General features: G+C 49.3%; 4 protein-coding genes across 10 annotated transcripts; 1 reads left to right on the plus strand and 3 right to left on the minus strand.

Annotated features, from left to right (window-relative positions):
• Window positions 1-13012: 13012 nt before the first annotated feature.
• RBMX2 (RNA binding motif protein X-linked 2) lies at window positions 13013-28229 on the minus strand. The gene is made up of 6 exons (XM_090060014.1): window positions 28096-28229; window positions 27820-27935; window positions 25144-25195; window positions 21832-21961; window positions 20966-21140; window positions 13013-14757 (listed from the first exon to the last, which is right to left on the minus strand). Exons 1-6 carry the CDS (start codon window positions 28098-28100, stop codon window positions 14300-14302), a joined length of 936 nt encoding a protein of 311 aa, XP_089916140.1. The 5' UTR covers window positions 28101-28229; the 3' UTR covers window positions 13013-14299.
• Window positions 28230-34603: 6374 nt separating this feature from the next.
• RAB33A (RAB33A, member RAS oncogene family) lies at window positions 34604-43553 on the minus strand. Its single transcript, XM_090060013.1, has 2 exons — window positions 43117-43553; window positions 34604-35170 (listed from the first exon to the last, which is right to left on the minus strand). The coding sequence occupies exons 1-2, from the start codon at window positions 43363-43365 to the stop codon at window positions 34715-34717; spliced, it is 705 nt and encodes a 234-aa protein (XP_089916139.1). The 5' UTR covers window positions 43366-43553; the 3' UTR covers window positions 34604-34714.
• Window positions 43554-58999: 15446 nt separating this feature from the next.
• On the minus strand, window positions 59000-64714 carry MARS2 (methionyl-tRNA synthetase 2, mitochondrial). The gene is made up of 3 exons (XM_090061679.1): window positions 64480-64714; window positions 64024-64358; window positions 59000-61399 (listed from the first exon to the last, which is right to left on the minus strand). The coding sequence occupies exons 1-3, from the start codon at window positions 64712-64714 to the stop codon at window positions 60260-60262; spliced, it is 1710 nt and encodes a 569-aa protein (XP_089917805.1). The 3' UTR covers window positions 59000-60259.
• A 56-nt stretch (window positions 64715-64770) lies between these two features.
• Window positions 64771-101750, plus strand: AIFM1 (apoptosis inducing factor mitochondria associated 1). 7 transcript variants are annotated; one of them, XM_090061675.1, is made up of 17 exons: window positions 64771-64900; window positions 72499-72626; window positions 73394-73484; window positions 74967-74996; window positions 76968-77092; window positions 77224-77354; window positions 79204-79294; window positions 80518-80602; window positions 82743-82819; window positions 85162-85270; window positions 92090-92197; window positions 93922-94010; window positions 94098-94238; window positions 95107-95249; window positions 100177-100301; window positions 100841-101037; window positions 101500-101750. In XM_090061675.1, exons 1-17 carry the CDS (start codon window positions 64825-64827, stop codon window positions 101569-101571), a joined length of 1818 nt encoding a protein of 605 aa, XP_089917801.1. In that variant the 5' UTR covers window positions 64771-64824; the 3' UTR covers window positions 101572-101750. The 7 variants fall into 7 exon arrangements, 6 of the variants coding, with proteins under 6 accessions (XP_089917801.1, XP_089917800.1, XP_089917802.1 ...); XM_090061674.1 differs by having other exon boundaries at window positions 64885-65018; XR_016444009.1 differs by lacking the exons at window positions 64771-64900; window positions 100841-101037; window positions 101500-101750 and adding exons at window positions 65057-65467; window positions 97886-98076; window positions 99059-99147.
• Window positions 101751-142224: the final 40474 nt, after the last annotated feature.

Consider the following 142224-nt stretch of genomic DNA (forward strand, 5'->3'; position numbering starts at 1 on the left):
GAACTCTCATTCTGGGGCAGTTCTTACAATTGCCCCCTTCTATGACAAGTTGTCCATCATTCTTTCCAAGGATGCTGGTGACAACCCAGGTATGAAGACTTTCAGCACCAGGGTTGGGCAGGAGGAGGAGTAGAAGGAGGAGACAGCAACCCCTCCTGAGGGTGAAACCATGAGCAGCATGTCTCAGCTGTATGGAGACCGCTTCCTGCTCCCTGATGACCATGAGTGGCAGGAAGAACCATAGGTCACCATACACTTAGTGACACTTAGCCCTGTTCCATGGACTAGCACAGATAATGAAGTGGAGGAGGTGGAAGGTCAGGAAGAAACCCATGCGGCCAATATATCATCTACTGTTACCAAGACCCAAGAACATGCTGGACCTGGTAAATCTCTTGTAATGTGCCTCTTGCCACTGCCAGACAACTCCCAGATTTGTGCTGGTTCGGTTTGTGGGGCCAGGGGGGAGAGAGAGAAATTCACGTGTCGCTTTAGGTGGGTTGCCATATTCTTTTGGTGGTGGTGCATGACAAGTTCGATAGCTCATAATGTAACAGATGCCAAACTAATTACTCGCTTTAATTAGTTTTTTGCAGCTAGCATGGGCAGTGGCAGCCGTAGACCTGTTTCTGAAGTGAGTACTTGTAAGTTTTGGACAGTATGAGTGGGGTCTGTTTCTGTGCCTGCCAGCATTTTGTGCACTGCATGGTGGGGGTGAGGGGGGTGTACTTTCCTCCTCTTGTGGGGAAAGGCAACCATTGCTTTTTTCTTTGTTTATCAGCCACCGCAACCCATGGTTGCCTGGAATGGCACCCTGCTCACACTACGCAGAGCGCTGCAGAGATTTTTGCAGCAAGCAGAGACAGTCCTGTGAAACCTCAATCAATCTTTTGGCGGACTCCTCAGTAGCCAGAGCAGGGTGTACAAATGCCTGGCAAGACAAATTCCATGAGTCGCTGTGTGAGGAGGATGCCATCCTTGAGGAAGCGCAAGACACCATGTGGAATTTCAAGGACGTGGTCGACAAGTCCTGTGTTGAATTACAGTGGTCATAGGACACTTTCAATGATGCCTTTCAGAGTGGCCAGAAGTACCTCTTAAATAAATGGGTACCACGCCCGAAAGGGAAAAGTCACTTTGCTCATCTTGCCTCTGTCCAACACAAGTGGAGAATTACAGCTAAGCCTGTTCCCCTTAACTCAGTGGGGTCACAGGAGGGCCGTATGACTGCCAGCAGGGCCAGGAGGGTACCACTGCATTTCAGGGAGACAGGGCGATTCAGGGTCATGGTGGAGTGAAGGCAAAGAAGCCCAAGTAACTTCTGTAATACTGTGTTTCAAACAATAAAACTTCATGGTTTCCTGGCTTCCTGTGTCTGCCTCCATATCCACCCTTACTTACACTGCTTGGTTGCAAAAGCGGATTTCATTAATTGTTTGGGTTCATTTCTCTGTTTGTTTTTTCTGCCACTTCCTGCATGGGGCCGGGGCAAGGGAGGTTGGCAATCTCTCTCAGACAGGTACACAGGGGGGCTCCAGAGGTAAACAGGGGGGCTGCCTGGGTGAGTCACAACACACAAGTGGTGGCCTGCACACCAGCATTCTGCAAAGGCAGCGCCCAACTCTACAAAGTCATTTTTCAGACCACACTTGCTTACAGCTTCTGATTTCACTTCCCTTAGCTGGGAAAAGGGAAATGGTATGTCACCCCCCTGCAGCCTGGCTTGCTTTGTTGCAAGCCACCAGCCACTTTGCAAAGTCACCCACAGGGGCTTATGCCTTCCCAGGTTCTTTGGCTCACCCTTCACAACCCTTGCATTTTCCCTAGATGGAAACTTTGAAAATGAGCTTTTTTAAGATTCTTTTCATGTTCTTTTCCAGCCAGGTACCAGGCATTGTCTCCTTTGTTTTGGAACACAAAATTGAGGCCATGGGTGGGAGGGCAGTGTGGGGTTTAAGATCTGCTTTGCTTGCACATGAACCCGGAGACTTTGTGAACTTTTCCACCATCTTTTCATGCTCTTTTCCAGCCCAGCACCAGAGTGTCTGGGTTTTTTTCCACACCAAATGAGGCTGCCAGTGGTGGTGGGGGTTGCCCTGATCAAGCACTATAAATTGGGGGAGCAGAGGTCACTGTATCAATGAGTGAGGTTTGAGGTGGGTGAGGGACAACAGCACAGCAGGGGCAGAGAAGGACTCATCCCAGTCGTAAGACTTGCCCCTGGCGGGGCACAGCAATGTGAATCCAGGGTTCAAGAAGACTGCAGGCTGATCAAGTGGGGTGTAGTGAAGCTTTGAGTGCTTTTTGATACCCGCCCATCTGTGACATGCAACTCGAAAGAGGAAATGGTGATGTGCTACCTGCCACCTTTGGTAAGTGACACCTGACACTTGTCTGTGCCCTGAAGGTTGCAGGTGTTAGAAATATTGTTAGAATTGCATAATGAATAGAGTGTTGTTAGAACTGCACAGTTTGCATCTCGTACCTGATAAGCAGCAACACTACCAAGGACCTTTTGTGCTAAGAATCACTCCCTTTTCTTCTCTCCCCCTGACTATTCACATGCAGATTACAGAAGCTGGAATTCAACTGACTGTGTCCTTGAAAGGGGGAGGGGATTTCAACTCTTGGTGACCTAGAGAGCTTTCTGAGCGTGCGTAATTAGCTGATGCATATATGCCTATCCGCCTCGCATACTTAAGTAGTTAATTATAATATACATGCGACGAATGAAGTGACGTGATCACATATGTGTTTGTATGAACCGGAAATGAGCTGTAAGAGTTCCTGTTTCTGCACACATGCCCAGGAGGGAGAGCATATAGTACCTGCTGCAGATTTCCTCAGGGGGCGGAGCAATTTGACATTTTCTGTCTCTGCTCTGACCCTATTTGCAAATACACCTTTTGTGCTGCTAATAGTGTGTGCCTGAGAATTATTTGCGAGCCTCCAAAAGAAATGAACCGCTTTTTGCATCACAGGGTTGTCTCTGGGCGGGGGGTGCGGATACAAGCGACTGACCCAGGCACAGCACTTTGGAGGCTCTGTAGAGACGGGCTGAGTGGACGGGATGACACCTCAGCCCCGCCACTGGCTTCACATCAAGACACTCACCAACTCCCCTCCCCTGCCACCGTCACAGTGGCATGCGAGATCAGCTCTGCATGGAGGGGGCTAATTTGCCCAAACCCATCATCAGTGGTATACTGTGGGTCTCGGGGCCCGAGGGACAAGCCCAGGCTGCCACTGTCCTTGCTCCCATGTGCCCCAGACAAGCCACCTTCTGCAGCAGTTTCAGCAGCGGGGGGAGCAGGGGTCAAGCAGTGCAGAGGGGTGGCACCCCCTTCATGTCAATGCCGGAATGGCTGCGCCACCCACTGTAATTGGGATGCCACTGCCCTGCACCCCGATAGGGTTATCTCTGGTTGAGGGGATGCATTGTTTAGTTCAAATTTATTGTAAATGGGGCTGGTAGAATTTTATGGGTGCGAAGGAAGGTACACAAGGTGCACAACAGGCACCAATACAAATTCTAATGCTCCTTCTATCCTCCCTCTCTCCGGTTTTTAGATCCCCTTCCACTGCTAGCTGCAGCCAAATTGATCCCTGTTGGTGTGACAAGAGGCAGTAAGAGAAAGGAAAAAAGAGCAGAGGAAGAGGATGACAACATTTCCTTCAGGATCCTCTCAACAACTGAACTATTATGCGTTATAATTATAGTTGACATTCATCCTGACTTATATAGACTTATAATTTAATAACAGGTAATACTAATAATAGGAGTCAATAATACTATTAATTCCAATAATAATATATTAATATGAGTTTGTAGTACTAGCAATATTAATAATGATTTATTAATGGTCAGTAATAATTGTAACTATTCAATTCCTTATCACAGCATTTCAAAGCAGTTAGATCTGCCTTATCACACTGCACACATCATACAAATCCTGGGCCTCCACCATATAGATACACACACACACACACACACACACACACACACACACACACACATATATGTGTGTGTGTGTGTGTGTGTGTATATATATATATATATATATATACACACACACACACACATATACAGAGAGAGAGAGAACATATGATATAGGCTTATGTTATATAGACTTATAATTACAGTTCAATTCCTTATGATAAGAAGCAGAGTGAGTGGGAGGTGGAGTGCACCCCTGTCTCTGCCCGCCACCAGGCTGAGCTCCATGGGGCTGCAGAACTGCTTGGAGCACTGCCTGGCAGTGGGAGGCAGGGAGAGCCAGGGCGTCAGCCCCACAGAGCGCAGCCCAGTGGTGGGTGTCAGGCAGAGCCAGGGCTGCACTCCACCTCTCACTCCCAGGCAGTGCTCCATGGAGCCCAGCACCGGTCTCAGGTAGCAGCAGCAGCCTCCTGTCATCCAGCACAGATTCGGAGGCCTGGAGTCTGGCACAGCCCCACAAGCCCCCAGATCTGTGTGCCAGATGACGGGAGGCTGCCGCTGCTGGCAAATGTCATGAGTTTTGCTTTTTGCAGTTTGAGGTGCAGTTTCCAAGAAACATCTGCACCTATCTCCTAGAAACTTGGCAGGCTTCATGCCTTCAGAAGGGGCTACCATCCCTGCAATTTTCATCTGAATCAGGAAGAAATTACAAAGTTCTAGGCATTTTCATGATTTCCTGTGTAGCCAGGCTTGCCTTTTGTGACTTGGGTTGAGTCCCAGGCTTGAAATCTTGCTGTTTTGATTGGTGGAGCTCATCCCCTCATCAGGAGTCAGCCCTACCCCTTTCCTGAGGGGAGGAGTAAAGGAGTTCCCCCCCTCCCCCAAACCTGATTGAAGACTGCAACACTCAGGTCTGGAAGACTTCAGGGGCGGAGCCCTGGAGCATATAAAAGGAGCTGGGTGCCCAGCATGAGGGGAACACATCCAGGACAGAGAAGAGAGAAGAGCGGGGCTTAGAAGAGCTGAGGAGAGCTGCTCAGCAGGGCAAAGCAGTAGCCCACAAGTGTCCCTGAAGACTTCCATCAGCGGGGAATGGCAGATGGCTCCAGCAACTAGGCTCTCGGTGTGAAGCACAGCACAGTGTCCAGACCACGGGAGCTTTGTGAGGCAGCTCAGGTCTGCAACCTCTGACATGTGGCCAGAGACACAGTGCACAGGCACAGAGTAGGACTTTTGGAGCACTTGGGCAGCTCAGGTCCTCAACCCCCAGAACGAGGTGGGAGCTTGGTGCCAGAGGCGTTCCACAGAGGGTCTGGGAGCTGGTGCTGCACAAGGCAGCCCAGGCCTCTGACCCATAGCAAAAAGCTGAGTCCAGAGAGACAGACGGTAATCAGACTACTGAGCCAGCAGACAGGGCCAAGCCAGAGGCCCCAGAAGCCCTGCATAATGGAGCCCTGTTCCAGGGGACAGTGACCCCCTCCCCACCCCAAAACCCACCGCAGGCGAGAAAGCAGCCTGGCACAGAGGACGAGGGCCACCCTCCAGGCCTAGGAGCAGTGAGTTGCAGGGAAAAGAGGTTTCCCACCGGGGAGGAGAGTCTCCCGCTCTGGTTAGTTAAGGGCTCCTGAAAGGGGAGGTCCCACTGGGAGGGCCCCCCTAAAATTACCAGCTTCTTTGTAGGGCTTGGGAAAAGCCTAAGGCCATTGGGGTTTCCCCTCAGGGTTGAGTTTATCTTTGGGGTTAATCTGTTTCAGATCAGATCCTTACCTGTGACTTATCTGCATCTGGAGTACTGGTATAAGGTTTTATGTCATTTACCCAGAGGGTATTGTTTATGTTACTGGTTTAGATATCTTATAAATATATATATACATTGTACATATGTTTGCATCCATGTTCCTTTCCCTTGTGATAAGTCAATGTAAATAAATGTGTAAATAGTTAAGTCCCCTGACTGTCCTGGCCTGGTTCTATAGGGACGGAGGGAAATTGAGCGGTCTGCAGTTCTCCCACAGTACACCTGCCAGCTAACAATCCCCTTCAGTTGGAGAAGGGAAGTATATACCTGAGTTACCTTGGCTACACCTGTTATAGCCTAATCATTGGCAAAACATCGAAATGCATTAAAACAATTAAAGTTTTGATGAAAAGGAACAGGATAGTGCTTCAAAATGAAATGAAACAACAAAATGAAACACTGTTCCTTCAAAATGGTGAAACAGACATGGAAACAAAACAAGGGTGTTTCTCACAGCCCTATTGGTCTTGTCCTGCATCCGCATGAGCTGGAAAAGTTCTGCAAGCCCATTTCATTCATTGCTACAGAGGGCTCAGGGCGCAGGTGGGACCTTCTACAAAGGAAGCTGAAGCTTGTGTTTCTTTTCTGAATTGTGGAGGCTTTCTTCTTGATTGCTGGCCAAAAACTCTGGGGCCCAGGTAGTAGGCTCTTCGTCCCACTTGCCCACCTCTGCCTTACATCTCTCTGTTGCACCCTTGTAACTTTGGAGTCATTGCTGGCCACAAAGGAAGCTGAGCTTTCTTCTCTGGCTTTGGCCCAAGCATCAGCTTGAGTATGGTAAGAGTTGCACAAGTTCTGCAGATCCATTTCATATTATTCTAGCCCTCCTCTGAGTTGCTGGCCCTGTTTACTAATGAGCATATTATGGAAGTATAATTAGAGGATTGTTGCTGGACACAAATGTGGAGGCTTTCTTTTTGGTTGCTGGCCACGACCTCCTGAAAATTCCCTCCCAGGGTCCAGGTAATAGGCCTAGGCCTGCGGGGTCTTTGCCCCACTTGCCCACCTCTGCCTTACACCTCTCCATTGCACCCTAATAACTTTCAAATTATTGTTGGCCACAAAGGAAGCTGAGCTTTCTTCACTGGCTTTGGCCCGAGCATCAGCTCAATTTGCACAAGTTCTGCAGGCCCACTTCATATAGTCTTCTTGCCCTCCTCCTGGTTACTGACCATGCCCCAGCAAATTTGGACTGGGGTACATGTCTTGGTCCTAGTACACCTTGGGGTACTAGGTCCTAGTCCCCATCCTCCCCCTCTGACCCGAGCTGGATCATTCCATCCCACAGCCTAATATAGTTACCAATCATTGCTTTAGCCCAATGGTTTGATTTCAGACTGTTCCAGGGAACCCTGGGGTTCTGTAGCAGGTAGGGACCTAGCTAATTTGTGGGGGCTGCCCCCCAATTTCACGGTTGTAGCATGGCTTCAGTCACCATTGTCATGGCAGTGCCCCCCCACACACACTTCTGATTGGCTGAGGGCCCTCAGAAGTCCCACCCCTCCCTGCAGATTGACAGGTGGCTCTGTCAATCTTTGGCGAAGGGCAGGACTTCCAGGCCCCCTCAGCCAGAAGCACTGGGGGTGGACACTGCCGCTGCAGCAAAAAATCTTCCTCCTCCCTCCACCCTACCCTCCAGAATGCCAGGGTATCCCACCTCTGTTTGCAACTCCCTTCCCCAGCCTCCTGCCCCCACTTCCTGGCCATTTTCCAGTTTTTTTGCCAGGTTTTTCATGAGGGACCAACCAAATTTATGGTTTCTGCAAAAACTGAATTTGTTAGGCCCCTAGTGATGTCATCAAGGGCTCTGCAAAGAGATTGGGGCTAATGGCAGAACAGGCTGGGAGATGGAACTATGTCATTGCCAAGCTGGGTAACCTGGCTCTGTGTCAGCTCGCACAGGCTGTGGAGCCAGACCTAGGGGTTCTATGGCACAGGTGATACGAGATGGTTCAATTACTTTAGAATATTTGAAAACCATTGCTCTAGACTAATGTCCTTCACTGTTAGGGTAATCTGTAAAAATGCACACAGCATAGTTTCATAGTTTCTAGGGTCGGAAGGGACCTGAGCAGATCATTGAGTCTGACCACCTGCCATGGCAGGAAAGAGTACTGGGGTCAAACGACCCCAGCAAGGTGTACATCTATCCTCCTCTTAAAGACCCCCAGGGTAGGAGCCAGCACCACTTCTCTTGTCAGTGTTGAATCACATCCTATTCTCATCCACCCACCCCTGTAACCTGTCTAGGTCCAACTGCAGCCTATTCCTCCCTTCTAGTATGCCATCCCCCCACATCTTTGTGTCATCAGCAAATTTGAACAGGGTGCTATTTACCCTGTATCATGAAGCAATTGTGAATACCCACCAAACCTGGAGGAGGAATGCAATCATAAGATCAGTAGAGTCAAAAATAGGGATGGAGGAAAGAATTTCATATTCCAGGATGAGAAAGAGGAAGCAGTTAAGGAAACAGATATAAAGAAGAGGACTTCCAGCACAAGATTTTGGTTAAAAGGGAGAAAGAGACCAACTTACTGAATAATCAGTAACATAACTTCAGGTGGGCAACCAGAGTACATGACCCAAATGCTAACTTAGGGTGCAAAAACAGAAGTGCCACCCAGGCTACAGAACCTTCTTGTTACACCTCTGTGAAGAATGCTTTTCCTATGCTCATTTATGGCACACACCCAAGCCATGTCCAGCTAGTCAAAACCCAGAAGACAAATCCCCAGTCACTCCCCCAGCTGTAAGGACAACCTTTTCTTGTGCCATTCCACATCCCCAGGACTTTGAAAACAATACTGATGGCTAGAAAATGATATTGGGAGATTTGCTTCTGGGAACTAGGCTTGTCGGGGGAAGGAGAAGATGAGGGTGGAGGAAGCCTTGGACCACTGGACCAAGTGGCACCCACAAGTACAGCCCAGCCTAGACCGATGATGAGCAGAACAAATACCCAGTTGAGCAACAGGGGCCAGGGCAATGCTGAGATTAGTGGGCCAGTCCACACATCTTCAGGAGGCCTCAAATGCCTCTACACTCTGAGTATGGGGAACAAGCAGGAGGAACTTACCCTCCTGCTAGCTGACACCAACCCAGACATAGTGGTGCTCACCAAAATGTGGTGGGACCCAACGCACAACCGGGCAGTGAATATCAAGGGCTATAGGCTGTACAGGAGGGACAGGACAGGGGGGCATGGTGCTCTACATTAAGGAGGAATACACATCCTCATCAAATAGCACAAGGTCAGAGGAGGGGCACACTGAAGTGCTTTGGGTTAGAATACAAGGCAGTCAAGGGGAATGAGACTTAACGGTGGGGATCTACTACAGACCACACAACCAAGGGGAAGAGCTAGACCAGGAATTCTTAAGTCAGCACACGGAGGTAGTCAGGTCAAAGGATGTGCTCATCATGGATGACCTGAACTTTCCAGACATCTGCTGGGAAGAGCAGTCAGCCAGGTCTGCCCAGTCACATAGGTTCCTAGCCAAAATACAGGACCTCCATCTAACCCAGGAGGTGCACAGCCCCACCAGGGGAGACGCCTTGTTGGACCTGGTGCTGGCCATGAGCGACAACCTGGTGAGGGGTCTGCGGGTGCTCGACCACCTGGGCGACAGCGATCATCGCCTGCTGGAATTCACCATCCAGTACAAGGGGGCAAAGGCCTGCAGCAAGGCAGCAGTCCTGGACATCAGGAGAGCGGACTTCAATGAGGTAAGGAGAATAGTTGAGGTCCCGGAGGGGAGGGGAGGGGAGTCAGGTGTCCAAGAAGAGTGGTCGCTCCTTAAGGAGATGATCCTCCAAGCCCAAAGGGAGGTAATCCCAACACAGATCAAAGGGGACAACAGGGCGCAAAAGCCCCCATGGCTCACCAAAAGTACCCGGGAACATCTCCTAGCTAAAAGGGAGGCGTACACCCAATGGAAGGGAGGGGTCATCACCAGAGTGGATTATACTTCAGTTGCTCGGGGCTGCAGAGGGGCGGACAGGAAGGCCAAGAAGGAGATGGAACTGGGACTAGCTACCTGAATCAAAGACAAGAAGTCCTTTTTTAAATGCATAGGGAGCAAAAAGAAGGTACCAGGTAACATGGAGCCCCTGCAAGACACACTAGGAAATTTGGTCATCACACCAGACAACAAAGCTAACTTATTTAACAATTTCTTTGCCTCCATTTTCCTGAGCAGGGACGAGATCAGCACCCCCACTGGGACCCCCTGAGGTGCCAGGGGAGGTGCACCTAGGCCAAGGGTTAGTGAGGATCTAGTCATGAAAATTCTGGAGGGACTGGATGTATTTAAATCAACTGGTCCGGACAATCTCCACCCCAGAGTGCTGAGGGAATTAGCTGAGGTCATTGCAGGACCCCGGCACAGCTTTATGAGCACTCGTGGAAAAGGGCCAATGTGGTTCCCATCTTCAAAAAAGGGAGGAAGGAGGGCCCAGGAAACTATAGGCCAATTAGTCTTACCTCAATCCTGGGTAAGCTTTTGGAAAGAATTATCCTGGCACATGTCCATGAGGGGCCAGCAGGGGAGATTATGCTCAGGGACAACCAACATGGGTTCATTAGAGGCAGGTCCTGTCAGACCAACCTGGTGGCCTTCTATGACTAAGTCACAAAATCCTTAGATGCAGGGGTAGCAGTGGGCATAGTTTTTCTGGACTTTCAGAAGACCTTCAACACTGTCTCTCACCCCATTCTCATTAAAAAACTGGGGGACTGTGGTGTCGATACCTACAGTCAAATGGGTCACTCTGGCTGGAGAGCCGCACCCAGACAGTGATGGTGAATGGGTCATTTTCGACCTGGAGGGATGTGGGCAGCAGGGTTCCACAGGGCTTGTTCCTCGGGCCCGCACTGTTCAACATCTTCATCAGTGACTTGGACAAGGGGGTAAAAAGCACCCTGTTCAAATCTGCTGATGACACTAAGATGTGGGGGGATGTGGGCATGCTAGAAGGAAGGAATAGGCTACAATCGGACCTAGACAGGTTACAAGGGTGGGTGGATGAGAATAGGATGGGATTCAACACCGACAAGTGCAAAGTGATGCACCTGGGGAGGAACAACCGGCACCATACCTACAGGTTGGGGAACTCCCTTCTTGTCAGTAGAGGCAAAAAAGGATCTTGGAGTCAGTGTGGGGATGCAGTCAGGAAGGCCAACCGCACCTTGTCATACATCCACAGATGCATCTTGAGCAGGTCCAAGGCAGTGATACTCCCCCTCTATGTGGCACTGGTCAGGCCGCAGTTGGAGTACTGTGTCCAGTTCTGGGCGCTGCACTTCAGGAGGGATGTGGACAGCATGGAGAGGGTCCAGAGGAGGGATACTCGCATGATCAGGGGGCAGCAGGGCAGGTGCTATGAGACATGCTACGGGACCTGAACCTGTTCAGCCTCCACAAGAGAAAGCTGAGGGGATCTAGTGACCCTGTTACAAACTAGTCAGAGGGATCCAGCAGGCACTGGGGGAGTCCCTGTTCCCCCGAGCACTACCAGGAGTGACCAGGAATAACAGTCACAAGCTGGCAGAGGGTAGATTCAGGCTAGATATCAGGAGGCGCTACTTCATGGTCAGGGCAGCTAGGATCTGGAACCAACTTCCAAGGGAAGTGGTGCTGGCTCCTACCCTGGGGGTCTTTAAGAAGAGGCTGGATGTACACCTTGCTGGGGTCGTTTGACCCCAGTACTCTTTTCTGCCATGGCAGGGGGTTGGACTCGATGATCTGCTCAGGTCCCTTCTGACCCTAGAAAGTATGAAACTATTACTTCAAATTTATGGACCCCCCCCTGCCCCTTAGATTCTATACATGGAAAAACTTAGATTCCGTATGTGGAAAATTGTAATTAGTGGAAGGTCATCTTAAATGTATGCCCCCACATTGCTGTGGCAGGAAAAGCAGTGGCAGGAGGCAAGGGGCCAGACCCCTCCCCTTTCCCCCCCCATGCCTGTCCCCTTACTACTTGTGCCCTCCCCCACCCCTATCTTCTGCTGCAGATCTGCTACTCCAGGGCGGGCAGCAGCACCTGACCCCCCGACCAAAGAGAAAGAGGCAGCACCCAATTGAGCAGGGTTGGGTTGGGGCTGGGGGAGCCACAGGCAAAGGTAAGTGGGGGAGGACAGCTGCAAGTGGGGGGAGAGGCAAGCTGTACAGTGTTCCCCTTGCTTCCCCCCCACACTGTCCCCCATTCCCCTACACCACCCCAGAATTTCCCTCGTGCTCCCCTGAGAGACCCTCCTCTGCCAAACAAGTTACCTCAGCCTGGGGCAGGAAGCAGCATAGATCTGGCTTCTGCCTCAAGCTTGGAGCCTCCAGGTCTTCACCTTTGAGTCTTTACCTCTCCTGGAAGCAGAAGCTGGTACTGTTATGCAAGGTTAAAGGCTACAGCACCACTTTGCTTACCCACCAGGTCTGTCTGGGTTCAGAATAATGACCAGTAGCAGCGGGAGAAAATATTATTTGGGGAGGGGGGGGCTGACGGCTGTTGCAGAGCTGGTGCACGCCAGCAGCAGAGCAGCATGCAGCAAGGGCAGTGGGCACAGTGCTATGGCAGCAAAGCGCAAAGGTGGTGCCAAGCAGTGCCAGGCTCTGTAGGACAGCTGCATCATGGTGATGCTGCTGTCACCAGCCACCACACAATTAGTTCAGAGGTTCAGATGTAGGGTCAGAAGGGACCTGAACAGAACATCAAGTCCGACCCCCTGCCCTGGGCAGGAATGAATATTGGGATCATATGACCCCTGGCAAGTTTAAGTTCATATGACCCCAGCTAGGTAATTATCAAGCCTCCTTTTAAAGACCCCTAAGGTAGGAGCCAGCACCAGTTCCCTTGGAAACTGGTTCCAGTTCCTGGCCACCCTGACTGTGAAGTAGTGCCTCCTAATGTCTAGCCTGAACTTACTCTCAATCAACTTGTGGCCGTTATTCCGTGTTACTCCTGGTAGTGCTCGGGGGAACAGGGTCTCTCCAATTCCCTGCTGGTCCCCCTTGGTAAGTTTATAGACGGCCACCATGCCCCCTCTCACCCTTCTCTTGTGAAGACTGAACAGATTCAGGTCCCGCAGCCTCTCCTCGTAGGGTCTGCCCTGCTGTTCCCTGATCATGCAGGTGGCCCTCCTTTGGACCTCCTGAAGCGCAGTGCACAGAACTGGACACAATAGTTTGCAAGGGCTAAGTTCTGTCAGCCCCAGCTTTTCACCACTTACACGTTCCTCCCTTTGTGAAGTTATGACCAGTAGTGAACACACAGCCACCTTATACCAAGGAATTATTTAATCTTAACAGTAGAAATACAGAACAGTGAAGGAAAGGAAGAAAAAAAGGACTGCAAAACAGTAACAGGTATACAAACCTAGAATCCTAGGCTGACCTATCTTAACCACTTCTTGGGATGAAGACTTCATTTTGCATCCTTTAACTCAACCTCTGAGCCTTCAGAAGCTCTCTTTCAAATCTAAACAAAGGGTTTTTTTTACTTCCTAAGCTTGGGTCCTACCCACGACCCCATAAAAAGCTGACGTGGCAAGCTCTGTAAAGGGTTGGAGAGAGAATTTCCCAACAGCTCTTACAAGCAGCTCAAGTATTGGTGACTTGATGCCTATCTGAAACTATCATACCCCTTTCCTGCCTACAACCTACCAAACTGCCTCTTTAGAGTCATATGGTTAGACAAACCTACAGAAAAACACAGTATTTAAAAGTTGCCAAGCAGCACCGAACTGACAGTGCACTAAGGAATGAATGACCCAAGCTAGTCATTTGGTTAAAGCTGCTTTATTACTCCTAAAATAAGATGTAAAAGAATGAGTCTTGTTGCCAATTGCAAGGAAAGGGAACCTCTGCTTATTGTCACTAGTACTGGTGATGCCACCACAGATCTGGAGGGAAAAAAGTATTGTCGAGTGATATTTAAAGTAATGAGTCGACCCAATTTGACACTACACTTCCTGGGTTGCTCCACTAGAGTGAACCCTCACTGAAATTGCTCCTGGTGTCAGAGCAATTCCAGTTGTAAGGATCAAAGACGACACACACGTCACAGTCACATTTTTTAACTTAGGAAATCAATTAGATGGTGACATGGGCTCCTTCCGAAACTACGTAAGCCAACAGTCTCTGCTGATCACCTTTATGATACAGTGCAGTGACTGGAGAAGACTTACACACCCAAGAATCTTCACTAAATGCCATGTGGTATTAATGAGAGCCAGACTGTGACAAGTGAGTGCACCCCAGAGCCCAGCCCTCACCTCCAACTAAGGCAACAGGAGGTGGTGAGGTCCTGACTCTCTAGACCATCGAGACAGAAACAAGGAGCAGAGTTCTGAAGATGATGGAAAATGGGGAACCATGCCACTACATCTTAATGGAAACATACACCTATGGAACTGAGCAAGAGATGCTTAGCTATGTAGGCTTGGGGGTAGGCCCACCACTAAATCTTCCTTCCCCTTTCCATTGCTAGATTATTTGCATCGCTATTACGGCATGAGCACTGTCAGCTTGAAGCACTCCTCATTTTTATGCTGCAGGCCAGACAGATCAGTAGTGGCTGGAATCCCTCGAGCTAGACAACTCTCTGTGCCAGGAGTGTCGATCTCTGCTGCTACTCTCCCATTGGTCTCTAGATCTAGTGCCCTCAGGATGTTCTTCTTGTCTGCTGCCAGGGCTTTCCACCTTCCTGTTCTTCTCTCTTGCCCACTCCTCCTTCCTGCTTAGACTCCTGTGTTCTTCATGGCTCTTATCCCCTTCTCTGTCTGTGGCTCTTGCATGTCTCTGCTTGTGCTCAGGCTCCTCTTCACAGCGTGTCCTAGTGGTGTGTTTCTGTTCAGGCTCATTGCAGGCCTGCTGACAGGAGTTGTCATAATGGTTATAGGCAGGATCTTCCTTCTCTTTGTTAATCCAGACTTTGGGAAGTGGCTCTTTGGCAGGCAGGATCCTCTTTGGGGCTGGCAGGCCCTTTCTTTCTTTCTTCCGGTCTCTTTTGCGTTTCTCTTTATCTGAAATGAAAGCCATTCCTGTGAACAGCGAGCACTTCCCCACACCACCACCACCCATCACAGTTAACATACCTCTTCCTCCTCCTCCCACCACCAGAACCTTCTGGCCTCCTGCCCAAGGAAGCTCCTGCCCACTCATGCCACCCTGACTTCCAGCTAAGTTAGCTTTTCCCCTCCTGTCCTTTCAAGCACCCCAACACCATTCCTGCTCCAACCAGGCAGTTCTCGCTCCCTCTTCTGTGATCATACTGCCTACACCCCCTAATGCCTAGGCCACATCAGCACATTTTGACTTCACCAGCTATATCCAAGCAGGTAGCTAGAGGTGTTACTACACTGCATCCTTAACATATTAACTATTTTCAAAGGAAATATGAAGTTACATTCTATCAGAATGTGTTTAAACCAGAAGCAAAAAATCAAAAGGAGGGCTAGGTTTCAAGATGAATTATAAATTAGTATGCATATTGCAATCTATAAACCTCCCCAAGGTAACTGGCTGGCAGAGGGGGAAACTGAGATATCAAAACTACACTCATTTATTCAGCTTTTTATTGTCATATTCATGAAAAATGTACTTGTTCTTAATCCTAGTGTTGTGCCCACTACTACACTTCTCCTTCCTCTACTGTCCTTTGTTTAATATATCATAGGATACATACCTTGTTTAGGAAGGCAGAACACAGAAAACAAGACATTTTTTCAAGACTCAGGGCTAAGAGCCGACTACCCTCAACCAGCTCACTGGCTCTCCAGGCAAATGCCGCAGTGTTAAGCCTTTTCCTGCTGCAGCCATGTCAACAGGAGTAGAGAGAGGATTAACACTGGACTCTGCCCCTAGTCCTGTCATTCATATATATATAAATAAAAATAAAAACAAACCCATGTGTTTTGGCGAGGGATTCTATATATATATATTATATATAAAAAAATAAAAACAAACCCATGTGTTTTGGCGAGGGATTCATTTTATTTTTTAAAATTCATAACTGAGGTGTGAAGGAAGAAATTTAGCCTGGGGGGTCACTTCCCTAATATTGACATTTGATCACCATCTTTAAAAATGGTGGCCCATGATTAATGAAATTAATAAATGTTGATATATTGGTACTTATGAGGCCAATTTTGATTTCCTATAAGACTTTAAATAGGTATTGAAATAACCTACAAACTTCCTTTGTCTTTTAGAATCACAGAAAGTTAGGGCTGGAAGGGACCTCAGGAAGTCATTTAGTCCAATCCCCTGCTCAAAGCAGGACCAACCCCAACTAGATCATCCCAGGCAAAGCTTTGTCTAGCCAGGTTTTGAAAACCTTCAAGGATGGACCTTCCACCACCTCCCTGGGTAATCTGTTCCAGTGTTTTACTACCTTCCTAGTGAGAAAATTCTTCCTAATATCTAACCTAAACTTCCCTTGCTGCAACTTGAGACCGCTGCTCCCTCTTCTGTCATCTGCTGCCACTAAGAACAGTTTATTGCTCCACCCTCTTTCAAACCCCACTTCAGGTAGTTGAAGGCTGCTATTAAATCCTCCCCGTCTTCTCTTTTCTAGACTAAATAAGCCCAGTTCCTTCAGTCTTTCCTCATAAGTTGTCCCCCAGCCCCCTTGCCATTTTTGCTGCCCTCTGCTGGACACTCTCCAATTTGTCCTCATCCTTTCTATAATGGGGCCTGAGAAAAACAAGGCTGGGAGGGGACCTGGTAGCAGCTTACCGCTACACTAGAAAAGTACATCAAGGGCTCAGTGCGCAACTGTTCACCAAGGCACCTGAGGGGAAAACTAGGAGTAATGGCCATAAACTCCTGGAAGACCAATTCAGGTTCAAAATTAGGAAAAGCTTCACAGTCAGGGTGTCCAGACTGTGGAATAAGCTCCATCCAGAGGTGGTGCAATCACCTACCCTGGAAATCTTCAAGAGGAAACTAGACAGTCACCTTGCTGGGGTCACCTGTCCTCCAGTTATCTTTCTTGCTTGGTGCGGGGGGCTGGACCCAATGATCTTTCAAGGTCCCTTCCAGCCTTACAATCTATGAATCTATGAAAATTGACAGTATCGGCAATTGGCTATTTTGGCTGATATTGTCACTGATAATTGTCCCATTGCATGCACCTAGACACAGCACAGCATGTGGGGGAAGAGTAGAGTGGGAAGGCAAGGGGCAGGGTGGGACTGATTGAGGCCCCTGCAGTGAGGGAGAGTGGGGCTGGTGCTGGGACAGGGGCAGACACTACACAGGCAGGATAGGGCGTGGGACAGAGCGATGAGTGGTTCGTCTAGGTGGGGCACGGTGAGTGGGGAGCGGCTCCTGCCCCTACACGCACTCTGGGGCAGCCGTGGGGAGCATGTGCCCCCCAGATCCATGCGTAGGATGAGGGCAGGCTGGGCTTGGGGGCAGCATTGGGCTCTTCCTGGCAGGTGGTTGCGCCAGGGCTGCACTCAGGATAGGCAGCAGAGGCACTGAGAGGGAAGGTGCAGGAGGGCTACAGCTACCCCAAAAGTCACTACAGCCACACCCCCTATCTTGCCACAGTCCACCCCAAGTACAGCCCCAGTCCAAACTCCCTGCCAGGAACAGCCTGGCACCAGCACCGGCCCTGGCCCCAGCCTGCAGCCCACCCTTGCCCCATGCACAGATCCTGGGGGGACACTCCCCCATACCCTTCTGGGGTGTAATGCAACAGCAGGAGCCAGCCCCTGGATGCACCATAGCTCTGTCCAACACCCCACACTGCACCCTGCCCTGACTGTGCAGTGCCTGCCCTTCCCCCAGCATCACTGCCAACCCCACTCGTTCCCTCACCATAGAGGCCTTGCTCTGTCACCCCTTACCCCTTCACCTCTTCCCCCACAACAGACTTATGAGCCCTTCGTTGCTCTCCATGCTGCCGGGCCACATATCAGCAATCAGATCAGTATCACTGGATACGGCTCATTAAAAATCAGCCATCGATATTGGCTTGAAAAATCTCTATTGGTGCACCCTAGTGAAACTGCCTCTAAACAATTAAAATGGACATTCAGATGAGCCAATTAAAACTACTATTTTAGCATCATCTGAAAAAGATAGCGATACAGAAAAAGAATACCTAGATTAAAGGATATCCAGTACACACCATGTCACAGGCTTGACTTCAAATTTGAGTTGAAGCATTTTATTTTACTTAAATGACAGACAATTGGCTAGTAAGAATGACGGGGGGGGGAAGGGGGGGATGGGATGGGATGCCGCCACCTAACACCCTATGCTGCTGCGGTTCTGCCTCTTGCAGAGAGCAGGGTGAGGGAGCCAAAGCCAGTGCTGCTGGCTTTGGCTCCCCCACCCTGTCTGCTCCTTGGCACTGCTCCCCCATGCTTGGAGCTCTGATTGGCTGTTTTGCGTTCTTTAGAAATATGTACAGGTACTTTGTATAGTTGTAGGGTGGGTGTGGCGGGGTGTAGGTATGTGTGTGGGGTTTGTGGGATGATCTGTGGAGGTGTTGGGAGGTGAGTATGTGGGGTTTGTGGATAGATGTGGGGGGTGTGGGAAGGGTTGTGAAGAAGTATGTGTGTGTGGGGGCGTTTGTAGGGATTCATGAAGGTGTGGATGTGTATGTGGGGTTTGGGGTTGGGCCTGGGTATGGGAGTATGTGGGATTTGTGGGCGTGTGTAAGGTCTATGGCGGGGACTGTGAGGGGTGTAGAGCCCCCCCACCATATGGTACACAGCCCCCACTGCCGCCAGCTCAGAAGTAGCAGCAGCAGTAGGCTCTTGGAGTGCTCATGGCTGTAGTAGGCAGAGCCCTGGGCAGCACACACCTCTGCCTGAGTCCCAGGGCCTGCATGTGCTGGCACGGAGTTGGCATGGCTCACTGGTGCACACCTTTGGACCAGATCAGGCTGGTTCCACACCAGCACATGGGGCTCATAGCACTGCAAGTGGAAGCCACGCATCATCGGGCTAGGCAGGCTTGGTGCCTCCACGTGCTGCTTCCTGTTGTAATGCAGTGTGATGTAATGTAATGCTGTGCCCCATTTGGAGGCACAGAGCCAGCTGGCCCAGCCTGATGGTATGTGGACCGAGAGCTACACATCTTCAAGCTGGGTGGGCTCCATGTCACCACAAGCGGCTTCATGCTGAAAGCCTCACGTGAAGGCACTGAGCTGGCTGGCCAGCCTGGCCCAACGGCATGCAGCCCACACCCACCCACAAACCCCACATCCACCCACCCACCCCCTGCAGGTAGTAGCACCCTGCCCCGCTTACCCAGCTGTCCAGTCGTGCAGCTCTGTGCCTCTGCACCACGGAGATGGAGGCACAGAGCCTGCCACAGTTAAATTATGCAATTATTCATGGGCACGCCTTTTATGAACAAAATTGTATGGGTGTATAGTTGCATAATTCCCTAAGGTATATATATTACTATACATTACTGACTTGCACAATCCTTTCAATTCTTGGTGCAATTCTTTCCTGGATCACTTTCTCATCATCCAGATCACCCTTCTGCTATAAGTTCACTATATTTTTCTTACATCCAGCAGGCTTCCAAATAAAACAAGCACCTTATTTCTTGAAGGATGTCACAGAGTTGACATGACTGGAAAGAGTAAGTCCTCCTGGGAACATATGAGTGTCCAGGAAGTGTAAAGACTGTCCAGGATGCAGTCTAGGCAAGACAGCAGGCATTTCCTGGTGTAGCAGAAAGTTCCTGAACTGAGGCACCACACCAAATTCTCCTCTTACCTGGTTCTCACTAAATGCCAGCATGTGCTGAAAGTCAGGCTTTTACAGTTTGGGGCTGCCCCACCTCTAATTATGCTCAACTGAGAAAAGAGCGGGGGGGAAATAAACCTTTCAACTGCTGCTGCTCATGAAAACCCCTAGTATACACAAACTAAAGTGAAGTGACCAACCCACACTAAGGCACCAATTCAATGTGCCAAGTGACCAGAGATCACTCCTTTTTCACAAAACCACACTCCTTTTCACATTCCCTGTAAGCTCTGCCTCCTTAAGTTGCTGGCCCATAGATTTCAAGGCAAGAACAGACCATTATGACCACCTAGTCATAGGCCAGAAAACATAATTTGGTGGGGGTGAACCAGCTAAGCTACATCCTCTCTCTCTTATCAACATCTAGTCTTGACTTAAAAATCTCACAGGATGTTTAACATCCCTTGCTTGTAGCTAGACACATGACCCAATAAACTTCAAAGCAAGAAACCCTTCCCCCTACCCCCATGGTAACACCACACCTCTCAAGAGTAGGCCTGCAGCCTGCCAGCCAAGAAGCTATGTGCATAGGATGGTCTTCCTAGGAAAGGAAAGCATACAATGCAGCTATTGTAGCTTCCTGGGCACAGAAGTGTGAGGAAGATTCACAAATAGCACGATGAAAGTCACTGGACACCCTGCACAAGATGGCAAGGGGCAATTTAGACATTAAAACCAGGAGTGGATCCAGGATTTAAAAGAGGAGGGATACAACAGCAGCAACCTGTGCTGCAGGGGTGGCTGCATCTCTGCTCTCCCCCTCCCCCTCCCATCACCATGCAGACAGACTGCACCTTGAAGTTGCCAGGGACTCTAATTCCCTAAAGCAGGTGAAAATCCCAACCTCCTCCTCCACGCTCAGAGCATGTCGTCTGTCCATGCCCCCCGCCCGTTCCCTCCCTTCTCCAACTCACTGATGCTGCTTTCCCTCCTGTATGGGAAGCAGGGGAAGTTTCAGAGCTGTTCCTACCTGCTTCAGAAGGGCTGCACAGGGGCTAGGCTCAGTTAGGGCAGCAACAGGTGGGTTCCACGATCTGCCTGGTCCCCCCAGAAGCAGGCACAGGGTGGGGGAACCTCCCACTGCTGTTGTCCCAACTGAGCCCAGCTTACAGGCAGTTGGACTGGTGAGCAATAGAAGTTTCCCTACCTGCCATACACCAAGGAAATCAGCAGCAGCAGGGAGGGGAAAAGAGGGAACATGCCTCTGAGCCTGCAGAAGGGAAGGGAGATTCTCACATGCTTTGGGGACTTTAAAAAACGGTCCCAGAGGCTCCCACAGCATGGTGCAGTCGAGGGGGGGGGGAGTACAGCCACAATATTGATTAAGACTACAGTTCTTTTTTACAGCACATCACAGGAACATCCGCTTGTCTTTATTCTTTCAGCTTTTGAACTGAGAAGCACCTGCTAGCACTCCTTTTAAGATTAGGGATCCCATGGGAACATACATTACCTTTATGCTTTTTCACAGGCACCTCATCTTCTGAGGAGTCAGATGAAGTTGGTGGAGGAGTTTTAGCTCCACAGCCTCTTTCCCGGAGGGCTTTTGTGACATTGTCAATATCATCAGAATCCTTCGGAGGGCGATAGTTAGCCACATGGTCTACCCGAATTGTCCTTCCTTTTATCTAGATATAAAGGAACAGAGAAATTGTTAGCAAAGTGGAGAAAACCCCCCAACCTACACACCTTTGGCCATACTTTCCAATCTAGGCTCAAGACTCTTCTACTTTCACAGAGCAATGACCACACAGCTTTCTGGTGGATAGGCAGGAAGGCGCTCCTAAAACCAACTTAAACAGCCCAAGACTCCTGATCTGCAAAATGTTTACAAATGCTTTCATAGAAATCTGCCTTGCCCTCATATCTGAGGGGAGAGCCAGGTAAATCCTGACACTGTTGGTAGCCCCATCCAAATAGTGGCTGCAGAGAGATCCCCAAGCTTGCAACCCTTCCTTGCAATTGCCTCAGGTGACATCTGGGGGAAAAGGACAACTCTCTGCACAGAGGGTGAATTACTCACACGTACGAAAAGATAGCAGACTAGACCCTTGTAAACCAAAGCTTGAGCTCTCCACTCTGAGCGGGAAGGAGGTGGTGCAGATGCACTGCATTTAAGTAAAATTACATACTGCTGTAATTTGCCACTGAAGAAGCTATGCACCTCTCTACCTGCACATCCACAAAGATGGAGGGAAACTGAACTGGAGCTCTGGAAGCCATAACCTTAGATCAAACAACTGCCCAATAACAGCAGTCAATTTGAGCACAGGCAGAGTTTTATTTAAAGGCAGGTCCTCTTTTCTTTGACACACCAACCTTGATCCCATTAAAGTTGTCAACTGCAAGAATGGTGCTTCTCTGATCTTCATAGCAAACAAAACAGAAACCTTTTGATTTTCCAGTCTTCTTATCTCGCACCAAATTAATGTTCACAATTTCTCCATACCTAGAAAAAGAATTGAGAGTCATGGGTGTATAGCCTTAGAACCAAAGGGCACTTATACACATGCAGTGAGGGTACTCCGATGCACTGTAACTAGCAATTGATCGAGCCTGCTGGAGCGTGGTAATTACTGGGCTCCAGCATTACAGGCATCAGCGTCCCTGCTGCCATTTTTCAGCGCACAGACACTGACACACATGACACTCTGGGCACTTTAATTGGAGCCACTCTAATTAAAGCGTAAAGCGCCCCCCCCCCCAAGCATATGTATAAATGACAAAGATGAGAAAAATGACAATTCCATGGAAGACTTAATTAGGAAACCTCAGAGAAGGAAAAGAATCGATATTAAGGATTTATCCTGTATTGTTGGAGTAGTTGAAGTCCACCATGTCTTGCAGCACCAAGGTAGAATGCCAACCTGTTACGGGGGGACTACCGCCACTGTTGGCCCGCTGAGCAACCTTTGCAAAGCCAGCTCAAGGGAGCCCACCCCTGCCCCAGCCCTGGAACAATCTCCAGGCAAGGCTAGGGCCCCCAAGGGGACACTTGCCTGCCTGTACATGAATGCCAGGAGGTTGGGGAATAAACAGGAGGAACTTATCCTCCTGCTTAACATAAATAATTACAATATCATGGGGATAACGGAGACCTGGTAGGACTCCACCCATGGCTGGACCATGGGTATAGATAGTTATACCCTGTACAGGAGAGACAGAAGGGACAAAATGGGCAGGGGTGTAGCTGTCTATGTTAAGGAGAGCTACGCGTCCATGAAAACTGATATTGGCAACCAGGGTGGATGACTGGAGACCCTCTGGGTTAAAATCCGTGGGGAACACAGCACGGGAGACACAACAGGGGGAGTCTACTACAGACCTCCCACCCAAAGTCAAGAGCTTGACCAAGAGTTCACCAGGGAATTGGCTGAGGCCGCACACTCCCGGTCCATGGTTGTCATCGGAGACTTCAACTGCCTGGACATCTCATGGGAAGAGCGCTCGACCAAATCTGAGAGGTCACAAAGCTTCCTCTCTTCTGTGGATGACCTCTATCTGACAAGAAGTCTACGGGCCAATGAGACGTAAAGCGCTGCTCAGCCTGATACTGGCAACCGGGGGGCAACTTAATTAGCAACTTAATGATTGACAGGAAGCTGGGTGACAGCGACCAGGAGCTGATTACCTTCACCATCCACCGTAAAGCTGGCAAGTCAGTCAGCAATGCAGAAGTCCTCAACTTCAGGAAAGCTGACTTTGACAAGCTCAGGGCTTGTCAGTGAAGCCCTAAGAGACCATGACCCCAAGGGGAGGGGAGTTCAGGAAAAGTGGTTGCTCCTCAAGGGAGTGATCCTAGATGCAGAAACTAAGGCTATTCCGTCTTCAAGGAAAGGCAGCAAAAGGGCACAGTAGCCCCCTTGGCGCAGCAAGGAACTAGTAGACCTCCTGCATCTAAAAAGAAAGACCTACAAAGGATGGAGGACAGGATTCACCGCCAAGGAGGAATATTCCATGCTGGTCCGGCCCTGCAGGGAGCGAACCACGCAAGCCAAAGCTGCAATGGAACTCCAACTGGCTACTAGTATTAAGGATAATAACAAGTCCTTTTTAGATATGTGGGGAGCTGGAGGAAAAGCAGGGGCAACATTGGACCCCTGCTAAACCAGATGGAACAACTGACGACCGATGCCCAGGAAAAAGCCAAACTACTAAATGGGTACTTTGCATCGGTCTTCCACCAGTCCCACAGGACACCCCTGCCCACAATGGGACAAGGAGGCCCAGGTGAGGGAGATTCCCTACCCTCCATCAACGCTGACCTCGTGAAGGAACACCTTGAGAGGCTGGACACCTTCAAGTCAGCCGGCCCTCACAATCTACACCCCAGGGTACTCAAGGAGCTGGCTAGCATCATAGCTCAGGCCCTGGCACAGATCTTTGAGAACTCCTGGTGCTCTCGTAAAGTGCCTGATGATTGGAAGAGGGCCAATATCATGCCTATCTTCAAAAAAAAGGAGGAAAGTGGAACCGGCAAACTACAGGCCCATCAGCCTGACCTCTATCCTGCGGAAGGTCTTAGAAAAGATTATCAAAGAGGCCATTCTTAACGGACTAGCCGATGGCAACATCCCGAGGGATAGCCATTGCAGGTTTGTTGTGGGTAGGTCTTGCTTGACCAATCTTATTTCCTTTTATGACCAGGTGACCTATCACCTGGACAGGGGGGAGGAGATAGATGTCGTATATCTTGACTTTAAAAAAGGCTTCGATCTGGTATCCCATGATACCATGGGATAACTGGTATCCCATGATACCATGGGATAACTTAGCAAAACTGGCCAACTGTGGCCTCGGGTCCACCATGATCCGCTGGCTGGGGAATTGTCTCCGTGGTCGGACCCAGAGGGTGCTGGTTGACAGAAGTCAATCGTCACGGTGCCCTGTGACCAGTGTGATCCCTCAAGACTCTGTCTTTGGACCCGTACTGTTCAACATCTTCCTTAATGATGCGAACATTGGAGTCAGAAGAGGACTGGCCAAGTTCACTGATGACACCAAACTTCGGAGCAAGCATCTACACCCGAAGACAGGAGGGCGATCCAGGCTGACCTGGACAGGCTCAGCAAATGGGCGCACGAGAACCTGATGGTGTTTAACACCAAAAAATGCAAGGTTCTCCACCTTGGGAGGAAAAACCTGCAGCATCCTTATAGGCTCAGCAGTGCCATGCTGCTTGGCACTACAGATGAAAGGGCTATCTGGTGGCCACCTGTAAGTTTGTTAAGGGTGTCCACCAGGATCTGGGAGAACTTTTGTTCATCAGAGCACCCCAAGGGAAAACAAGGTCAAAAGGTTATAAATTCCTGCAAGACTGTTTCAGGATGGACATAAGGAAGAATTTCTTTACTGTCTGAGCCCCCAAGGTCTGGAATAGCCTGCCGTCAGAAGTGGTTCAAGCACTTTCTTTGAACGCCTTCAAGAGAAAATTGGATGTTTATCTTGCTGGGATCCTATGGCCACAGCTGACTTCCTGCCCCCAGGGCATGGGGCTGTACTCAATCATCTTCCGAGGTCCCTTCCTGCCCTAATGTCTATGCAGCCTATGAAATCTCAGGTTGTAAATCAGGGAGACAGAACTACAATCCTAATCAAGTTTCTGAGAAAGAAAATTGGAATTCCACTTACTGCGAGAACACACAGATAATGTCACCTTCTGTCAGCTCATAGGGGAGGCCTCCTGCAAAGGAAGAAGCATAGAGATGTTAGACAAGGGGTGACCAATCCATGGCATGAATGCCACAGTAGCATAAGACACAAGGTTCTTTGTGTAAATGTGATATCTTTTATTAGACCAACTCAAATAGTTGGAAAAATTCTTCTTAGCAAGCTTTTGGGCACAAACAACTTTTGTCAGGCTGCGGAAGCATCTGCAGAAGGTCTGTGCTTTTCCTGGATGGAGTGGTAAAGCAGCCAGAAGCCAGTACTTATGCAAGAAAGCCAGTCAGTTAAAATGTAAATTGAGGTGGTCAGTAGGTGAGACAAGGGGAGTGGGGGGAAGGAATGTAGCTGTAGTCAAAGGATAGGAGACTGGAGGGAATGAGAACAGCTGGTAAAAAGTGGTGGGTTTACCTGGGGAGTTAGATGTTAGGCAGGTTATAATGCGTCATAAATCCAGTATTTAGCCAATGAGTTTTTGTATGAAGTAGACTGATGAAGTGGAGTTCATAGGCTCATCTGTGAAAGGTATTTTGTAACTTCCCTTTGAGAATTAGAACTGAGAGATTGGAGAGAGAGTAGTTTTCTTGTGAGAAATGTGCCCCAGCAGGTAACTAGGCATTCTTGTCTTTGATAGATTTACGGTGTATGTTCATTCTGGTGCACAGTTGTTGTTTGGTTTCTCCTATGTATTTTCCATCAGTGCATTTGATGCACTGGATGAAATATATTACATTTCTGGAAGTGCAGGTGTAAGATCCAGGAATGTTAATGATTCTGTTGTGGGATGTAGTTATTGTGGGGTGGTGGAGAGGTGTTGGTCTGGATCCATTTGATGTGTTTTGGGTTGCAGCAAAAAGCCCAGTTTTTCTTTTCTTTTAAAATGCCTCAGTTTCTTTCCTGGCTGTCTCCTCCTTGCCATTTACCTGCCTCCCCACCACCAATATCACAGCTCTCTGCCTCAGTTTCCAGTCCCAGTCTACCTTAAGTAAACCCAAGCCTCAGTTCCTTAGCCACCTTCTCCGTAGTCCACGAGTTCTAGTAACTTTCACTCCCTACACTTTAATTCTCTCTCTCTCACCTGAACCTTCCCCCAAGTACCCCAAGCACACACATACACACTGTACCACCCAAGTTAGGAACTTACCTGTGTGTATCTGTAGGTGGGTTGACTGCGTGTGAACTGGTGAGTGTGTGTATATATATGTCATTGTGTGCATGATATACAAATTAGTGATCTGTGTCTAACTTTTGGGGTGTATAGTGTATGTGCTTGAATTGGTGATTGGTATGCATGTGCCCAGGCTGGTTTGGATGTGTATGTGCCTGACCTGGTAGTGTGTGTGTGTGCATAGGTACCAAATTGATTTGTGTGTTTATCTATGTGCAATTGTGTCACACCCTCCTGTCAGCGTAATACTGAGATCCTGAGAGTTGGCCTGACCCCACAAGACAACAGGGTCATAGGAAGCTTGCTTCTGGTGATGAGGATGGCAAGGTTTGGTGCTTGTTTAAAGGACAGGATAGGTGCTAATGGGAAGATCTCTTTGAGAATTAGGTCTTCTTCTAGTATGGGTTGTAACTGACGATTTTCTGTATAGGTTCGGAATTCATTCCCTCTTCCCCTCTGCCCCATTTATGTCACCTACTGACCAACTCAATTTACATTTTAACTCACTGGCTTTCTGAGATAAATACTGGCTGCTTTACCACTCCATCCAGGAAGAGCACAGACTATCTGCAGATGCTTCCTCAGCCTGATGAAGGGGTTTGTGCCCAAAACCTTGCTAAGAATTTTTCCAGCTATGTGAGTTGGTCTAATAAAATACATTGGATTTACCTTTACCCAAAGAACCTTGTCTGCCAACAACGTCATCCAGGAGCGGGGGGTCAACTCAGGATGACTGCCCCATACCCCAAGCTTTGGGGGGCCCTGCAATGAGTGCTACACAGGCCCTGCCACAGCCGTCATGCGGCTTAGCACCCCCCCGGCTCTGCCGCCACTGCCTCCAGCTGCTCGCCAGCCCCACCCCAGGGTGATATGCTTCGGGCTTCACACCGCTAGGAACAGCTCTGTCTGCCCATGTCCTTAGAATAACACAGCTACAACCTACACCCCAGAAACAGTAGCATGGGAACCTTGTGTATATAGCCCTGATCAGGGAGGGGAGGAGCAACACAGCAGCAGATAGCTGCTCTGCTTTCTGCTCCCTGTGCTAATTGGTTCAGAGGCGCACAATTTTTCACAGGCAACCACCTGCTTTGTCAAATGCTAGGAATGGGTTGACAGAAAAATTTTATACTGAAGGGAAAAGGACAGCGGGAGGGGATGCTGGTGAGAGAGGAAATATGGGGACTGGGGAGACAGACAAGCTAGTTAGGGTGCTGGGGACGTAGCTCCTTAAGGGGCTTGTATACCCAGAGCCTGGTGCACTGAGGTTGACTCTACTCTGCAGAAGCCAGGAGACTGCTCCCCTCCATAGGGCAGAGGCCGCAGGTGAGCAACGGTGCCAGGTAGAGCCCAAGGGGGATGGACACCGGGAGGGGACCGCAGGCACTGGGGACCTCGGGCAGTCCCCTCTTCCCGAAAAAGGCCTCAGCCGCCAGGCTGCCCCGGCCCCCAGCTCGCATCACGCACGTACGTACCGACGAAGACCCAGGCGCTGTCCCTGTATTCCGCATGCCACGACACCGCCTCGCGCACGCCCAGCGCCGCCTCCCGCTCGTTCAGCTCGTTGATCAGCTTCACCTTGGTCAGGGCGCTGCGGCAGGGTGAGCGGCTCAACGTCACGGCCCCGCATCGCGCCGCGCCCGCGCCCGCGCCCACCACGGAACCCCGCGGCGCTCGGCCCCGGCCCCGGCCCCGGCCCCTACCCCTACGCCGCCTAGCAACCACCCCCGCGCCACCGCGGCAGCCATTACTTCATGTCGATTCCTGCTGGTCACTGCATCTGCGCCGACGTGCGTGCACATGCGCACTGCACTGCTTACCCTTGGGCTCCCTCCCGCGGGGGCGGCCTCGCCTCCAGCTCTCGTGCAGGGCTGCTGGCCCTGCGAGAGGTTCCCGTAGCTCGGGCGCTGGCGGGGTTAGAGACGGCCGAGGCGGGGCCATTCTCATGCAAAATGCGCCGTGGCCGCCCCGCACACGTGCCTGTTGAGGCGCCTCAAAGCAGTTTGAGATGCTGCGAGAGGCACATTAGAAACAAAAAATGTTCCCTATACTGCATCTTTTCAGCACAGGCTCTAAATCTGATACCAGGAATCCAGGTATCAAAAAAAAAAAAAAAAAGGGAGTAGGCTCTAACATCCAGCCAGAGCGTCTCTATGGCTGCCCCCATCCCTTCAGCATGGTGGGGCAAATAGGAGCAGGGCAAGGCTGCAATATGACCCAGACCCCCATCCTCGGTAGGTAGTGATGTGGGGTGGGATGGGGAAGGTGTGGGGAGGCTGGTGGTGGTGAGGATAACTGTGGGCCTGTTCCCACAGGGCGCACAGCCATTGAGCGTTCAGGGCCTGGTGCTGGCAGAGCCCGCTGAGATGCAGTGCAGTCCTGGCCCCTTCAGACTCAGCACTGCTTGTGCTGCACGTACCTTCAGGCAGCATCAGGCCACTCTGTCTTTCACCTGGGGTCCCAGCACTGCATGCAGGGGCTGGGCCAGGTCCTGTCTCCATGGAACCAGCCCAGCCTGACAGTGCACAGGGTACTTGGAGGCAGGACCCGGCCCGGCCCAGCACATCACAGCACAACACAGCCCCTGCATGCAGTGCCAGGACCCCAGGTGACAGCCAGAGCAGCCTGGTGCTGCCCAAAGGTGCACAGCACTGGGCTGGGCCTAAGTGCCTGATGGCTGCTGCAGGTTGGGACTGTGCACCCTGCAGTAAGTGGGCAGGGAACTCATCCCTCCCAAGCAGCGCCTCCCACCCCCACAAAGTCTCCCCACAAACTCCTCACCCACATACCCCAAACCCCTGCACAAACCCCATATCCATCCACAACTCCCCCACATACACACCTCTTCCCCCATCTCCCTAACAAATCTCACACCCTGTGTACCCAGCCGGCCACAGAGAATGGGACAGAACCCACTGGCAGGAGCCATGGCTGCAGGGGCAACTACCACACTGCAGCCCTGCCTCATGCCCACACCAGTGATAAGACATGCGGCCCCAGGAGCTACTTAGGAGGTGTGATGGGTTGTGGGGGAAGGGGTGGAGGTGGCAGCACGGGTGTATATGAGAGAGAGATATAGGGGGTTAGGGGTGAGGGAGCACTCTGGGTAGGAGAGGCCACCAGAGCCAGGCTTAGCAACCCCCTGTTCTTCTAGAGCACCCTGTGCAGGGGGAGGCCAGCCTGGAAGGGAAGGACCTTGACCAGCCCAGTCCCCGAGCCCCAGTTGAGGGATTCCCAGGAATGGCATGAGGAGGCGCTGGGACTTGAGCACCAGCATGGGGAGCAGAACAGCAAGGGCTGGCACTGCTCAGAGCCACAAAGCAGTGGGTGGGACAACTGCATCTGGACCTGTGTCGTGGTGCTGGGATGGAGCTCTGGCCAGGAGGGAGCTAGTGGGGGCAAGCAGGAGATGCAGGTCAAGAGAGTGAGGGGACTGTGGGGGTGGGGGTGGGGGAAAGGGGACTGTGGATTGAGAGCAAGGGGCAAGGGCAGGGTCAGGGCACTGGCATATCAATGATGCTCAGTGCCCCACATCTTGGTGAATGCAGGCGGCAGAGGCAGCTCTGATTTTTCTATGTTAAAAAAAACCAAAAGCAAATGTCAGAGTGTATAGATATTTAGAATTTCTATTACAATGAAAGTGGCACTGGTAGGCTTCCAAATTGCTTTATAATTGAAAATATATCAATAAAACATTGCTCAACTAATCTCTCTATACATATTAGCATTTCATTTTAATTCTGAAGAACACAGAATTTGGGTATTTTAATGAGAGAATTTGGGGGGTTTTAATCAGAGAATTTGCCGTTTTTAAACTGGGAACAGGATTTCTGCAGGTAAGACAAATGGCAAGCCCCAGGAAGAGAAGCCTGCCCAGGTCCAGCATCAGGGACCCAGCTAGAGGGCAGATGAGGTGGCTGACCTGGCCATTTGGGGCCAGGAGCGCACACTTTGACAGTTCAAAGTGGGCCACTGCAAGGAGCACGTATGGGTGATAGCTGCCCAGATGGCAAAGCAGGGACACCAAAAGACATGATCACAGTTGGCCTGCAGGTAGCACTGCTCAGACAGCCCATTGGCAGCTGGCTCAGAAGTACAGGAGGCTCTGCTGCAGTGCCCATACCACAGACCAGGTGGCCATGCAGTCCCCCTCTTGGTCTGGCAGGCATGCAGCCAGAATGCTGTCACAGGTGGCAGCAGGTCTCAGTCCCCATTGCCAGTTAGAGCTGCTTCCTCAGTCCAAGTGGCACAAGGGGCTAGTGTCCCCAGATACCAACTGGCTGGGCCTCAGAAGCTCCCGTCTATTTGTATCATCCAGAGATCGTGGGTCTTAAGGCCCATCTAGTTAACTAATTGGCCCCACACAGTAGTGGGGGCTAAGTTTGAAAGATGCAACTGATTTTTATTTTTTTTGGTGGGACAACCAAGGAAGAAAAGGGTAGGAGTGATGTGGAGGTCATAGGTTCAAAATGTGAAAAGAAGTTCTCCAGAGGGGGACACCAAGCAGAGCCCCCCAGGCCACACCCACAAAGGCATCTAAGGAGCCAGTGGATGCTGCCCACTGGTACTCTCCTTGGAAACATGCACAAACAAGTGAAAGAAAAGCGGCCCTGCAATCTCCAGGCACCTCCCCAGCCACAGCCTCCTTCCTGGTCAAGTACAGGGCCCACTTGGCCAGGGCTAGGAGGAGGTTGCCTAGGAGGTCCCAGGACTTGGTGAGGCTACAAATGGGGTGACCAAAAACAAAAAGGTGAGGGTTGAAATTCAACCAGAACCTCAAGATGAAGAGGTGGAGGTAGAGGTAGAGGGGCTGCAGCCTGGCACCCTCAAAGGTCATGTGCACCAGGGTCTTCCTCTGTTCACAGAAGGGGCAGGAGACTGGGGTGCCTGTGAAGCTTGCTACATACACGCCTGTGGCAATGGCTCCATGGAGGAGCCGCCAGCTGAGGTCCTCAGTGGCTCATGGGATGAGGGTGGAGTACACATTCAGCCACTGGGCTGCCCCAGCTATGCCCTCGCTGAGCAGGTTCCACCACTTGGTGTGAGTGTGACATGATGGACAGTGTGGCACCCAAGAGTATAGAGGTGGCAGCAATGGATGGTGGAAAAGCAGATCAATCTGGTGTCCTCCAGCTCAAGTGGTGGAGTGGGGCAAACCGCTTGGGACCTGATCAACAAAGGCAAGGGTGTCAGGAGGTAGGGCAGATTTCACCTCCTGGACCAGATGGCAGGTTGTATGTGTTGTGGGTAGACCCATGCACTGGGCCAGCCCAGCAGGGTCCACCCACTCCCAACTACTGTAGTCCAGGAGGTCTCCAATATGGGTGACACCAACCAGGATCAACCTCCGTCACAACTAGGGCACATCTGTTGTCGGCACCTCCAGCTGAGCCCTTCCTCTGGAAGCCCCAATGAGCAGGTTGGCACCCTAGGCAACTGTTGTGGGGAACCTGGCGGCGGAGACCAGCCTCCAGGCCTGGAGGTCATAGTAGAAATCTGGCAGTCCTCGCAGGTCCTGCAGGGAGAAGCCCCACTCACTGAGGAGCTGCCAGTCATATCAGAGCCCCTGGAAGTGGCAGAGGAAAGCATGCCCCAGGTGGCCCCGTGCCATGTGGCTACCGACACCAAGCCAGGCCCTGGCCCAGACCCCTGCAGTAACCTAGTTCTATCCCGGCCAGAAGAACTCCAGCACCCATCTCCAGTAGGCCAGGACTGCGCTGCATCTCAGCGGGCTCTGCCACCAGGACCTTAGGGAACACAGGAAGGGTGTGTAAGCAGTGCCAGAGCATTGACAGGACCAGTTGGTTCAGCACCAGCACTCTCCCACACAAGGAGAGCCATCTCAGGTGCCCTGCCCATACCCAGAGCCACTCCACCACCCTTGCCTCCAGCTGGTGCCAGTTCTCCAGGGGGGAGGGTCTGTGGGGGACAGGTAGACCTCAAGTAGAGTAGTGAGCCTGTGCTCCAACAGATCCTGCGGAGCGCAGGTGGGAGCGAGCCCACGTGCCACCCATCACCCACCATCAGGCAAAGCTCTTGACCCAGTTGACCCAGACAGTGGAGGACATCGAGTACAATGCCTGGCAGGTCTCCACCTGTGCCAGGTCACTTGAGTCCTGGACCATGAGAAGTACATTGCCAGCACATGCTGACAGGATCAGCCACACCACCAGTTCCCAAAGCATCAAGCCTGCCACCTGCTTCCACAGGAGAAAGAGGAAGGGCTCCTGGGCTAAGGTATACAGCTAGCCTGATGGGGCAGCCTTGACACACCCCTCTCCTGACTGGGATGGGCTCCTGCAGGGTCCAGTTGAGCTCAACCAAATACTTTCCAGAGGTATACAGCACCTGGAGAGCCTGCACAAAGTGGGGCCTGAAGCTCAAGGCCCGCAGCATACCTGTGAGGTACCTGTGATCCACTCTGTCAAATGCCTTCTCCTGGTCCAGGGATAGGAGGGCAAAAGACAGGCCCTCCAGGCACACTAGCTCCAGGAGATCCCAAACCAGGTACAGGTTGTCGAAGATGGGATGTCCGGGTACCATGTATATCTGGTAGCAATGGATCATGTCAGTTAGCGTGGACCACAGGCACAGCAAGATGGCCTTTGCTGCCACCTTGTAGTCCATGGAGAAGAGGGACACAGGACACCAGTTCCTCAGAGAACGGCATCCCCCTTCTTTGGCAGAAGGGTCAGCACGGGCATCTGGCACAACAGGAGGAGCTTGCCACTTTCATCCAATTTGGCCCAGACTGTGGCAAGGATGTCCTAGAAAGCCCAGTAGAACTCCACAGTCAGCCCGTTAGCAACAGCATCTCAGCCCCTAATTCCCAACTAGCTTTCACTAACAGCTCCTCTGCTAGAGTTCCCTCTGATGGGTTAATTAGACAGATGCTCCCCTCTTACTTCTTTCCCTCCCCCTTCTCTCCCCTGCCTCCTGAATCCTGCTGAGGAATGATGATCAGAGCAGCCTGCGCACAGCTGCCTCAGTTCTGGCTAGAAACCTCTTTAGGGCAAGGAATCAATTCAGAGCAAGATATGATCATGTGCAGCCAGGCAATGCCCACCATGCAGCTGCTTTTCTACTGAATGGCACTATAAGACCATAATGGGCTGCTTCGAGAAGTTCTCTCCCAAGGTTCTGTAGTGCATTAGGACTGGGATACCGACTTCCCATCATTCTAAACGGATTTGGGTTGCTTTAAAAAAAATCTCCACATTAGTTGTGATACGCTGGGCAGGACTGCAGGAGAGGATGATGGTGATACATAGGCTGATGTGCTTAGATAATGAATATAACTGACATCAGCAGCAGTGAAGTCAGACTCACAAAACAGCCAGATTTTTACAGCCAGCATTTTATTCCTCAGATACCTTGCTAAAAATAATGAATGATCTAACCTTGCTGGATGAGCTGCATTTCAGTAATATGGCCCATACTAGCTGAGGACCCATAGAAGAGTTGGCATAAACCTCGCTCATGTCTCATACTGGTAGCCTTAGATTGAGATTGCTCAGACTGCTTGGTGTGCTTGTTGCTTGAATTTCCCCAAGTACTCTTCCAACTGTTTTTAACAGCATTGGCTCTACTCTTAGAAAGATGTTTATTCTTTTTCAGACAGATCCTAAAGTTGGCTAGGGAAAACAGGGCTTGGGGACTTAGGATTCTGTTGGCCCAAAACAACTGTCCTTTTGTAGGAAAGTAGAGGAGGAAGTTTTCAGTTAACTGCTATTTTAGATATTACAAAAATGTAATTTTTCAAGTCTCACAAGTTCCCCACTATCTTCAGAAACAAGAATCTCTCACTCCACCATTGTAAGGTAACCACCTCTAGCTTGGAATGTGGCAGCTGTTTATCAGCAATGGTACAGAACAATGTAGGACAGGAAGTGAAGAAGAATCCTAGTTTTAAAATAGAGGGAATGTTGATTAGAAAGAACTACAGCAAATGTCTCTTCTCTGGGCACTGAACACAAAAATTAACTCATCCAGGAGAAAAGAGAGCCCTCAGCTGAGACAGAAGGGCCCATTTTAGGATAGCAGGGTGGCTGCCTATACTACAGCACTCAGACACTGAATCCCATGACATAACAAGAATGCACCCCTTGAACTATGTAAAATTAATGTCTTACGTGGTCAGAAGAGCAGCTGGCTGACACTATACTGATAGTCCTAATCCCAGGCCAGAACCCACTTCTACAAGCATGTAGTTTCTTTGAATACCTAACTGATGGGCAAACAATTCCCAAAACAGGCATCATTGTTACAAATTTTATTGTTAATATTTACGTTGAAACAAGCAAATGTTAGTTTTACACAGGCACAAAACCCTTCTTCCCATAATATCAATCTAGAACTTAAGACCTTTGTTCAGCAAGGACAAGAATTTTTGCTGTTAGCATCTTGTGTGAGCTCCAGTTTCTGCACCCTTCCCTGTTGCCTCTCCATATCTCGATAAAGCAAGGACTTTTGAGCCTTCAATCGGCAGGCCAGGCACATGAAAATTGACTCCACATTTTGACTCTCTTTAGGGTCCTTGGCTGAGGTTTCAAACAAAAGCATGTTGTGGGCATCAGCAAATTTCAGGGCCACATTGGATGGCACCTGAATTTGTTCTCTTAAGTCACATTTGTTCCCAACAAGCACCTTGGGGACGAGAGGGGGCACAGCATGCCCATTGCACTCTTCAATCCATGTCTTGAGGTTGGTGAAGGAAGTCATTTTAGTCACATCGTAGACAAAGACAACAGCATGCACATTGCGATAGTAGTGCTCAACCATGCTCTTCCGGAACCGCTCCTGACCAGCTGTGTCCCAGACCTGCACCTAGAACACAAAGTATGGTGTTCATGAAGTAGCAAAGATGGGAGGGGCAGGAGAATGGTTTGTTCCCACTCTTCTCTCTACATACACACACACCTCCCCCCAAGTTATGGCTTGGGACATTGGAGGGAATCAGTTCATCAGAAAGAGAAGCTGGGGTCAGAAGCACCAGTGTTTATTTCTAGTTTGTCATTCTTAATAGATTAACTTTATTCAGCAACAGTGAAGTGTAACTACTCACGCGGAGCCTCGTTCATCTCAACAGATCCAACTGCCTCCATTATCTATACATCTAAAATTATAAAAGCCTGTGTCTGTAACACTTTATTCACACTCTGATTGGCTGTCTCAGCAGCCAATCAGAATGCTCTACACAGACAGAGACACACTGGGGTGCTGCCATGACAGTGGGGACTGAGGGGCCAAAGGGGAGGGGAGCTTGCCTCATCACCCATCCCAGCTCTTTGGAGGCAGAGGGAGACGGCAGGGACCAGAGCACCGCCATAATGGAGGGGACAGAGCAGAGAGGCAAGGCCAGTGGTGCTGACCTTGTCCCTCCAGGTCTGCTTATTGGAGCCAGGGCCCTCCCCCTCCACCCAACAACAGCCAACAGGGAGGGGAAGGGGATGGGGGGTTACCAGTGGCCAAGTCGGCCCTGGCCCAAAGCGGCCAAGGGGGAATAAGGGACATGGAAACAGCCCTGGTCCTAGCCCAAGGGAAGTGAGGAAAACAGCCCCAGCCTGAAGCGGCAAGGGGGAAACAGAGGAAGAGCCCTGGGCCCTGTCCCCTCCCCCACATCATTCTTGACAGGCAAATTGCTAGTCTACCTAGTCATTTTGGATCCAGTGAAGTCAGTTCAACTGACATTATTCATAGTTTCATAGTTTCTAGGGTCGGAAGGGACCCGAGTAGATCATCTAGTCCGACCCCCTGCCATGGCAGGAAAGAGTACTGGGGTCAAACGACCCCAGCAAGGTATACATCTAGCCTCCTCTTAAAGACCCCCAAAGTAGGAGCCAGCAGCACTTCGTTTGAAAGTTGGTTTCAGATCCTAGCCGCCCTGACCGTGAAGTAGCGCCTCCTGATATGTAGCCTAAATCTACCCTCTGCCAGCTTGTGACCATTATTCCTGGTCACTCTTGGTCGTGCTCGGGAGAACAGGAACTTCCCCAGTGCCTGCTGGTCCCCTCTGACTAGTTTGTAACAGGCCACTAGATCCCCCCTCAGCCTTCTCTTCTGGAGGCTGAACAGGTTCAGGTCCCCTGGCCTCTCCTCGTAGGGCCTCCCCTGCTGCCCCCTGATCATGTGAGTGGCCCTCCTTTGGACCTTCTCCATGTTGTCCACATCCCTCCTGAAGGGCAGCACCCAGAACTGGATGCAGTACTCCAGCTGCGGCCTGACCAGTGCTGCATAGAGGGGGAGGATCACCTCCTTGGACATGCTTGAGCTGCATTTGTGGATGCATGACAAGTTGCGGTTGGCCCTCCTGACTGCATCCCCACACTGCTGGCCCATGTTCATCTCGGAGTCAAGGATGACTCTAAGATCCTTTTCCACCTCTGCACTGACGAGAAGGGAGTCCCCCAGCCTGTAGGTATGGTGCCAGTTGTTCCTCCCCAGGTGCATCACTTTGCACTTGTCAGTGTTGAATCCCATCCTGTTCTCATCTGCCCACCCCTGTAACCTGTCTAGGTCCGATTGCAGCCTATTCCTCTCTTCTAGCGTGCCCACATCTCAGTGTCATCAGCAAATTCGAACAAGGTGCTTTTTACCCCCTCGTCCAAGTCACTGATGAAGATGTTGAACAGTGCGGGCCCAAGGACCAAGCCCTGCGGGACCCCACTGCCCACATCCCTCCAGGTCAAAAATGACCCATCCACTACCACTCTCTGGGTGCAGCCCTCCAGCCAGTTGGCAACCCAATTGACTGTGTGGGTGTCTACACCACGGCCCCCCCAGTTTCTTAATGAGAACAGGGTGAGAGACAGTGTTGAAGGCCTTCCAAAAGTCCAGGAAGACTATGTCCACTGCTACTCCTGCATCTAATGATTTGGTGATTTGATCATAGAAGGACACCAGGTTGGTCTGACAGGACCTGCCACTGATGAACCCATGTTGGTTGCCCCTAAGCATGATCTCCCCTGCTGGCCCCTCGTGGACATGCGTCAGAATAATTCTCTCAAAAAGCCTGCCCAGGATTGAGGTAAGACTAACTGGCCTATAGTTTCCTGGGTCCTCCTTCTTCCCCTTTTTGAAGATGGGAACCACGCTGGCCCTCTTCCAGTCCTCTGGCACGACACCAGAGCACCACCAATGCTCGTAAAGCCGTGCCAGGGGTCCTGCAATGACCTCAGCCAATTCCCGCAGTACTCTAGGGTGGAGATCATCCGGACCAGCCAACTTGAATACATCCAGTCCCTCCAGCAGTTCCCCAACTAGTTCCTCACTAACCCTTGGCCTAGGTGTGCCTCCCCTGGGGCCTGAGGGGGGCCCAGTGGGAGGGTGACTGTTCCGGTCCCTACTTAGGAAAATGGAGGCAAAGAAATCGTTAAATATGTTGGCTTTGTCGTCTGGTGTGATGACCAAATTTCCTAACGCGTCCTGCAGGGGCCCCACATTACCCAGAACCTTCTTTTTACCCCCTATGTATTTAAAAAAGGACTTCTTGTTGTCCTTAATCTGGGAAGCTAGTCCCAGTTCCATCTCCTTCTTGGCCTTCCTGACTGCTCCCCTTCATTCCCAAGCAACTGCAATATAGTCATCCTTGGTGATGGCCCCTCCTTTCCATTGGGTGTACGCCTCCCTTTTTGCTAGGAGACATCCCCAGATGCTTTTAGTGAGCCATGGGGGCTTGTGTGCCCTCCTGCTCCCTTTGATCCTCGTTGGGATTACCTCCCTTTGGGCTTGGAGGATCGTCTCCTTAAGGAACGACCGCTCTCCTTGGACACCTGGCTCCCCTCCCCTCTGGGAACTCAGTGCTTCCCCGAATATTCTCCTTAACTCATTGAAGTCCGCCCTCCTGAAATCTAGGGCTGCTGCCTTGCCACCTTGAGCTGGATGGTGAATTCCAGTAGACGATGACTGATGTCGCCCAGGTGGTCGAGCACCCGCAGCTCCCTCACCAGCTTGTCTCCCGTGGCCAGTACCAGGTCCAACAAGGCGTCTCCTCTAGTGGGGCTGTGCACCTCCTGGGTTAGGTGGAGGTCCTGCATTCTGGCTAGGAACCTACGTGAGTGGTCAGATCTGGCTGACTGCTCTTTCCAGCAGATGTCCGGGAAGTTCAGGTCCCCCATGACTATCACATCCTTTGACTTCGCTACCTCTGTGAGCTGACCTAAGAATTCCTGGTCAAGCTCTTCCCCTTAGTTGGGTGGTCTGTAGTAGACCCCCACTATTAAGTCTCTTTCCCCTTGACTGCCTTGAATTCTAACCCAAAGCACTTCAGAGTGCCCCTCCTCTGACTCTTTGTTAATTCACGAGGATGGGTATTCCTCCTTAATGTAATGTAGAGTGCCATGCCCCTACCTTTCCTTCCTATCCTGTCCCTCCTGTACAGCCTATAGCCCTTGATATTCATCACCCAGTCATGCGTAGTTAGTAAGGTCGGAAGGGACCTGAGCAGATCATCAAGTCTGACCCCCTGCCATGGCAGGAAAGAGTAGTGGGGTCAAATGACCCCAGCAAGGTGATTGTCAAGCCTTGTCTTAAAAGACACCCAAGGTAGGAACCAGCACCACATCGCTTGGAAGTTGGCTCCAGATCCTAGCCGCCCTGACAGTGAAGTAGCGCCTCGTGATATCTAATCTGAATTTACCCTCTGCCAGCTTGTGACCGTTATTTCTAGTCACAGTCTAGACCATTATTTCTAGTCTATTATACACCCTTGCCTAACATCTCTGAACAAAACTTCTTCCACCCTTTGACAACCATCTGGCCATTGGTTCACACAGTTTCTTTTCCTCCTCTCCCCCCACTGTTATTCAATTTGCTCTACATAAAGGGTAATGCAGAAAATGCCAAGGAAAAGGACTGCAACTCCTAGTGACACTTCAGCTGCAAAAAGGACACGAAATACAAGATTGCAAGAAAATTAAAGGGAAGGCACTATGTCTTGGCATTTTTTCTACAGTTATGCACACTTCAAGACCAACCAAAAGTAAAGAAAGATCAGACTGCCTTACTGCTACTACTCATGCAAGAAGTACTGCCTCAAGATCTGCAGAAACTAATGAGGAAACAAACAGTGCGTCATCTTGCTAGTAACTGCATAAGAAATACTGCCTCAAGAGCTAGAGAAACTAATGTTGAAAAGATGGAACATCTCGCAGAAGATTGTCTAAGATGTATGCAGGCACAAGCATGAAAAGGTAATGATGAAACAGTGAAACAGCGCAAGGAAAAACAACAACCTGGGTGAAGAATGGATACTTCCACAGTATTTCAGTAAAAGTCTTTCCCTGGGTGGCATTTTACTTAACACAGTCCTCGTGTGCTTGGCTGGAAACATCTCAGCCCCCAGCTTAATGTCTCGGTCCAGGTAAAGTGCTTGTCTGGGATTCAAATGCCTCTGCTGTGAATCCTGCTTGTAGCTCATAGAAAATACTGAAAGCTGGAATTTTTCTTTTCCCCCAATACCTTCTGCTACTATTTTTACCACAGCATTGATAGGTAGAGACCAGCTGGCACTTTGGATGCATTTCCACATCAGATCAGGCCACTGGGTCCATCTATTCCAGCATCCCATTTAATGAGGGGCAAAAAACAAAAAGCCCCTTATGGTGCAACTAGCTTGTTGTTCAACGGTGCATTAAGACCCCAGAAAGCAATATTAAAATTCCTTCCTGACCCCTGCAGATAATGTCTCAGGGGCAGGCAAAATAAATATTAAGTTACTATTTTTTTTTTATTTTTTTTTTAGGTATTTGCTCCTGGCTGCCTGTCAAAGCTTAAGGAACATGGGGTAGTAGGACCCAAGGGGAGCCCTCAGTAGGTTAAAGCAATCCAGCCCCACTGCACCCCCAGCCATTTCACTCACTTCCTGCCCACGCCCTACTCATGCACCACGTGGCTCCCAGCTGCACCAGCAGATAGGGAGCATGGGGCCACGTTGATATGTCTGGGGGTGGGGGACACAGACACAGAGACTATACTTGTAGTCAAAACAAAAAGAGAGGAACGTGACCAAAGCCAAACCTAGCCTAAAAGTTAGGACACTCGCATGTTCAAGTCCTTCCTCTGAGTAAACAGAAGAGACCAGTCAACCAGAACCCAGGTTTCTCACATCCCAGGCAAGTGCCTCAACCACAGGGTTACTGGCTATTCTTCAGGGAGGAGAAGCATTAATTTGTTTCCCAGGATAGTCCAAAGGTCATTTTTGTTCTACCTGAGGATAAGAAGAGATTGTAAAAAGCCTCAAAATTGGTCATAGGATGTTTTTGCCTGCCAGTTCTCTTGAGCCTTGATCAAATAAAGGTTTTAAACTTTGACTTTAGCCCAGTCTGGTACAGCAATGTGAAGCTTTGATGCTCGCCACACTGACAGGGCCACTGTCCATCACACAGCAAGGGTAATGCTACCCTGAAATTGCATTAAGTCTCACACACTGGCAAAGTTCAGAGCAAAAAAGTTGGTAGAAAGTCAGAGTGCAACAGTTCTGTAGATTGATTATACTGTTACTCCTATCTGATTGCCCAGGGTCTCCTACAGCATCTACAGGCAGCTTGCTGCAAAAGGACTAAGTCCAGCATCCAGCTTTTTAGCCATGGGTATAACCACAGGGTTGCATTGAGAGCAGCATGATCCAAACAGCTTTGGGACCAGGCTGGAAGTACTGGGCTATAGTCTCCCATCTATCCCATGCACCAAACAAGACAAGGACCCAGCTTCAAGTGTGACAGTGCCTAGCAATGGCATAACTAGGGCAGGATGAACAGAGCAACTGCCCCAGGTGCCAACCTGGGGCAGGGGGAAGGCATGCAAATGCAGTGGCCGACTGTCAATGCTAGTCTTTACAGAGACTACTAAAGAGAATGGGGGCAAGGGGAGTTCACTCCCAACTGCCACATCAGAGTGCAATAGATATAGGGATGCTTGCTTGAATCTGTAGAGGGAACCTGGTCACATTACAAAGATTTCTTGAAAACATGAGCAGAGAACTCTTGCTACTCCCCCTCCCCTGTTTTTCTAAACAAAAGACAAATGAATCTGAGATCCTCCAAAATGGTAACATGACTTGGGGCCCCACATCCATACACTATGCTGGTTAATCTGGATGCCAGGCAAGGGGGCCTGACACCAACAATCCAATCCTGATGTTTGCATCAGCTAATCATTGACTTGGTACCAAGGGAAGCAGGAAGACAGGAAAACCTGCAGTCATTTTGGTACAATCTGGCAAAAGACCCATGGAATTCGGGCAGAGCCTCAGGGTTTGCAATGTCAGCAACAAGGCTGCCATTTTAATATGAGTCTTACAATACATGCATGATAGTTTTCTCAAAGCCCCACTCTGACTCTCACAAGTTACAGGGAATCTCATTTTCTCATGGAAAAAAAAAATAAAAGAATCTAGGCCTTGTAGGTGTGGAAAAGAACTCAAGACCATGCGAGTAGAACCTAAAAGCTTAAAAAACAGAAATTGGATTTTTTGCCTCTGGGTGTCTTCAGCTCCCCAATCTGGGAACATCTGCAGTTGCCATATTGTATGTCATCACCTCCTACCAAGAAGATCTAGCACTGACAGAAAATGGAAACAACTGACCATACTGAAGTTTCCTACCACCTGGTTTAAGAAAGTTTCTGTTGCAGATTTCTGCACAACTGCAAAGAAGAAGCACAAGACCATGGGCAACACTGTCAAACTAATCTAGTCATTATGAACTGGCAAAAGCAGGAGCATTCCATGGGTTGCCAGTCACATGTACATATATTTGCAACCAACCCTGCACTGGATCACTTACCACTGTTGACAGTCACAGTGAGAAGTCAAAAGTCACAAGCCACTGCTCTGCATCCATCTTACTGGGCTTATGTTACAGCCATGTAAAGCCTCAGCCCCAGCACTTGCAAGGGCAGAGCAACAGGTGCCCTGGGTTCTGGACTTGAAGCAGATCTTCCCTGCCTCCAGGCAGCTGCCTGGCACTGATTGCTCAAATCTGGGCACGGTTTATCTTTCAAGAACATTTTTGTCAAATCAACCCCCTCCTCTGCAAAGATCTTGAACCACCTCACACCCCCAGAGTCCCTGCTCATGGCAGTCACTACCCACAATACCCTCATTAACCATGGCTCAATGCCCTCAGTGGCCTGCCATTCCCACAGTCCTTGTATCTGCCCACCACCATGTCCACATACCTTCCCACTGTACTATGCAAATGTCTGCATACCTGTTGTACCAGTCTTACCCCCAAAGCCTTGCACTCTTCCAGCAGCACAGCTGGCCTCTCTCACTTCCTTCTCCAACAAAGCCCTTGCACCACATCACCCCATCATTCTCTGGGGTCCCAGATCAATGCCTTCATCTCTATGATCCTTCCCATGGCCCCATACTTCCTCCTTTCCCATCCCAACAGCCCTCACCCCTTCTGGTCCCCAGTGCTGCTCTCAAAGCCACAGTACTTTGCCCCTCCAAGCCTCAGCACTTCACAGCACCCCATGCCTGCCCTGGTGCGGCTCCCGTAGCCCACCACTGCCCCGTGGTGCTCTGGAGATGGCCTCGTCCCACAGGGCCCAGGCCAAGACAGCCTGACTGCCCACCCACCCACCGCTGCCCGCAGACCTCTCCATCCCCTCCCTCCTGCCCCTCCAAACCTTCCAGAGGCCCTGAGGATCTGCCCCGCACCCTCCCGTGGGGATGCCCTGGGGCCGCCCCCAGCCTCCATCCTCGGCCGCGGCTGCCCCGCCCCCGGCTGCCCGCCGCGTCCTTCCCAGCCGCCCACCCGCCCGCTCACCTTGATCTTCTCGCCCTCGATCTCCACAGTCTTCTCGCGGAAGTCCACGCCGATGGTGGCTTCAGTCTTGTCGGGGAAGGTGCCGCCGCAGAAGCGGAAGGTCAGACAAGTCTTGCCCACGTTGGAGTCGCCGATCACGATGATCTTGAAGATGCGGATCTGCACGTATTGGTCCAGGGAGGCATCCAGGGCCAGGGCGGCGAGGCCGCCCGGCTGCCCCGCACCGCCACCGGGCGCGGGCTGCGCCATCTCGCCGCTCACTGCCTCATCGGCGGCCGCACACAAAGGGCTCGCGCCCGGCCGGGCCGGCGGGGAAGGGGCGGGGGCCGCGGCGCACACAAAGCGCCGAGCCGCTGCAGCTGCCACAGGGCCCGCCGCGCCGGTCAGGTGGTTTATGCGGCTGCGGCCGGCGCGGCCCCTCCCCCGGGCGGAAACGGAGGTGGTGGCTGCTGAGGCGGCTCCGCCCCTGGGCGTCCGCGCGGCGCCCCAGCCGCCTGGGTGCGGGGGGTGCAGCACCCGTCCCCCCGCGCAGCCGCGGGGAGCTTGCGCCACGTCCATGTGACCGAGCCGGGCCGTGGGGCCGGGGCCAGGGCCCGAAGCGGCGGAGGTCTCCGGGCTCGCAGCGTCCCCGCCTGGGTGCGGGTGGCCGAGCGAGCCCTCGGGCTGTGGGGCGGGAGCAGGCGTCCGGGTGCTCAGGGGTACCGACCATGTTATTCGGGATGGACATCAGAAACCTGGGAGAAGTTTCATAGACATTAGGGCAGGAAGGGACCTCGGAAGATCGAGTCCAGCTCCCTGCCCCAGGGGCAGGAAGTCAGCAGGGATCCCAGCATCCCAGCAAGAGAAACATCCAAATATCTCTTTTAGGTGTTCAAAGTAGATGCTTGAACTGCCTCTGGCAGCAGGCTATTCCACACCTTGGGGGCTCGGACAGGAAATAAGTTCTTCCTGATGTCCAGCCTGAAACAGTCATGGAGGAGTTTGTGACCATTCGATCTTGTCATGGCTTGGGCCGCTCTGATGAACAGATGTTCCTCCAGATCCTGATGAGCACCCCTGATAAACCTATAGATGGCCATCAGATCACCCCTGAGCCTGCGCTTTTCCAGGCTGAAGAGTCCCATGGCTCTCAGCCTCTCATCATAAGGTCTGTTTTCCTGCCCTCTGATCATGTGCATGGTTCTTCTCTGCGCTCTCTCAAGCTTCTCCACATCCCTTTTGAATTATGGAGCCCAAAACTGGACGCAGTACTCCAGCTGCGACCTCACCAAGGCCGAGTACAAGGGGAGAATGACATCCTGGGATTTGCCTGAGAAGCATCTATGGATGCAAGCCAGCATTTTGCTGGCTTTACTAGCCACAGCATCACACTGAAGACTCTCATTCATCTTGTGGTCAGTCATGACCCCCCAAGTCCCTTTCATCCATAGTGCTACCCAGCGTAGCACTAGCGAGCCTTTAAGTATGCTGCACGTTTTTCCTCCCAAGGTGGAGAACCTTGAATTTTTTCAGTGTTAAACACCATCAGGTTCTCGTCTGCCCATTTCTTGAGCCTGTCAAGGTCAGCCTGGATCACCCTCCTGTCCTCAGGTGTGGACACTTTACCCCACAGTTTGGTGTCGTCGGCGAACTTGGCCAGTCTGCTTCTGCTACCAATGTCTACATCGTTAATGAAGATGTTGAATAGTAGAAGGTTGCTGCCCTGGGCCAGGCCGAACTGGCTGCAGGCTGGAGGCAGGAGAACAGGAGGCTGGGCTGGCCTCGCTGGGCATCTGCTAGCCCTGTAGCTGCCCAGGCCGGGTTGTGCTTTGAGGTCAATACCCCCTCAGTGGCCCTGATCAGCAGGGAGACCCGCTTCGTGCTTCTCTCATTTTAGCCCAAGTGTGGCTACAACAAAGATACTGCTGGGAGGGAAGGAGGCCCTTTGGCCACAGTGGTAATTCCCTGAGCCTTCCCTAAAGAACCAGAAGAACGTCCAGTGCCTGGGGCAACACATAAGGGGTGCACGTGCACCCCCTGCAAGTGGTGGTATACCCCCTGCAAAAAGCTCACTACCTCACCACCAACACTGCCAGTGGTGTCTGCGGGCAGTCCATGATCGCCACTGACCATTGCCGATGCTGCCAGGGGCACCAGTGGGTGGCCCTGGTCACACTTGCCACCTTCCCACACCCCACCACCGACAGCACCAGTGGTGTCTGCAGGAGCTCCCTGCTCCCAGGCTTCTGCTGCCAGTACAGTCATGTCTGCCAGGAGCACATGCCATTCATGTCCGGTGCGCACCTCTACTCCTCCAAGGCAAGACCTCCTTCTGCCCCAACTGTGAAGGGAGGAAGCAGGCAGCACCAAGCAAACATGGAAACCCTTGCAGGGCTCTTGCCGCTCTGAAGGCTTGCTTCCATATAGAGGAGCTGTCAGGCTAAAGAATGTTGCACGCTCCAAAATGAAATGATGGGGTCCAGCTGGAGCTGATCTTCCGCCTTTTCCTAGAATGCTACGGAGCAAGAGTAGAGATGGTGTGGTCTTTTGCACAGCTAACATGGTGCCACTGTCTACCCAGCCTCCTGTACCTGGGATCTCTTGAGCATATAATGACAGCATTTCATAGAAACAGGATGTTGGCTGCTCTAGCTCCCTTGCTTGACCTGTGGCAGGTCTGTATTGTGTCAGGTTTGACAGTAGTCTTCTGTAGAGTTTAGATTATAGATTGTGTAGCCAGTCCCGACCCATTGCCCCATGACTCCCAACCTGTTGCCCCCAATCCCTCGCCCCCATGTATAGGGAAAGGGGGTTGGGACATGGGGGGGCTCCAAGCAGCCCCTTGCAGCCTGGAACTCCAACAGCCTGCAAGGGAAAAGCGACAAGTTTCCCAAGTTTTTCTCCTTTAAAGGAGAATTCATTTTTAAAGTTTGTTCATGACCCTTTCATATATTCCTGTGACACACTTTTGGGTCACAACCCACAGGTTGGGAAATGCTGGACTAGATGACCTCTGGAGGTCCCTTCCAGCCCTACTTCTCTATAACTCTCTATGACTCACCCAGAGTTATACTACGGAGCATCAGTCACAGCAGCACAGCATCCAGTTAGCCTTGAGCCAATGGCCCAGTAGTATAAACTGAGGGGAGCATCCTGAGCAGTAGCCTTAGGTGCTACCTTGTGGGGAGAGTGGGGAGACCACAAACAAATTTTGCTCTACTTCTACAGCCACGGCAATTATCACTACCATCACTTCCCTGCCACTAAGTTTCTGGACCCATGGGGAGTCCCATAGACTACATGACATGGCCCTGTGTGCTATATTGTGCTGGTACACCAACATACTCTGCAGCCAAATCCAGCATGTGGGGTCCGTGCTGGCATGGTGGATTGCACCTGCAGACTGACTCTGTGTGCTGACCACATGCTTGATTCAGCTGAAAGATTGAGCACCACTGCTCTATACGCTATTCCACCTATTGGGCAGCTACATGGACTCAGGTGCCTCACTGTGATTCTATTCCACTTTGTTTCAGTCTCCATTAATGCATCTACTTTGGTAACGCATTGTCATCTGATCCTTAAGGTTGACTCTTAAAAAAGCAGTGAGAAAGAGAGAACATTTGCATTAACTGTTTTTCAGTGACAAAAGCAGGGTAGAATGGGATTGAATAACTCTTAGGCACCTAAGAATAGAATCTAGCCCTGAATGCATACAAGCCAGCAGCTCTTGGAGTATGGCTTGCTATTCCATGCCCAGGTCTATCAGCTTAGATGAAAGGTAGTGGCAGGAGGAGGAGACCAGCGTGGCTGATTTGTGAGAAGTGTGTAGTGCAGAAAGATCCTTAGCACACTGCATTACATGAAGGTCAAAGGTTGAAGAAACTGTATGATCGATTTGTGTTAAGACAGGACCACATTCATCTTGAGTAGGATTCTGCATGGGCACACAGGGCAAAGCCTATGTGGTGTCCTGGCTGAGGTGTCTCAGTCCTGGTTTTGCCCTTCTGACAGAGCGTTCACCATGCAGTGCTGCCATTGCTCTCCAACATTTCAAAAAAAGAAGAAAAAAGTCAACCAAGTCTAAGTGGCCAATCAGACTAGCTTGGTTAAAATACACCAGTTTCTATAGACAATAATATACAAGGGACAGATGTGGCTAACATAGAGGGGCAAAATGGCAGACCCAGACAGCAGCCCGACTCCATTTCCCAGAAGCCCCTGCTCGGGTTGCTGTAGCTGGTTTCCATGGAGACTCCAGTTGCTGTGGCAGCATGACAGCACAGGGCCAGAGTTTCCATGGAGCCCAGCCCCAGCCCTGCTGGCAGGGTGTGTGGCTGAACAGGGGGGTGCTCCCCAGGGCTAGCATCTTCCGGCGATGACAGCATGGTCCGGAGCTGGGGCAGAGCTGTGATCTGCTGTCCACGCACCCTAGGCTCCCCATTTCCCTCTCCCAGATCTGGGGCATGCAGGCAGTGGATTGCAACTCTGCCCCAGCTCCAGACCGTACTGTCACTGCTGCAAGATCCCAGCCCCGGAGAAGCTCCCCACACAGCCGCAGCTCTGCTGAGGCCAGTCTCTATGGAAACCCTGGCCCTGCACTGTCATGGTGCCACTGCTCTAGGGTCTCCATGGAAACTAGCTGCAGCAACACAGGCAGGGGCTGCTGGAAAATAGAGTTCACCATGGATCCAATCTGGCCCATGGGCCAGAACCCTGGGCTAATGTCATGTCTGCTGCCTTCAGTCTCCCTTAGTGCTTTTGGAAGTTTCTAGCTAGTAGAGGGAAGCTTTCTACACTGGTGCTCGTATGGAGCTGAGCAGATACTGCAGACAGCATAAGTCTGTAGCAATATAAGCAGTGATGTTTGTCTGCAAACTACTAACCAAATTGTGTTGTAGTCCTACTTTCTCAGTCCCTAGACTTTGGAAGCAGATCTAACACTGCTCTTGGTAGTCAAGGAAACAGTTATCAGAAACATGGCTGATGGATCAACAGAATGATTTTTTTCATGTGGACAGGACCTTATACACATAAAATTCTGGGTAGAGTAAAGGCACTCTGCTGCAAAATTGCCACATAAATACTGATGAGCCAGAGCAGCTGGTGTTGGAAGAAAATGCTTAGGAACATCTTTGTTCACAGTGATGCCAAGAGAATTTGCAGCTTCCAGCCCCTCCCATGGAGACTATCCAAGTTCTTGGGTAACAGACGCATTAGCAACCCAGGGAAGCCTGATGCAGAATTTGATTCCAGTGCACTCTGGGCCAGCATTTAGACATCTAACTCCCATTGCAGTCAGTGGATCCCAGCTGAAGATCTGGGTTTTGCGCCTGAGGATTCACTTAAGCAATAGTAATAAGAGGATCGAATTATACAACAAACCCAGATAAGAACTGGAATGGGGTGCAGGCTATTAAACAGTTGCTCTATTAGACAAGAAACCACCATCTGAACCTGTGTGCTGTCTATACAGAGGTATCAATTGTCCTCTTGCTTTGATGAAACAACTGTATGCCACATTGGCTTTAGTTGTGGGAACCTCACACTTCTGGAAAGATGCTAACTAGGGGTGTGCAAAGCAGCCCCTATTTGATTCGGTTTCGGCCTGAATTGGGGACAGTGATTCGATTCATTGATTTGGATCACTGTCCCTGATTCAATTTGGCCGAATCCAAATCTGGAGATTCAATGCTGATTTGGAGAATCAGCAATTTGGACATAGACACAGCTTTAAATGTTTTTTTCTACATACCTCAAGGTACCAGTGCGGCTCATGATGGGGTGTGATGGTGGGGTGGATGGAGTGGCCCATGAGCATGGAGGGACCACCCCCACATGCTTGGTGGTGAACCCAGCAGTACTTCCGGGTCCGCCAGGGAGCGTGCAGCCTCCCCCGCCCCACCCCCGCCCCCCTCAGCTCAGCAATCAGCTGTGGACAGACACTGAGTGCCCCCCCAGACCCAGGAGGCACCAGTTGCTGAGCCAGGGGGTCATGGGGGAGCCCCTCGTGCGCTCTCCAGCGGACCTGGAAGTGGACCAGAAGCACTTCTGATTGACTTGCATGGAGAGTCCCCCATGCTTTTGTGGGACACTCCATGCACCCAAGCATTGCAGCATTCATGAGCCGCCTGCTACCTAGAGGTATGTAGAAAAAACATTTAAAACTGTGTCTATGTCCAAATCTTTCCGAATTTCTACGAATCAATTCGGAGGGTTCCAGTTCGATTCAGAGAGATTAAAGCGTCCTCTGATTCGATTTGGATTTAGAGATTCAGCCACCAAATTGAGCCAAATCTCCACCAAATCAAATCAGGGACCGAAGCTTCGCACAGCCCTAATGCTAACAGAATGGAAGGAAATTGGAGAATGGCAACAGAAAAAAATCTGGAGGGAAAAATATATGGGGTATTAAAAAAGAGAGGTCTACAAACCAAAGGAAGACCTACATGAAAAGTATAAAGGTATAAAGCAGAGTGATTCCAGAGTGAGCCAGAGCAGAGTGATGCCTATGGCACTTGTTACTTTAAGAGAAGGAAACCGCAGAGAACCAGGGGAGAGAGGTGAGATTTGAAAGCCCTAAGCATATTGCAGAGCTAACACTATGCTATAATACAGCTAGCGAAGAACCCTGCAAGTAAGCAAAGCACTGCTGCAACAACTAGGCAGTCACAGAAAGCTGCCTGCAAGCCCAATTAAGGAATACCTGTAGCCCAACCAAGGCTATCACCTGACCAGAAAGGGGCTGTGACTGGAAGACCTTCAAGCTCAGGGCTTCAACTATGGCTGGGAAACTAGCTCTGGAGGTGGCTAGGGAAGCAGCTGTGCATTGGGATAGCTGGAGCAACTGGTTAGGAACTGATGGCAACATGCATTGTGTGTAAGGGGCTGAAGGCTTACAAGGAGCCATGTCCTGGATTAAAAAGGATTTGATTTTGCTGCCAGACATTTAAGGTTTTCAACATAGCCAGAGGACTCAGTACCTGAGCCAGGTAGAGAGTCTGCCACACAAGGAGGAACCCTGCAACTAGCTGGCTGTAGCTGAGTTAGTACCTGGGGCCACAGTGAGAACGCTGCAGGAATAGGAAGCAGCGAGAACGCAGGGGTGGAGCTGCTTTGGTGTTTGGTTGCCTACTCTGAGGGAGGGAAGGTTTTCCTTCTTGTAAAAAGCACTGTCTCTTTTGCTGAGGTTTGGTTTACCCAGAAGGGGAGGTTTATGTTAAGTAGTTGCTGGTCATTTGTCAGTTATAGTGGCAGCTTGAGCAGGACTAGCAAAGGGGTGGTTAGGAAGTTTTAGCAGTGCCAGAGAGGCACTCAAAGGATGAGGTCTGTCGGGGCTGGGCCATGGTGCCAGGGTGCCTGTGAGGAATGTGATTTTGAAGCTGTATCAGGAGTGGGACCTAGCATGAACAGGTAGTGGCTATGAGGGCCAGAGTCTAGACAGAACCAGAGGCCCAGCACTTGACAGGGGTGGAGACATAGGACAAGAGGCTTCTGGCCCTAAATAGGGCAGGGACCAGGGCCGGGGGCCCACAGCTCAAGAAGAGCAAGACCAGAACACGGAATGAGTGGAGCCAGGGCCAGGGGGCCTAGTGACCAGAGTGGCAAGCTAAGGGCTGAGACCCCAAAGTCAGGTCCAGCCCAGTGGGCCTAGGCAAAAAGGGGACCAGCAAGAGGAAATGGGCAGAGGCCATGAAGGCTGAGGCCCTTACAAGGATAAGAGGCCTGAGGTGGTATCACATTAGACTGGAGTTAAGTGCCCACCAAGGTCACTGATTCATAACACAGCTGTAAGGGAGCATCAGAGGCTGTGAACTGGCCATAAGGCTTGACATATAAAACATGTATGTGGGGAGAGGGAAGCATATATGAGCTAGGAAGAGTCACATGATGTGAGAACCAACTGGGATCAGCAGGTCGGAAAGAAACCTGTGAGTGTGAAGGCTGACTAAGACTCACTCTAGGATTCTGAGGCAGCCTTCCTTTTTTCTAAACAATATTTCCAGCAAGGCATGGCAGGCAAGAACAGAGGGAGAATACACAGAGAGCCAGAGTACGGCAGGATTCAAAAGGCCACCGGAGGGCTTTGCCCCTGGGACCCATCCCTGTGACAGTTGCATTCACAGTTTTATTGCCAGGCTTATTATGTTTGATTTCCTTTTTCTTAATTCTCAGGTCCTGGACTCATGTCATCATGCAAGAAACTTTTTACTTAAAAAAAAAAGCATTAATAATCCCCTTTTCATTGTAAAGAAAAGCTTTTAAACACAAAGCCATGCTGGGGGGAACTTCTGCCTGCGCGTTCATGTCTGTGCGTGTGGGCACTTGCATGCACCTGAATGTGCATGTGTTCACACACGCCTGCACATTTGTGTGCACACGCCTTCGTGTGCATGTGTGCTCGCATCTGTATGTGTATGCGTGTGCACAGGGCTGCTGCTGAGTACACAACTACATGCGTCTGTATGTGTGCACGCTAGCATGTCTGTGTGCACATGCCTGTATATTGTGTGCACACACGCACCTGCCTGCATCTGTGCGCCTGCCTGTATGTGTGCATGTGTGCGCGCCTCCGTTTGTGTGCACGTGCGTTTGCTTCCGCCTGCATGTATGCACATATCCACGTGCCTGCACACGTGTTTTTGCACGCTTGCATGTGTGTGTGGGCATATACCTACATGTGTCCACATGTGCCTGCATATGCGCAAATGCACCTGTGTGCCTGTGTGTGCATGCCTCCATCTGTGTGTGTACCTGCACGGGCCTGAATGTGTGCGCACGCCTGTGCATGTTCTCATGCACCTGCATGTGTGCACACCTGCATGTGTATGTGTGTATGTGCCTGCATGTGCGCGCACCTGCGTGTGTGCTCATCGCATGTATTTGTGTGCACCTGTGTATGTGTGTACATGTCTGCATGTGCACGTGCCTGCGTGCCTGTGCCTGCATGTGTGTGCGCACCTGTGCATGTGTGTGCCTGCATCTCTGTGTGAGCACGCCTGGGTGTGTGCATGAGCCTGCCTGCACATGTGTGCATGAGCACCTGCATGTGTGTGTACGCATCTGTGTGTGTGCATATGTGTGTTTGCCTGCGTGTGTGTGCATGGCCACATGCCTGCATGTGTGTTCTTGCACCTGTGTGCGTGTACACATGTGTATGCATGTGCCTGTTTGCGAGTGCGTATGTATGCACATGCATGTAGGTGCCTATGTATGCATGTTTGCGCGCACCTGCGTGTCTGTGCATGTGTCCGTGTGCATGCACCTGCCTGTGTGCTTATGTGCATGCACCTGCGTGTGCCTGAATGTGTGCTTGCATGTGTCTTTGTGCGTCTGTGTGCCTGCATCTGTGTGCGTTTGCCTGAGTGTGTGTAAGCCTGCATGTCTGTGCTTGCGTACCTGTGTGCCTGTGTCTCTGCGTCTGTGTGCCTGAATGTCTGCTTGTGTCTGCCTGTATCTGTGTATGTGCCTACACATCTGTGTGTCTCTGTGTGTACCTGCATGTGTGTGTGTGCCTGCAAGTCTGTGTGCACCTGCATGTCTGTTCCTGTCTATGTGCGCTTGCGTGTTTGTGTGTGTGTGTGTGTTCCTGCATGTCTGGGGGTGTGTGCGTGCCTGCACTTGCGTGCTTGTGTGTCACTGCATGCCTGTGTGTCACCATGCCTGCGTGTCTGTGTGTATACCTGTGTCTGTGTGTATGCCTGCATGTGCCGGTGTGTGTGTGCACCTGCACGTACCTTAATGTCTGTGTGTGTGTGCATGTGGGCCTGCCTGTCTGCATGTGTGTGTGCATCTACATTCCTCTGTGTGTGTGCCTGCATTTCTGTGTGTGCATGTGTGCACCTGTGTCTGCATGTGCCTGCATGCCTGTGTGTGCACCTGCATGTGTGCTGCATGTCTCTGTGTACCTGTGTGTCTGTGTGTGCCTGCATGTCTCTGCGTGTCTGCATGTGTGTGCCTGCCTGTCTGTGTGCGAACAGGCAAGAGAACTACAGGAGGAGGTGGCAAGACTCAAAAGCACCCTCTGCCATGAGACATTCATTGATTCTGTGTTTGAGAAGATCTTTGGGACTGTGGAGGAAGAAATACGAGAAGCAGCACTTGAGAAGAGGGAGGACCTGGACTCCCAAGAGAGTGGAAGCTGGAATCTCATGATTTGTGGCAGCAAGCAGAGATCTTCACCTCCACCTGCAGTCATTCATCTGGAGAACAAATATGCAGCTCTAGCAGCAGAGAGGGAGGAGCATGTTCTATTGGTGGAGGAAGACAGCCCAGGCCTCACCAAAGTGGGTAGGATCAAGATGACCGCCACCAAGAAGAAATGATGGGTGTTGGTGGTTGAAGACTTTTCTGTGGGGGATGGAGGGAGCCATCTGCCGGCCTGACCTATTGTCTTTGGAGGTCTGCTGCTTGCCCAGAGCCTAGATCCAAGATGTCACAGAAGGATTACCAAGGCTCATCCAGCCCTCTGACTAGTACCCTATGCTGCTCATAAGTGTGGACACCAATGATATTGCCAGGGGAGACCCTGAGCATATCAAAAGTGACTACAGGGCTCTGGGTGCAAGGGTGAGGGGGTCTAGGATTCAGGTTGCGTTCTCATCAATCCTTCTGGTCAAGGGAAAGGGCCCAGGTAGGAGCAGGTACATCCTGCAGATCAACACCTGGCTGCACAGGTGGTGTCGCCAGCAGGGATTTGACTTCTTCGACCATGGGATGTCGTTTCAAGAAGAAAGATTGCTGGGTGTAACGGGGTGCCAACCACAGGGGCATCTGAAAATGCCCAGAGGCACCCCAGAGTCCCATTTTTCATTTTAAGTTGCTTCTGGCAACTTAAAGACTCCCATTTACTTTCTTGCCACAACTTGCTGTTACTTTGGGTTCTTAAAAGGAAAGCTGTCCCAGGGCTTCTCGGATTCATTCTTGGCTCTCAAACACCGGGAGGTGATGAGCTGGGCAGAGCAGTTTGGGGAGGAAGTAGCAGCCCTCAGTGGTGAAAGAACAGGTTAGGGACTACTCAGAAAAGCTGAACACGTACAAGTCCACAGGACCAGATGGGATGCTGAGGGTGTTGGCTGATGTGATTGCAGAGCCATTGGCCAACATCTTTGAAAACTCATGGCGATCAGGAGAGCTCCCAGATGACTGGAAAAGGGCAAACATAGTGTCCATATTTAGAAAAGGAAAAAAGGAAGATCCAGGGAACTACAGATGAGTCAGCTGTCAAGTCAGTCAAGTAGTGTGTTGGTTGCCATTGATGCCCAAAAGTGAAGCCAGCCTCTGGCAGTGAGCCAGACCTAGAACTTTGATATTCCTAGCTTTCTTGTGATTACTCTGCCTAACTCTGCAGAGCAGCTGGCCACTAACTTATCAGCAACATCAGTTCCCCTTTCCTGTGCCCTGACATTGGCCCCAACCTTCTTCATTTCAACTTGCCAGCACACTGCCATCCCATGGAGTCAGCTGTCAGGCATGGCTGCTTCAAGGGCTCTGCTTTCTGTCTCCCTTAGTGCAAGGAGAGGTTAAGTGGGGAACCACCAGGCTACTCAAAGACAGGGTGCTGTATTACCAAAAGACCAAATACCCCAAAACCAGAGACAGGCTAAAAAGACCTGGTATAGAAAAAAAGGGTGGACAAATGCACTCTTGGAGTAGCTTCAGAAAGAGAGGGGGAATTGCTGCTGCTACTGCTGTGGAAGAGCAGCAAAACCCCCAGTTTTTCTTGTTTTTCTTTTTTTTTTTTAATTGCAATCACTCACCTTCCCCAACCATTTATGACTTTTTCTCTCCTTCTCTGTTCCTTATAGATAAGTTAAGTAAGCTAAGATGTAGCGTAAGCTTTAAACATTTTTATTTTGGTAGCAAGTTTTTGGTTTTGGATATCCACTGTTTTATATTGTATTATTATTAGGTTTGTATTGATTTTTACTGTTGTATATTGTATTATCATCATTTTTGTATTGATTTTTATTGTTTCATATGGATATTGTATGGTTTAGGTCTGTGTTTGTAAGTGAACCAAAGTCATGTCAAGTTTCCATTTTATATGTCAAGCCTCCATCTTCTGTCCTCTGCCTGGGCATCCCATGTTGCAACAATATGATTCATTGTATCCCTCCAATATAAACTGGTTCCCCGATGAATGAGTGTGATTGGGAATGATTGAAATACAATGGTTACTGGCCATTCAGTAGAGGCCTGCTATGACTGTGCCATCACCTCACGTTGATTCATCCAGGAACCTCAGACCTCACCCAGGAACAGAGACAAGACCAGCATTTGAAAGACAAAAGACCCCGCAGAACCAGCAACTCTCATTATTACAGACACCCGAAACTGCACATCCCTGCATGGAGCACTCATGCTCAGTACACCAGGGACTGACCTTTGCCTGGGCATTCCTCCTGTCACTAGGGTCACACAAGGTCTGCCCCTATAAAAAGGGGTAGTGAAGACAGACCCAGTGGGACGTCCTCTCCACCTGGACCAGCACCATGCCACACGACCTATCCACCCAGAGGCCCTGCCAGTGACCCCCCTCTGGACAACACCTACTAGACAAAGACCCTATCGCATCCAAGAACCCGGATGAAAGGCCAGGCCGCTCTGCCATGCCTATGCAGAGCGCCGATTGTGCACCACGTGCAGAGCACATGGCAGCTCCTGAGCCGGCTAGCGCCCCTGGGGAGCCAGGAGTGAAAAGCAGGCATTCACAGGCACGCGCGGCGGCAGAGAGAAGCACACACACAACCACATAAGGGGTGAACGCGGTGTCAAGATGTGATTGGCCAGAGCATAGTATATAACACCAACGCGGGAAAAGCCGCATTGGAGAGAGAGAGAAAAACACGGAACCGAGCAAAAAAGCACAGCAACGGCAGCTGGCCTGATCGCCCGAGCAGCCGCTCTCCCCGTCTCCTGCAGAAGACGTCCTTAAGGCCTTCACGGAAAATCCATCGGAAATGTCGACTGTGTGTTTTCATTTGGTAATGTATTGAGTTTGTAATGAGTTTAAGCTGTGTAATTTTCATATTAATTACTGCTGAGAGTGTTATGTATCTGTAATATATCTGTTGTATGTACCAATCCCGAAAATGAGCCGCTGACCAGGTCTGGGACTAGAGTTTAACTCAGCCACCCCAAGACTACTATCAAATAGTTTTGAAAGCAAGGGAGTTAACCTGAACCTCGTGACCCAGTGGATACCCTGTGTGTTGATGCAATTGTAATACTGTCCATCTCTCTGTCCCTCTCTGTCTCACTTTCTCTTTTCCCCTTTGCAAACCATTATTGTATGAACAAGTTTGGACATCTAGTTATTGTTAATAATAATAAGAAAAAAACCCTCAGAAGTCGTGACTGGTTCTTTCTCCTGGGCCAAGCATTATAAGAACCTGGGAGCCATTTTGTCAGCTCCACCACAGACCCCTTTCCAGCCTAGATAGGTAGCTATTACCTGCACACCTCCTCCTACAATTTGGACTCTCTCTCTCTCCTCCTGGACTTCAGTGGACTTCAGCCCCTGTACCAAGCCTCTCTAACCCCTGCTGCCAGCGTGTGTGTGTGCGCGTGCACGCACAAGCATGCAAGGGAACCAGTGAAACGTGTCACCATCTCCCTTGTTCAATAAAACCACTGTCATTTGCAACCCTGAGTTGGGTCATGTTTTACTAAATCCCAGTCCCTTCCTTGTCTTAAATTCCAGCCTCATTCTCTCAGCTTTAGTCCCCACCCTCCTCTGCTAGTCTCCCTATCTCCTCCCAATTCCATCTCCCCTTTTCTGCCATCGCTCAGCCTGCCCCGCTCCTACTGTCTTTTCCCTGCGATTTTCTGCTGCCTTTCTCTGCTTTCTTGCTGCCCTGCCGCCTGCTGCTTTTCCTATTGTTTTCTGCTGTCCATCTCTCTGTTTTCAGGCTTCCCCTGCACCTTCTGTACCACCCCCCCAGCAGCTTCCCAGCTCCTCTTAGCTGTCCTGCAGCTTTCTCCAGCTTCCGGCAGCTACTGCCACTTCCTGCAACTTCTGTAGCTGCCCTGGAGCCATCCTCGGGCTCCCCACACCTTCCCTTAGTCCCATTTTCCCTCCTCTCCCTATCTACCTTTTCAGCTCCCCAGTAGCTCTGGCTCCAGTCCCAGACTCTGTGCCGGCATGCTTCCTTGTTCTGCAGGCATTGAGCATTGTATTTTAATCAAGTAAGATCAGTTAACCTAAAGTTACCCCTGAGCCTCAGTTCTTCAGCCCAGGCCCCTGTAGTCTACCGGTTCTAATCCCAGTCCTGGTAACTTTAACCCCCTACACTTCTACTCTCCTACCTTAACCTTTCTCCAGGTATCCCAAATACACCAAGCACATACATATCACAATACCCAATTTAGGAACTCACCTGTGTGTATGTGTAGGTGGGTGGTATGTGTGTAAATTAGTGAATACACATATATAGATATCATTGTGTGGGGGGGGGTATATGAATTAGTAATCCACATGTGTATTGAATGTGCAGATGTTAGTAACTGATTCTGTCTAAATTTGGTGTGTGTAGTGTGTATGGGCTTAAACTGATGACAGGTGTGCATGAACCTAAACTAGTTATTTTGAATGTGTGTGTATCTGAGTTGCTAGTATGAGTGGGGTGTGTGTGTGTGGGGGGGGCATTGTGTGCATGAGATACAAATTAGTGATCTAACTTCTGGGGTGTATAGTGTATGTGCTTGAATTGGTGATAGGTATGCATGTGCCTAAGCTGATTTGGATGTGTATGTGCCTGAGCTGGTAGTGTGCATGTGCATGCACCTGATTGATTTGTGTGTTTGTATATGTGTAATTGTGTTACACCCTCCTGTCTAACATTATTGAGATCCTGAGAGTACATATCATTACACACACAAAACAACCATTTCATCCACACATACACCAAATATAATTACCAGCAATAGTTGCTCAACATCAGCCCAGGGTGGCCAACCCAGGCTTATTGAGTAGATGATGATTTGAAGATAGCAGATTTAAAGATAATAGCTGAAGAGGGGTGAACAGATGCATCTGTGCTCCGATGAAGCAGCAGTAGAGAAAGAGACTCACCCAACTTGGCATTTTCAAAGTGTTCTTTTATAGGGATTGGCATCCTTTGTTTCAGTGCTTTGGGGTTTTTCCATACCCAGCTTCTGTTTTTGAGGTTGTTCTTCTTTTGTCTTCAGCTTATCTTAGCCTTGGAGTGTTCTTGTTGCCTGTCTGGTAGAATTTTTTCTTCTGTTATCTCCTTTGTACCCTCGAGCTTCAAAGGGATTCTTCAGCCATTGGTTAGTTAGTTACTGGCGGGTAAATTACATTTGGCACCTTGTTGCTTACATAAACAGTTAAATTTTCTTCTCCCATCTCTATGCCATTCTCTCACCACTCCCCTTTTACATACACTCATACATAAAGGCTATGCAGAGTTCACTCACTTATGTCAAGCAGAAGGCTACAAAATGGAGCTTTCAAGTTGCTTACAGGACAAGACTAACATGGTTATATTTTACTACTATTATACTCTATGTTAACATCAGCTACGTTAAGTTCATGCTACACCAACCCTAACACCAACCCGAAACCTAACTGGGTGAGAGGTAGGTGGGAGGTTTAATCCTTATAGGTCAAACATTATTTAGGAAAGGGCCAGATTTACCCATTAGAGACCCATGCACAATTTTGTCCTCTTTTCTTGCTTCACACATGGCAGTAAAAAGAGGAACAACCTTCAACCTCTGGGCCACAACTTTGGGGAAAAATCGCACCTTTTAAACCAAATTTTGAATCTGGCCTAAACAACCACTTCTCCTCAGATTTCTCCCTAAAAGGTAAGGTGAACCTTGACCCTGTCCATATCTATCACGTTTAATTAATAATCACTAAAAGGAAGGCTTGTGGTACATGAATGAAACAGTTTATTAAAGAAACACAAAAAAGCCACTACTATGTTAGTAATGTATATAAAGGACAACAGTAACACCAGTAATAATCAACACTAAGTATTCCTTAGTCCTATAAATCCTATAACCAGAACAAAGGGACAGCAATCATGAGAGAGATTTATTGGACCACTGCTGTCATCGGTTCTGTCTGCCTCTTCAGACCCAGTGCCAGGCTTACCTTACCCTATTTACCAGTTACTGGTCTTATAGAAGGGTATATGACAGAAAGGATAGCCCACAAATGTATCCCTTTCCAAGATATGGGGAATACTCACCAACTACTCAGTGGGGCCACTACCAAAGCCCTTATGCACCTGATGGGAAAATGTCAGGGAGCCAACCTCTGACCGAGTTATAGCAGTGTCTTGAGGGGTGGTCTCCGACCACTCCAGGGATCCTTGCCCCTCGCAAAGGGCCCAGATTCCATGGAAGATCTATACCAACTCATACAAGTTATCACTCTCTCTCAGTCCCCTCAATCAGTGTCTATCAAATCAGTTCTTACAGGCCTTCAGGCATACCTATACAATCTCTCTCACAAGCAGACCCTCACCGCCATACAGAACACCAGCCACACATCCATTGAGCCCCTTCCTCACAGAAACCTTTTAAGGGGCCGGTGTGCACAGAACTTTGGATGATGCACTCATCCCCAAAATGTGCATACTGTGCTCTATCCCTTATACCCGAGGGGTGTCGTATGGAAAATTACAAAACTGAGGACCATAATGACATCATTTGTCCTACTTACAGTCTCACCCATGAATGGCCTTACCAGCTTGAACTGTCCTGATCCCATAACCTAACATGAGTCAGCCACGAGCATCTTAATTTGCTCTCAACAGCAACTTCATTTCATTTTCTACCTGTTGCTGCCCGAATCAAAAAGTTGCCCTCAGTGTTTTCTGATGACATCATCAAGGGGAAGATCTGCTGATAACCTCAGGAAGACACCTGGCCCAACTTATACTTCCAGCCTTCTGTTGCCATCTTCCAACGTCAGCAAAGCCATACTAGTTAAATCTCTAAGAAGGAGACTACATTAAGCCCTGCAACATCCCAACCCCATCTCCCCAACTCTTTGGCACAAGCCCCTGGAAACATTTAAAAATATTAGTGGAAAAGAAAGCATTTCAAGGGCTTCCTGAACGTTTTATTAACAGCTGCTATTTTTTGAGGTCTGAGATCTCTTGGTTTCCACCTGACACCTCAGCTTTTATAATTTCTGAAATAAAACACCAGTGTCAGGTCCAAGTTCTCTTCCTTCAAAGGGACATGATTTCCCATAGTAACGAGGCAGAAAGGTCAGATCTCCAAGAGTCCTTTCCTCGGGAGCAACAGCCAGCCTGGACAGTAACTTGTCTGCAGTGGCTGGGATCACTGGCTGCAGGAGAGTTCCATAAACCCGAAGACATTCAAGGGTGACGTGGAGGATAGTGTTGAGCCAGCACTTCTCAGCAGGGTTCTTTTGGCACAGTTTCCAAGGTGCATGTCTCTGGAAGAAGCCATTGGTTTGCCTCACACATGCAGTGATGGATTCCAAAGCCTTGTATATTTGAAAGTTCTCAAAATAGTTTGTCACTTTGAGAGGCAGGAGTGTTACTGATGTCACCAGCTCATAGTCCTCCCTCAAAGCTCTACCCAAGGCTTCTGCCTCAACATGGTCAGAGCTCCTGGGAAAATATGACTCTGAAAAAGGTGGGTAGATCCCACTGGGGTTTATGCTGGGAGCTGTACAGCGATTCAGAAGCCCCCCAAGGGCATCTGCCAGCTCTGAATTCACAATCTTAATAACCTTTTTGTCATAATAGTCACAGTCTCGCTCAGGGACACCTTGCCTTAGCAGGAAGTACCTAAAACCATCTACTGTATACTGCCTGAAGCAGGCCAGTGGGTCCACCACATTACCTAGGCTTTTAGACATCTTCTGCCCATGGACTGTCCAGTGGGAGTGCACATATATCCGTTCTGGTGGGTCCAGTCCCACTGCCATCAGTAACGCTGGCCAGTAGATGGCATGGAACTTAAGGATGTCCTTACCCACAATGTGGTGCACAGCAGGCCACCAGGCATTATGTGCATCAGGATAACCCAATACAGTCAGGTAGTTTACCAAGGCATCTAACCACACGTAAATGGTTTGTGTTGAATCATCAGGGACAGGAATACCCCACTGTAATCGACTCCTGTCACGGGAAACGGAGAGGTCTGGCAAGTCATCTTCCAGCCACTGCAGCACACTGTGGTAGAAAGGCTCAGGGGAAATTGCATTCTTGTCACCATGGAGCCATTTCTGCAATGGTTGTCTGAATTCAGATAGCTTGAATATATAATTCTCTTCTTTGGTCCAGTGTACCTAAGAATTCCAGATATAAAAGAATTACAACCAACATCCTCCACTACTGGTCCTACAAGTTATGCGCACTTTTGTTAAATGTGAAAATGCAGTTGTAGGCACTCAATGCCCTAAGTACCTTGTGCCCTCCTACAGCACAAGAGTGTAATTCTCAAAACGTAGGTTTTGAATAGCCAGGAAATGGACAGGAAAAGGGCCTTTACATTTTTGTTACAAGGGACACCCCAGCAAATGTATCTGTAGCCTCCAATTTTGTTTGCCCAGGGCACCAGTACACATTAATCCACTCGGGGTGGGGAGGGTGGAACAGGGCTGGACCCAAAGTGGGGGGAGGGGGAGGGCAGTGTGCACATGGCCAGATGCACGGCTCCGTCCCTACCTGCCTGCCCCATCATTCTTGATGGGCAATTTGCTAGTTTTCCTTATATCAGTGCCAATTCAATATTGGACTGATGTATCAGTGCACCTCTATAGGAAATGCAACACTACAGCAATGAGGCTGATATAACACAGCCCCACCCTAAAGTTTCACCAGCTTTGCATAAATTGCTTTTTAAACTCGTTTACTGAAATTAGTAGAAATCTTTGGGTAGACACTTACTTTAAGAGTGTCTCAACTTTGCTCCTAATCAACCCAAGACAAACTGATCTAAATCAGAGTGCTCACTGCACCTTTTGTACTTGTTTACATTAAATTAAGTCATTCTTTTATATTAAGATGGTGCAAACTTTACATTGGACAAATTCTGAGTCAAGTGACTAATAACACACATAAAAGTTAGAACCAAAGATCCTGGTTATCTTTGTTTAAAAATTCTAACTTCTCTGATTACCACCCCCCCAATTCTCTAATTAAAAAAACCCAAATCCATGTTTTTCGGCAATTAAAATGAAATTCCACTACACACATACACACACACACATTAGTTGAACACAATGTTTTGTTGATACATTTACAATTTTAAAGCAACTTGGAAGCCTACCAATGCCTCAATCATTATAATAAAATACATTCTGAACACCTATATATTTTGTCAGTGCCCTGCCCATGCCAGTGCCCCTCACTCCTGACCCAGTCTCCCACCCCCTGCCAGCCACACTGGTGGGGTGCAGTGGGGAGGACCAGCATCACACTCCATAGCAGCAGTGTAAAATGGAGTGTGGCTTTGGCCTAGGCCATGCTGCAGGAAGCAAAAGGAGGGCAAGGGACTCCAAGCAGTCTCTGCCCAGGCTAGAGTGCAGTGGCTCTGGCTCATACAGGAAGTTTCATAGTGTTATAGTTTCATAGAAGGAAGTGGCGGAGCAACTCTGGCCCTGGCACAGGATGGAGGAGGAAATGCTTATGGCACCCCACACCCCAGGCTGGGGCTCCTGTGGTGCACCAGGCAGCCCCCTAGGCAGTGCCTCCTGGCTGCCCTGCCCCATCTCCTGAGATGGGGACACAGCACTGGACACAGCTACCCACTGCCTCTGAAGGACCTCCCCTTCCCCTTACCCCACTGGAGGAGCAGGTGCCTCCGAGTAGCTGCTGGCAACAGCATGGAGCTGGGCTTACCAGTGGCACTAAGTGCTACCTCAGACCCACCTGCCCCTCTGCAGCCCTGGCACCTGGACATCTACCCCCAGCACTGGAAGGTGCCTAACCCCCTCCCTCGCCCCCAACCTGTGCCCCACATATTGTACACACACAAACCCCACACACAGCCCCCCAAACAGTCCCCAAGGCCTGGCCCTCCAACCCCTACTCCCCATAGACTTACCTATATCCGCCAGGGCTGCTCCCACCACCCCGCCTGGCTGTATGCTAGCCACATGTGCATGCACATGTACATGCATGAGGCACCCCCTTCCCCCAAATGCCCACCTCAGGGTGGGCTGCACTGTCCTGCTGCCTGCCCCCAGGTGCACGCGCAGTTGCCACCAGCATGGAGCTGATGCTGGAGCTGTGTGGCCCGGCGCAGCTGCTTGCAGCCTGCCCGCTGCTTGCTGCAGCTGCCCAGAGCCCAGGCTGGCTACAAACATCTGTGCCGGGCTCTGGAGTCCAGTCACCAGCTCTGTGCCAGGAGCAGGGGAGAGACGGGGGTTGTGCTGCCTCAGGCCTCTCCCCCACTGCCCACTCCGAGGTGCGTGTGCACGCGTTGGTACCGAACTGATGCCAGGGCTCTGGAGTCTGGTGCAGCTGTTTGCAGCCTCCCAGCTGCAGCTGGTCCCAGCTCTGGATAGCTGCTGTCAGCTGGAAGCCCGGGCTGCTCCCAGCAGGCAGCCGGGATGCTGCAAGCCCTGCAGGGAGCAGCCCAGGCTCCAGCAGCTACCCAGAGGCGGGGTAGCTGTTGACAGCCACAGAGCCCGGGCTTGGAGGCAGGGGCCTTAGGCGAGGGCAAGGGGCAGCAGGGCTGGGGGGCAAAGGGCACAAGCAGGGCATCCTGACATGTACCCCCTGCCCTCGTTTTGTTTTTCTGGCATGCCAGCACTCTGGCACCTTCCAAGGTAGGCATTGTGGGGGTTTTCAGCACTGTGTCCAAAAACCGCTGCCTACCCATCCTAGGAGCTGAGATCAGCCCAAGAAGAATAAGAAGCCAAGGTACAGCCCACAGTGAAAACTACCGGATTATGCTGCAAGCTACCTGGTGGCCGCTCTCCTTAGAGACCTTGTGGGCACGGCCCTGTGCGTCGGGGCTTTCGGCGACCTGCGCCTCGGAGACGAAGCACTCGCTAGCGGTGCAGTACCAGCCTTCGTAGTGTCCCTTGTAGAGCCACCCGCCAGCCCGCAGCACCTCCCAGAAGTGCTGCACTGCGCGGCTGTGGCGCGGCTCGCTCGTGCGGACAAAGTCGTTGAAGGAGACGGCGGCCTGCGCCAGCGCCGCGCGGAACTGCCCCGACACACGGGCGCACAGTGCGGAGGGCGCCGCCCCGGCCTCCGCCGCCGCCTGCTGGATCTTCAGCCCGTGCTCGTCCGTGCCTGCAACCGACAGCAGAGGCGGCCGCCGTCAGCGACCCGCCCCGGCCCGGCCCGGCCCAGCCCCGTCCATCCCGCCCCGCCCTAATCCGATCCCCCCGGCCCGGCCCCGCGCCGGCCTGACCAGTGCTGAGGCGGCTGCTGCCCGGGTGGCGCAGGCTACGGTGCCGGTGCAGCGCGTCTGCCAGCACCGCCGAGTAGACGTGCCCGATGTGCGGCGGCCCGTTCACGTAGAAGATCGGGGTGGAGACAAGCCGGGGGAGCTCGGGGCCGGGGCCGGGGCTGCCCCTTAGAGGAGCGGTTCCTGACGATCGCCGCAGCGGACGAAGGAAGAGGCGGTGCGGTAGCAGCAGCCGCATGGCCTAGAGCGCGCAGGTCGCACCATAGAGACTGGAGGCCAGAACATCCCAACAACTCTAGAGACTTCCGGAAGAGGCATAGAGTGTTCTACGTGACCACCGCAAGACGCATGCGCGCCGGGAGTAGCCAATCGGGGCTGGGGTCACGTGTGGCTGCGGACGCGCCGTGGGCGGGTCTTCGTGGCGGTCGGTGCGCGCCGGACGGGCCACGGGGGGAGTTGGGCCAGCATGTTCCAGTGCCGCGGGGCCGCCGCCGCAGGGGGGGCGCTGGGGTGGACACTCGCTTCCCGCACCACGCCCGCAGGTCAGCGGGGTCTGGGGACGGCCGGGGTGGGGCGGGGGCGTCTGCCGGGCGCTGTCGCCTCCTGACCTCGGTGCCCGCGCGGCCTCCCTTCCCTTCCCTCCTGCGCGGTTCTGAGCAGAGTCCCGCTGGGTGGCGGCCGCGGGCTTCCCGGACACGTCCCTGCCCCCCATCGTCACTAGCCGGCACCATCCCCTGCGCCCGTTCCTGCCTGTCTGTGGTTGTCCCCGGAACTGAGTTGTTCCTCGCTCAGGGGCATCCCTCCGGGTATTGCCAGGCTTGCTCCTGCTAGGCCTGGGGCCACTGCCCCATAACCAAGGGGCCCTGAGGATGGGACAGAGTAGGATGGTGCTCCCCAGTGGCCCTCATGACTGACATGTTGGAAGGCATCGGGGAGGTTTTGAGTCCACAAGAGAAAACTCCTGAAAGATCAGTGGAAGAAGATGTGAGGGGTGAGCTGCACCACCTTTTACTCGCATCCAACTTTGCAATAGCACATCTGTAGGGAGTGATCTCCTCCCTGACACCACTGCTAACTGGCTGGTTAGAGCTGCGGTGCTGTCTGGCTGCTGTCTGATGTTTCCGTGAGAGCATTTAAGGAGGTAGTCTTGAGCTACTATAGCTTGAAGCCCTTGTATGCAAACTTCCTTTCCATGACTTATTAGTCCTCTGCTGCAGGAGGTCCCTCTCACCTCTTCAGATTGTGCATGCCTTAAAAATGTACCGCAAGGCAAAATATATAGCTTGTATTTGCCTTGTAATGTATCTCTTCTCATGTAAGATCCTGTATTAGATAAGGATCTTATATGGGGGCTAGAAGAGGGCTTCACACCTTGTTCTGTTTGTCCTTCATATTTGGAATAGCTGGGCTACGCTTGGGGCGATGCTAGGAGTATGCATGTGTCTGTGTTCATGGCAGGAGGGAGAGTGTTTATCTCTGTGTGTCCATGTGCAGAGTGAGCGAGTAGAGTGCACGCCTGTCTGATTGCATCTTCTGTGCGCATGCATGTGTGAGTGCATGCATCTGTTCATGGCAGGGAGAGTATGTTTGTGTCTGTGTCCATGTGGAGAGTGAGTGTGAGTGAGTGTGTGCGTGCCTCTGTGTGTATATGTTTGGCCACAGCAGAGGAGGGGGGTAGGTAGCAGGGAGAGGGTGCAGGCATGTACCCCCTCACCCCCAGTCCGGCAGGGTCCACCCAGCCTTCCCCGCCAGCACCAGGAGGGGAAGGGACCCTTCCTCCATCTCTCTGTAGCCTAGCTCCCGTGGGGCCAGGAGACCTCCATTTTTGTGTTTGCCCAGGGCACTAGTACACATTAATCCGCCCCTGGCGGGGGGTGGAGCAGGGCTAGACCTGGAGTGGGGGCGGGGAGGGAGGAGCAGCGCCAACCCAGGGTGGCGGGATGCTGAGTGGGGCCAGACCCAGACCAGCGGGGGGGCTTCATCCCAATCCACCCGCCCCTGTCATTCTTGACAGGCCATTTGCTAGTTTTCAGTATCATCCCTTTCTTCATGCTCCCAGATTTTTGGAAAATTCTACTTCTGTTCTGAATTTGTACATTATTAATTTCTCCCTAAAAGTTGAGCAAAAGGTTTAGTTGATCTCAAAAATAATTTTGTCTTGTGTTAAGAAATTCTACAGGTTTCTTGCTTTCTTGCATCTTTCTTATGCTACATGCACCAAGTTGGCTTTGCTGGAATAAAACTGATAGCTTGAAAATTATTTCCTGTTCAGAATTGACTAAAGAAAATTCAGTTTCCAAAGGGAGACATTAAGAGAAATGCATTGTATCTGCATTCACAACTCTTCAAGGAACATACAGATGAGTTCAAGCAGCTCACAGGCACTACTTGTGTAGCCTGCACAGATAGCAAACTTTGGCAACCTAGACACTTGAGCTGAAAGATTTAACAAGCTCTATAAATGTAAAATATGTAACTGAACTGTTGACACTATATAATTAAGTGCTGCATTCCATTATATGATTTAGATGTTTAACTTAGCTGTGTTGTGCATATAGATACATATTTTTTTTCCTTTGTTGTGAAAGATTCATTTTTTGAGGTACAGATTTCAAAAGTGTACAGGATGTGTAATGTGGCAGTAGACTTTGGATTTCTTGAAGTTTTGTGACCTTAATTGAATGGCAGGGTAGTGAATGCAGGTTTTTGTATCTAAATACTGAAAATTTAGTTGTATGGCATAATATGGCATAATAGTTTTTTGTGTTTATTTCACAAAACCTGAACTCACCCTCCCCAAACACCCTGTCATTTTAATGTCCTTTCCTTAGGAATGTCTGCATTCATGTGTGGTGTACAGTTAGACCTCTCCAGTTGCTTAGGCCTGTATTTTATGAAGAGCCATTGATTTTTAGGGGTCTCAGTTGTGAACCCATTATATTTGTGTTTGGGCTGGGAATTGCTGAGTTAAGATTGTGCAGTTATTGGGAGGGGCAGCAGGAACACCAAAACATGCAAGAAAAAAATTCTGAGAGCAGAACTAAGTGGAAGAAATGCCACACTTCTACTATAGGGGTTTTAGGTTGTAGTCATGTTGGTCTAAAGACATAGATAGACAAGGTTCTTTGGGTGAATCTGATAGGTTTTATTAAACCAACTTAAATAATTGGAAAACATTTTCTTAGCATGGTTTCAGGTTTAAAAACCCTTTGTCAGGCTGAGGACGCATCTGCAGTTGGTGTGCGCTCTTCCTGGATAGAAACATTCCTGCTAGAGGTTGCCAACCTACAGGTGTTAATACTAGAGGTACACTGATACATCGGTCAGATATTGGATTGGCACTGATATAAAGAAAATTTAATATATCGGAAATCAGCCATATCAGGCCGATAATTTGGCTGATAAATGGCCTGTGCATGTGCACAGCGCAGCACAGACAGCAAGGAGCACAGCTTGACAGCGTGGACAGCTGCCTCCAGCTGGTAAGTCTGGTGGGAAGGGGGAAGGGAAGGGATGTGGGGGGCAGATCAAGGCCCCTATGGGGAGGGAGGACGGGGGTTGAAGTTGGGCATGGGGCAAGTGCTGTCCAGCCAGGGCGGGACAGGTGCAGGACAGAGCTGTGGCTCATCCAGGTAAAGCAATGGGGCAGCTCACACCACTCGACCAAGAGCCTTGTTCAGCGGTCACCTGCTCGTGCCGCTGCCGCTGCCACTGCCACTCGTCTGGGAGGGCATGGGGGGCATGTGCCCCTGGATCCGCATGGGGCATGCTGGGGCTGCACCAAGCTCTTCCTGGCAGGACGGGGCTGCTCTGGACCAGGCAGCTGCAGCACTGGGAGGGGGGTATATTGAATTTGTGGCTACAGCCCCCACCTGTGGCCCCTCCAAGCGCAGCCCTGCTCTGCTGAGAAGAGCTTGGGACAGCCCCAGGCCACCCTGCGCAGAGCTGGGGGCACACACACACCCCCCCTGCACCCTCCCAGATGAGCAACAGGAGCACAGCAGGACAAGCAGGCGAGCTCCGGACAAGGCTTCTGGCCGAAGAGTGCAAGACAGTGGGAGCTGTGTGCCTCCCCGCCCCCTGCCTAATCTTTGCTAGACTTGAGGGGGACAGTAGTCTGGGGAAGTCATAGGGAGCCTTTCTTCACTGGTCTGTTCTTCCTGGGGACTTGGAGTGAAGGAGCAGCTGCTTCCCATTCCTTCCCTAGACTGTGACCTCATTATGGAGAAGGCATGGGGGACTAGGAGAGAAGAGGCATCTGCAAACTGGAATGTCCGTATGCTTCCTCTCTAGGGAAGATTTGTACTGCTGCACATTTCCCAGAAATATGCAGCAGTAGAAATAAATGCCAGTCCATTTCTTAAATATGCTATCCCAGGCATAACGGTAAATGAAACTTGAATGTGGAGTTGTGCCTGAAGTTCCCCAAAGTGGATGTGCAAAATCAGTGTCCCTTCCACAAATTTTAACTTTAGCTTGAACCTACTAGTGTAGGAACCACTCCTTCAGTCTGAAGTCAGTGGGACCTACCCATCATCTGAATATTCAGATGCATAGAGCAAACAGTTCCTTACATTCAGTGGAAATGGTATGTTCTGCAAAGAAAGTCCAGTCACTTCAACTGAAGGCTAGAATACACATACAGTAAAGTAAAATAATACAAAGCACAAGTTTAAGTGGATATGCATGTCTCTTCTCTGCTGGAGACGTTGACTCCACCAGTAGGGTGTGCTGGTTTAAACACTACTGGAGAGTCATAGTAACTACGAGTGGAAATGTGTTTTGGATCAAAACAGTGCTAGTGCAGGTGTAACTCAAACCACATTGAGTAAGCAAAATGACTTTTCTTTTTGCTGGAACACCTACATCAGCATATTGGCCCCAAATTGTTTTGAAACATCCTATTGTAGAAAAGAGAAAGGAGAACCTGCAGGTATGGGGCCTTGTACCACAAGTTTTGTCCAGAGTCCAACTCTGTCTCTGAAGCTGAGATTTGATTTCATACATGAAGTTGGTCTATCCCCCTTCTGATCCTCTCCCTGTCATGCACCAGTAGTCAAGCATTGCTACTTAACAAGAATTCTTCTGTCAGGGAGATGGTGACTGTGCCTGAAGACTGACCGTCTATTCAAAGGAAGTTCCTGCTGGCATCTTGCATGGGAATTTCTTTCTTTGGACAACGAAAATAAGGGCCTGCAGCCTCTTAGTCACAATAATAATTCCTCTCTGCTCTGAGCAGTATTGTTTATGAAAATGGTATTCCATTTGAGTGAGCCCAGCATAATATGCAGCATCTAGGAATGACTGTGTAAGGCACATCAGAACCTTTATTTGCAATCAGTTTCCCTTGCGCTGGAAAAGCTTGCTTTACACAAGGTTTCATGAAACTGTCTGCACCTTGCCGGAGTTATTTAGCTCTCTTATAGTATTGTACTAAAGCTGTTCTGCTCCTTATCCAGGTGGTAGCATGTGCAGAGCAGTGTAGTATGTCAGCATGCTACTGCCTGGCACTGTAGGAATTTTCAAGGGAAGGGATGTCAAACACATGACCCGTGGAGATTTATGATAGGTTGTTGGACTGTAGTTTGCACTGGACTTCGTGTTCTGCATGGAGCACCAGGTCCAGCCCATGTGTCACATGCACAGAGTCATGCAGCTGGTGTGTGCTGCATGTGGTGTGTAGCATCGGTTGTGCTGCATGTGGTGCCCTGCCACCAGCCTTGCATGTTGCAGTTACCTGGATTGATTCTCTACTCTCTGCAGCACCAGGTCCTGCCTGCATGCCATAGGTAGCACATGCCCCTGGGGGCTGGCGCATGCAGCATATTAGCTGGACCAGTTGCCATGAGCATTCTGCAGGGTGTCAGTCTTAGCTTAGCCCTCAGACCAACGTAGGGATGTCAGTTGGCTCCTGGAGCTGAATGAGTTTGACACACCTGTTCTAGAGAGTCTGCTAGCCTCTCTTTCTATATCTGCCTGTTGATCTTGCCTACACAGTCTACTTATTAAAAACCAATGTCATGGACATCTGTTAAGTAATAAAATGGGATTCTGAACTAGTATTAAAGGATTGACACAACATTTCATTCAATAAATGACAGAAAGACTTTATTTACTATAAGTATTCAAAGTTAAATGAGCCAAAACCATAATAAAGTCCAGTATTTACCTATAAGGTGATAATTTCTCACCAAACAAGCAAAAGAGAGGCAGTCTGTTTTCTTCACAGCTTCTCCAGATATGGATCCTCTCACCTAGAAGACAGGTGGGTGCAGCAGCAGTTCTTGCCAGAAGGAGCTTTCATTTTCAAAGTGCGCACTGTTGTTTCATTCCTCTTCGTATACCCTTTAGCTCAGCTTCTTCAAAACGTTCTTGTAGTTAATGTAAATTGAGAGAGTGAGTCCCAAGCAGTAATTGACAGGAAAATCCTGCTAATCAAACTGCTCATTATTGGTTATCAGAAAGTTCCAGTTTCAATGAATTACTGCTAAGTTTGGAACATATCAAGAAACTAATTAACCAGAGAAAACACAAGGTTTTTTCCATAAAAAAATGGAAATTTGGGAGAAAATTGAACTATATGCAATACGTGTTTTCTTAGCACCCTTAACAGATCTAAATTCACTTTGCTACTTTAAGAACATAAAATGTAGTATGTATAACTTGGTTTCCTCATAAAATTATTGTGTATAGTATATTTCTTACATGTAAAAGTATAGTTTATTCAGACAATAATTACAAATTCACTAATTGAATTTACTTTAAGATGGGAGGGGAAGTGGGTGGGGACAGAGCCCTGTGCCACACCCCCATCTGGGCCTGCTCCTCCCTTCCCTCCTGCTGTTTGGGATTCAGACCCATTCTCCCCCTCCCTGCCACAGCAGTGGAAAGGGGAGGAGCAGGCCCGGGCCAACCCAGCAGTGGGGGGGGACACAGATGGGAGGAGTGGGCTCGGGGCCAACATGGGGGAGGAGTGGGCCTGAGGGAGGGAGGAGGCCAGCCTGCCCAGCCCGCCCCACCCCCCCCCAGCGTGGGCCCACTTCTCCCTTTCCCCCATGGCCACCACCACCTATAAATGGTGTACTCTACTGCACATGTAGATAATTAGCAAGGAATTTCTTGCTGAAATTATTGGAGCAAAAGCCCCTGAACCAGCAAGACCTATGTGAACAATTGGCCAAGCTACATTTGATGTGCTGTGCAACATGAGGAGGTAAGGTGCTTGTCTGCCAACTCTCCTTTCCTGCTGGAAAAATTAGTAAGCAGAATCTCACTTTAGAGAGAGCAGCAGTGCATGTGATCTAATTCTGATTTCTTTCTTTTCCCAATTTGACTCTCTGGCAAATGCTACAGGTGGTGGTTAAAGGAAGGGTTGGACCACAAATTTCTTGGTCTTTTTTTTTTTCTCCTGTTTGTTACTTTTCTGCCTCAGTTGCGAGATGATTTTCCTCAAAGTAAGATGTGCCTTCTCTTGCAAGGTGTCTCCATATAGCCCTGTCCTGGGCTAGTTTTTCCCAATTTGTGGTGTCAATGCCACACTACTTAATGTTTGCCTTGAGGGTATCTGGTTGCACACCTTGGTAGGGTTAATTGACCCTAGCAGTCTTTCCTGCCCAAAGCAGGGGGCCTGGACCTGATGATCTCATGAGGTCCCTTGCAGCCCTAAATGTCTGTGAATCTGTGAGAGGATTATACAGACCTGACTCCTTGCCCAGTCACACACAGGAAAGCAAACCACATCAGAGCTAAGCCTTTTGGTGAGCTGTAAAATCTTTTAAAAAGAATATTTTTATCATAATGAGAAAAGGCCTCCATAACATGCAAGTCCTGAAATGGTTAAAACACGTTTGTCTTCCTGTAACAATGTTTTGTCTTGTTTTGTTTTGTTTTTTGTTTTTTTGGGGGGGGGGGGGAGGGTAACTGAAAACACCCTGCTTTTCCCAAGCATTATGTCATTAAGTAGCCTCATTAATACTCAGTACTCTTCCCCTCTTTTTTTTTATTGCCTGTCTTCACCTACAGTTCTGCGGTGTCCTCATCTAAGACCACCTTGTCGATCACTAACGTCTCCAGGTGTTTCCAGGAAAGCTGGCACCAGCCTAGTGTACTACTTAATTGTAGGAGGAGCAGTCACTGGGGCAGGAGCTTATGTAAGATGTTTCAGCTAAATTATGTTTATATGGTGCGGGGTGGGGGTGGGTTTCATGGCATGATTTAAACTTTTATGCCTGTTTGCATGTGAAAATCATAGAACTTCTTCCCTGCAACTTTGCCCAAGTCTGCATTCTAGGATCTTCTCCGTAATAGAAATAAGTGACTGGCAAGTTTGCCTTTGGCTTTAGAACCATTCCTAGTTGTCGTTCCCCCCCCCCGACTCTGGTTGTTTTGGAGTTTTCAGCTTTCTTTTATTGTTTTGACCCTTGCTGCAGCATTACATTCATTCCATCTAGTTGCTTCTCACCCCCCCTTCAAAACAATTTGCTTGCAGTCCCAACCATTTATCTTGTCGTGGCATACCATGTAAAGAACCTAGAAGCTGCTTGTGTTATCCGTGTTGCCCTTGTGGCAACAAGATCATCTTCAAACAGCTGTCCAGCCCAATTCACAGCTGCAGAAAAGCTAATAATTGAAAGCAATCAGACAACTGAGATGCTTCACTGCATGAATAGGGTGGTGGAGGGGTCAGATCTGAGAATATATCCCTTCTATAGCTTTATCTCCATGCATGTATGCATATCCTGTTTTAACAGCAGACTACACTTTTGTTTAATTTGAAGAAAAATAGTGTCTTTTTTTTTTCTTTTTGAGTAAGCAGCATATCAGGAGTTGAAGAAGAATACTGTATTGATCCTGTGACATATCACTTCTCAGCCTCTTGAAGGCTCAAATCAAGTGTGGCATCTCTGTCTCTCTCCAGGTGTACATGACAATGAAAGAAAGCAAGGCACGGTACAATGACCGCATTGCAACAATAGCTATGCAATCCGAACAAGAAAAGCTCCTTCCTGGTGGGTAGCAATCTACTGTACCTCTCAACTGCAGTCAAGTTTTAAGACTATTCAGAGGGAGAGTTTTCTTTAAACGGTCTACTTGAGACACCTAAAAAAAACTAGACTGGACAAAACACTCACAATCTTAAATTAATAATAGACCTATTGATGCAAGCTTTTTGATGCATTGAACCTTGTTCATTCAAGAATTCAAGGTGGTGCTTGCTGTCTAAATGTCTGTTTGTAAAAGAGGAAGAGGAAACAGCAAGAAAGTTACATAATTCATCTTCACGGGTGTTTGCTTGATAGACCTGTTGGAAAAAAAATCATGGAATCCTAGAAAGTCAGGGTTGGAAGGGACCTTCCAGCCCCTTGCTCAGAGCAGGACCAGCCCCAACTAGATCATCCCAGCCAAGGCTTTGTCTAGCCAGGTTTTGAAAACCCCCAAGGATGGCGTTTCCACCACCTCTCTGGGTAACCTTTTCTAGTGTTTTACTACCCTCCTAATGAGAAAATTCTTCCTAATATATAACCTTAAATTCCCTTGCTGCAACTTGAGACCATTGCTTTTTGTTCTGTCATCTGCCACCACTGAGAATAGCCGAACTCCGTCCTGCTTCAAACCCCCCTTCAGGTAGTTGAAGACTGCTATTAAGTCTCCTCTTCTCTAGACTAAATAAGCCCAGTTCCCTCAGTCTTTCCTAATAAGTCATGTCTCCCAGCCCAATCACGATTTTTGTCACCCTTTGCTGGACTCTTCATTAAATCCATTAATCATAATTCAGAGTCCTTGGATTTGTAGACTTTCATTCCATCACCTGCAGGGTCAAGTGTGGGTTTTTTTCAGCAGCACTTTTTAGTGTAAGAGCCACTTTTAACTCACTTGCATTTCCTCATTTAACTTTTATGCTGGGAAGTGAGTCTCAAACTGCTGCTGAAATTGCAGCTTAGATTCTAGACAAGAGGGTACCCTTGCATCATCATTAGAGTATGTGGTCCATGGATTTCTGTTGGGCCCAAGCTTTTGGAGATTTGCTCAGTGGGACTTTGAGTTCTGGGAAGGGGTAGTAGGTTCATAACAGGAACACTCTTATAAAGCTACCAGAAGGAAAATAATTAAAACAGCACGGATTCTAGAGGAGAATCGATATTGTTTTTTGTTGTTTTTTTTTTAATAAAGATAAGTGACAGTTGTCGAATCTAATCACATTTCCTGTGTAATGCATGAAAGGATTTCACCCAGTTACCCTACTATTGAGACCAGTAACATACTTGCTAAGAAAGCATACCTAATCCCAGAGCTGTGGGGGGTGGGGAAAAGGTATAAGTTAAATGTTGAAGCAGCAGCCGCTTAATAAGTCATCAGAGTCTCTGCCCCCTTCACTGAAGACAGACTGCTGATTCTAACATTGTCAGAGGTCACACTGAACTGTAGGTTCCTAAATGTAGTCTTGTTATATTGCACCTTGCTGAAGTAAAGTAGTGTGTTCTCTCTTTCAGAAGGGGATGCTGCCTCCCAGAGTCCAGCAGGTGAGTGAGACCCCAGGAGTGAGTAGAAGTGTTTGCACTGGTAACTTTAATTTACTGTAATTGCATATTGTCCGTGTGTGTGTATGAGAAAAATGCTGTGGTGATTTTTAAGCTGGTCACCTAGGACTGCAAGGAAAAGATTTTCCCTGTTGTCACAAAAATCTTTTAATTTATATTCCTTGTATGCTGTTCACAAAATGGCTGGATTAAGTTTTAATTCTGGCCTTAATTGCGACTTTGGTGATACTATTAAGATATAGATAGAGATTTAACTGAAACAGATGCTTGGAATTTTGTGTTTTCCAAAAATTTCTGTTGTCTCCATTTGTAGTAATAGAAGTTTACCAGGGCCATTTGATGATCAGGAAAACTCTTCTTTCTTATATTCGAGAAATCTGTTAGTTGTGTGACGTATACAGATAGTGCAGTACTTCACCTGCTCATCATTTAACATCTACTTTTGTCTGTGGAACTAAAAGACTGGATGTTGAAACTAGTGCTTTCTTTGGCTGGAATAAATAACCGTCTTGTATTATGTGGAGATTCTCAGACCTATGTGTAGCTTTCATAGTTGCCTTTTGAATGCCAGAAATAAATTTTGTTGATGGTTGCATGTGTTGCAGGTATTGCATCCAGCTGTGTGAATTATTTAAACAAATTCTTCCTTTTAAACATGAGAGAAGGGGGTAGCACCAGTTGAGCACACACATGAATTAGCGCAAGGTTGGCGATGGAATATTACTTATTGGGCTCTTTTTGTCAGGAGTTCTACGCTGCCTTAGTTTCATAGTTTCTAGGGTTGGAAGGGACCTGAACAGATCATCAAGTTCAACCCCCTGCCCTGGGCAGGAATGAGTGCTGGGATCATAACACCCCAGCCAGATATCTATCCAACCTCCACTTGAAGACCTCCAAGGTAGGGGAGAACACCACCTCCCTTGGGAGCCCATTCCAGAGCCTGGCAGCCCTAACTGTAAAGTAATGTCTCCTGATATTAAGCCTGCACCTGCTCTCAATCAATTTGTGGCCATTATTCCTTGTTATCCCAGGTGGTGCCCCGGGGGAACAGAGCCTCGCCTGTTTTCCAGTTGTCCCCCTGGTGAGTTTGTAGACGACCACCAGATTCCCTCTGTCTTCTCTTGTGGAGGCTGAATAGATTCAGGCCCTTTAGTCTATCTTTATAGGGCCTGGCCTGCTGCCCCCTGACAATGCAAGTGGCCTCCTCGACCCTCTCGATGCTGTCCACATCCCTCTTTGAAGTGTGGTGCCCAGAACTGGACACAGTACTCCAACTGTGGTCTGACCAGCACCACATAAAAGGGAAGGATCACCTCGAGTTGGGTCTGCAGCCTACCTAGAGTGGACATAGTAACAATCTTGATTTAGTCATTAACTCAGCAGCTGAGACCTGATCCATGTAGAGAGGTAGGTCTGGAGAAGTGAAACTTTATTTTCCTGTAGTTACTTCTCTGATGCACTGTGCATCCACACCCTTTGTTGTTGTAGGTTTCTCATGGTTATGGGAAAGATTAGTCTTCTAGTGAATAAAAAGGCAGTGGTTTTCAACTTTTTCAGACTCAAGGCCACCCCTCCATAACCTTTGTGAATGGAACTGCCCACATATAAAGAAATTAATTTTTGAAAATAGTGCTTACCTCCTTTCAGTGGGGTGGGGAAACCACTAGGCAGGGACGAGCCTGAACCTGTGCCTATATGCTTATCTCCATACACTTGGCAGTTAACCTTCAAAAGTCTCTGGGCACCGCAAGCTGCCTCAGCACCCTGTTTGAGTATTGCAGACCCTAAGGGAAGGTAGCCTGCCAGAGGGAGTCATCTGTGTCAAATGCAGAAGTAACTCATGATTGCTTCAAGTGTACTTTGGTTCTCTCTGTTGTTCAGAGGCAGGCAGTGTTGTTTCTGGCGAACTTGTGTTGGATATTCACAATAAGTTATCTGCTCTATTGCTTGCAGCTCCAGAGACAGATTCAAGTGCTCATCCTGAGGTTCCGTCTCATACTCCTTTTTTGCTAATTGGTGGAGGCACTGCTGCTTTTGCTGCTGCTCGATCCATTCGGGCTCGTGATCCTGGAGCAAGGGTAAGGGATGTGCATGTCTGCAAAAACAGTACATGTCTGAGACGGACATGCTTCAAAGTCAGCGCGCTTTTATTCTGATTCTGGGCACACATTCATGCACCTGAGTTTGTTAATGGTTTCCCATCCTAAAGGTGCTGATTGTGTCTGAAGATCCTGAGCTACCTTATATGCGTCCCCCTCTTTCCAAAGAATTATGGTTTTCAGAAGATCCAAATGTCATAGAAACTCTTCAATTCAAGCAGTGGAATGGCAAAGAGAGAAGGTATGCATCATCTGTGTGCAAATAGGAATCAAGTTAATTACTTAACATCACCCATGATGATCAAGCAGCTCTCATGAGAATCACTGACAACGTGCCTAGGTGTCTGTGGACTACTGCACTTATTGGGTATGCAGCACAGCAGATCAGGCTCTTGCCTTCGTCATGGAAGGACAGCCCATGGAAATTACATACATCCACTGGCATTGTAATTAGACTGCCTAAATGGAGGTGGACTGTTGTATTCTAGAAAATAGCTTTGCACTGAAGGTAACAGCTGTCAAAGGCACTCTTACGCTGTGTGAGCAGCTAGATGCCTGCTCTGAAATACTGGCGTGAAACACTGAGAGATTGCAAAGCTGGTGATTTAGTATAGTTGAAGTAGCCTCTTGCATGAGGCTACTTGCTCACTGTCTTACTGTGTCTTCAGTGAAAATGTACAACCATTAGTCCAAATCCCATGTAGTCTCCAGAAGAGAGTTTGTGATACATATAATGATGTAAACCCATGATTCATAGCTGAATGGTCAGATGGGTCGCTAATTGATTGGCGGGCCACACCCAAAGAGTGATGCTAGATGGGTCATTTTCGACCTAGAGGGATGTGGGCAGTGGGGTTCCCCAGGGCTCGGTCCTCAGGCCCGCACTGTTGAACATCTTCATCAGCAACTTGGACGAGGGGGTGAAAAGTATGTTGTTCACATTCGTGGATGACACTAAGATGCGGGGAGAAGTGGGCATGCTAGAGAAGTGGGACAGGCTGCAATTAGATCTGGACAGGTTACAGGGGTGGGCAGATGAGAACAGGATGGGTTTCAATACTGACAAGTGCAAGGTGATGTACCCGGGGAGGAAGAATCGGCAGCATGCCTACAGGCTGGGGAACTCCCTTCTCATCAGCACAGAGGCAGAAAAGGATCTTGGAGTCATTATTGATTCCAAGATGAACATGGGCTGCCAATGTGAGGATGTAGTCAGAAGGCTAACTGCACCTTGTCATGCATCCACAGATGCATCTCAGGCAAGTCCAAGGAGTTGATCCCCCTCTGTGCAACACAGGTCAGGCTGCAGTTGGAGTACTGCATCCAGTACTGCACTTCAGGAGGGATGTGGACAGCATCGAGGGGGTCCAGAGGAGGGCCACTTGCATGCTCAGGGGGCAACAAGGCAGGCCTTATGAGGGGAGGCTACGGGACCTGAACCTGTTCAGCCTCCACAATAGAAGGTGGAGAGGGGATCTGGTGGCTGTCTATAAACTGGCCGGGGGGACCAGCAGGCAGCGGGAGAGTCCCTGTTCCCCCAAGTAACAAGGAATAACAGCCATAAGTTGATGGAGAGTAGATTTAGGCTAGATATCAGGCGGCGCTACTTCACAGTCAGGGCGGCTAGGATCTGGAACTAAATTTCAGGGGAAGTGGTGCTGGCTTCTACCTTGGGGATCTTCAAAAGGAGGCTAGATAGACACCTAGCCGGGGTCATTTGACCTCAGCATTCTTTCCTGCCCATGGCAGGGGGTTGGACTTGGTGATCTGCTCAGATCCCTTCCGACCCGACCAGCTATGAAATCCTAGGGAATTGAGACTTAACCTATGTGGTACCTGCTACCACAACACATTGCTTTATTAGAAATCTTGGTTTGAATAGGATATGGACACTAGTTTACTAATGATTGGTAAGGAAAAAAAAAAACGCAAGACTTTCCTGGAATTGCAGTGAAATTGTTATCAACTTGTCAGTTTTGTAAACTACTGTTATGAATTTTAGTGGCTGGGTGCCATCCAAGTCATTCAGTAATTGATAATGCTTGGAAAGTGGAAATACTTTATACAGTGAAGCATTTCTTTCTTTACAGTATATATTTCCAGCCTCCTTCTTTCTACGTCCCTGCTCGTGATTTGCCTTATGTAGAGAATGGTGGAGTAGCAATCCTCACTGGCAAGAAGGTTGGTATACAGCATTAATCATTATTAAAGTATCATAAACATTTGCAGTTTTTTACACAGTAAAATGAGCAGAGCCTACAGCCTGAGACCAGATTAGGTAAAAGCAGTAACTGTGTTAGGATGATTGGAAGAGAAAGCAGACGAAATTGGAGAAAAGAGTTTGAAAGAGCCCTTCATGGTCAAAAAAGAAGCTGCCCGAAACCATAGGGACAATGTGAATGAAGGTTAAAAGTGGGGAAAGAAGTCCAAAGGAGTAGGTAAGAAGTACAGGAACATAAGGAGGAGTGAAAACAGAGTTGTGGGTATGGGGCAAGACTATGGAGGGGCTGGAGATGGAGGAGGAAAGTGAATGGTACGGCATGATGGAAGCTGAGGAGTATATGCAGAGAGGAAATTCAATATATATGCAGCAGTATATTCAGTGCATGGGGTGTGATTTTTAGCAAGCTCATACCTGGCAGCATGGAAGTATAGGAGAGTTTGCAGCAAGGCTTGTGATATCTCTTGCAAGTTTTAGGGGCATTGTTCTACACTTTGCTTTCAGGTTTCCCTGTTCATCTAAGATGCACTGGCTTGCTTGCTCGTTGGTTTATCCAAGTGCATCAATTCAAGGTGAAATCAAACCTCACCAGAAATTTAATAGGTTTTCTTAATGTGTTTGAAATAACAGTTGTAATTTTTTTTTGACAAAATGTGGAAGTAAATGGAGGGAAATTGCTCTTCCTGAAGTTCTTTATTAAGGCTGCCACCTACGGCTTTCCCCAATCAAGTGGTGGGAATATTTTGCTTAGTCCAGGCTTGACGTGGGAGTACTGCTGTCCTAGCTTCCCCCTGCTGTTTTCCTTTTACATATCTTGCAGCTCCTGTAAATAACAAGCTTGGCTTCTTCCTAGGGTATAGGACCTTTTCCCTCCTACCCCATGGGGCTGAACCTGGCCTGCAGTTTCTCTGCTGTTGATTTAAAACAGGTTCCTGACCTGCATTCTCTGAGGTTTAAAGACTGGAAAGGATCAATTTGGTTCTACACCAGCTGCCAAGTTAAGGCCTCTTGTTAATTCTGAGCCCCTTCTTTTTCTCCAAAAGAGGAGATTCTACAGCAAGACTTAGTCCTTCCTGGAAGGTATCCTTTAAGATGGCTTCTCTACTTGGAAAGTCTATGCTAACTAATGAGGCTACTTAAATAATGTGCAGAATTCAGCGTTCATGTTTATTGCATCTTGCAGGTGGTTCACATGGATGTCAGAGGCAACATAGTGAAACTTGATGATGGCACCCAGATAACCTATGATAAATGTTTAATTGCCACAGGTATGTTTTCCTAGTGTCTCTTTCTGTGCTGAACTGATTCTTGAGCTCCAGCACTGCATCACACCTGACAAGTAGGTTCTTCATTCTCTGGAAGAGCAACACCAGAGCTCTTCTGCTGAAGGGGACTTGACTGCAGCCTTGAGAAGGACATTTTCATAGACAGAAGGGTGCTGGATGGGAGTTCTGTCTGGGTTCTCCTGTACCTTTAGAACTGCGTGCTGTTGCATGAAAATCCCTAGGATGTTGTTCATCCCTGGCTCTGCCATGGAGTAGCAGGGATGTGAGACATGCTTAGCAAACTAAGTAGAGAAATCCCTACGGAGATGAACTGGCAAAATGTTCTCATTTTAAGTCTAATTTGAGCCCTGTCAGCCTGGCTGTAGCTCTCCAGATTCTGCCTGTTTTAGGGGCAAGAAAAGCAATTGAGCTCCTCTCTGGGTCAGAGTGCTGCTCTAGCTTGTGGTTCTTAGTCTGTTACCACATTTGTAGCTGGATTGGCTGATTTCCATTTTTAACTCTGTTCATTAGTTCAAGGTGCCTGCAGTCCATAGCTGGACACCAACTGCTGTCACTGAGATGTTTGCACAAAGAACATGGATAATTTTGGCATCTTTAGGTATTTTTAACTTGTTAGTTGTTTATTGAATATCTTGTTACCTTATTTGTCACCCTTGAAGGGAAATTAGTTGCATTTCTTTCTTCTTTCATTCTCTTCCCTGTTTTTTCCTCTCACATCAGTTTCCTTTGTGAAACAACTACTGACTTCCACTTTCATTCACATTTTAACTGGCAGTGTGACTGGCAGTGGAAATTGGTGCTGGGATGGACCGTTAGCAGACCAAAGAGATTAACGTCAGAGGAGTTTGCCTGCCAGTCACTGCTTCTTGCTTTGAAGACTTGAACAGACATCCCTCTATCAGTTATGCTTGGGTTACATTAGGAAAGTTTCTTCATGGACATTAGTTCCAGACATTCAGGATCTCTTAAAGCAGAGGTGGCCAGTCTACTTACATGGGTGCCACAAGTGGAACAGACAGTCTCTGTGTGGGGCATGTGGCAGATTGGGGAGGAGGCAGGAAGTAAAGCAACAGATCAGGCAAGGGAAGGGGATCAAAGTAGCACATATGGAGGGTGTAGGGCTAACATATGGCAAAAGTATTGACCACCACTGTCTTAAGTTTAGGATTTTTGCATTGTGAACGTCTTGCAGGTTTACCGAAGATGCAAACCTTACTGGATTTGTCCTCTGAGCCAGACATTTGACACTGCAGTTATGTTCCTATTTGTTCTATAGTATGTCTGCCATTGTCCTTTCCCTGTTTGACAATATTGATTTGATCTGAGCAGACTCTATATCAGGGATGGGGAACCTCTGGGCCACCGGCCAAATGCCGCTGGCTGGGGACTCCATTTCCCAGCATCCTCTGCCCGCATGGCTTGTGCCAGTCTCCATGGAGACCCCAGCCTCAGCCACACTGGCAGCGTGCATGGCAGAACAGTGCAGGGGGCTGCCTTGGAGCTGCTGGGATCTTGCAATGGGGGCAGCTTGCTGCAGAGCCAGGGTAGAGCTGCAGTCTGTAGCCTGCGCACTCTGGGCAGGGGCATGCATTCAGGGACCATGGCTCTGCCACAGCTCCAGACAGGCTGTCACTGCTACAAGGAGCCGGGGCAGAGCCAGGATCCCCTGCATGCGTGCCCCGTCCTGGAACATGCAGGCTACAGATTGTGGCTCTGCTCTGGCTCTGGAGTAAACTGCCCCTGCCACAGGATCCCAGCAGGTCCAGAGCAGTCTCTTACACTGTTCTGCCCCACATGCTGCCTATGTGGCTGAGGCTGGGGTCTCCACAGAGACCAGCACAAACCATGTGGGCAGTGGTGTCTGGGAAATGGAGTCTCTAGCCAACCGCATCTGGCCCACAGGCCAGACATTCCCCATCCCTGCCCTAGATACTTATAACTGACTGTATCTGAGTAGCTGTTCACCTTCCCAGTTGAGGTACCTGCTGGTGAAGTGCAGCTCTGGAGTAGAAGGGGTGGAGTTCTGTAGTGGTCTGAATTCTGAACAGGTGCTGAAGTGGCCAAAGAACTAGTACTCTGGCTTATGGGTTATGTTATCAGCCTCTGACTTTTCTGTTCTCAGGTGGTTCCCCAAGGAATCTTCTTGCAATTGAGAGGGCAGGAAAAGATGTGCAGAAAAGGGTGACGCTATTCCGGAAGGTAATCTAAAGGGCCATTTTCCCTTATGTGTTCTCATAGAAGTTTGTCACCTTGGTGTTTGTTACCTTGAGTGTGCCATTTCAGTGTCTGAGATTCTTAACAGCTCTTATCTGGCAAGAACTGGCCTCATTCAATAACACAGCAGTTACTCATGCCAGCCATGCTTTTCCCCTTGCTTTCCTTGGGCAAACCAAAAACCTAAGGCATTAGAAAGCATTGCAGGATCTTTCTATAAACAAAAGCTGCCCCAGGATTTACACCTTTCCCTTTTTTTAAGGGCATCCTGCATATCCCAAGCACTTGGCAAGTGCTAAGAAAGTAAGCTTCACAGCACGTTTTGAAGTGGGTGATGGATTGCATTGGTTTCAGTTTACAGACCATAAGATGGGCTGTATCGATGCTGCAAACTGCAGTGCAGCATAGAGTACACGAGTGAGCTCAGCCCTGGAAGCAGTCTGGTTATGGCAGCCCAGAGTTCCTGTAGGATAATTTTTCGTGCTTCTCAAGTATTTATCATCTCTATTGTAGATAACTTACACTAAGGAACCTAGGAGCTAGGAAGTTTTTGTTTCTGTGTGTTTGATTTTTAGGATAAACTACTTGTTGTCAATAGCTGCAGACTTTCAGAAATTTCTTTCAATAGTAACTAAATGTGAAGTGCAGAGATGAAAGCAGGGGGATGAAGGCATGATTGACTGCTTGCAGAGACCATTTCTCCTCTGGAGTTTAGTTCTTTCCCAACCATTAGCAGCAGTTTACAAGAAGCGTTAATGCTTCAGTTTTACAGAGCAGACATTGACTGTAGTTTGACACCCCATAAAAACTAGAACTGTTGTGATGTAATTCTCTAAACTGACAGACACCCCTATTCCCCATACAGTGAATACTGTCCCACCCCAGCTTGTTGGACGTGGCAGAGAAGGAAAAGGTCCAGAGAAGGGCAGTGGAGATGATCACAGCCACGGAGAGACTTCTGCAAGCAGAGTTAGATTTGGACTGTCTAGTATATAGAAGGCATTAAGAAAAACGATATGATAGACACATGAACTAAAACCTCCAGGTGTAATAACAGGGTGGGTAAAAGTGCCTGATTTTTTGCCTACAATATAACAACCATGTGGTGGCACTGTTAGTGAAAAATGGGAACAAAATATCTTTAATATAGACATACTCTAACTGGGATAAAACAGAACTTCCCTTTCCAACAGCTGGTACTGGTCAGTATTCAAGACAAGATGTTAGACAGTTGGCCTGATCTTATGTGGCAACATTAATGTACCTATCCTCCAAAACTGGAACATTATTTGTGTTCTAGTTTGGTGGAAAGTTAACAGTATACAACTAAGAACCATGTTTTCATGGCCTCTCCTTTCCTTGTTCTTTTTGCTGAGTTGGCTGTGGGTGAAAGGGTGAACATGATGGTCTCCCATTCTTCCTTGTTTAGATTCTTTGCATTTTCTTTTCCTCCAGAGTTCATAGTGATTTTTGGAAAAACCAGTTTTAGATAGATGTAGGAAGTTGGGCTTCTGTTCTAGTTCAGTGACTGATCTAGTGGTAAAAAGCAGTGTTGCATGCTGGACTTCTGCTTTATAGCATTCAGTGTTTGACTCCTCCTGGAGGCCTGACAGAGATTATATGCTCATTTGTGGGAAGGAGAGATGGATGACATAAATCTTGATTGCATCAGGGAAGGGGTCAGCAGCCTACTTACTGCCTGTGGGCTGGATTCAACCTACCAAGCAATTTCATCCAACCTCCAGAACTGAGACATTGACGACAGTTCATAGCCAGGGTGTTCAGTAGCAGGTTGCAAGCAAGTCGCTGACAATTTGACAACAGGGAGAATTGGAGGTCTCAGCAGCGTGGTGGTGAATGAGTCACAAGTGATGGATCCCCACTGGATCAAGCTGCATTATTTCAACCTGCCACTCCTAAAAGGTTGCTGATACCATCATTAGAGTTGTGTGCAAGGCTGTTTGGAGTATCATGATGAGTTTCCTAACTTCTTGCCTAAGGGGAATTTTGATGAGAGGATGGTTGGGAAAGATGCAAGAATCTAGTCATGCCCTGGAACACCAGTGCAAGGGTGGAAAGCTAGACTACAGATGAAGTTGGTAACTTAGTGCTGAAAGTAAACAAAGGGAAATTCAAACAGTAGATTCCTATTAATCCAATGACCATTTCACATAAAGGAAGAGCGGAACTAACTTTTCCTTCTAAATGTGTGTGTGGTGAGGGGTGTTGTTTTCAAATCACTGTAGAGAGAACAACTAGAGAATAATGCTTTTTACTGTTGTTGCTGACCATACAGGTATCTGAAATGGAAATGAATCTTTTTACAGATTGAGGACTTCAGAGCTCTAGAAAAGATTTCAAGGGAAGTCAAGTCTATCACCATTATTGGTGGTGGCTTTCTGGGAAGTGAGCTGGCCTGTGCTTTGGGAAGAAGGGGTGAGTACGCCACACCAGCCCACTGGCTGACATGACTAGGCAAATGTGAATATATTAAGAAGCCACTGAGAGTCCAAAGCTTAAACTGAGACTATGTATTCTGTACCCCATTCCTTCTCCCAAGCTTCTCTTCCCTCAATGAAGCCAAGAGAGGGCCAGGAGTCCCTGCAGACCTGTAGCATTTGTTAGTGGAATGTGCTTTCCTGCGGCAGGTCAGTGTATCAGCAGAGCTCTTTCTTGGCTGGGTGCATAGAGCTTTGGAGCTCTCCATTGCCACACATTGGATGTGCTCCCAAACTTCTTCTTATTGCACACCCCCTTCCAGATTTACCAGCTGCTTGTGTACCCCTACCAGCATACATTAGTCTGCCATTACACAATTGCTCCTGCATTACCCCCACAGAGATGTTTTGCATACCCCCAGGGGTATATGTACTGTTACACAAATTGCCAATTGCTCAAATCATGAGCGAGACTTTATAAAGGGGAATAAGGCAAGGTGCCATGTTTATTGATTTACACATGTTTAGACATAGAGGTTTGGGCACACCACTCATACAAACACACACAAATCATCATACACATCATTTCACACAGGCATACACATACACAAAACCACCATTTCATCCACACACACACCAGATATAATTACCAGCAATGGTTGCTCAATATCAGCCCAGGGTGGCCAACCCAGACTTACTGAGTAGGTGATGATGATTTGAAGATAGCAGATTTAAAGATAACAGCTGGAGTGGGGTCAACACATGCACCTGTGCTCTGATGAAACAGCAGTAGAGAAAGAGACTCACCCAACTTGGCATTTTCAAAATGTTCTTTAATAGGGATTGGTATCCTTTGTTTCAGTGCTTTGGGGGATTTTCATACCCAGCTTCTGTTTTTGCAGTTCTTCTTTTGTCTTCAGCTTATCTTAGCCTTGGAGTGCTCTTGTTGCCCGTCTGGTAGAATTTTTTTCTTCTGTTATCTCCTTTGTACCCTCAAGCTTTAAAGGGATTCTTCAGCTGTTTGTTAGTTAATTACTGGCTGGTAATTTACATTTGGCACCTTGTTGCTTACATAAACAGTTAAATCATCTTCTCCTGTCTCTATGCCATTCTCTCACCACTCACCCTTTTACATACACTCATACATAAAGGCTATGCAGAGTTCATTCACTTATGTCAAGCAGAAGGCTACAAAATGGAGTTTTCAAGTTGCTTACAGGACAAGACTAACATGGTTATATTTTACTATTATTATACTCTGTTACAATTTTCCTATTGTATTTTATATACCACTGTACTAAGACGGTTAATGATACACACTAGTCCAATTTACTTGGAATCCAAAGTGTTTCTTTTTTATCCCAGTTATAAATACATAACTGATCCACGCTTATTACTAACTTTATGGGCTGTCCATTTTGTATTTTGCTTTAATCAATAAAGAGTTTATTTACTTCCTTATGCAAATACTGATGTGCTAGGTTTATCAACTTTTTCTATAAAACAATGGGTTAATACAGTTTTTACCCACATCCTGTTATGTTGGTGCTATAAACAGTATCTAAATACAAATGAGATTTCCTTTATAGCCTTAAACATTTTACCACGTTATTTACTAAACACACACATATTACTTTTTTTTTACTAAATGCCATTTAGCTAAACAAGTAAACTCTACAACTTAAAACTTTTATATTAATTGCTGTTTTTTGTTTTAAAGATTAGAACAACTTTCCAGTCCAACTGGACAGAAGTGTTCTGGTCTAGAATTCACAGACAGATTTTATTTTTAGAGAGAATATTACTAATAATGTTTATGATTGTTATATATATTTAAACTTTTGCCAACTTAAAATAAACTAATCTATTAAATAAATAAAAACAACACAACAGGACAAATAACACAAAACAGACAGACAAAACAATTTTGCTGTGATCATAAAACCATGGCTTAGGTGAAGAAAACGCTGTGATGGCCTCGTAGTTCTTTAGTCACCTTTGCTACTAGACTGTAGCTTCTGCAAAACAGAGAGAGGAAAGAAAAAAAACAAACACAGACCAACCTGCCAAGGAAAACTCCTTACAATAAAATATTATTCATATTTACACATTTACAGTGCTGACGTGTGCCAAGTTTTTTATAAACACCTTTTTCTTTTCTTTTTGCCTTAACTTGTTAACACTTTCCTTTCTAAAAGATTTACACTATTTTTGAAGACTGAGGGTAGGTTAAAAAGAATGAAAACATTTCTCACCCTCTTTACCAATGAGATTGCAGATATTTATTTCTAGCAGGTTTTCTCCCTTACAATACATACACAGAGCAAATGTACAACACTCCTCTTTCTTATTGGACCAGCGATAGAAGTTGTTGTACTTAACCCAAACAGACCATGGCATGACCTCAGGCACTCTGAGATCAGGACCTAACATTTTTTTTTAAATCAACTCTTTTCTCCTGTTTTAAAGCAGTTATTTTTAAAATTACATTCTTACTCTTTCCTTCTGCCTGCTCTAGCATTTAAACTCTGTCAATCTCTTATTTTTTCCTTCCTTTCGTTTTAAACATTTTTCATCTTTCTCTCTGTAACAGCTGTTTCTCAGCCCACTTTTCTACTTTCCTCTACTCTTTTTCTTTGGCCTTTACTAAAGGTTTTTCTTTCAGGGTATGCTCCCCCTAGCCTTCTCCCAATTAAAGGTAACCCACAAGGTGGTGGAAGCTATGGTTTTAAGGCACCCTATATTCACCCCTGCCTGTTCCCCAGGGTGATTATTACATGGCATTTTGCAGAGACTACCCTGCTGCAGGTAGCTCCACCACACTAACCACACCCAGGATGCCAAAGTATCTGTCTTATATTTCTTTAAATGTTTTTGATCTCTTTGAAGCTCTACTGCTTGCATAACACTTTTACTTTGCCATAACTTGCAGATGTAACTTACATCTTACAAACTTCAGAGAAAACACACAACTGCTCTTGTAACTATCCATAAAACCTAACCCTTCCCAAGGACTCTGTCATTTACACAGCCTTTCCAGCGGAGAGATGACTTTCTCTGCTCTCTCTTAGCTTTCTGTTGCAAACACAACAAGAGGTTCTTACTTAATCCCAAGCAGACCACAGCATGTACTCATGGCCACTACTCTGCCTGACCCAGACAAACAAAATTGCCTGGTTAGCAGTAACAAACTATCTTTCCTACACAAAACTTACAACCCTAGTCACAATTACCATACAACTTTACCTTACTACAAATTTTAGCTAGCCCCTTTAAAATGCCTCCTAACAGTTAGTTAGACAGAGGAACAGATTTTTAGTAGCCTCCCATAAAAGCCACATTGCTACAGCCTCCTTTTCATGGAGTGTGCTGGTATATCATATCTCTGCATATGGTTCTTAAATTTGTCTTCTAAGTGTGCGGTGGTACGTGCATCAGATACAGCCTGCTGAGTCCAAAGACTATGTCCAAACCGCTGCAGCATTTGTTTTAAAAGAGTCATATCGTGCATATATGTAGGCAAGAGCTCTTTCACATCTGCCTCACTCTTTACTGTCTTTTTTATTTTGAACATCTTAACTTCCATCGCCTGTATTTTTCTTACTACTTTAAATTAGTTACCGTTTGTTAATACTCAAATCCAGTATACTAGTCGTCCATATAACTTGCCAAAAAGTCCAATTTCCAAGATACCCAAGTCCAAAAACAAAACTCAAAACCAAAGCAAAGGACCCCTTTCTTATCCTGGTAGTCCATAACCCACAAAGTCAGCTTCTTAATTATCCACAACCCACAAAGTGGGCTTTCCAAGTTAAACAACTTGTCCAAGTATCAAGGTATTCCTCTGTTGTAAATGGCTGGTCTAACCCAAGACCACTGTAGCCAGCACTTCTACCATTGGGCAGTGTGCACACCTTCAGATAGACAGACAGACACATATACAGACAAGACTTGCTATACAAATAGTATGCAACTGATCAATAAGCGCAACATGGAACCTTATTCACCGCCACACGCATTCTCCACCAAAATGTTACACAAATTACCAATTGCTCAAACCACAACCGAGACTTTATAACAGGGGATAAGGCAAGGTGCTGCGTTTATTGATTACGTGTGTTAGATATAGAGGTTCAGGCACACCATTCATACAAACACAAATCATTATACGTATCATTACACACAGGCATACACATACACAAAACCACCATTTCATCCACTCATGCACCAGATGTAGTTACCAGCAATAGTTGTTCAATATCAGCCCAGGGTGGCCAGCCTGGGTTTATTGAGTAGATGATATGATTTGTAGATAGCAGATTTAAAGATAACAGCTGGAGTGGGGTCAACACATGCACCTGTGCTCTGATGAAACAGCAGTAGAGAAAGAGACTCACCCAACTTGGCATTTTCAAAATGTTCTTTAATAGGGATTGGTATCCTTTGTTTCAGTGCTTTGGGGGATTTTCATACCCAGCTTCTGTTTTTGCAGTTCTTCTTCTTTTGTCTTCAGCTTATCTTAGCCTTGGAGTGTTCTTGCTGCCTGTCTGGTAGAATTTTTTCTTCTGTTATGTCCTTTGTGCCCTCGAGCTTCAAAGGGATTCTTTAGCCGTTTGTTATTTAGTTACTGGCTGGTAACTTACATTTGGCACCTTGTTGCTTACATAAACAATTAAATCTTCTCTTGTCTCTGTGCCATTCTCTCACCATTCACCCTTTTACACACACTCATACATAAAGGCTATGCAGAATTCATTCACTTATGTCAAGCAGAAGGATACAACACAGAGTTTTCAAGTTGCTTACAGGACAAGACTAACATGATTATATTTTACTATTATTACACTCTGTTAAAATTAGCTACATTAGTTCAGTTCTTGCTAGTATCACTGTTTGGGAACACCTGCCACACATGCTTCCTTTTCACTAATTACCAAAAAGTGAAAAACCCTGTCGTGAGTTGGGGTATTTCCTAGTTTATGTAAATTGTCTTGTCTGTGCTAAATGACTGCCTTGTCTATGCAAAGTAGGTTGGCTAGAGTATAGTAGACCATTCCCCCCACTGAAAAGGACCAAGCTTACCTTATTAATGAAGCCAGTGTACAATAATTTTCCTAAAGGCTTGTGAACCTAAGAACTGTCTGCTGGTTAGATTGTCATTATCAAGTACATATGCATGCTTTCTAATATTTTCTCAGCTGACTTCTGTGGGTCTCCACAGGACAAGGCTTGTTCTGATTTGGATAGAGTTGTCCTTTCAACCACCCACATGGTTAAATACAGACTGCTGACATTTTAGTTACAAGATTAGGTCTCTTTTTGCAAGTCCAGCATATGATGCTGCAAGGTGCTCATACTTGTCTGGAATTCTGAATGTCTATGAGTCTCTGTCCTGAAAACAAAGATGATTGTGTTGATAATTACCTATACAGCAAACCCTGTAAGTCAGCACTTAGGACTTGATTTGCATTTAGGACATTGAAATAAGAAAGGACTGAATTCTTTGAGCAGGGTTAGCTGTAATTATGCATATCCTAAAGCAGGTGTCAGCAACCCCCTGGCACATGTGCCAGGCACGGCACACGAGGCCATTTTGCTCAGCACACCACCGCTAGTGTGAGCTCTAGGCAGCTGGTGCTAGCCACAAAGCCTAAGCTGCTCCCAGCAGGTGGCTGGGTGGCTACAAGCCCTGCTGCAAGCAGGCCAGGCTCTGTGGTTGGCAGCAGCTACCCAGAGCCTTGTCCGGTTGCAGCCAGGAGGCTGCAAACATCTACTCCGGGCTCCAGCATTAGCTCCATACCAGTCAGTGAACATGTGCCTTGAAGCGGATTGGTGGGGGGGTGAGGGCTGAGGCAGCGCAACCCTGGACTCTTTCCCCTGCTGCTGACACCGAGCTAATGACTGGGCTCGGGAGCCTAGCACAGCCATTCGTAGCCAGCCTGGGCTCTGGGTAGCTGCAGCAGGCAGCAAGCAGGCTACAAACACCTGTGCCGGGCTTCACAGCCCTGGCATCAGCTCCATGCTGGCAGTGACTGCACATGGACCTCAGAATGGATAGTGGGAGGAATGTGCTGCCTCAGGCCCTATCCCCACTGTCCAGTCCAAGGTATGCGTGCACCCGCCAGTATGGAGCTGATGCTGGAGCTCGGAGCACATGTTTGCAGCCTCCTGGCTGCAACTGGGCCAGGCTCTGGGTAGCTGCTGCCAACCACAGAGTCCGGTCTGCTTGCAGCAAGGCTTGGAGCCACCCAGCTGCCTGCTGGGAGCAGCCCAGGCTTCATGGCTGGCAGCAGGTAAGCCTGCCTGCTCCCACTCCGAGCCCAACATCCGGTTCTGTGTTTGTCTGCCTCTCTGGTTCTGTGTCTGTGTGCGTACACATGTCTGGTTGCAGTTGTTTGTGTGCATGTGTCTGTTCTGGGTGTGTTCTGGTTCTCTGTATTTGTGCACATGGTTCTGTCTGTGTGTGCCTAGTTCTCTCTCTGCTCTCCTTTTCCTTTTTCCTTCTCTCTCTCTCTCCTCTTTCTCTTACTTGTCTCTTTCTCTTTCTCATTGCAACATGCTCAACAGAAAAGGAATACAGACCTACAAAGGCAACATCTATAGTTATTAAATACACTAATATGCAGTGTGTCCTGCCTTGTACCCCCCACCCTCATTTTGTTTTTCTGGCATGCCGGCACTCCGGTACCTGCCAAGGTAGACATTGTGGGTTTTTTGGCACTCCAGCCAAAACACGTTGCCTACCCCTATCCTAAAGCTTTGCAGTTCTCATTATCCATGCAGTATAAATAACCTGTTCTTTGCTTACCTCTTGCAGCACAAACTACAGGGTCAGAGGTGATTCAAATGTTTCCAGAAAATGGCAATATGGGCAAGGTCCTCCCTGAGTATCTGAGTAACTGGACTACAAACAAAGTCAAAAGAGGTAAAGCCATGGGACTCAGTCATCCACACCAGCTTCCATATTCTGGTAAAGCATATGAAAGCTGCAGAAGCCTGCACTGTCTTAGTACCCATCTCCTAGCATCTCCCCAGGGATTCTAGTTTTCTACCTGTTTGTCAGTAGTCTTAGCTAGAAAACTTCCTCTGAGAAATGGTGCCCCTGCCAATGATTTTTGGCAGTCTTGAGGGATCTACCTGCTATGCAGGCATTCCCTAGGATCTCTGACTTCACCAACGTGCTGAGATTCTTTTCACTTGCACCTGGTCATAGCTCTAGACCAGCAGAAAAAGGGGTATATAATTGGAGATTTGATCCTGAGAGAAGCTGTTACTTCTTGGGTTTCACTTCATTGGGTTTTCCCCCTTCGTTTTATTTATACATCCATATGACACATTCTTTATCTGCTCATCCCTTTGGTTGTTTTTCCTATTACTCAGTGAAGGTAGTATGGATGTCCACATAAGATGTGAGGAGACAATAAAGCTTCTTGATTCCCATCCCTCGTGGCAGTGGGAAGGGGTGAATTTGGTGGTGGTGGTAAGCAGCACTCACCTTAAGGGCTGGAAATAAGCAGGGAGGGCTCTGGAGAAAATTATTGGGAAGGCAGGGAAGAGTGAGCTGAGCTCTGTCACTATGGGCCAGATCCAACTGGTGTACAAGTGATCTGTGGTATTGACAGTAGTTAGACGCAACTTGGTACTTCCTTCACTCCCTGGCACTTCCTAGGGGAGTGTCCCCTTACTCCAGAGGGGACCTTGAAAATAAAGGATTTTTGCATGCAGAACAAGCATAGGTCTCCTAGGCAGTCCTTGAGCAGAGCAGGACATGTTTTGGGCTAAATCTTCTGGGCTGCTTAGATGGCATAAAGCACCCATAAAGCTGGCTCAGCTGCTTGGTGATAACCTTGAGTCATAAGAGCTTCATGTAGCACAAGGCCAATGTTGTGGCTTCTGAGGCACCCATCCTTCCAGTTACTTCTGCAGGGGCCTTAGCCAGGGTGCCCAAGCCCAGGACCATACGTACTGTTGAAGTGGCCCTGAGGCTGTATTGACATTTATGGCAGGACCTAGACCAGTGACCAGCCCTGTGTCAGTCCAATCCTTGCAGTTACTAGCAAGTAAAGCTGCTATGGTGTCGTGTGGTTTTGTTTTTTCCCTTTGGCCTCGTCAGTTGCAGATAAGTTCTTCTTCTGTGGAGAGTAAGGCTGTGGGTGTGGGAGAAGTCACTCCACAACTATGGAGACAGAACAGAACTGATGGGTCCTTGGGGCTGACACCTTGCTTCAGGGCTCAGCGAGTGGCAGGGCTGGTCTACTTCTGTTACACTGGGCCTGTACTTGAGCAGGACCTGTAGACTCAGCTGAGAGTGAGCAGTACCTACTTTAGATATTTTCTAGTGCTTGAGCACTGGAAGAGTCAAGATTGCAATCCCTGCTGGGTTCTGTCCACATAACTGGAACCTCCTTATACGAGTGCATGTCTCTAGTTCACAGGTATTAAAACAAGCCTTTGCCAGGTGGCTTCCTTTCTGTTGATGCTTTGTTCTGGACTCATGCAACAAAGAATCCAGTCTCTTTTAGTCCTTGAGCCATTTGCAGTTCTCTCTTCTGCTGTCAGGAGATCTGCACCACTGACTCTGACTTTCACTGACATTTCTGCATACCTTGTTGGCAGTCTAGTCATGTGCATCCTGTTTTTCCTTTCCAGAGGGTGTTAATGTTATGTCCAATGCTGTGGTGAAGTCCATCTCTGTCTGTGGCAACCGGCTGTTGATTAAACTGAAGGATGGAAGAAAGGTAAACAAGAGAAGCAGGTAGTGAGCCCGACATGTGGCACTGTGCACTGGGAATTGACATAACCAGAGTTAATTCTGTTTCAATCAGGTAGAGACTGATCATATTGTGGCAGCAGTGGGCCTGGAGCCCAATGTGGAATTAGCGAAGTCTGCTGGCCTGGAGGTAGACTCTGATTTTGGAGGGTTCAGGGTGAATGCAGAGCTGCAGGCACGCTCTAATATCTGGGTGGTAAGTGTGTGCAAGTCGAGAAGGCTTTCTGTATGATGTTTATGTTGCAATAAACACATGTGCAGCAGTAGTAGGATTTTAAACCCAGTTTGAATGAAGGGAGGGAAGGTGCAAAGTGAGCAGCAGGATCCCACCAGCGTTGGTTTGTCATTAATGCATGCACTCTGGCACTTCTTGCTATACAAGTTTTGTCCACAGTCCTAACTTACAAACAGTAGTGTCACATAAGAGGAGTTGGCACATCCCAACACAGAGAAATCCTGCAGTGTTGCATGAGAGTCCCTTTGTCAAGGAGTCAGGACTCTCCTAAGGTATAAGCACAGCTTACAGGGGCAACCTGTAAGCTTAGTACAAGGTATTAAGGGTTCCCAACCTCTCCTTTTTATATGCACTTTTGCTTACGTCCTCTGTATCCTGTACCATATTCTTAGCAAATAATAAAACATTTTTACCAGGGTGTATTGGACCCTGGTACATTTTATCTTTACTTCGGTGTCTTTGACTGTCTAGTACTGGTCTTATCAATCAGTCTTCTCCATTAGCCTTGCTAATACATCTCTGTAACATAATTTGTGTATGCATATTTCAGCATAAGCTTATACAAGCAGTTCAAGTATCAGTCATGGCTCTAGAGGCATATACATTTGTCAGTGTTTCAACAGTATATGTACTAATCAATGGCTGTATTAATCATTGCTCCCGTGAGGCATGCAAAAGCTATTGTAGTTTTCCAAGATGGGTAGAAATGCAGAAATTGCAGAGACTATCTAATCTGGGTCTTTTTTGCAAATTATTTTCCTATTTGTATTTGGACAGTAGCTCCATTAATTGTTTCCTGTCCAGTTCTCACTGTGCATATCTCCCTAAGGCAGGGGATGCTGCCTGCTTCTATGATATCAAGCTAGGCAGAAGGCGCGTGGAGCATCATGATCATGCTGTTGTGAGTGGAAGATTAGCGGGAGAGAACATGACAGGAGCTGCTAAGCCATATTGGCATCAATCAATGTTCTGGTAGGTGTGTTTGATTCTCTTTCAATAAACCTTTCTTTGCTTCTTATTGGCCAAGAATCTGGAGTTGACATTTAACAGTTACCACAGGTTGTGGGAAGTGGATCTTAACTGCTGACCATAGCAGAACAGTTTTACAGATGTTTATATAAATTTTCTTTCTCATTCTGGGCACTGTGTCAGAGTCCTAGTGTTGTGTTTAGAGCAGTTATTCTCAGCCAGGGTGCTGCAAACTTTTCTGGAGAGTTGCTGTTGTGGCGACCCCTGTGAGAGGAAGCAAGCACTGGCTCTTCTACATGCTGGGCATCCTGCATCTGCTCCAGTGCAGTAGCAGCACTCCCCATGGCCCCTCCCACTAGCTCAGGGAGTACGAGGAGCAGGGGAACACACTGAACAGAAAAACACAGCCATCCCGCAGCAACCGTGTGGCTAGTGCCCTGCCCCATGGTTTGTGCAATCTGCTGTGGGTTAGTACAAGGCTGTTCCCCCTCTCTTCCCAAGCTCCAAGAGCTGGTGAGGGGCCACACTCACCTCATCAGTTAGAGGTGGGGACCGTTGACAAAAAAAGAGGGGTACGGAAGGGTCCTGCCCCTGCGCCCTCACCTGTCGCCAGCCTCGGTACCAGTAGCCTCTGTCAACCCCTTCTACCTCCTCCAGGGCCAGCTGCCTCCAGGGGACTAATGATCCACCCCCAAGCTCCCCAGTGTCCCCTGCCAAACAGCCCCGAGCAGTACCAGACACCACCCCCCATGCTTTCAGGAGTGTCCTACCCACCCTACCACCCAAAGAGATCCTTTTAGGGAGTTGTGAGCTGCAAGATGGTAAGCACTGTAAGAAACACATTTGTCTTTAAGTAGGGTACTGCTGAATTCCAAAAAGTTAACAAGGGCTTCTAATCTAAAAAAAGGTTGAGAACAGCTGGTTTAGAGACTGGCTGGGCTCTCTTAGGTTTGATGTTTACCACTCTTCTCTGCCTTGATCTTGTTTGATTTAAATGTTGTTCTCTGTTCTGTGAATCCCAGTATTCCCCAGTTACCCAGTACTTAAGGGATATAGGCAATTTTGGCAGTGTTATCTTTTGAAAAAACTGTTGTAAAGGACTCCAGCATATGAAGTTTGATAGAAAAAGCTGAAATTGTTAGGAGTTTAAAATCAGCGACTGAGAAGTTCTTTTTATTGTTCTTGTGAAAATCCAGATTATAACCCTTAGAAAACAGCTGATGGCACTTACTCAAGAGTTGTCCTTAATTTATCTGAGTGACCCTCTGCTTTGAACATGCTCCCATGACTGGCTGAGTCCCTGCATCATTGTTTAAACCACCATGCAAACCAGAAGTGTCATACAGAGGGCATGGATGGGATGACCTGTGCAGGTTTTTCACCTTTGGGAAGAAGCACTAGTCTGGAAGGAGCCCAGAGGACCATGAGTTGAAATCTCACCTCTTTGTTACCTGATGTTAATTCTGTGCACTTCACCACCCTCACTGAGCAAAGCCTCGTACCCCAGACATTTGAGGCAAGCAGGAAGCAATAGCTCCTAAATTTTGCAAGTTACACACAGTCTTTCTGTGCTTTGCTAAATCTCTAATGAGACAGACTCAAGTATTAACTGTTTAACCACAATATTCCAAACCATTTCCAAAGTCTGTCTGCCTCTCAAGTAGGCTGCTTGTCTTTGCAACCTTAACAATGTTTTCCAAAGTTGTATTTTGCATGTACTTCAGCCCAAGCACCCTTGGCTTTACAGTGCTTCCCCAATTCAGAGGCTCTGCAGGTATTACTTGATTGCCTTCAGCATTCTTCGTGGGCTTAATAGACTATTGCTCTAAAAAAAAAAAAAAAAAAAGTATATAACTTTGCAAGGAATGTGGTAGCTTAAAAAAACTTCAGTGCAGAGTGGGTATAATGAACATGCCAAGATGTGACAGTTGCTGCATAAACCAAGTGTAGCTGGGCATCTATGTGTACCGGTGATGGCTGGAAGTGCCTGTGCCAATGATTCGTTATAAGCACTGGTCTGTGACTTAAGATGCAACTTTGTTAGGGGACTTCTACCTCAACATTGCCTGGGTTTATATTTCTGTGTATATCTCCATAGAAGAAAATGCAGTGTGCCCAGCACTCCAGCCAGAGTTCCCACTGTGCTGGCTTGGCATTCCTTGTGTTCCCTCTACTAAATAACCCAGTATACTACAGAGCTGATCATGGAAGGGGCAGGGAGCAGTTCTTGAGGAGAGGAGGAATATAAATCCCCTTTCAGGTTTCATAGTCGGAAGGGACCTGAGTAGATCATCAAGTCCGATCCCTTGCCATGGGCAGGAAAGAATACTGGGGTCAAATGACCCCGGCTAGGTGATTATCTAGACTCCTTTTGAAGATTACCAGTGTAGGACCGAGCACCACTTCCCTTGCTGCCCTGACTGTGAAGTAGTACTTCCTGATGTGTAGCCTGAACCTACTACTTTCAATCAACTTGTGGCCAATATTCCTAGTTACTCCTGGTAGTGTTCGGGGGAACAGGGACTCTTCGGCTCCCCACAGGTCTCCCCCCAGTAAGTTTATAGGCAGCCACCAGAACCCCTCTCAGCCTTCTCTTGCGGAGGCTGAACAGGTTCAGGTCCCGTAGCCTCTCCTTGTAGGGCCTGCCCTGCTGCCCCCGATCGTGCGGGTTGCCCTCCTCTGGACCCTCTCCATGTTGTCCACATCCCTCCTGAAGTGCGGCGCCCAGAACTGGATGCAGTACTCCAGCTGCGGCCTGACCAGTGTTGCATAGAGGGGGAGGATCACCTCCTTGGACCTGCTCGAGATGCATCTGTGGATGCATGACAAGGTATGGTTGGCCTTCCTGACCGTGTCCCCATGCTGCTGGCCCATGTTAATTTTGGCATCAATAATGACTCCAAGATCCTCTTCTGCCTGTGCACTGAGAAGGGAGTTCCCCAGCCTGTAGGTATGGTGCTGGTTCTTCCTGCCCATGTGCAGCACCTTGCACTTGTCAGTGTTGAAACCCATCCTGTTGTCATCCACCCACCCCTATAACCAGTCTAGGTCTGATTGCAGCCTATTCCTCCCTTTCAGCATGCCCAAATACCCCAACATCTTAGTGTCATCTACAAACTTGAACAGGGTGGCTTTTTACCCCCTCGTTCAGGCCACTGATGAAGATGTTGAACAGTGTGAGCCCGAGGACCAAGCCCTGGGGGACCCCTGCCCACACCCCTCCAGGTCCAATATGACCCATCCAGCACCGCCCTCTGAGTGCAGTCCTCTGGCGAATTTGCAACCTATCTGACTGTGTAGGCATTAATGCCACAGTCGCCTAATTATTTAATGAGAATGGGGTGAGAGACAGTGTCGAAGGCCTTCCACCACGACACTTGCGTCTAAGGACTTTGTGACCTGGTCATAAAAGGCAACCAGGTTGATCTGACAGGATCTGTCCCTGATGAATCCATGTTGGTTGCCCCTGAGCATAATCTCCCCTGCTGGTCCCTCACAGATGTGCTCCTGGATAGGTTTCTCAGAGCTTCCCTAGGACCAAAGTAAGACTACATTTAGTTTCCTGCGTCCTAGCCTTTAGTTTCCTGGGTCCTCGTTCTTCCCTTTTTTTAAAAATGGAGTCCACATTGGCCCTTTTCTAGTCCTCTGGCACCTGGCCAGACCACCACGAGCACTCATAAAGCCATGTCAGGGGTTCCACAATGACCCCTGCCAATTCCCTCAGCATCCTAGGGTGGAGTCATCTGGACCTGCTGATTTAAACACATCCAGCCCCACCAGAAGTTCCCTAACTAGGTCCTCTCTTACCCTAGGCCTGGTGGTGCCTCTCCTGAGTCTGTCTGGAATCCCGGCGATGTCCCAGTCCCTGCTCAGAAAAATGAAGGTTAAGAGTTTGTTAGAGGTTAGCTTTATCGTCTGGTGTAACCACCAGATTGCCACGCATGTCCTGCAGGGGCCCCACGTTACCCAGTACCTTCTTTTTCCTCCTTATGTATTTAAAAAAGGACTTCTTGTTATCTTTGATCTGGGTTGCTAGTCCTAGTTCTGTCTCTGCCTTGGCCTTCCTAACAGTCCCCCTACAGTCTTCAGCAACGGAGGCATAATCCTCCTTAGTGATAGCCCCTCCCTTCCACTGGGTGTACACCTCCTTTTTAGCTTTCAGACATTCCTGAATGCCTTTGGTGAGCCATGGGGGCTTTTGAGCACTCTTGTGCCCTTTGATTCGCGTTGGGACTGTCACCCTTTGGGCTCGGAGGATCATCTCCTTAAGGACTGACCACTTGTCTTGGGCTCCCAGCTCCCCTACTCTTTGGGACCTCAGTGCCTCCCTGACTAATCTCTTTAACTCATTAAAATCAGCCCTCCTGAAGTCAAGGGCTACTGCCTTGCTGCAGGCCTTTGACACCCTGCTCTGGATGGTGAATTCCAGCAGGTGATGATTGCTGTCGCCCAGGTGGTCGAGAACCCACAGTCCCTTCACCAGGTTGTCACCTGTGGCCAGGACCAGGTCCAGCAAGGCACTTCCCTTGGTGAGACTGTGCACCTCCTGGGTTAGGTGGAGGTCCTGTATCTTGGCTAGGAACCTACATGGATGGTTGGACCTGGCTGACTGCTCTTCCCAGCAGATGTCCGGGTAGTTTAGGTCACCCATGATGACCACGTCCCTTGACTTAACTGCCTCCACGAACTGACCTGAGAATTCCCGGTCCAGCTCTGCCCCCTGGTTGGGTGGTCTGTAGTAGACCCCCATCCTTAGGTCCCTTTCTCCACGACTCCCTTGTATTCTAACCCAGAGCACTTCAGTCTGCCTCTCCTCTGACCCAGTGCTGTTTGTTGAGGATGTGTATTGCTCTTTGACATAGAGCGCCACTTCCCTGTCTTTCCTCCCCGTTCTATCCTCAAACTGATGTATGATTGTTTTTGTTCCTAGGAGTGATCTGGGCCCTGATGTTGGATATGAAGCTATTGGCCTTGTTGACAGCAGTTTGCCTACAGTTGGAGTGTTTGCCAAAGCGACTGCAAGAGACACACCAAAGTCTGCAACAGAGCAGTCTGGTAGGGGGAATAGCATTGCTGAAGGCTTAAGATAGAGGTCTGCTGAGAAGAATTGCATGGAAGCTTTCTGTATAACTTGAAGGATGCTGTCTTGATGCTCACAGATCAGATGTTGCAGTTCTGCTCATCATAGGGGCTAAATTGCTTTCATGGTCAGATACCATCATTTCCTTCTTACATTGATGTCTTTACAGGGGAACAAGCTGCAAAAGGAGCTTAGATAGGACTTTATGATTCTGTTAGGTTTCCTGCTGCAGACACTTCACTGTAAAGGTGTTTTAACATAGGCTCTAGTTGGCTGCTTCTGCCAGATTGGCTGGGCACTGCTTTTGTGAACGGGTTGAAACTTCTGAGAGGAGGGAAGGGATGGGCAAGGGCACATCCCTTGTCATGTTCCAATTGTGTTTTGCGTTGTGAATTTCTGCACCGGGCTGGGTTGGGCAGTCTAGAAGCTGTGTTGTAGACTGTTTTGCAGAAGCAAGCTACGGTCTTGTATTGATTTTCTGTGTAAGTTTTGTGTGTGTGTGTGTTTGTGCTAGGGACTGGCATTCGCTCTGAAAGTGAAACAGAAGCAGAAGCCTCTGAAATCACCATCTCTCCTGATTCTCTGTCAACCCCTCAAGTTCCAAAGCAAGGAGAAGACTATGGCAAAGGGATTATTTTCTACCTCAGGGATAAAGTGGTGGTAGGAATTGTGTTATGGAACATCTTCAACAGGATGCCGATTGCTCGCAAGGTCAGTATGTATTCAGCTTTTTGACAGCAGTGACTGGGGGGGCATATGATTTCACTGTGTTTAATGTCTGTGGTAGGTGTTGGCAGGCTCATGCTAATCAACAGAGAATAAATTGATCCTGGCAGAAGGAAATTGTGGCTAAGTACAGGAATTTAACCTACCATTCCTTCACCTACCATCTCTTTTTTTCTTTAAACCTGCTTGGAAGTTGGCAGGTAATATATTTATAGGTAGAGAGTGGGTGATAATTTGGTGTTTTCCCTAAGTGAGACATTCTGATTTGCTTGATAACTGCTAGGTGAGTTTCCATACTCTGTCCAACCAGTTTTGATGTCTCCAGTACAGGACCTGTAAGAGGTGGTTTGGGAGACCCAATGCTAACTAGAACAGCATGTTCAAACTTGGAGCCAGGGGTGTGTTTAAAACTTGTTAATTACTGAAAGCCCGTGTTATCTTCTTCAGATTATTAAAGACGGTGAGGAGCATGCTGACCTCAATGAAGTAGCAAAGCTCTTCAATATCCATGAAGATTGAGCCCCAGGACCAGGACCCTCCAGCTGCAAGGCATTGGCATCATAGAGGGAAGTTGTGCCAGCTGTGTGAGCTCTCCTCACCTCTAAGCGCTTGCTTTGGATTCCAAGTGCTTTGTGAATATTTTCAGTCATCTAGAACTCTAATGTTTTGCACCAGTAAATAAAACCAGGTTCTTCTCAGTTAAGTGCCTTCTTCCAGGAGATGTGCACAGTTTGTTAGCAACAAATAATCTGGTGACAGCAGTGTCTTGGTTTGCTATGTCAGTGGAAGCAGTATATTGACCTCTGGAGCTGCTGCCTGGGATTCTGTGTTTATAGTCACCTGGTGAAACCCTTTTGATTTGACTGTTGCAAGTGTTGTTGGTGTATGAGGAGAGGTCAGTCCATTTGTAGAAGAGCTTTACTGTTAGCTTGGATTTAGATAAAAGCATTTTGAGTGGTGGGGAAGATTAGAATTATATCCTAAACCAGTAGCAAATAGTGCATTTTAGGTGATTGAACCTCATCAGAGTAGGTGGGAACATCTGGAAATGGTTAATATCAGCAGCAAGGGAGCAGCTCTAGCCAGATAGAATGAGAGACTGAGACTGGATGCAGCAGGGATAGGGGTACGTATGAGGGGGAGAAGAGGATAAGGATGGAGGAAGCTGAATGTTAAGGGTTGAGGGGACATTATAAAGGGCAAAACGAGGAGGGGTAACACTAATGAAAGCCTAAGGAAAAAGGAGTTGATGAGTAAATGTCTATTGCTCAGAGCTCCAGTATGAAACTGGAGATAGGCCTGTTGAAAGTCTCTGGGTTAAGGTCAGAGGAGATAGCAATAAAGATCATGTCTTGGTGGGTATTTGCTATATACCACCAGACCAGGTGGATGAGGCTTTCATCCAGAAGCTAGCAGAAGTTTTCCAGTCACAGGCTGTGGTTCTCATGGTGCGGCTTCAGTCACCCTGACACCTCTTGGGGGACATCAGTCACCCTGGGCAATACAGCAGTGCACAGGCAATCCAAGAAGTTTTTGGAGAGTGTTAGGAACAACTTCCTGGTGCAAGTGTGAGAGAGGCAAAGTGAAGGCCACAGTCTTCTTGGTCTGCTGCTAACAAGTTGGGAAGAATTTGTGGGGCATGTAGAAGTGGATGGTAACACGGGCAACAGCAACCACAAGGTGACTTGAGTTCAAGATCCTGAGGAAAGGGAGGAAGGAGAACAGCAGAGTAAAGATGCTGGACTTCAGAAAAGCAGACTTGGACCTATTCCAGGACCTGATGGAAAGGAACCCCTGGGAGGCTAGTCTGAGGGGAAAAGGAGTCTAGGATTGCTGGTTAGATTTTGTAGCAGCCTTACTGAGGGCACAGGAACAAACCATCCCAAGGCACAGGAAAATTAGCAAGCTTAGCAGAAGACCAGCTTGGCTTAATGGGAAACTCTTAAGTGAGCTAAAGCACAAAAAAGAAAGTTACAAGAAGTGGAAACTTGGGCAAATGACTAGGGAGGAGTATAAGATTATTGCTTGGCCATGCAGGGATGAAATCAGGAAGGTCAAAGAACAGTTGGAGTTACAGATGCCAAGGAATGTGAAAGGTAGCAAAAAGGGTTTCTACAAGTATGTCAGCAGCAAGAGGAAGATCCAGGAATGTGTGGGTCCCTTACTAAATGCGGAAGGCAACCTAGTGACAGATGATGTGGAAAAGGCTGAAGTACTCAATGCCCTTTTCACCTTCATCCGCACAGGCAAGGTCAGCTCCAAGACTACTGCACTTGGCAGCACAGGTTTGGAAAGTGAGCATCCAACTGGTGAAAGAACAGATTAAGAACTGTTTAGAAAAGCTGAATGTGTACGAGTCCATGGGACTGGATGCAGTATACCTAAGGATATTGAAGGAGTTGGCCAGTGTGATTTCAGAGATGATGGCCCAGGGGTTCTGCAGACTCATGGCAATCAAGGGAGATACCAGACGATTGGAAAAGGGCAAATAAAGCGTCCATCACTAAGAAAGAGAAGGAGAATCCAGGGAACTGCAGACCAGTCAGCCTTATCTCTGTCCCCGGAAAAATGGAGCAGGTCCTCAAAGAATATATTTCATAGATTCATACATGTAGGGTTGGAAGGGACCTAAGTAGAGTTTCAAGTCCCCTGCCCTGGGCAGGAGAGAATACTGGTCTTATATGACCCTAGATAGGTAATTGTCAAGTCTCCTCTTAAAGACCCCCAAGGTAGGAGCCAGCACCGCTTCTCTTGGAAGTTGGTTCCAGATCCTAGCTGCCCTGACTGTGAAGTAGTGCCTTCTAATGTCCAGCCTGAACCTACTCTCAAGGAACTTACAGCCATTATTCCTTGTTACTTCAGGAGGTGCTCCCATTCCCTGGTGGTTTCCCCTGTTTATAGTTTATAGACAGCCACCAGGTCACCTCTCAGGCTTCTCTTGTGAAGGCTGAACAGGTTCAGGTCCCGTAGCCTCCTCATAGGATCTGCCCTGCTGTCCTCAGATCATGCAAGTGGCCCTCCTCTGGACCCTCTCAGTGCTGTCCACATCGCTCCTAAAGTGCTGCACCCAGAACTGGACGCAGTACTCCAGCTGTGGCCTGACCAATGCCGCATAGAGGGGGAGGATCACCTCCTTGGACCTGCTTGTGATGCATCTGTGGATACATGACAAGGTGCAGTTGGCCTTACTGACAGTGTCCTCATGTTGGCGGCCCATGTTCATTTTGGAATCAGTAATGACTCCAAGGTCTCTTTCTGCCACTGTGCTTTCAAGAAGGGAGTTCCCCAGCGTATAGGTATGCTGCTGGTTCTTAACTGGCCAAGTGCAGTACACTGCACTTGTCAGTATTGAATCCCATCCTATTCTCATTCACCCACCCCTGTAACTTGTCCAGGTCCAGCTGTATCCTGTCCCTCCCTTCTAGCATGCCTACCTCGCCCCAAATCTTGGTGTCATCCGTGAATTTGAACAGGGTGCTTTTCACCCCCTCGTCCAAGTCACTAATAAAGACATTGAACAGTGTGGGCCTGGGGAACTCCACTGCCCACATCCCTCCAGGTCGAATATGACCTGTCCTCCACCCAGGGACCACTCTTGGGGTGTGGCCCCTCAGCTAGTTTGCGACCCATCTGACTGTGTCGATATCAGTGCCACAGTTGTCTAGCTTTTTAATGAGAATAGGGTGGGAGACGGTGTCAAAGGCCTTCCTGAAGTCCAGGAAGACTACATCCGTTGTGACACCTGCATCCAATGATTTTGTGACCTGATCCTAGAAGGCAATCAGGTTGGTCTGACAGGACCTGCCCTTAATGAACCTATGCTGGTTGCCCCTGAGCATCATCCCCCTCCCTGCTGCTCCTGGATAATCTTCTCAAAGAGCTTCCACAGGATCAAAGTAAGACTAACGGGCCTATAGTTGCCCAGGTCCTCCCTCCTCCCTTTTTTGAAGTTGGGGACCACACTGGCCCTCTTCCAGTTGTTTGGCATCTGGCCAGAGCACCATGAGTGCTCGTAAAGCTGTGCCAGGAGCCCCACAGTGACCCCTGCCAATTCCCTCAGAACCCTAGGGTGAAGAGCATCTGGACCTGCTGATTTGAACATGTCCAGCCCCTCCAGAAGTTCTCCAACTCAGTCCTCCCTGATCCTAGACCTGGCAGTCACTCCTGAGTCCGTCCTGAATCTCAGTGGGGGAGCCCTTCCTGGTCCCTGCACAAAAAAATGGAGGCAAAGAAATTGTTAAGAAGGTATGCCTTTTTTCTCTGGTGCAACCACCAGATTGCCAAGCATATCCCGCAGGGGCCCCACATTACCCGGTGCTTTTTTCATACTCCCTATGTATTTAATAAAGGACTTTTTGTTGTCCTTGATCCTTGATGCTAGCCCTAGTTCTGTCTGCCTTAACTTTCCTAACAGCCCCCTTACAAACCTAAGCAATGGATGTATACTTCTCTTTGGTAATAGCCTCCGCCCCCTTCCACTGCGTGTATGCCTTCTTTTTGGCTTTCAGGCATTCCTGCATGCCTTTGAGCCAAGGGGACTTCTGAGCACTCTTGCCCCCTTTGATTCTCATTGGGACTGTCACCACTTGAGCTCAGAGGATTGTCTCCTTAAGGTAACGATCACTTGTCTTGGACACCCAGTTCCCCTACCCTCCAGGACCCCAGTGCCTCTCCTACCAATCTCAACTTGTTGAAGTTGGCCCTCTTGAAGTTGAGGGCTACTGCGTTGCTGCAGGCCCTTGATACCCTGTGCTGGATGATGAACTCCAGTAAGCGATGATCACTGTTGCCCAGATGGTCAAGAACCTGGAGTCCCCTCACCAGGTCATTGCCTGTGGCCAGGACCAGGTCCAGCAGGGCATTCTCCCTGGTGGGACTATGTACCTCCTGGGTTAAGTGGAGGTCCTGTATCTTGGCGGTCCGACCTGGCTGACTGCTCCTCCCAGCAGATGTCCAGGTAATTTAGGTCACCCATGACGACTACATCCCTTGCCATAAGTGCTTCCACAAGCTGACCCAAGAATTTGCGGTTCAGCTCTTCCCCTTGGCTGGGTGGTCTGTAGTAGACCCCCACCATTAAGTTCCTTTCCCCATGACCCACCTGTATTCTGACCCAGAGCACTTCAGCCTGCCCCTCCTCTGACCCCGTCTTGTTAGTTGAGGACATGTATTGCTCTTTGACATGGTGCCACACCCCCACTTTTCCTCCCCAGTTGATCCCCCCTGTATAGTCTGTAGCCCCTAGTGTTTACCACCCAGTTGTGGGATGAATCCCACTAGGTTTCTGTGAGCCCTGTGTCTGGATTTGTACTAGCTATCCAGAGGGTGAGTTCTTTCTGCTTGTTTGCTATGCTATGAACATTAGTGTAGAGACATTTAAGGCCTTGTATTGGTGCATGCACCCCACACCCCCTCCCAATTCTTAGGACTATCCGGACCCCCATCACTTACCTGGGTACTCATTGTGTACATCACCTGTCTTGGCTGAGAGGTGTCCTCATGTCTTTCTTTGGCCCCATCCCCTAGCGAACCTAGCTTAAAGCACACCATACAAGATCAGCCAACCTGGAAGAAAAGACACGCTGCCCTTTAGGGGAGAGATGTAGCACATCCCTCCCAAGCATGTCCCCTGCGCGAAAGTGTGGGTCAACCAGAAACCCGAGACCTGCCTGCCCACACCAGGTCCTTAGCCGCCGGTTAGCTTCACCGATGCAGGCCTCGTGTTGCTGTCCATTTCTGCTTGCAGGGAAAATAGGGGAGAATATCACCTGTGCCCCCGTCTCCTTGAACTTGGACCCCAAGGCCTCAAAGTCTCATGATGCGGTCTGGGTTGCCCCTGGCCATGACATTTGTTCCCACATGGATAAGGACCATGGGGTACTGGTCCGAGGGTCAAATGTAGACCGGGATCCTCTCTGTGATATCTTGAATCTGAGCCCCAGGCATGTAGCAGACCTCACGTGCCACGGGGTTGGGTCAACAGATGGAACCCTCCGTTCCCCTTGGGATGGAATCCCTGATGACGAGGACCTGATGTTTCTTCCTTCTGGTGCTCCATCTCTGCGCCATCTGTGTCATGCGTGGAGCAGCACATCCCCACAGGAGGCATCCCCTTCATCCTTCTCCTCCAGGGCTGCCAGGGCCTCGTATCTGTTCCTGAATTGTACCTGGGGAGCTTCCACCGTGCTAGCCCAAGTAGCCTTAGTTCTGGTGGGTACCTTCTGCCACTCCTCTGTTGTGCCCCTCTCCTGAGGGGTCTGTACACCAGATGCCTGGTCCTGCAGTGAATGGAAATGGGTGTCAATCTCATCCTCTGCCGCCCTGATCCCCCGCAGCCTGCTCACCTCAGCCTGGAGCATCCTCACCTGCTCCTCCAGGGCCTGAAGCCGGGCACAGGAGGGACAAGCAAGGGAACCACCAGACCCCTCCTCTACCACCAGCCTCTGGGTCCCCGCCAGGCCACCCCCACAGACAGGGGCAGGGGGCCACCAACCCCACCATGAGCTCTGTCTGGGCACAGGCCCCAGAGGAGCCCAGGGCAGGTGGCGCCACCGGGGCGGGGCCCCTAGCAGCTGTGTGTCTGTACCATGTCCACAGAGCTGTGAGTCTACATCTCTCGCCTGTCAGAGGCCCCTTCTGCCACACACCCGCCTTGCACAAACGGTGCACCCTTGCAGAGTGCACCTGTTTGCGTGCACTATTCGCAGGTGCAGCCCAGAAGCGCAGCTCCCTGCTGGCTGAGCTAAAAGGGATCCAGGGGGCTTCCCCTCTGGATCTGCCTTAGCTGTGCTGGTTCCCTCTGCCCTCTACTGCACTTACCTTAGGGGGATCTGCTGCTGGTGAGGTAAGGGGACACGTGTGTGTGTGGGGACCCATGTATGCCTGGCTCCCTCCTCACTCTGCTCCTGGCCCCCAACTAAACACTTGGAGAAGACACAGGTGATTAGTAACAGTTGGCATGGATTCACCAGGGGCAAGTCATGCTAGACAAACCTGGTTGCCTTCTATGATGAGATGACTAGCTCTGTGAATACAGGGAGGCCAGTGGATGTGATATACAGGTTTCCCTCGATTTATGTGGGTTCCATATATGCGAATTCACTCTTATGTGATCACCCTTTTTCTACCTAAAATTCTTTATATGCGAGGTAAATCCACTTGTGATCGGGGCTTCGCTTCTCCCCACTCGCCCCTGCCCTGGGCTGCGCTGTATCATGATGCAGGCAGGTGGTGTTGGCTGCTCCTGGGCCTGCTGCAGCAGCTGGGGTGAATGAGGAGAAGCAGAGCCCTGGGAGGTTCAGGGCACGGTGCAGCCTAGTGGCTGCAGGCAGCTGGTGTCAGCTGCTCCTACGGCTGCTGCAGCAGGGACTAGGATGAGTGGGGAGAGGCAGAGGCCTCAAGCTACAGCAGGCAGCAGGAACTGAGAGTGGCTGTGGGGCGCAGGATGGGGGATGCAGCTCTTGCTGGATTCCCTTTATGCAAATTCAATTTATGTGCCATTCTCCGGGAACACATGTACCACATAAATCAAGGGAAACATGTACCTTGACTTTAGCAAGGCTTCTGATAGTCTCTCAAAACTGATTGAATCATCAGACTCGAAAGGAGGATCAATTGCTCAATGTCTAGCTGGCAGCCAGTATCAAGTGGAGTGCTCTAAGTGTTGGTCCTGGGGCCAGTTTTATTCAGTATCTTCATCAGTCACCTGAAAGATGGGATTGAGCACACCCTGAGCAAGTTGCTGATGACATCAAGTTGGGGGGGAGTAGTAGATATGCTAGGGGGTAGGGCTATGATTGAAAGAGACCTAGACAAATTGGAGGATTGGATCAAAATAAATCTCCTGAGATTCAAAAAAGACAAGTGGATATTCCTGCACTTAAGATGGAACAATCCCATGCATTGGTACAGGCTGGGGACCAACTGGCTAAGCAGCAGCCCTGCAGAAAAGGACCTGGGGGTTACAGTGAACGATAAGCTGAATAGTAGCCAACAGTGTGCCCTTGTCGCGAAGACCGCTAACAGCATCCTGGGCTGCATTAGTAGGAGAGTTGTCAGCGGATCAAGGGAAGTGATTCTTCCCCTCTATTCTGCACTGGAGAGGCCACATGTGGAGTATTGTGTCCAGTTTTGGACCCTCCAATACAGGAAGGATGTGGACAAATTGGAGAGAGTCCAGCAGAGGGCAATGAAAATGCTTAGGGGGCTGGGGCCATCATTTTTGAAGAGAGGCTGAGGGAACTGAGCTCACTGAATCTAGAGAAGGGAAGACAGAGGGGATTTAGTAGCAGCCTTCAACTATCTGAACGGTGGTTTCAAAGGATGGAGCTAGACTTCTCAGTGGTGGCAGCTGACAGAATAAGGAGCAATGGTCTAAAACTGCAGCATGGGAAGTTTAGGTTAGAGATATTGGAAGAACTCTCTCACAAGGAGGGTAGTAAAGCACTGTTACCCAGAGAAGCTGTGGTTTTTAAGACCCAGCTATGCAGAATCTTGGCTGGAATGATCTAGCTGGGGATGGTCCTGCTTTGAGCATGGTGTTGGACTAGATGACCTCCTGAGGTCCCTTCCAAGCCTAATTTTCTACAATTCTGTTTGAGCCAGGCAGTCTATATTGCTGAAAGAGTCACTCTGGGTCAGAGTGCTCCCTTTACTGTCTGTGTGGCATAGCCCACCCCTGCTTGATTACAAATCCGTAGGGAAGCAAGATGCCAACACCATTCCAGGAAACAGATCATCTGTGCCTTGTTGGCTGTGTACCCTATGTCTAACCTATGGTGCCTATATAAACATATGCACTGATTTAGGAGCACACCATCTGGCAGGGTAGCATTTCATAGAGTCTCCTGTTTTCCTTAATGTTCATTGGACTGGGCAAAGTTCATGTCCACTTACTGGCACCTCACAGTGCTGGCCAGCAAGCCATCAGGGCTCTACTGCTCTCCTCACTCCAGTACTATAGCTGGTGGCTCCCTGCCGGGCCAGAGCTGCCACTGGGATTATTTGAGGGATGCACAAAAAAGGAGGAGCCCCTGCAGCTCCTGCCTCCGAGCAGAAAAAGGAAACAAAGAGCCTGCAAGTAAAGCCCCAGGGGTGTGGATAGCACAGTAATGAGCTCAGCACATCCACTGCTGCAGGGCTGGGGGAGATGTATATAGCAGAAGCTGGCAACCACTCTGGCGGGAGAGCTGGGCACACGTGTGCCTCCACATGCGTGTGCCCCCTAAACTTACCGGCACCAGCAGCAGGCAGCAGCAGCTGATCCCCCTAAGGCAAGTAGGGCGTAGGAGCAGGCGCAGCTGAGGCGATCCAGAGGCGAAGCCCCCCCGCCCCGATCCCTCTTGACCGAGCGGCACAAACGGGGGGGCTAGAGGGGACTGTCCCCCCAGGCAAGGGGGTACCCCCGGAGGCTGCCCCTGGGGCAGCAGCACCAGCCACCCCAGGAACTCCGGGACCCACCCCCGCGGAGGGGACATGGGGCAGCCCAGAACCCCTGCTTGGCCACAGGGCAACCGCGGGAGATTTCAAACCGCGATCCTTAAAAGCCACAGTTTGCCACAACCGCCAGCACGTGGAGCCAGAGGAGGAGAGGAAGAACTGTGCACACGTGCGCCCCCTAAAACTTACCGGCACCAGGGGCAGCGGCAGCTGATCCCTCTAAGGTAAGTGGGGCATAAGAGCAGGCACAGCTGAGGCGATCCGGAGGGGGAGCTCCGCCTCCCCCATCCCTTTTGACCGAGCCACCAGGGAGCCACGCTGTGAGGGCGTGCTGGCGTTTGCGCAGGCATGCAAGCAGGGGGGGCCAGGGGGAAATCCTCAGCAAAGGAGAGGTGAAGGCACCACACCAATATATATATATCCCCTGCCCAGGGGGTGTTGAATACCCAGGGCTGCTCTGAGGCCTTCACCCAGACAGAGCCCACGGAGGAGCTGGTGTTACCCTGCCCCCTGGCCTGCAGGCGATACTCGGGGATGGGGCCCCCACACCTGTCCTGCAGGCGCCTGTCTTAGGGCCTTGGAGGGGCAGGTGAGGGAGCTCCAGGAGGAGGTTAGGAGGCTGAGGGGGATCAGAGAAGCAGAGGATGAAATTGCCCCTGCAGGGCCATGCACCCAAGGAAGAAGAGCCCCAGGAGGTCCCCTCCACAGCAGAATGGCCGAAGTTTCCCTCCAGAGCCCGGACTGCTCACGGTGGTGCAGTAGCAGCTCCCCCAGTCCAGCTGGGGAACAGGTATGAGGCCTTGGCAACACTGGAGGAAGAAGAAGGTGCGGAGGAAACCTCTGGTGAGGAGGTCACTCCATGCACAGAATGGGCTGAAGGAGGCAAGCCCACCTGGAAGAAGAGACACTAGGTACTTGTCATAGGTGACTCCATCCTGAGAGGATCAGAGGGTCCTATCTGTCGCCAGGATCCCATGACACACGAGGTCTGCAGTCTGCCCGGAGTGTGGATTCAGAACATAACGGAGATGATCCTGGTCCTTATCCGGCCCACTGATTACTATCCCACTGTCCTAGTTCATGTAGGCACTAATGATGTGGCCAGGAGCAGTCCAGATCACCTGATAAAGGACTACCAAGCTCTGGGGGGCAAGCTGAAGGACACAGGGGCACAGGTGGACTTCTCATCAGTCCTTCCAGTGAACAGATGTGGAAGACGCCATGAGACCTGCATCTGGGACGTCAACTTGCTGCTTCAGAAATGGTGTCTCGTGGTGGGCTTTGGCTTTCTGGACCATGACTCATACTTTAGAACAAGAGACATGCTTGGGTGGGATGGGCTTCACTTCTCCCCCAAAGGTAAGCATGTGTTCTCTTTCAGGTTGGCTGATTTCCCCTGGCGGGCTTTAAACTAGGCTTGTCAGGGGAGGGAGAGGAAGAGAACCAAGGAAGCTACAGAACACCGAATCCAGAGACACCCACAAGAACAGCTCAGCCAAGACGAGCAACAAGCAAAAGAAATACCCAGGTAAGAGACAGGGGCCCAGATAGTCCTGGGATTTGCAGGGAGGCACATACACCGTCAGGAGGCCTTAATTAACTCTGCACTAATGCTCATAGTATGGGGAACAAGCAGGAGGAACTTGCCCTCCTGCTAGGTAACACAAACCCAGACATAATGGGGCTCACTGAAACTTGGTGGGATCCAGTGCACAACTGTGTGGTAAACATCAAGGGCTATAGGCTGTATAGGTGGGATAGAACAAGGAGGAAAGGCGGGGGTGTGGCGCTCTACATCAAAGAGCAATACACATCCTCAGCAAACAGTGCTGGGTCCGAGGTAGGGCAGACTGAGGTGCTCTGGGTCAGAATACAAGAGGGTTGGGGGGAAAAGGAACCTAAGGGTGGTGGTCTACTATAGGCCACCTAACCAGGGGGCAGAGCTGGACTGGGAATTCTCAGGTGAGCTCGTGGAGGCAGTTGAGTCAAGGGACATGGTCGCCATGAGTGCCCTAAACTACCCAGATGTCTGCTGGGAAGAGCAGTCAGCCAGGTCTGACCACTCATGTAGGTTCTTAGCCGAGTTAAAGGACCTCCTTCTAACCCAGGAGGTGCACAGTCCCACCAGAGGAAATGCCTTGTTGGACCTGGTCCTAGCCACAGGCAAGGACCTGGTGAGAGGACTGCAGGTGCTTGACCACCTGGGTGAAAGCGATCATCACCTACTAGAATTTTACCATCCAGAGCAGTGTGTCAAAGGCCTGCAGCAAGGCAGCAGCCCTGGGCTTCAGGAAGGCTGATTTCAATGAGGTAAGGAGACTAGTCGGGGAGGCACCAAGGTCCTGGAGGAGAGAGGAATTGGGAGTCCAAGAAGAATGGTCATTCCTTAAGGAGATGATCCTCCAAGCCCAAAGGGTGACCATCCCCACACAGATCAAAGGGGGCAAGAGTACTCAAAAGCCCCCAAGGCTCACCAAAAGCATCCAGGAACGTCTCAAAGCCAAAAAGGCATACACCCAATGGAAGGGAGGGGTCATCACCAGGGAGGATTATACCTCCATTGCTTGAGACTGTAGGGGGGCTGTTAGGAATGCTAAGGCGGAGATGGAACTGGGACTAGCAACTAGCGACTTCTTGTTATCAAAGATAACAAGAAGTCCTTTTTTAAATACATAGGGGCTAAAAAGAAAAGGTACCAAGTAATGTGGGGCCTCTGCAGGACATGCTTGGTAACCTGGTGGTCACACCAGATGACAGAGCTAATCTCTTTAACATTCTTTTCTTCCGTCTTTCTGAGCAGGGACAGAGACATCCTGCACCCGCCCCCCCGCCCCCAATGGCATTCCGGACAGACCCAGGGGAGAGGCAGCCAGGCCCAGGGTCAGTGAGGATCTAGTCGGGGAACTTCTGGAGGGACTGGACGTGTTCAAATCAGCAGATCCTGACTATCTCCACCCCAGGGTGCTGAGGGAATTGGCAGAGGTCATTGCAGGATCCCTGGCACAACTTAACAAGCACTTGTGGTGCTGTGGCGAGGTGCCAGAGGACTGGAAAAGGGCCAACGTGGTCCCCATTTTCAAAAAAGGGAGGAAGGAGGACCTAGGAAACTATAGGCCTGTTAGTCTTACCTCGGTCCTGGGGAAGCTTTTTGAGAAAATTATACAGGAGCACGTCTACAAGGGACCAGCAGAGGAGATTATGCTTAGGGGCAATCAGAATGGGTTCATTAGAGGCGGGTCATGTCGGACCAACCTCATTGCCTTCTACAACCAGGTCACAGAAGCCTTGGACGCAGGTGTCGCGGTGGACGTAGACTTTCTGGACTTTTGGAAGAATTTCAACACTGTCTCTCACCCCATGCTCATTAAAAAATTAGGTGACTGTGGTGTTGATGCCTACACAGTCAGATGGGTTGCAAATTGGCGAGAGGGCCACACCCCGAGAGTGACGGTGGACAGGTCATTTTTGACCTGGAGGGATGTGGGCAGTGGGGTTTCCCAGGGCTTGGACCTTGGGCCTGCACTGTTCAACATCTTCATCAGCAACTTGGATGGGGGAGTGAAAAGCACCCTGTCAAATTCACAGATGACACTGAGATGTAGGGAGAGGTGGACATGATAGAAGGGATGAAGGAGGACCCAGGAAACTATAGGCCAGTTAGTCTTACCTCAATCCTGGGTAAGCTTTTTGAGAGAATTATCCTGGCGCATGTCCACGAGGGGCCAGCAGGGGAGATTATGCTTAAGGACAACCAACATGGGTTTATTGAGGCAGGTGCTGTCAGACCAACCTGGTGGCCTTCTATGCATGCAGCCTATGAGAGGTTAAGCTGCAGGTACCAGGCTTTTGCCTGGCTACTATTCCCTCCTATCCATCCAGCAGCAATAGAAGCTGGAGTCTCTAGCCTCTCCCTCCTTCCTCCAGTTGCTGCTTCCTACTCCTGCCCCAAGGAGGTCTGGATAGTGTGGCCATGTGTGGAGCTGAGGGTGAACCTGACCTATGCAGTGCAATGCTGGGAGTAGGGAGACAGGTCCAGGTGGGGCACACTGCAGTAATGCTGGTAGGGAGGTCGTGGCTGCATGGTGTAACAGGTGCAGGAGTGGGGATTGCAGGCATTCAGTGCAGTGGTGAGAGGAAAGCATTCATCGGGTGTGAAACTGGGGGGCGGGGAGGGACATTACTTGCCCTGGTGCAGCTCCCAGCTACTCTAGAAGTTGGACAGTCTTATTTTTAGATACCACACTGCACCTTCCCTCTTTGTTCTAGTCTGTCCATCCTGTAGCAGAGGCAGTGCAAGTAACAAAGACTTTAGTGAACGCTGTCTGACACTTGCTCAGACCTTTGCCCCAAGCTTTTACTTCTTTGGGCTGAAATGTTCAGTTTTCAAGCTATTTGTTTCCTAAAATTCAGCCACTTCTTTTGAGTGAGTTCAGGGGAAAATATCCTGTTTATCTATGTTTAAAAATATTCATTTAATTGAAAAGCTGTAGTGCTTGTCTGCTTTGGACTGTATTTCAGCAACAGAATGGCTTTGACAATCTAGCTTTTTCCTGTCTGGATGAACATTTATCCAGCTTTGGCAACCATAAATTCCTGAAAATGTAATGGCACACAAGCCTTCTAAATCAGGTTATGGTGCAATGCAGTAATGATACTGAACCAACTTGGGCATGGGCACTGAAAACTGTCCCTGACCCTGTCTCAATCCTATGCTTTCCTGCCATGACTCCTTCAGGCCTCTTGATATCTTTCAGTTTAGGAACTGCACAACAGGAGTAATGTCTATATCAGGTTGGAGTGAATGGTGAAACTGTCTGGGGTGAACCTCTAGGGAGAGGAATATGATAAGACTAGAGAAGTTGCTATTTAATTTTTCATCAGTGAAAGGACAGCAGATCTAATTAATGGACAATGACTGGGAAACCATGCTTGCCAGGACCCTGTCATTTGGAGGGTGCAGTGATCTGGTATGATTTTATGGGCTTGGGATCCCTGGATAGATCGGGTTGCTTGCTATCAGTCTCAGATTTCATCTAGCTGTCCTGCAGTGGAGGATAATAAGGTGTTTCATCTCTGCTGTGGCTACAAGAAGCAGAAAGTCCCCTGAAAGCTGCTTTTCCTCCTATACCAGTTCCTGGGCTGTCATGGGACAGGCTGAGGGAGGGCCTCCGCATCCTCGACTTGGACAGCATCAGAGTAATCTCCTCCATAGCTTGAGTCTGGCCAGCGGTATCAACTGTGAGGTTGTCTAGTCATCTCCCACAAGGATAGATGAGAGCACCTCATCATAGTTTGTCACTCTGCAGGCACCAGAGACACAACTGGCACCTGGGGCCTTCATGTACCACATCTTCAGTGCTTTTGTCTTTGTACAATACTAAGGCCAAACCAGCTGCATGTCAGTGCCCAAGCTGCCATGTCAGTGGTGATCCACTCAAAGATGACCTCATTGCAGTGACTTAGGTGCTCACTGGTTCTCCTTGGCCCAGATGGTAAGCAGGTCCCTTGCCTCCTCCCAACTCCAGTTCTTGGCATGCCAGAAGGATGCTGGAAGCAGATGAGTTGGACATAGTGGCTTCTGGCTGGCCTTGTATAGTGCACAGAAGGGAAAAGGGTACTCAAACTACTCCTGTTGAAGGCTTCGTCTGTGTTGTCAGCATGGTGCAGAATGACTGAAGCACCTTGGCACTGGGCAAAAAGTAGCATGTGACCTGCGATTCTGAGGCAATAGAGTTCAGCCCAAATTACAGAGCAGCTGCTTGGAGCCAAGGGCAGGGGAGTGCTGCATTGCAGGGTCCCTAGAGGACTGACCAGCCCCCTCTGTCACAGTGCTGTAGTATGACAAGTGGGCATAGGTAACTTGAGAAGTACTGGTATGTAATGTACCTGATTCCTCCTGGTACATTTTCAGCCAGTTTTCATAGAATCATGGAGTAGGCCTGGAAGGGACTTCCAGAGATCATTTAGTCCAACCCCTGACCTAAGGCAGGATCATCTCTATGCAAAGCATCCTATACAAATGCAATGCAAGACTCCCATCAACCTGATGCAACACAGACCTAACACCCTAACCTGCCACAGGTAAAGCAGGGGAGCCCCAGCAGCCAATGTGCCGCTTCTGTGAAATGTCAATATATGCTAAAGAGGTCCAGGATAGAGGGCCATGCCCTCCACTACAAAGGAAGACAAAACCTCCCACAGTTCAGTTCAGCAGGTATGCATGTCTGTCTACTCATCTTGTACAGCAGTAGAAAGTTGTTCATACTGCTGTGGTGGTGCTATGAACGTTACATCTGTCCACATCTTCTGGTTTTCAAAAACAAAAAAATGGCAAGATCTTGGCTAATGCCATATTGTAAATGCCCCTAACACCAGAGCCAGGGAGCTGCTTTGGTCAGAACCAGAGTAGGCAGGAGAAGGGAGGGCAGGGCATGAGAGGAGGCCAAAACGAGGGAAAGGAGTCAGGGGCCAACTAGTGGACAAGGGAAGCAGTGTGGCTCCCCAAAGCACCCCTCCCCACCCAAACCCAGAAAAAAGTAATTTTTAATGTGTATCCATGGATTTCACATTAGTTTTGGCTAATCTGGCCAAATGTCCAGAACCATGGACACTCCCCTGCCCCTGGCTCCAAGCACCTGCTCTGTGACTTGGGCCTCTATTGCCTCAATCACAGGTCACATGCTACTTTCTGGCCAGTGCCAAGGTGCTTCAGCCATTCTGTGCCATGCTCCCTGACAACACAGGCAAGGCCTTCAACAGTAGTTTAAGTACCCTTTTCCCTTCTGTGCACTGTACAAGGCCAGCCAGCAGCCACAATGTCCAACTCACCTGCTTCCAGTGCATCCTGGAATAAGTGCATGCCAATAAGTGGAGTTGGGAGGTGTCTCCTGTGGTCCCTTACTACCGGAGTGCTGGCACAGGACAGTGGTTCCCCCTCTTCCATGTCTCCCTGCCACTGCCTTTCTGCCTCTCTGACTATTCACCAGCACCTCCATCCACTGATCCAGGGTTTTGCTGGCGCACACGCTCCCCTTCACCCTTGGGTTGCACATGCCCATGGACCGTGCTGGACCACAACGGATCCAGCCATTTCTTAATGCCCTCCTTCAGCAGCTTCACCAGTGCCTACACCTCTGGTGATAGCAGCTTGCCCCAGCCAGGAACATCAATCCCCCTGGAACTTCTCTATTTGGTTCTGAAGCTCTCTCACTGTAGGGATTACCTGGCTAAAGAGGGCAGTCCCAGCGCTGAGGCTCTTAGTGGCCTTGAGTAATGGCTTGAGGACCACCAGGTTCTGAGAGATGGCATCCCACTCAGCTCTGTTCAGGGCCGCTGATCCCAATTTCCCTGAGCAAGGCCATCTCATGGATGGCCTTCTGTTGCTCCACCAGCCTCTCGAGCATCAGGTATGTGGAGTTCCACCAAGTCTCCACATCCTGCATGATTTTGTGCTGTGGGATGCTCAGCTGTGCCTGCTTGTCCCACAGCATCTTTCCCCCCTTGATGCTCTGGTGGAAGTAGCCTACTGTCTTCCTGCATTTTGAAATGAACTGCCTGCTTGTGACAGTGCCCTCACTGGGAGCTCTGTCCCCCTCCAAGGTGACCCTGACTATGAGGTGCAACTTGTGTGCCACACAGCAGAAGCCAGTGAAGTTGGTATCATGCACTGCCTTGACCATATTGGCCCCATTGTCAGTGACCATGAACCCGCAGGTAAGCTTGCCCTGCCCATTTAGCCACCCCAACACCATGGGGTTCATGGCCCCCATGATCTCCATTCCTGTGTGGGAGATCCATTCATCTGTCACCTCTGCTTGAAGGAGAGTCTGACTGATGGTGCCAGTGCCCTGTGAGGGAGAGGTAGACATGATCTCCACCCTGGCTGCTCCAGGTGTCAGGTGAAGTATAGGGTCACCTTCAGACTTACCTTGCACAGCTCCTCCCTCCAGTACTATTCCTGCATGCCTCATGTCCTGCTGAAGGTGGTGCATGCAGGCACTTGGTATAATGGGCCCACAAGCTCCATGAGCCACCTGAACCCTGGCTGCTCGACAAAGGAGAAGGGCTGGCCATCCACAGCAAGCATCTCTTCAATGCTCTGGGTGATTTTGCTCCCCTTTGGAATGCACCCACCTTTCCCCCTGCCTTTCCCCAACAGGGTGGCCTGCTTCTGGGAGACAGGGACTTTGGAGTGATGGGCACTTCCCTTTGGGCAAGCTCCCATTGGTGCCAGGCTGAGGAGGAGCAAGAGAAAAGGTATGGTGCTTCCTGAAATGCATCAGCATCCCTGTGGTGCTCATGTGTTTTGTTCCCTTGCCCCAGATGGTTTTGGCTTGGCAGTGCAGGCAGAGAGCATATGTGGGATTATCTGCCACCTCAGAATGATCCCGGGCTACACTACCCCCTTGCTTCTGGGGTCCGGGTGCCGATCCTGCTTTATCTCCCGCCTCAGCAGGCAGAGGTACAACAATGAGCCACCTGCCCCCACAACCTCCTCCGCAGTGCCTTCCAGAGAAGGAGATCTGTCTCTAGGGGAACTTTGAGGGGTGTAGAGCACAAACTCAGATTCCCACTCCTTCCCCAGAACATCTCTGGCTATGGCACTCAGCTCCGCTGCTTCCAGATCTAGCTCCTCGTCTTGCACTGGAAGGCTCAGGCTGAGAACTGAAATTGGGGTGGAAGAAACTATCATGCTGGTGGTGCTGGGAGTTGTTATTATTGTTGGTGTTAGTGGAGGTGGGGCAGGTACAGACACTGCTCCCACATCCATGTTTCCAGTAGCAGCAGAACCTCATGGCTGCTAGGGAAAAGGATCCATCTATGTTTGGGGGGGGGGGACTCCCTCTGCCCCCGCTGCCAGAAGACCAGGCACCTGCCTTTCCAGCACAACATATTTGGTGTGCTGAAAAATGTGTCTGTGTGTATATGTGTAGTGCTTTCCTGCACAGTGATGAGACATGGCCAGGGAAAGGACAGCTTTCTTTTTGTTCGGGGTGAAAAAAACATAATAAGAATAAATAACAGGATTTTGGGGAAATAAATATTTGAAAGGGAATAACAATAGGGATGGTAGGCAAGGGTGAGTGGGAAAGGATTGGCTAATGGCTGGCTATAACTTGGTAACAACAAACTACCTACAGCTACCAGCCTAGAGCCTTCAGATGGTGTGCTCTGCTGCTCATGCTGCAAGAGAGATCTCACAAAAGGCAGAGAGCAGTTCACAAACAGCCTTATATGTCATTTCTCCATCACTCCCACAGAACATTGGGATGTGAAGGGACCTCAGGGACAGATCACAGACAATAGCCAGCTACAGCTGTCAATATCAGAGCAGTCTTTCCCCGCTCCCTCTGCTGAATTTCTGCTTCCCCGCAAGCTCGCCTCTGAAACATCTGAAACATTTTGGATGGTTCCATTTAGTTTCGGAGATGTTTTGGAGCCTTCTGTTCCAATTCGGATTTGGCATTTCGGGCACTGAAATGGGCTGAAACACCTGCAAAACTAAAAAGCTGCCCAAGTTTTGCACAGCCCTACTTCTCAGTACTGCCTGGCTGGTGTCTGTCCCTTGGGTCAGTGCTGGGTTTACACTGCCTTGTGCTGAGTGATGGTGCAGAGCATGTTGGCTCGTTGCTATATACAGTGAAGGTGTGTTGTACCCTGTGCTCACCCCCTCCTCCTCCCCAGCATGCAGTCACCACTAACATGGCTAAGAGCCCAAGAGTAGCATTAGGTTATGGTGGCTTGTATAGTTCTGTGTCACATGTCACTGTTAACTGGGGCTACAGGAGAGCCCTGCAGACATGCCTGCCAGCTGCTGGCTCTACTCACTGGCTCACTTGCAGAAGCCTCAAGTTGTACTTCTCCTTTCTGAATGTCGCCACTTCCCCTCCTGCTCTGACAGACTGTTGCAGAGAGCCCTGCATGGTACAGCTCGGGCTGTGCAGCTCAGGGGCCCCTGGAAGGGAGCAGGGCTTACAGGATAGACACCTAAGTTAGGAGGCTGATAACAACTCTTGATGCTATAACTAGCTTTCTGGGCTGGCTGTGGAGATGTCTGGGGGCATGTGGCATACATGCTGGAATGCCTGGAAGATAGGATACCTGCCTCAGCTGATCAACCTGGAGGGGACACTGCTGTTCTGTCAACTCTAACCATCTCTGAAACAAGCAGCTTACCCTGTCAGTGACCCTCAAATTGGAAATGCTGTCACAGGCCAACATCTAGGCCTTCTGTCCTGGGCCTGCTGCTGTCATTGATGTCCATGGTCAGATCACCCTGTTTGCAACACCGAAAATGGAGAAGCTTGTAGCAGCCTTAAGAATTGCCACAAACCTTGCAGATTTACAGAAGTTCACGTCTGGAAGGGACCTCACCAGCTTCCCTTTCAAATCCAGGCATCGCCCTTGGTCCTTATTCCTGTTAGGGCAGGCTTGTCCAACATACGGCCCACGGGCTGCCATGTGGCCCGCCCAGCCATTTTCTGTGGCCAATGGTGTTGCGACAGGAAATGAAAGTAAACGCTGTTTACTTTCTTTCCCACCCCTTGTCCGTCATGCAAGGTTCCCACATATCCAACCCAGCTTGATGTTGCCGACAAAGTGTGGTTCCTCCCCTCGCCCCCCCATTTCACAGTGTCCCTTCCTAGCCCTGCCTCTCCCTTCCTCATTTGCATACCAGCCCCACCCTGTGCTGGTCCCTGATGGACATGTGGGCTGGAGCAGGTCACAGGTGGTCGGGCACGGATGCCGGCTCAGAGGGATGCTGAGGCTGGGTCCACAGGAGATGCTGCTGCCACTGCTGCTGTGGCTGTGGTTGTCGGGGCGGGAAGCCGGCACCATTCCCGCCTCCCTGCATCCCCGCCCTGCACCTGCAGACATCGCGCTGGGGGTGGTAAGTCACAGGCTCCAGGGAGGGAGGGAGCCCTGCTGGTTGGGCTCAGGCTGTCCTGGGGGAGGGGGAGCAGAGGGGTGTCCCTTCACATCCTGCCCCCCCCGTATGGTCCTCGCATGTCCCCCTGGCTGCTAAGCCCAGGTGTGCAGGTGTGGAAGCATCTTCAAGGCCACCCAGGTGGCAGCGAGGACACGGCGGGGTCAGGCGGTGCCCCTTGACCCCTGCACCCCCAGGCATGGCCAGACTGGACAGGCCATGCGAGCGCCTGCTCCTGCCGGCCCACTGAGTGATAAAAAGTTTATGATCCAGCCCCACATTCAAAAAGGTTGGACACCCCTGGGTTAGGGCAAGCACAGGCAGTGTCACTGATGTGGTAGTAAGCAGAATTTCCCATGCTGGACAATACTCCCCTGTGCCCTGGGAGTGGGGTGCCAAGCACAGGTTGGGGAAGGGAAAAGGAGTTTGGTCTTACATGTCCCAGGTGTCCATATATCTGGCTCCTATGGCTGGGTGCTGTGGGGCTACTCTAACCTGGCTCCTATAGCCAGGAGGTGCAGGGCTGTTTCTACCACAGCAAACACTGGAGGGAAGTAGGGCATGTCAGCATGGGGCCTCCTGAAATTGGCACCCAGGGCTACTGACACACCCCTGCTTTGGCCCCACCCCTCCAGTTATGCTACTGTTATTAGGTGCATTTCTGAAAGTTCCTGCTCTTGGTGGTTTCTGATGTCATGCATTATATGATGGGGTGTGCAAAGGTGGGATTTCTTATGTTACACACCATATAAGAGAAACAGGGGGGACTTCTTCTGTGGCCACACATCATGTAAGGGAACGGAGGTGGGACTTCCAAGATGGCAGGTCCACATATCTTCAATCGGTGCTTCTCAGTCTTTTTAGACTTGAGGTTTCACTCCATGGCTTCTGTGAATTGACCAGAACCCCATTTCAAAACCATTTTTATTCATTACAGCATTTACCTCTTTGAAGAGGTAAGCACTTAATTGCTGAAAAAGGAACAGCTGGCAGGGAGGAGCCTGTACTTACCTTCTCTGCAGTACCCTGGTTGAGAATCACTGCCTTAAATGAAGTGTGACTTACCTCCCCGCTACCTCAGTATCAACAAGACTCAGCACAACCCAAAAGCATACATGACCTTTGATACATTGTGTGATATGAACAGCTAGCTGTATATGTCAGAAGACTATAACCATAAAAGGGGCTAAGGCCCCTTTCATGGATATAAGTTGTGAAGTGGTAAGGCTAGAAAAGACCTGTATCACGCCATCCAGTGCTGGTGTGAGCTGGAGGCCTTACCTAAAACTATACAAATGCCCTTTGCATGTGAAAAGCAGGTGTCATTGTGACTGCATTATATTTACTGTGTCTGTGGCACCTCAGAACCAGAGGCTAGAGGGGATCAGAGAAGAGTTGGGACACTGGCTAAGGTGCTGGAGGGATTGGACTGCAGAGTGAAAGACATAGGCTAAACCAAGGGACTGATGCTGAGAAAGGAGCTGGCTGGGGGGAAGGTGGGTCAGTTGGTGGCATTTCTGGTGCTCTCTCCTTACAGTTGTTTCATGCTGGCTTAAAGAGAAGTTGGATAAATCATGAGATGAAAGTGCAGTTGAATCTTAAAAGGCACTTTCTGCTCAGGAGAGGTCTGGGACAGCACAGGAGCACCACAACAGGGGGAATTTAACCCTGGGGAATACTCAAAGGCCAATGCTGTAAAGGAACAAGTAGGCTAGACAGTCTAGGCAGAGGGAAAAAGCAACTAGAACATTCTAGTTGGGAACCATTAGAAGGGGGAAAGTGCAGACGTTTGAAATGAAAGCTCCTATAGCTGCTTCATGCCCCAGCCAGGGCAAGATGAATGGATGAGCCGGCCTGCTGGGCTCTGGTATAGGCTTGAATAGTCATTATAGGTTTGGAGATATGGTTGTCTCTATCCTGTACCAGCTGGGATGGGGCTGGGTCTCCCAGTGAGTTTGCCAGCTATAGTCTATTATTGCATCATGTATAGAGTTACCATACATTCAGGTTGTCCTCTTTTTGGGTCCCTCATCTCTGTCCAAGCAGTTTTTAAAATATCAGCAAATGTCTGGGATTTTGCTCTGCTCAACATTGAAGTTTTTCTCAGCACTTCCTGGCTTACCCTAGCAAGTAGCTGCTTAAGGCTGGGGGAAGCAGGGGGAGGGTGATTGGAGGCAGGGGACGTCACATGTCTGGACACGCACACAGCTGATGTGCAGCCAGACAGGGTGGTGGGAGCAGCCCCGGCAACTGGATGCAGGTAAGTCTATGGGGGGCAGGGGTTGGAGGGCTAGGGTTTGGGGACTCTGGGAAGCTGTGTGGATGGGTGGGTGTGTGAGGGGGTGAGTGTCTGCCACCACTGGGGGAAGCTGCCTAGGTCCCGGGGCTGCAGCAGGGTTGTTGGGACATGCCTGCCCCTCCAGTGGGGGAAGGGGGCACAGGGCCCTTAGGAGGCAGCAGGAAGCTGTATGGCTGGGCCAGTGACACCAGGGCCAGTGCCCTTGCTCCCAGGGATGAGGGGAGCAAGGGGCTGTGGGTCTGGACTGAGGGGCACCGGCAGGGCTGGGGGAGCCATGGCTTGGGAGTGAGGGGCACCAGGAGGGTGGGGGACTGTGGGTCAGGAGCACAGGGCACAAGCAGTGCCAGGGGGCTGTTGGTTGGGAGTGAGGGGCTCTGGCATGGTCTGGGGGGAAAGGTACCGTAGGTCAGGAGTGAAGGGCAGCAGCAGGGCTGTGGGGCTGTGGCTTGGGAGTGAGAAGCAGGGGCAAGGCATGGGCATATCACTGCTCCCCCACAATCGTATACCTTTCCCCCTCCCCAAGTGTCTTTTTTTGGACACTGGAAATGTAACTGTAGTCACATACTGGGGTGTTGGATGTCAGGGCTGTGGAGATTGGCACAGCAGCCTTAACCATAAAAAGGCAAGGTTTGGGCTTTCCAGAAAGTACTTACAAAGGTCTTCCATCTGCCATGATATGCCAAAGCCTCCCCACACCATCCTTCCAGTGCCCCCAGCTACTGCCTGCTTCTCTCATTCAGGTCTGCTATGAGTGTTACTGAGACATCCTTTCCCATACCATAGACAATACCTGTGAACCTCACACATGTCACAGAGTCGACAAGTGCAGATTTGAGATGGGGAGTGGTGGTGAATTTTTACCATCAGCAGACAATGCCTCCTCCTTGCTGACGTGTGAGCCACTTGCTCTGCATCTAAACCCAGAGCATGGGTGTAAGCCACAGCTCCTTACCATCATCAAAGCAAGCTGCCCAGTAGTTCAGCCAGCATGCATGAATGCTAAAGCTATACAGACCTTGTAAGAAACAGCACAAAAACTTGCCAAGTATCTCAAACCTAGTATCACTACCTGCCTAGGTCTGCACAGTGGAGCTGATAGTTACGGACACAGAATGAGGAGTTTGTTTGTCCCACCTGCTCTATGGCATGAGGTTCAGCAGCACAAACTGGAGTTCACTCACAGCTGTGCATGCAGCCCTTCCCTTCCATCCTCCTTGAAGAGGATTTCTGCAGCATGTGTCACCTGGAGTCCTCAGAGCCTGCAGAGGTACCTGCTTTCAGCCCAGATCCACCTGCCTTGGTCTTGTTGGGAGGCAGAGGCTGGTGGCTGCTTCTCACTGTAAACATGTCACTCCTTTGGGACTAGGTGATATTCACGCAGCCTGGACAGTCCAAGAGGTCCTTCTGTCTGAAGTCAGTGTTACAGAGATTGGTCCTCAGGCTGTGCCAGCTGCAATTCTTTGAGCACCACACTGCTGCCCTGCCAGAGAGACTCAGAGCAGACCCCCATCTCTAGATACATCTCTCTGGCCCTGCGTTCTGATTAACTCAGTCCCAAAATGGTGTGCAGAGGATCCACACATTTGCTGACCTGTGATGGGGCTTTCCAGTCTGCTTCAGAAAACCCCTCTGGGCATGGCCAGGGACTGTTCCCAGAGGGGTGTTTGGGGCTACTTCCTTGCTCCCAGGACAGCAGAGTCAGGGAGCTGCACCTTCTCTTTGCACTGATCAGGGAGCTGTGGCTGGAGCAGGTCATGTCAAGGTTAGAAGAGATGAAAGCTTTATTGGTGACCAGACAGATGGTGCCACAACAGCTAACAAAGCATCAGCCCCTTGGCTCTGCATGGGGCAGGACCCAGAAGGTCTTTAATATCTACCAAACAGAGTTGGGTGCAGTTTGAGACCTGCTGGGTAGGGCAGGCTCAGTCAAGATTCACAAGGAGTCATGTAAAGGAACACTTGCTTGGCAATTTGACAGGTCCCCTGCCCCCTGCCATCTTGGAATGGAAGTCCCACCTCTGTTCCCTTATGTGGTGTGTGACCTCAGAATATCCGCTCCTGTTCCTCTTATATGATGTGTGATGTCAGAAACTGCACCTCTGCACATCCCATCACATAACACATGACATCAGAAACCTTGCCCCTGGTCACATGCCATGTGACATCAGAAAGTCTGCCCCTGCCCTGGGTCACTTGATGTATGACATCAGAAACCCTGCCTCCTACCTCTGGTCATATGGCATATGAGATCAGAAACTCCCTACATCAAGACTGCCACATTAGTCCCAAAATTCTCTGCCCCCATCCCATGGTTCATGAAACGACCATCACATGGTCCACGGCATCGGAAGGGTCACCCATTCAGGCCCCAAGCCCACCCCTCATGCTTCACAGCCCACTCTAGACTACATGGTACAGGCACAACCAATCAGTCCCTAGGCTGCCATGTTGGCTCCAGAATTCCCTGTCCCACTGCTGACTGAAGAAATGTGGAATAAGTCATTGTAGAGGGTCCCAAGCCAACCAGCCACACCGAGGTGGGTCCTGGGGGCTGCACATTCAACAGATGTCTTATTCCCCTATTTTCATATTTTGCCCACCAAGATTTGATGTAACTATAAAGGATATCAGAAGGTGGTACCTGGTCGTATAGGATTCATTGAGATCGGTGCGGGTCACAACGTCTGAGAGTCTTCTGTAGAGTTCCACCTCCCCGAGAATCCACCCCACTCCACTCAGGTGTTTTGCTGGTGATCAGAGGAGATGCCTGGTCTTCCTAAGTTTCTGGCTTTGTATGCTAGGTAGAAAGGCTTATGAAGGAAGGGAACTAAGTAACCTGGGGTAAGTGTAAATTGACTGAACCTGGGGATCTTGGTAAATGTCTGTGGTCAATGGCATCCAGCCCATGTAAGAAAACAAATAAACTAATACAACTTAATGGTGTCCATGTCTGTGTCAGGTCTCACCTTGGCCCAACAGCATACTTTGGCTGCCTTTCTCCAAGTGGTCAGAAGTCTTCAGGGTTTGCCCCTTGTTATAAGCCCAATCCATGTGGGTTGATCTGTCTCAGGACAAGCCTTTGGGGTAGTCTGAGACCACAGGTATTATGAACCCCCATGAGGCCCCTAAAGGTACCTGACCTCCAGTGGCTCCGTGATGGTCGGGGTTCTGCAGAGAAAGCCAGTGTTGACCTGGCTTTGGCTCTGATGGAGGGACATGGCATGGGCTAGTGCCTATGCTAGTGTTCCCCCTGTTCTAAGGCCGGTGCTGCCTTATGTAGCAAGTTCCAGGTTGGCCTAGGCATACTGTGAATATGAACTGACAACGTTCACCGACAACACCAAACTATGAGAGAGGGTGGTCATGCTCCAGGCCAACCTGAACAGGCTTGCGAGGTGGGCAGACCTCAACCTGATGTTGTTTAATACAGAGAAATGCAAAGTGCTCCACCTGGGGAGAAATAATTCACAACACATTTACAGGCTCAGCAGTGCTACACTAGCCAACACCACAACTGAACAAGATCTGGGTGTCATGACAGATAACAAAATGAACATGAGCTACCAATATGATGTCGTAGCTGGCAGAGCTAATCAAACACTGGCATGCATCTGCTGAGGCATCTCAAGCAAGGCTAAAGATGTCATCCTCCCACTCTGCTCAGTCTTGGTGAGACCACAGCTGGAGTACTACATCCAGTTCTGGGCACCACAGAAAATGAAAAGACAAACTCTGCTGGCCAAGCTGGGAGCAGAAAGCCCCACTTCCCTCCTCCTAAGTAGCCAGAGCTGGAGTACTACATCCAGTTCTGGGCACCACACTTCAGAAAGTATGTGCACACTAGGGGGTGCTACTACACGGAGCTACCTGCCACACTGTGCCAGGCCCAAAAACCTCACTTCAGAAGTCTCCCTCGGGAAGCCTACAGCTGAGTACCCTGCTTCCTGAAGAACACCCATAAGCTTGGGGTAACACTGCCACCACCTGGGCACTGGTCTCTGGCAGGATTCTGTACAGCTCACGGCACACAGACCCTGAGAACCTTGGGGGTGCTTTGCCCACAGTAATATTTCTTCTTTCAGCTTGAAGCATCCCAAGATAGCATCCCAAGATAGCATCAGGTAGAACTGGGGGGAAATGAAAAGACAAACTCTGCTGGCCAAGCTGGGAGCAGAAAGCCTCACTTCTCCCCTCCTAAGTAACACAGCAATGCAAGCTGTAACCCAACACCTTTATTGATCGGGGGAAGGAGGGGATGTGTAGAACGAGGAAGTCAGCATACACTTTGAGCAAACACAAGCAACTAGAGTCTTATACAGTCTGGATATAATGAACCTTTTAAGATGCAACTGTTAATTCTTAACTCATGGCTAGTTTCCAGGTTTTTACTTAGAGAAAATCACCAGGCAGAATTCTGGGGCATTTGCTTGCAGCTTTCAGAATGCCCACTGGAAGAAAGAGAGTGCTCCCCACTAACCTTAGGAATTTTATCTGGCTAGGTCACTTGATTCATCAGCCCAAACCAAGAAGAAAGCAAAGAGAGAGAGAGGGGTCACCTGGGCTGACCCAAGTGATGGGCAGAAAGAGAAAGAGATTTCTTCACAGCTTCAGACTAGGCATATGAAAAAACTTCTTTACAAGTTGAGTACTGTGGGTTTGGAACAGGTTTCCCTCAGAGGTGGTACAGTCACCCACACTGGCAATCTTCAAAAAGCAGCTTGATGCCCATCTTACCGGGGTCATCATGTGACCCCAGAAGTCTTTCCTGCCCAAATGCAGGGGAGATGGACCTGATGATCTGTAAGGTCCCTTCCAAACCCTAAAAATACTATGAAACTATGAAACCTGTATCCCTGCTTACCCCCATATGGCCATGTCTTATGGTCACTACCAGGTGTTGAGAGCCCCAGAGGCCTTCATCAGGGCTTCTGGGCCCTAAGCAATACTAGCAGCGTCAGCTTCTTGCCCTCTTCTCAGGCTGGGCTCCTATGGAGCCCAGCTTCCAGCTCTCACTCCAGCCTGGGGGATGGGCCCATGGGGAGTGTGCTGCCCCTTGGCTTCCTCTCCTATTCAGGGAGTGGGGACATGGTGGACTGCACTGTTGGCCCATGGACTCACCACTTTTCCTTGGGGACAACCAGGAGTTCACTGCCTGGAAGTCATTGCCCCGGTAAGTGTGGGTCTCAGCCAGGTCCCTGCTACAGTCATTAAGCTCAGTTATGGAACCAGGTCACTGAAACAAAGGGAACTACAAGTCAAAAACCCAAGGATGTGCCACTGCCCCAAACAACCCCCCATCCACACATGTGGATCAGGGCCTTTGCTGGCTTTTGTTTGGTGAAGGTTTGTGCCAGAATCAGCAATAATGCCAGTAAAGGCAGCAAAGAAACAGTATGCACAGCTGTGACACCCCCCATCACATAGCCCAGGACATCAGAAGGATTGCCCATCAGGGCCCAAAGACCACCCCCTCATACTGGATGGCACTGCCCTAGACCAATGTTTCTCAACCCATGACCCAAGAGTTACAGGCCGGTTAGTCTTACCTCGATCCTAGGCAAGCGGTTTGAGAAAATTATGCTGGCACACATCCAGGAGGGGCCAGCAGGGGACTGCATGCTTAGGGGCAACCAAACCGGGTTCATCAGTGGCAGGTCCTGTCAGACCAACCTGGTGGCCTTTTACGATCAGATCACCAGATCATTAGATGCAGGGGTAGCAGTGGATATAGTCTTTCTGGACTTCTGGAAGGCTTTTGACACTGTCTCTCACCCTGTTCTCATTAAGAAACTGGGGGGCTGTGGTGTAGACACCCACACAGTCAAATGGGTCGCCAACTGGCTGGTGGGCCGCACCCAGAGGGTGGTAGTGGATGGGTCCTTCTCAGCCTGGAAGGACGTGGGCAGTGGGGTTCCCCAGGGTTCGGCCCTCAGGCCCGCACTGTTCAACATCTTCATCGGTGATTTGGATGAGGAGGTAAAAAGCACCCTGTTCAAATTTGCTGATGACACTAAGATGTGAGGGGACGTGGGCACACTGGAAGGATGCAACAGGCTACAATCAGACCTAGACAGGCTACAAGGGTGGGTGGACGAGAATAGGATGGGTTTCAACACAGACAAGTGCAAGGTGATGCATCTGGGGAGGAACAACCGGCACCATACCTACAGGTTAGGGAACTCCCTTCTTGTCAGCACGGAGGCAGAAAAGGATCTTGGGGTCATCATTGATTCCAAGATGAACATGGGCCGGCAGTGTGGGGAGGCAGTTAGGAAGGCCAACTGCACCTTGTCATGCATCCACAGATGCATCTCAAGCAGGTCCAAAGAGGTGATCCTCCCCCTCTATGCAGCACTGGTCAGGCTGCAGTTGGAGTATTGCATCCAGTTCTGGGCTCCACACTTCAAGAGGGATGTCGACAGCATGGAGAGAGTCCAGAGGAGGGCCACTCGCATGATCAGGGGACAACAGGGCAGGCCCTATGAGGAGAGGCTATGGGACCTGAACCTGTTCAGCCTCCAAAAGAGAAGGCTGAGGGGGGATCTTGTGGCCTGTTACAAACTAGTCAGGGGGGATCAGCAGGCATTGGGGGAGTCACTGTTCCCCTGAGCACTGCCAGGAGTGACCACGAATAATGGTCACAAGCTGGCAGAGGGTAGGTTTCGGTTAGATATCAGGAGGCGCTACTTCATGGTCAGGGTGGCTAGGATCTGGAACCAACTTCTAAGAGAAGTGGTGCTGGCTCCTACCCTGGGGGTTTTTAAGAGGAGATTAGATGAACATCTTGCTGGGGTCGTTTGACCCCAGTATTCTTTCCTGCCATGGCAGGGGGTCAGACTAGATGATCTGCTCAGGTCCCTTCCGACCCTAGAAACTATGAAACTAGGAAACTATGAGTGGGTCACAATAATGTATGAAAGGGTCACAAACAATCACAGAAAGATGCAGAAAATCACAGATTTTCTCCTTTAAAGGTGAAAAATGTGAGAAACTACAGGTTTCCCTTTGCAGGCTGGCACAGTTCCAGCCTGTGAAGAGCTGTTTGGGGCTGGGGGGAGTGGAAGGAGGGCAATCAGACAGGGGGCACCACTTGCATGTGTGCACACACATGTGCGCATGGCAGTCCAGCAGCTTGGAGAGAAGTTCCCCACAAGTAAGTCTATGTGGTGGGGGAAGCATAGACAGGGGGAGGGGAAGCACAGACAACATGTTGGGGAGTTATGAGGCAGAACATGCCCCCCAGATTTGTGTGCCCACTGTGGGCACAGGGCTGCAACCTGGCCAGACTGGCATGGGCAGGAGCCTCCTCCACAGCCAGCAGGCAAAAGTTGGCATGGGAGGGTGGAGCCCAGCAGCGAGACTCATTGCTGCTGCCAGGATGCTCATGCCAGACATGCTGCCAGCAGCGTGAGGAGTAACAGATGGAAGAGAGTGGAGGGGAGGGGAGGGGAGGGGAGGGGAGGAAAGGGGAGGGGAGTTAGATGCCCTGTCTTCACCTCCTCCTGCCGCTCCCCTGAGGCCATGGCTTTACCCTGCTGCCATGGCCCAGCTGCCACTGCCTTTGCCTTCAGGCCATGGTTCTACTCCAGGGGAGGGAAGGTTGCAGGCAGCATGGGTGGCCTGAGGGGAGCAGTGGCAGCAGCCGGGCCATGGCAGCGGGGTAGAGCCACAGCTTGACAGGAGTGGCTGACACCAAGAGGAGGTGAGGGCACTGTGGCACCCCACCTCCCCACCCCATCCATTACTCCTTGCACTGCTAGCAGGACAGCTGTTGTGGGGGTCCCAGCTGTGAGTCTTTCTGCCACACTCCACCCTCCTACACCAGCTCCCACCCACTAGACTTTGCAGCCAATTCCTGCCCATGCTGGTCCTGCCATGCTGCAGCCCTGTGCCTGCTGTAGGTGCATAAATCTGGTGGTGCATGGGCCCCCTCATGCCACACACTCAACCCCTGCCCACATACTGGGGGGCTGGAGCCTTGGGGCAGTGGGCCACAAGTGAGGGGCACCAGCAGGGCTGGGGGGCTCTGGGTTGGGAATGAGGGACACCAGCAGGGTTGTGGGGGTGGGAGGCTGTGGGTTGGGACACTGGTAGGGATAAGGAGCTGTGAGTCAGGAGTGAGGGGTACCAGCAATTTGCACTGTGCAAATTGCATCATGATGAATGTCACTTGGGAGTAATGGAGGGCCACATGTTGATATTGCTGTTAATGTTGTTAATGTTAAACTGTTTACTGGGACATGACTGGCTATCCATGTTTACAAATTGATCCTGTTACAAAAAATGTTGACACCCACTGCTCTAAACCACATGGCACAGACATGGCGTTTCAGGTAGCAGGGGTTGTGACCCCTTTAACAACTCACCCCACTGCCCTCGACCAATCAGTGGGGGTTTCAGAGGCCCAACAGATTTCCACCTCCAGTTTCCTCTGTGTAATATGAATTTTATTTTCTACCTATGTGGACTTTCACTTCTTTAATTTTCCCTGAGCCTGAGGAAGGGCACATGTGCCCAAAAGCTTGCAAAGAAAGATAATTTATTTGTGATTTCTTAGTTGGTCTAACAAAAGGTATCATCTCTGAACCAAGAGTTATAGAGTTTTGCATTTCCTTTTGTCTCAGACCAACACGGCTACCAAATGCATCCTTGGATCTCTAAGCACATTCATATGGGGCATGTTGTAAAGATAAAGCCAATTAGACTTAGTTGTCACTAGAAATTATAAAAGCCCCTAGGAGAAAGTGGGGTTAGCAAAAAACAAACAAACAAAAATATCCAGTAAATATTGTAAAAGTTTTTGATGGAAATAAAGACTGATTTAAAAATATATTTTCACTGGGCATGTCTACACGTGCATTTACAGTGGCTTAAATTTACTGTGCAGTAAGCAGGAATAGGCCAGTGTCTACACGTGCAGACATTCAAGCACATTAACGCTGTGTGTTAGTCCCAAGTCAGTCCATACACACAGTGTTACTGCACAGTAAGGCATGTACATGTGCATTACTGTGCGGTAACTAATTGGGCGTAAATTTGATACAGGTATCAAATTTACACTCAAGTCAGCTTAAGTCACCATATTTACTGTACAGTACGGGCATGTACATGTAGACGAGCATGGGTACTATGCAGTAATTTCAGTTACTACACATTAAATGTGCATGTGTAGATGCGCCCACTGGGTTTGTGTGCTATTTTTTGGGGTTGGACTCTCATAGGGTAGTGAACCAGCCTGTAAACATATTACAAAAATAAGATAAAACAGGAAAAAAATTAGCCTAGATCAGATGCAGCTTACAGAAGTAGTCAGAGCTTTGAACAGCTGGCATCTGCACATTTGAAGATAAAGAGATTAACTTTCCAAAAACACTTTTTTAGTTGTGGCTTTATTTTAAAACAGAGCTTGGTATATATCTTTACTTTGTAAGCAATGTGGCAGGATACATTTGGTGCTTGCCACTTTAAAAGACTTGAACAGGGTGTGGAGCAGCCAGCAGGTGTGAGGTAGCTTAATGAGGCAGTCACATGACCACAAGAGGGCTCCTGGATTACAGGATGGGGCTGGGCAGCCTCAGTATAAACCCAGGCCCTCGGAGCTGAGCAGGCAGGTGTTGCAGAGAGCCAGACAGATAACATTGCCCAGCCAGACCTGCTGCTCCCAGAATACCTGGAGGGTAAGGGTAGGAACTATGGGGATGGAGGAGTTTTCTAGTCCTGAAGAATGACCTAAAACTACACCCTGCTAGGGCTGAATGGTATGGTGGGGCTGCCTGTGGTGTGGTGGTCCCCAGGAAATGCAACACCAGTGCCTCCCTAGTGAAAGATGAACATGTAGCACTGTATAGCTTCAGCTCCCATGACCTGGTGGGTTACCCTGTAGAGGCGACAGGTGAGGAGTCCAGGCATGTCATCAGGCTTGAGACCCGAAGGTGTAAGGCCAAGAGCCCCAGTGAGGGGGCGGAGTAGTTGGCTCAGTAAGAGGGCATGTGAAAAAGCAGCAGGCTCAACTGACAAGGCTGCATAGAGTAGGGTTCACATGGGCAAGTCTGAAGGACTGTGCATAAGCCGGTCTAGCAATCGAGTGACCTGTGTTTGAAGGTACCCAAGAAGGCAGACCCGTAAGAGAGGGAGTGGGCTAACTGCTCAGGAACCTAGCCAGGAAACCGTTGACTGGTCAATGCTGGGGCCAGGACCAGAATGGTCAAAGAGCCAGAGTGCCCACCGCGAAGGACAACCAGAGCCAGGGCCTGTGTGGCCAAAGTCCCAGAGACAGCCACTGCCAAGAGGGAAAGGGGTCTAGGGAGTTCGCAGCCTCTCATGATGGTGGGGTTAGGCTGCCTGACTAGGAGGGATCCAGTTCAGGGTCCAGCTTATCAGCCTGGAATGTAATGGGGCCCAGTGTGGAGCTGGACCCATATAGTGATGCCATCTGTGAGGCATGGGACACAGTGTAGGGATGGTACAGAGCCATGTATTGCGCCCTTGGCATCAGGCAATAAATGGGCATCCTTCTGCCTTATAAACAACTACTATTAAGTACATCAAAGGCATGACAGGTGAGGCAGGGGGGTAGACTGCCCTAAAAAGGTGGGCGGGCCAATGATTAGGCCAGCCACAAGATGGCCCCCTGTCACATACATACACACATATATACTATTTTATTTACTATATTATAGGGCTGTGCGAAACTTCGGTTTGCAATTTGATTCAGAGAAGATTCGGGCCGATTTGGAGCCCAAATCTCCAAATCCAAATCGAATCACTAGAAGCTTAAAACTTTCTGAATTGATTTGGAAAAGATTTGGGAATTTGGAGGGCAGTCTTTATGGGGAAACAGAAACTTAGAAGAAGGACTGGGAGCACAGCGGGGAGGGGGAGCAGAGGGGGAAGGACTGACATCTTTAGCTGGCCAGTGAGTGTGATTTGTCTCTGACTGCCCTTCCAATCACAGTATCTGGGGGAGGGACACAGAAACAGCATAAAAGCCTCTGTCTGCAGGCTTGTGCCTTTTGTGAGCTGGTTCTCAGTGAGCAACAGTGTTAGGAAGGTAATGGACTGCCTGGCTTGTTTCCTAGTCAGTCAGTTGCCTGATCCTTTTTGTTCTTCAAAAGGATTGAATAGGGTATAGCTTAGCTTAGTCAGCTTAGAATCTCTTTACTTAATACTTATCCAATTCGCTTCTTTCAATTTATAGTCTCTCTCTCTTTTTTTTTTTGCAATACTTTTAAAAAAGAAAGCTCATTGTTTTCCTTGGCAGTGTGATCCATTACTGTGCAGGGAAGCACACATTGCATACACACATTCATACACACATAGAAGAAGAAGAATAACATATTCATAGAAGAGATTATATAGTTATTAAATTAGTTATTGATATTAGTTATAGTTAGTTTTAATAATTTACATACAAACTAGAGACAACACACAAGAACAAAAGAACTAGTCAGCCAGCCACACTTTCAGATTCAGACCAGATCAAAAAAGAACACAACACGCCATATGTGTGTGTGTGTGTGTATATATACAGGTGTGTATGTATATATATATAGGTATTAATGATCAATAATCAATCAGACCACAGTCAACAAATCACACAGCACTCATGAACAGAAGAATTTGCCACTGACAGCCGAAGAACAGAACAGTAACACAAATGCACCACATATATATCAATAGGTATTAATAATCAATAATCAATCAGAACACTCAACAAATTACACAGCACTTATGAACAGAAGAACTTGCCACTGACAGCTCACCACACATTCGGATTCAGAACAAGACCAGAACAAAGAAGAACACAACACACACACACCTTTTTCAGCACAGGAAACATTAATATGAAGCATGCTGGAAAGGCAGGTGCCAGGTATTCTGACAGGGGAGGGAGAGGGGCTAGAGAGGATGGGGGAGACCTAGAGCTCCAAGTCCCTCCTCACCCGAACATAGATGCATCCTTTTCCCAAGCAGCCATAAGGTTTCTGCTGGCAGGGGAAGCAAGGAGGTGCATGCAGTACCTGAGGTCCCTGCATCTGCACTACCTCCCCTAACTCCAGAAATAGGCACCAGCAGCAGAATCACTGTCTCCTCTATCCCAATATCATCTCCCAGCATAAGCCTCCCACTGCCAGAGGAGGAGCTGGGGCTGGAACCAGGGGACCTGAGCACCCTGGCTCAAGCAATTCTGGGGACTGAGGGGGAATCAGAGTTTGTGCTCCACACCCCTCAGTGTTCCCCTAGACCCAGGTCTCCTTCTTTGGAAAGCAGCACCTTGGAGGAGGCCGAGGTTGTGGAGGCAAGTGGCTCAGCTGAGGCAGCTCCTCCTGCTGTTGTGCCTCAGCCTGCTGAGGAGGGGAATAAAGCAGCATCCCCACCCTCAACCCAGAAGTGGGAGAGTAGTGTAGTGTGGGAGGATTTTGAGCTGGCAGATGATCTCAGGTTTGCTATCTGCCAGCACTGCCAAAGGCAGATCAGCCAGGGCAAGAAGGTGAAACACTTCACCACCACAGCGATGCTCTTGCATCTCAGGAGGTTGCACCCCCTTGCCCTTCTTCCTGCTCAGCCTGACACCAGTGTGAGCATGCCCAAAGGGAAGTCCTCTGCTTGCTCCAAAGCCCCTGTCCCCCCAAAGCAAAGGCAGGCTACCCTGGAGCGGTGGGAGAAAGCTGCAGACAGAGTGGGGCACATTCCCAAGATGAGTGAGATCACCCAGAGCATTGGGGAGATGCTTGCTCTGGACGGCCAGCCCTTCTCCCTAGTTGAGTGGCCAGGGTTCAGGAGGCTCATGGTGCTTGTGGACCCATCTTACCAAATGCCTGGATGCACCACCTTTAGCAGGGTAGTGGTGCCCTCCCTGTATGAGGCATGCAGGGAGTACTTGAGGTAGGAGCTGCACAAGGCAGGGCCGCAGGTAACCTTACACTTCACCTTGGACATCTGGAGCAGCTGGGATGGTGATCACGCCAACCACTCCCTCACAGGGCACTGGTGCAATCAGTCAGGCCGTTGGTGGGCCAACCCACACATCTTTACTTCTTGCTGTCAATTCCTTTATATAAAGAAAGGCTGTGTGACAGTTCAGTCTGGCTACCTTAAATGCTGCTGGTGCTATTGGTGATGAGCCACCAAAGTTATTTTTACCTGCTGCCGTTTACAGTGGTGGACCAGATCGAGGCACACCTAAACACACACCCAGTGTCACCCACCCATGTCACAAGTTTTGCCTGGCTGCGGCCAGAGGTGCAGGGCCCCAGAATGCAAACTCCCCCAGCATCTATCCCCTTGACAGCTGGCAGGCTTTGTGGCCACAGCAGGGCCTAGCAGGCCTGCAGTAGTTTTTTTCACTCCCCTGTGACTAAGACAGACACAGTTGCACAAACACCAATGTCACGAGTTTTGCCTGTCAGCAGCCAGAGGTGCAGGGCCCCAGAACCCCCCTGTACCTATCTTCTTGACAGCTGGCAGGCTTCATGGCTGCATCAGAGCAGTTTTCACCCCCCTGTGCCTTAACACACACACCTATGTCATGAGTTTTTCTTGTCACCAATTTGAGGTGCAGTTTCCAAGAAACCCTTACACCTATCTCCTTGAAACTTGGCAGGCTCTGTAGCCTCAGCAGGGGCTACGACCCCTACTGTTTTCACCCTGCTGTGGCTTAACACACACATGTGACATGAGTTTTCCTTGTCAGCAACTTGAGGTGCAGTTTCCCATTAACCCCTATACCTATCTCCTTGAAACTTGTCACACTTTGTGGCTTCAGGAAGAGCTGCCATCCCTGTAGTTTTCACCCCACTGTGGCTTAACACACACACACTTGAAATGAGTTTTGCTTTCAGGATTTTGAGGTGCAGTTTCCCAGAAAACCCTGCACCTATCACCTTGAAGCCTGGCAGGCTTCATGCTTTCCATAGAGCCTACCATCCCTACACGTTTCATCCAAATCAGCCAAAAAACAACAAAGTTATAGCTATTTCATTGATTCCTCATTATACCCTATGGCCAAATCTCTCCAAATCGGCTCTGAATCTTCTGAAGCCAATTCGGCCAAATCAAATCAGAAAAGCGATTTGAATCTCTGAATTTAATCTCTGGCATCCAAATCAGCCAAATCCAAATGCAAATTGAATAGTTTCCTATTTGCACAGGCCTCCTGTATTATTTGATTTTTATTACAGGGGGCTTATCTAGTGGGAAAGCCATGCAATACTTTACCACAGCAAGGTAAAAATTGATTTAAAAATGGAGGAAATATTTGTGGCTGTGTTGATATAAGCACATTAAGTTATAGCACTGCCTATGTGGATACCTTTAAGAGTGTTATGTACAAGTCATTACATTGGCCAGCAAATTGAAAGGCTAAGAAGGCTTTCTGAATAAATAAGCGTTATCGTTTTATAAGTTTAACTCCTTGATCTTTTGAGAAAAACAAATGGTACCAGGAGTGGGGTGCAAAGAAAGACAGAAAAATGGAGTCTCTCAGAATTCCAGAGGAGTTAAAGCTGTACAGCAATGCAGCATAAAAATGGAGGAAATGTAAGCAGAGTTTCACCATACATATGATGGCCAGTGGAGCTACAAAGAAGGAAGATCCACTCAAGGTAGCTATCTTTTTTTAAATATAGCAGGCCCAGAAGCTGTGTCTCTTTATAATAGCCTACAACTATCAGAAGCAGAACAGAAAACATATGACACAGTTATAAAAAAAGTGAGGAATATTGTATAACCAAACAAAATGAAACCTTTGAATGGTATAATTTCCACATGAGGCAACAGAAAGAATGTGAGACAATACAGGAGTTTATCAGAGACCGCAGACTGCTGAGCCAGACATGCAACTTTGGAGGCTTAAAAGAGTCCATAATCAGAGACCAAATATTATTAGGTATAAGAGATACAAGCCTCAGGAAAAGGCTGTCAAAGGATCCTGAGCTTAATTTGGAAAAGGCAGTTAGAAAGTACCAAGCAGCTAAGATGACAAATGCCAGGCTGCAGAAGCTGGAGGAAAAAACAGAACAAGCCGAGCTAGACAGGATTACAAGACTGCAAAAACCTAAGGCAACACACAAACAATACAGAAAGGAGAACCCCACTATGAAGCAGGCAAGCAGGAGCCAAAGAGAACTGCTTGAAAAAAAATGGTCAGATGCAGATGCTGTGGCGGCCCGAGCAGTCCCTGAGCTGCGGGGAGGCCAGTGCTTCTCTCCGTGGTGGTGCCACCCAACATAACCCTCCCAAAGGCACGTGGCCTGGGTGGTCACCACAGCCATGAAGGGAAGCACCAGCCCCCCCCGGCAGCTACAGGCACCGGGCCCCTGCACAACTCAGGCAGGCAAGAAGACCTGCTGCTTTTTTTTTTTATTCAGTGGAGATCCTTGCATGGGCTGCTTGCACAGCCCCTGAGCTGCATGGGGCCCGGTGCTTCCCTCCATGGCTGTAACAGCAAACTAAAACACCTTGGAGGTGTTTTACTTTGCCATGTCCCAAAGTCATTTAACGCGCAGTATGCCACCAACAGTATAAATAGCAGCACCATTAATGTATAATACACTGCCAACAGTATGAACAGTAACGCCATTTAAGCAGTGCAAAAGGGCATTTAAGGCACTTTAAAGCCCCAGAGACATGTACGAAGCCCCATAAAGACTCGTTGAAATATGCATTAACTATTATATGTGGATATGTTGCACATAAAGGGGGAAGATCGGTGGATACCTTTTAAGAGTGTTCTGTATAAATTGTTACATTGGCCAGGGATTGCAGGAGGGAACAGCAGACCAGTAGGCTAAGAAGGCTCTCTGAATAAACAAGCTTTATCATTTTATAAATTTAACCCCTTGGTCTTTTGAGAATAATATACTGTCTGTGACTCTTTGTATTCAAACAGAGCTCCTTCTAAAATAGAAAAACAGAACAAACATATACCTCCATGTATTTATCCTATAGTAAGAAGTACATTTTCTGAAATGTCATAGATTTCATAGACATTAGGGCTGGAAGGGACCTCGGGAGATCATCGAGTCCAGCCCCCTGCCCAAAGGGCAGGAAGTCAAAAGCTTTTGAAACTCTGTGTGTGTGTGTGTGTGTGTGTGTATGTGTGTGTGCGCGCGCAAACACTTCTTGGAGAGTGAGGTTTGAGTGGATGCAAATTGGCCCTGTGAGTATAAAGATAGAGGGGTTAAACCTTTTTGCTTAGGAGGAGGGGTGGGGAGTGTAAGGGGTTGAGTGGTTGTGAATTAGTCCCCTGTGAATGTAGAGCTAGAGGGTGGGGTTAAGCAAATTTTAAATTGGTAGTGTGTGAAGCTTAACTATGCATTTGTGAAAAGTGAATTCTTAATGCTGAGCTGTAAATTTTATGTTTCCTAAGTGATCACATGCAATACCCCCAAAGAAGGAACCTCTGCTTTGGAAATTCAGCTTCTAAAAGTACCAGAAGGGTGGGAACCAGGTCAGAGGCCTCTAAAAGCACTACAAAAAAACATGAAAATGCTCAGGTTGAGATTCACCATGCCCAGGGACCAGAAGACCAAAAAGACAGAACAGAAGGACTTGGTAAAAAAACAAAAAGAAAGAAAAGACAGTATGGTTCATAAGAGGAAACTGTGCCACCTACCTCTGAGAGAACCACATGTAAAAACACAAGGAATCACAGCTCCAGAGCTGAAGATCTGGGGCCCAGGAAAAAGAAACCCAGGACTGATTGTTCACACACATTAGAGAAACTTGAGGAGGATGTTCTTCATTTTTTAAAGATAATGATTACTGTGAAAGCCAAAAGAGGGGTCTTGGGCACCCATCTTGTCTTGAAAAATCATAATTATTGTGAAAGCACAAAGAGGGGGTTATTGGGAGGTGCTAACAGACATACACATTGCAGAAAGAGTGTGCAGAGTGCTTTGAAAGATCATAATTATTTTTAGAGCAAAAGGGTAAATTTTGTTCAGAGAGGAAATAGTGTGTATGACCTGGACAGCAGTCATGGCATGTGTCATAAGAGGTGTGGTGGTAATAAACCTTCGGGGCAAAAAGTAAGACTCTAGTTAAAAAGAAGTGAAGGGAAGGCTAAATGCCGGTGCGAAAAAATAAGAGGTCCCCTAGTCATGGTGTTTTAGAAGACCTGTTGCTGCACCCCCTCCTCCTGATCCTACAGAGTCAGAGAGCCAGGGTGGTGAAAATGATTTAGAAGCCCCTTTAAAGGGCTCCTCAAATGTTCTCCCTTCTTCTGGACCCGTGGAGAATGATTTACTGGGCTTGTTTATGGTGCTGGTGAGAAGGAAAGAGTGGTCAGTAGCTAGTTTTGGAAGCATGAGGTACACGAAGGAGTTCCATTTTGTGAATCTGGAGGTTGTGCTGTTACATGTATTATATGAAGCTATAAGCAGAGGGGCAGAACAAATTATAGCAAAACTCCACTGGAGATTCTACCTGATGACCATGCTCAGTTACATATTCAGGAAGAAGCTATTAATTCAAATCAGAGGTCTCTGGGCCTTTTTTCCAGGTGGATCAGTAACCTGTAACAAAAACTACTGTTTGACTGTGGTCATTGCAAGAGGTGTGGGCAGTGGGAGTTGTAGAATTATAAGCTCTACCCCCTATTCCCAGATCATTGCTAAAAAGAGGAAATATTTAAATCGACTTGAATACCTTTGATAATAACCTGTGCTTTGCAGGCAGTCTGTTGGCTCTTACAAAATGTGGAGGAGTAACAGATGCTGAAGTGCTAGATGGTGCCAAAGAGCTGCACAAAAAAAGTTATGCTCAGTGAGGTAGCCGTGTTTGAAGACCTTGAACAGGTTAACATTTGTGTAGTAATGCCCAAAGAAAAAAAGGGTTAGAATGTATTTCAAGCATGCCACACACCCAGATAGGGTGGCACCAGTTTTCCTTTGCTGCATGATGAGCGTTATTATGGTACGGGGGGAGGGGGCAGGGGCATGGACAGAGGCCCGTGTCCAGGGCCCCCCCCCACATTTCATAGTTTCATAGTAGCTAGAGTCGGAAGGGACCTAGGTAGATCATCTAGTCCGACCCCCTGCCTTGGCAGGAAAGAGCACCGGGGTCAGATGACCCCGGCAAGGTGCTCATCTAACTTCCTTTTAAAAATCCCCAGGCTAGGAGCCTGCACCACTTCCCCTGGAAGCTGGTTCCAGGCCCTAGCTGCCCTGACTGTGAAGTAGCGCCTCCTAATATCTAATCTAAACTTACCCTCCGCCAGCTTGTGACCGTTATTCCTGGTCACTCCTGGCAGCACATGGGGGAACAGGGACTCCCCCAATACCTGCTGATCCCCCCTGACCAGTTTGTAGCAGGCCACAAGGTCCCCCCTTAACCTTCTCTTGTGGAGGCTAAACAGGTTCAGGTCCCGTAGCCTCTCCTCATAAGGCCTGCCCTGCTGACCCTTGATCATACAAGTGGCCCTCCTCTGAACTCTTTCCATATCGTCCACGTCCCTCTTGAAGTGTGGCGCCCAGAACTGGACGCAGTACTCCAGCTGCGGCCTGAC

The sequence above is a fragment of the Crocodylus siamensis genome, chromosome 8 (genome assembly GCF_052110815.1).
Source record: "Crocodylus siamensis isolate JL-2025a chromosome 8, ASM5211081v1, whole genome shotgun sequence".
NCBI lineage: Eukaryota > Metazoa > Chordata > Crocodylia > Crocodylidae > Crocodylus > Crocodylus siamensis.

Coding starts and splice junctions, on each gene's coding strand:
- MARS2 (XM_090061679.1), bottom strand. CDS start 64,714: ATGCGGCTGCTGCTACCGCACCGCCTCTTCCTTCGTCCGCTGCGGCGA. Junction 64,359..64,479: donor CAGCAGCCGCCTCAGCACTG/GTCAGGCCGGCG, acceptor TGTCGGTTGCAG/GCACGGACGAGCACGGGCTG. Junction 61,400..64,023: donor CTAAGGAGAGCGGCCACCAG/GTAGCTTGCAGC, acceptor TGGAATTCTTAG/GTACACTGGACCAAAGAAGA.
- RBMX2 (XM_090060014.1), bottom strand. Junction 21,962..25,143: donor ATTATCTGTGTGTTCTCGCA/GTAAGTGGAATT, acceptor TTCTTTTTCTAG/GTATGGAGAAATTGTGAACA. Junction 14,758..20,965: donor GCCTGTGAAAAAGCATAAAG/GTAATGTATGTT, acceptor CTTTCATTTCAG/ATAAAGAGAAACGCAAAAGA.
- RAB33A (XM_090060013.1), bottom strand. CDS start 43,365: ATGGCGCAGCCCGCGCCCGGTGGCGGTGCGGGGCAGCCGGGCGGCCTC. Junction 35,171..43,116: donor TCGAGGGCGAGAAGATCAAG/GTGAGCGGGCGG, acceptor TTTGTGTTCTAG/GTGCAGGTCTGGGACACAGC.
- AIFM1 (XM_090061673.1), top strand. CDS start 65,383: ATGACTGACATGTTGGAAGGCATCGGGGAGGTTTTGAGTCCACAAGAG. Junction 65,468..72,498: donor AGTGGAAGAAGATGTGAGGG/GTGAGCTGCACC, acceptor CTTCACCTACAG/TTCTGCGGTGTCCTCATCTA. Junction 94,239..95,106: donor CACGCTCTAATATCTGGGTG/GTAAGTGTGTGC, acceptor TATCTCCCTAAG/GCAGGGGATGCTGCCTGCTT.